This window comes from Setaria viridis, chromosome 5 (genome assembly GCF_005286985.2).
Source record: "Setaria viridis chromosome 5, Setaria_viridis_v4.0, whole genome shotgun sequence".
In the NCBI taxonomy this organism is placed as follows: domain Eukaryota; kingdom Viridiplantae; phylum Streptophyta; class Magnoliopsida; order Poales; family Poaceae; genus Setaria; species Setaria viridis.
Window position 1 is genome coordinate 41,145,568 of NC_048267.2, and position 109,323 is coordinate 41,254,890.

The window sequence follows — 109,323 nt, forward strand, 5'->3', positions numbered from 1 at the left end:
TCATAAAAAAATATGTGTTAATAGGCAATTGCTGATTCAAATAGTCATTCATATTTCAAACACAGATAGAGTATTTTTTTAAATCGACATCCCCATTTTCATTACAAGAACGGAAATACCAGTAGAGTATTAAAAATATATAATCAGCATTAAAGAAAAAAAATCACAGCAAGGATTAATACTTCTTATATCTAGGTCAAATGGAACGAGGAACAACGCCACGTGCATCCTGGAACGCGAGCAAATTAAAGTTTTTTCCTCATATTTATTGTTTTTTTTTGGTCAAGTGGCGTAGCCATTCGTTGCTCCCAAAAAACAAAAAACTATATGCATAATCCAGAAAACAAAAATACGTGTGCGTAGTCTGCTTTTGAAGTCACCCAAATCAGAAGCCACTCACGATGATAGGAGTCAGCTTCAAAAGCAGACTACGCACACGTATTTTTGCTGTCTTACGTACGTACGCAGATGAGATCCACCGAAATCGTGAAGCAACCGCACGTGTCGAGTACATTATGTTATCTGACCGTCCGATTAAAATTTGAGCAAGTGTGATCTCTCTGGCCACCTACTGCCATGCACCACCCTGAATCCACGGAAACCGGCCGCCCCAAATGCTCTAGTATATGCAAGTCTCGTAATCTCACCATAAACGCTCCCTTGCTGCACATACGAACTCCTCACCTAACCTGCGAGACATTTTTCAAATCGAGAGGCCGTTCCTGCTTGTTCAATGCCTCGGGCAAGTGGCCTTAGTTTATTCTTCAAGATAGCTGCGGAGCACTGTGCAATGCAGACACGAATTACTTGCATGCTTGAATGAAACTCATGAATCTCACATGAACAAATACGCTACAATCCATGTTCCAGCAAAACAGAAAAAGTTCCAGCAATGTTTTAGATTTTGTTTCTGCTTTCAACAGCGTATGCAGCGTGCTATAAGACGGGTTAATGAGTACCATGGCTATTACCTGTTAATCACGCGATTAGTTAAGGTTGGACTTTGGGAGCTATACTATGATACCACACACCACGAACGTTTTCCAAGTCGGAGCTAAGGCTTAGGGAGTCACGTAGGAAACAATTTTCCGGATGCGTGGTTCGAAATCGGATTCGCCGCACCACATTTTATCGGATCTCGCGTTGAGGTTCCCGGGGTCCCAAGGGAAATCGGTGGCCAGCCAGCCCCGGCTCGTCGTCGTCGCCGCCGCCGTCCGCCCAAGCATCCATCCATGCCAATTGCCATGAACATGTATCGGGCGTGGCACATGGACGCTATCGATCGCCTCCCTCGAGCCGATGGCCGACGCGCATGCACGCGTTGATTAAATGCCGCACAGTGGCCTGTACCGTGTGCAGGGAGCGAGAAAGTCTTCTGCTAGGGGCCGGCGCCGAATCTGCGAGGCTACCGCTGCGCTGCATGTCCATGACGAGACAGTTGTACGGCGGCTCAGAACAGTGTCGCCTCATAATTCATGCACCCTTCCGGCCATCCACTTCATGTAAACCAGCTGGAAACCCATGGATTTCTTGGATTTAAAGGCTTTATTGTCATTCTCATTTTTTGATGGGTTTCCCTTTTCGGTGCGAACTGTTGCGCGACGGATCCGGCCGACTGCCAAGCGGAAAAGGACAGCGCAGGCCACCCGTGTGCACATGACATGATGATTGGGGCCGGGAGCTTATTAGCAGTTGCTTAATCATGCAGGTTAAGGCGCCCCCTTTCGGGCTCGGCGGAGCCAAAAGTCCACCGCGTAATCATTCCACGCCGGATTAGCCTGCCGGAAGCTGGTGCCTCACCCTTGGGCGATCGCCATTGTCTAGTTTACTAGCCGCAGATCCCATCCACTAGCCAAAGCGATCAATACTTTTTTCCGTGGTTGGAGTTGGATCGATCAGCTCACTAGTGTATCTCGTCTCCACTACACTAAGCCTACGCAGCTATGCCTAGTGCTATTAGCCAATTGATAGGTAGGCAGGTTTATGATTTTTATCGTCAGGTATACATGTTCATTAGAGAGGGGTTAGTTGCTAAATTGCATGTGCTTAGGTAGGTAAACACATGTATTTCACTCGGTATTTAACGACTAAAAGGCGTTTAAGGTACAAATGGGTCGTGGTTCAACTCTTGATCATGCCTACCAGGTGGGAGTTCATCTGACAAAACAGTACTACAGCATCTTCAGGGCATATGCCGTGTGCACAATCATCACGCCTAACGATCCTTGGTCCGCTAGTGCTAGCACAGCAAGCATCTTAGAGTTTGTTAGCAGGATTGCAGGATCATTTGACCCAAAAATTCGAAAAGACTTCAGCATTTTGTGGTGCTGTCGTTTAAAAAATGGATTTGCAGAAAAATACAAGGAGGGGTACAGCTGGCCGGTGAGCGCCTACGCACGGGGCCCTAAAAGAAGACGCATCCAAGCGACAAATCCCGTATGGGCGGGGGGCAGATGCGTGGCGTCGCGCGAGCATGGCTTCACGTATCGGGGAGGAGGCGTCGGCTCGCCGGCCTCCCATGCCGCGACGGAGAAACCCCTCGAAAAGCAGCAACCCCCCGCCCAATTTTCCGACCCTTTTCCTTTCCTGAGGTGTTTTTTGGACGTGGTTTTGTCCTAGATTCCTACCAATCGTGCCACGGATTAGGCGTCAAGGCTTGTGCTTATCTGTCCCTCATGGCCTCCTAATCAAGCTACCAGTAGTGTTGCTAATCAACACCCCTGGAAGAATAAATGAATAACATATCTCGCGATGGTACCCTGGGAATATTGACGCCCATGTCACGCTCCATCTCGGCAGCTAGGAGCTAGGCAGTGTGCAGCCTGCAGGCATGGCCAATCGCGATATGGGATGCATGCACGTCGTTGTCCTAAGGGCGGTGACTGGTGAACTAGTCACTAGTGTGAGGCGAGGCGTACGATCTAAGAACCGGTTCCGTGGAAAGGCTGGGAAGGAAGGTGGTAGCATGGGAAGAACTAGGGAGGATCCGATCGAACCATATCTCGAATTAATCCATGATGAAGCAGAAAGGTCATCAGTCTGGTTTGTGGTTTGATGATCAGAGAGCTAGACCTGATTTGTGTCTTTCAGGGCATTTTTAAAGTCGGGGGTCTATGTTTAGTTTCCATGAGCATATGTAGGTGTGGAAAACAACAGGTGGAGTCAATAATAGTACTAAGCCACATGCGAATTCTCCAGAATAGGGAATGTTGGGAATATTACCTCCACTTTGATCAGTTGGTATCATTGGAAAATCTTTGATTTGATACAAAGGATGATAGGGTGTGAAAGGTCAATTTAGGGTCTACAGTCTCCACTGATAGGCCAGGTATTGCGTGTGTTGCGGGTTGCATGATGGAAGAATTTCGTGTGGCAATAGATTTGTAAGCTATTTCTAACAAATAGGCGCGACAAATTAAAGGGGATAGGAAAATCGCATGATTGCGACTTAGGTAAATATTGTTCTTTACATTATCACACACCAGTATATATAGGTGCAAAGGGGTTGTAGAAATAGATGATACTCCATGTTGGCACTCTTAGACAGCAATTAGTCAATTACAGAATATGGAAAATAAAATCAGCTGGAATAACTGTTTGGCCATAGAGAGCGGAAAACAAAAGGAATTTTAGGAGGGTGAAGACACGAAGAAAACCCTATAGATCGATGCATTCCACAAAAATATAATTTAAAGATGCCTAATCTTTTTTCTCAAAATTCCATGATGGAAAATTTCTCATAGGAACTGAAACCTACATAATGCCTTAAAACTTTAATATTTTGAAGCGGCCATTGCTATGATATATTTAAACTGTGTGCAATGTGTAGTTTGGTTATGGTAAGTACTTGATTTGTATACTTTCCCATAAAGGACAATTGCTATATGTCTCTGAAAAGACAAGTTGTACACCGTGTTCTGATGTGCAGTGAGGACTGTATTTTCTCAATCGGTAGAGGCTGCTTGGATATTCTGGGTTTGAATACAAAGGGAACTTATTCTCAAATGAGCGCCGGAGTTCTTGACATTGTTTTAAAAAATAACCGTCAAGAGCTATAATTACACACTATTGAACGCAAAATCATACTAATGGAAGGACCTGAGAGCGTGCCAACTGCGGCATGATTCCAGAAAAGAAATTCTCTTGAGAACAATATGAATTATCCTCCACATACTCAAACCTCACGGGTCCCCTCCAGCCGCTCAAGTACGCGAGTAAAATTGCTGCGCGATCATACCCAACCTACTTTCTCGCAAAAGAAGGATTAGCCGGCCTAAACGAACCAAGCATTTTCTTTATCAATCCCTTCCGCAAAGAAGGCCCCCGATCGGAAGAATATAACTTTGAGGACGCACTCGATGATCCCTTGAACCACCCCCTTCATGATTAGCGTGCTAATGCTAATGAATCCGCCCATCCGCGCCGAAGCTTTTTCCATCCTCCTCGCTCGCTCCCATTCTCCCGTCTCTCTGGCCGCGGCTGGCCGGCCGCACGGCGGCCATTAAACAAGGACGGAGCCTTCACTCCACCGATCAAATCATGATTACTACGCTGCCGCCGGGCATCCATCTCATCTGACCCGCCCGGCCGCAGGATCTTTTGGGAGTTCGAATGAATCGAACGCCCCGGCTCGAGACGACTCGATCGACTGATCGCCTTAACACGGAGCCACCAACCGCCTCGGCTCAGCTTTGCTCGGCGATAGCTGCTGTCCACGCTTGCATGATCGCAGCGAGCGGCTGAAACGCACGAAAAGAACGGGAAAGCTGATGGGGGGATTTAGTGCGGGAGGACACGCTTTCTGCTGCGGTTTATGGAGGAGGAATGGGCGGAGTAGCGCGGCCTAGCAGCTGGTTGATTGCAGCGAGCTGCGCCGTACTGTACTTGGGCGACCACTGTTCTCGTATGGGAAAAGCAGGTGAATTTTAAAATGCTTCTAGCATTAACATACTACTGTTGTGGCTAATGTGCTTAAGGGTAGATAAATCAAAATCATTTGTGTGGAGGAGCAAAACATAATGCGTTTCTTGGGTGGTATGATTAAATGCACGGAAAGAAAGCTACCATCTGTCCGCTTCATGAACAAGAAAGTCAAATGAAATACTTCTGTATGAGTCTGATTGATAATACTCCCGCTAGTATTTGTTTCTGGATGCTGTTTGAATCGATTTCCTGGTTTGACCAGCACCTGAACGTGTATGCTGCATTTTTGAAATTTTTCATCACAAAGGAACGGAGTTATAAGCGGATCCATGGTGCATTCACAACATCCATGGGTAATGGGTTTTAAGGAAGAGAAAAAGCTCTCCAACCACCCCCATGCAACCTCTGTGAGCAACCATATATGGGACCTAATACTATAGTAGAAGCATCACTAATCCGGCATAGTACTTTGCTTCTTTTATGCTCCTTTTCCTTTTCAATTGGCAACTGCTCACACTAGTATGTTTTGCTTCTCCTTTAAATATCCATGGTTATTTGCTGCCCTGATTTTCTGAATATATGCTGATGACACCATCTATTTGGAACCGGCTGGTTTGCTACTTTTTTAATTATTTTTTGTGTTCCTTCTCCTGAAAAACTATACATAGAATTTATGCAGGATCCTTGTTGGACAGGCTGTCCAAAATCAAAGCCTTGCAGGCAGAGAAGAATTTTTGTGGAGAAGCCTCTTTTTTTTTTTTGGCAGGCAGGAAGCTACTGCATTTATACTGGATGATGCGATGATATCACTCGATTGTTGAACAGTGCCAAACATGATTGATGTGCATCAGAATTAGGCCTCGCGAATAAATACGTCAATAACTCTTAGAAGCAGACCAGTACTGAGCGTATTTCTGCACAAAGATACACTGGAGATGATATCAATGATATCATTGGCATGACTATTTTCTTCGTGAAAACTGTGTCATGATTTTTGAAAGAAAGAAAAAAATGGAAGGACTGGTCCAAAGCGCTCCAGTGTAGAACTCCAGAACAGAAATCACAGAAAAAAAAGTAATACTTAGCACTCCCAGAAACGTTGCATTCCTATGTGGTATTTCGGTACGAGGAAACAACTCATTTTCTGGACACGCAGGAACGCAAAAGGAAAAGTAGTGCATAGTAAGGAATCGATGCCCGTAGCTTAAGAGGGGGAGGGGGTGAACGTGGTAAACTTAAAACCTTAACCTACAGCTTCCACTACTTTTACATAAAATATAAACTAGATCATACTATCAAGATTGTGCAACTAATGTTGATCTAGTGTGAAACCCCTTCCCAAAATAAGTTTTGCAACCTAAAGACAATCCTAACAAGATACTACACTAAAAAAGTAAAGTCACACAAGTTGCAAGTATGAAACGCGGAAATGTAAGAGGTGATTTTCCAAATTAGAAAATCGAAATGAAGCTTTTTTTCAGTCTATCTGTATATTTTTTATATAATATAATAGGAATTAAGTTATAATATAATAAATATTTCATTTCATCTATAATAGGAATTAATTAGAATATAATAAATATTTCATTTTGAATAAAATCTGGAGTTGTGTTGTATAAGTGAACATGAATTTATTATCATTCAATGAGCATCTTGTATTTCATAGAGTATGAGAGGAAGCAAACTCTTGACATGATGATTTATCCTGTGGTATTGGCAGGCACTAAGCCACCACTAGTCTACATTGTTGATGCACTCACACAAGAGTATTGCTTCCCGATCACTAAGTCTCTTCGGGACATCCCTTGACCTGCCACAAAGGCTCGATCAGTGTTGACGGCTGTTAGCACGCCAATTTGTGAACCGCAAGTGTACGGATCAGTTGTAGCTCTTTCCTCAGAGTATTCCCCCAAGGTTTATCAATCCGTGGTATTTATAGCACAAGATCTATTAACTTGGTGTTTATGAAAGATTCAGATCCAATCTACTAAGCAAAGCATGTACAAACAGATAACAGATAGAGCAAAGGTAACCAATCTAGAGCAACCTAGACTATGCATATGTCGTAATTCTGAGCATGGATAGTAAAGCAACAGCAGGGGCACCAGAGGTTGCCAGGCCAATCGGCCTAGCCCCTTCCTAGGCCCTTTGACCTTCGTCTTCGTCTGTTTCGATGCTCGTTGAGTGCTTTATCCAAAAATATACTTTTAAGTCCAATTTCCTGCAAAAACATAACATCCTCCAAAATATGTTGCATATGTGAAAATAACTGATTTATTAGGTGTAATCAATAGTTTAGGTATTAAATTCATGTCATTATTGAAGATAAACATGGATAAAAGTGTGTCAATAGTGAGTGTTAACAGCCGCTACGGCTCACGTCAAGTTCCCCGGTCACCTTGATGCCGTCTGCACTAAGGAGCTTTTCCGCGAAGGAAGGGGGTCTCCATGTCCCTGCACACGGTTGTTGACTCCACTTCACACCAAGCCAAAGGGTCGAAGACTTGCCAACGAGCCACCAAGGCTCCAAGGCGCCAACACACCTTGTACAGATATGGTTCACTCTTTGAACCGATCACAAGGTAGGCACACCTTGCACTCACTCTTCTTTAGGCCTATCCTATCACTAATCACTATTCTAAGCTTGTGCTAAGCCTGTGATAAATCACTTAGGAAATTTTGGTGGCTTGAATGTGTTCTTGATGAGCCTTAATCTTCAATGGATTTCTGCACACTCCAACAACTTCAAATGGGTGAGTGGAAGGGGTATAAATAACCCAAGGCATCAAAGAGCCGTTGCTCCAATGGCTAGTTAAAATGTACCATCGGATGTATTTTGGTAGGCATCATAACATTCGGTGCTACTAGCCGTTGGCCTCCCAGCGCCCATGTTCTTCTCTAACACGTCAAAATTCATCCGATGCTTCATCTGACGCTTAATCCGATGCACCGTCGGATCATCCAGTGTTAAAGAAATTTTGGCCGAAACCTCTCTAGAACTTCGCAAAGTAAATATGCTTTGTCCGACGCTCCCCTTGTCCTACCATCTGATCATCCGATGCTATAGGGTTTTCCTCGTCTTCCAAGTCTTCTCAAAATTCATCCGACGCTACTAGAAAATAGGGCATCGGAACATCCGGTGGTCTTGACTTAGACAGCCACCTGCAGTTGTACTAATTCGTCCGATGGTTGCTGCGACGCTTCTTAGGTGGACCATCGGAACATCTGATGGTTACCTTTTCTCTTCAACTCGTCCAATACAAGCACCGAAGATACTGTCATTTGGATCTCTGGATTTTCTTTGTCATTTGGATGCTTGAATAGCATAGAACAATCATAAATACCATGGCTTGGTCATTTGAATACCATATCTTGGACACTTGAATGCCATGATTTGGACCTTACTATGGTTTGCTTTGCATGCTTGGGACCTAGAAAACCTAAAAGACACATGCTTGACAAATCATTAGTCCCAATGACTATATTTTCACTCAATCACCAAAATTACAAACTATGGCTTAATGGGTCCATGTTCGCTACATACCTGACTAGTAGATGTCATCCATGAGGCTTGGCCGTTACATGGAATGGAAGACATTCAGATTTCTTCTCAGGAGAAAAAAAGAAGGAACATTATGTGTCATCATGTTGGCATTTTGGCAATGGGAGTGTAAAACGACAAATGCTAGGGTCGTAACGTTTGTAGCATGTGCGGCATTGTCACACGGATCAGAAAAACGCAAAGTGAGTATCTTAAAATTCACTCACAATGGACGACGGTTTTGTTGCTTGACAGAGGGACCAGGCAATTCGGAGGGTACGTACCATGACGGTGATTTCCAGAGCGTGACACGGATTAGTGGAGCGGAGGAACATGCTTTTACGGCTAATACAGAATTTGTTAAACAATAAATTAGTGGAAAAGGAGTAAAGGACCGAGGTCATGTGAGCCGTGTGATGTCGGAGAAAGTAGGGTCCATGGTAACAGTACTTAATGTTGGATAATACTTTTAAAAAACATATTTTCACATCTTATTGTTGTAACATCTTATGTGCACTGTGCTGTGTTACCAATAAAACGAAAAGTTACTTTTTTCACAATTACTATTTTTCATTTATTGCATATTGTAGTCCTATTTCATCCATGTTCCTGATGACATTTTTTGCCAATATCGAACCAAAAAAAATGGCATCCAGATGCTGGTTGAATAATGCGGTTTAGTTGTGATTTAAATTTCGATTCATATTTTTCTATCGTGTTTGTCAAATGGATTTCTAGTAACTTTATTTGTGATTCAACAATTTCATGCCAAATGTTAAGTTACATCTAGCCTAGTATGTAGGAAAAATGAATAGTGATTATTATTAAAATCTTATCAATAATTTAATTTTCATTCATTTGTTCAGGTTGGGCTAATTATTTCATAACACAACACCCTCAGTGCATGCTAGTTTAATTTTTTTAAAACAATTGAGTAATTATTTGCTGAGCTTGTCTCGCGTGCATCTTTGTGTAGCAACAACTGGTTGATGTCTTGGTACATGTCAAGCTCCAGCTCAGACTTTTGATTTGTGATGTCACTTTCATGCTACAGCCATCAAGTACTAGAGTAATCTTGCATAACATTTGTTTTATTGGATAAATCTTGTGTGTGTGATCTTTAGCATGTTCCTGGTAAGGCCATCTTGTTACAAATGTTCTGTTCCAGTAGCTTGCCCACCTTTCATTTTGTGATTGTTTCATCATGTACTGATATAGAAACAAGTCGCTGTTTAATTTACTACTTATAAATCTTGTTTTGTATGCTTGCATTTACTTTTTTTTCATTTGTTTCCGAATCCAAGCTAGTTTGTTTGATGCTTTCGAGCATTTCCATCTATTCTTGTCTCTTCTCTTTGAGCTTTGTATGCTTGTATACGAGATCTACATTAGCTGTAACCAAGTAGATGAAGCACATATCAATTTGAGATGAGATTGACATATTAAGAACCATAATTGTCCGATAGGCAAATTATTATCCACTCTGTTATGCACCTTGATCTTGATCTCTCGAGGTACCCATGAATATTCCTTGATTGCTTGTGCATTCCCACTCCCAAAAACTAAGCTTTTTTAATGCAATTGGTATACATCTTTAATTTATGACACTTTTCCGCAATTTTTTGAGGGATGTAAAATATGGGTTAGTGTTACATGTTATTTTGGATAAAATTTCAGTATGACTTTTTTAATTTGAGTAGTACAGATTCAAAAGTATAAAGTATAAAAATGATACTTAATACTAGTGGTACTTATAGTTTATACTGAAACATGTGTTGCATGGTACCACAAAACGTTGCTAGTCGACTTGCATGTTTGTGTGTAGTACACGTGTTTGACTATTTTTTGAGAAATTCTTCATCAGATCTTTGCGTAGTTTGTGCTTGTTGTAAATTTATGCTTTTGGTGTTGACCTGGTTAGCAGATTGTGTTGTTATAGGATCGATCTGCAAATTAATTTGCATTCAATCGCGTGTACATATGAGTAAAAACAATCAGAAAATGTTGAATTTTGGTCAATTATTAGTATTTTGATTTATAACTTTGACAATCATTTATGCACCCCTTTTATTTTGGTCAATTTTTGGATGGTCCATGTATGATGGCTGGTACATGTGTGATACATGCACTATACGTACCTGCTATTGATGAGTTGAGGAAAATTTTGAGCAATGTGTGGGGTGTTATGATACATGCAATATACGTGGTTAGTACATGTGTGATACATGCATTATATATAGGTGTCTGCTACTGATGAGTTGATGAAAATTTTGAGCAATGTGTTGGGCATCCGCAGCATGTTTTAATTTTCTACTTTATAGATATGTTCAATTTGGTTCTTGAAAAAGAACGACATTTTAGTATCTGGGATGGATCACAACACAACTAATTTTAGCAGCAAGGTATGTACCTTTGGCAATAGTGAGGTAGTGGCAAGGTACCTTTAGCAATAGCGGAGGTATTGTGGTAGCGGCAGTTCTCTCCTTTGTTGCACTGCTATTCAATATCCATATTTTTTTATTGTATTGTGCATTCAAACTTTGAGTGAATGGTGTGCCCGTGCTGCCAGTATCTAAATTTTTTTTATTATACTATGCATTAAAAATTTGAATGAGTGGTAGAGGTTGGCCGCATGAGCACATGTCATGATAAAAAAGTGGTTGTTCTTAACGTGAAATGTGTAAGGAGGAAATGTGTAAGGAGGTAGACAGACTGACTACTTCATACCTATTCCAATAGGGACGAGTAGTGTAGTGTATCTAACATCAAACAAAAATAAATTCACTTACGCTGTGAATACATAAATAAAAGACAAAATGGCACGTATCTCACTGTAGAACGAACGAACAGGCATGCCAACAAACGTCCTTTTCGGTTGCTCCTCTCCTCTCTCTTGGATGAAGAAAAAATAAAGCACCAACGGGTTCTGAGCCTCTGACCATGTGAGTTGAGTAACCGTGTTACATCAGGAACAAGTGGAGACTTGTGAGGATCCAGCAGGAAATATACTACTCCCTTTGACATCCTGGCGTTGCGTCCATCTGTCAATTTTCTAGTCCAATCAACCCTTGTCCATAAAGGCTCTCGCCGAGTTTACCACTCCCAGCAAGGGTAAATGGAGTAGTAGTACTGTAGTAGCATCACATAACTCACCATGAATAGGAAGTCCTAAATTTCTATCATCGTTTATTTAACTTGTTTACAATCAATCAAGAACAAGAGAGGCTCACAATATAAGATTTATCATCATGTGGAGAGCCAGTAACTGTTCTGTTGAAATATTATCGTTTCAAACTCGGCTATATTTGTAAACGTTGTATTCAAATTCATCTGCCTGATTCATCCGCCTCTTATTGTTCCCATTGCAGAAGAATAGGTGAAATGGTAAAATTATACTAATTTTTGGAAATTTGATTTTTCTACATGGACCATTTAATAATTTGTCTACCAAAACAAATTTCCCTTTAATTGGAACATTCAAACCTAATAGAAATTTTGCCAGAAAAAACCTGTTAACACATAAATAGCATTTCTCTCATACAAATTGTTAATTAAAATTCCACCTTGTAAACCATACTTATGAGTGTACAAGACCATTTATACCAAAGAAGTGCAACTGAGGAGAGAGAAACTAAAAAAAGAAACAAAACGAAAGACCGAAATGTGAAAAGTCCGGGGCAGAGAAGGCTTCGCCAGTCTGCAAGCCGCGCGTTATAAAGCCGCAAGTGGTATCGTTCCTCCCTCACCATCTCCCTCCTCTTCTCTCACCGAATCACACACGCAGAGGGGCACGGAGGCGCTCCCCTCCCTCCTCTCTCTCCCCCGTCCCCTCACCTACGAGTGATAGCCCACACCTGTTGCGCGCGCGCCCCCCCTCTCTAGCCCCTCGCCATTACTCCCTCATAAAGGTAGAACAGAGCAGGAGCTGCGAGGAAGAAGCCGTGCCGGGAAAGGAGAGAAGAGGCCCCGTAATCCCAGCTCTCTGCTCTGCAACTCCGGCACGACGACGCCTGCTAACCGCGCGGCGCGGCCACCACGCTAGCCCGCCCCCCTTGTAGGCGAACAGAGCCTCCCCGTCGATAGCACAGTAAATTCCGAGCATTCCATTCCCTTCCCTTCCGAAAGCCACCCTGCATTTACTGCACACCACTCGCCCTCCGCCGGCCTCGCCGCGATCTTCAAAATCTTTCCCTGCCAAAAGGTGGGTCTTGGCTTTGGTGTTCTTGCTGCCTTTTCGTTCGTTCGTTCGCGCCCCGGCAGCCCGGCTGGGTTTCTTCCTCTTGTGTTCAGTTTCTGTACGGGCTGTCTTTTTTTTTTGGTTTATAATATTGTTGTTTGGATCTTGATCTGGTCGGCGGCTAATTACGTGTGCTTCACTGAACGACGCAGCAGCGGCCGGAGACGGGAAGGCCGGGCGCTTCAGGATGGCGCGCGAGCAGCTGGAGGAGTCCATCGTGGCCGACGGCAACGGCAAGGAGGAGGAGGTCGGGGTCATGGGCATCGGCACCGCCGGCGACGGCGACGAGCACCACGGCGGCGGCGGGTTCAACATGAAGCGCTTCCTCTGGCACGGCGGCTCCGTCTGGGACGCATGGTTCAGCTGCGCCTCCAACCAGGTGAGCGCCATACACGACATTAGCGGCCTCTCCCCGCCATGGCGTGCGCCTTGCTCACTCAGCCGAGCACAGAGATAATAGAGAGCACCGACTGGCGACTGACACTGAATTTTATTTCTCCATGGCTCGTGGTCTTGCAGGTGGCGCAGGTGCTCCTGACTCTGCCGTACTCCTTCTCGCAGCTGGGGATGCTGTCCGGCGTGCTGCTGCAGATCTTCTACGGCTTCTTGGGCAGCTGGACGGCCTACCTCATCAGTGTCCTCTACGTCGAGTACCGCTCCCGCAAGGAGAAGGAGGGCGTCAGCTTCAAGAACCACGTCATCCAGGTATGGCTCCGACGCCTCCTTGCTTCGTCGTCGTCGTGTTCTTCTTCCCAACTCCACTTTCTCCTCCACGCCATAACATCTGCAACTGACTACAGTTTCGCTCCTTTTCCTCCGGGCTACGGCTTTTACCAAAAATTTGCTTTTTTTAGCCCCCGTTTGGTCGTTATCGATCCGCCGTGGCGGCAGAAATGCCTCCTTTTGTGAAAACGGGAGAGGGTATTGGATCCCCCGGCCCCTCATGCGCCGATGGTATGCATGCTCTGTTGTGCTGCTTGCTTGTCAAACCAAAAGCGAGCCATGGTTTTGGGGGAGCTCCATGATCCTTATCTCTCGCAAAAGCTGGAGAAGCTACACTTAGTTAGTTAGTTCGCGCAACTAACAAACAAAATGGGATTAAGGGTGATGATTTATGGAAAAACACAAAACTAAAATAAGATAGTGGAAACTTAGTAGAAGTAGTAGTGATGATAATCTTGTGATGTGGTGATGTTGACCAGTGGTTCGAGGTGCTGGACGGGCTGCTGGGCCCGTACTGGAAGGCGGCCGGTCTGGCCTTCAACTGCACGTTCCTGCTCTTCGGCTCCGTCATCCAGCTGATCGCCTGCGCGAGGTGGGTCGGCCGATCCTCTCCTCTTCCATCGCACTCTCATTCCGCTACTGCACATAGCTTGCGACGGGTGAGCTGAACCGTGCGAGATCTCTTGCTTTGTGTGCAGCAACATCTACTACATCAACGACCGGCTGGACAAGCGGACATGGACGTACATCTTCGGCGCCTGCTGCGCCACCACGGTGTTCATCCCCTCCTTCCACAACTACCGGATCTGGTCCTTCCTGGGCCTCGGCATGACCACCTACACCGCGTGGTACCTCGCCATCGCCGCGCTCCTGAACGGCCAGGTGAGCCCCAGCCCCCAGCCCAGCCACCGGGAGAGCTCCATCCCAACACACGCACAGGGACGCTGTCCTATCCGTCTTGGTTTGGGGCATGCCATCTACCAATGATTGACTGACCCTGTCCGGTGCCGACGCATGCAGGTCGAAGGCGTCGCGCACACCGGCCCAACCAAGCTCGTGCTCTACTTCACCGGCGCCACCAACATCCTCTACACCTTCGGCGGCCACGCCGTCACAGTGTAAGTCTTTCTGCTAGCAACCAAGTCTTCAGTTCCCCGAAATGAACTCAAATTAGTAGCACGTACTGTACTCCGATGCTGTACTTTAGCAGAATGCGATAGTTAATTGGTACTAAGTTCTTTGTTTAGTTATTAATTACTTGGAAGTGTGCTGCTGTTAAGTTACCATGGAGCAGAGCTCGCAGAGGTGAAGTGAGCTTTTCACCAGATGCAGCTTTTGCCTGGCGCCGGGGAGGACATGTCCGGATTGGAAACATGCCTGCCTCCGGCTTCCATTCTATTGGTCCCCCCTCCCCCCATCCATGGTGGGCGGTACCGGACCAGCTGTAGTACCACACTGCAACAGTTTAGTTAATCCTAACTACACATGCATGATTGTAGCTTTGCAGCTAGCTCAGCTTCGCAAAGCTACATCCTTGGCATGCTGCAGATCCCCATGAACAGCCGGGACCACTTATAGGAACCAAAAACTTGTAGGCAGCCGCTGGGCTTGTGCTTGATGGGAACCTGCTGCGTATATTAGCTTCAGGAGCCATCGGTGATGAACTCGACGGACCCATGGAAATGCAGTGATCCAGCCGCTAAAGCCTTGGTGTGGTCATGTGCATTTGGGTGTGGAGTGATGCATCCCAAAGGTCCCCTACCAGTACAAGATATAGCCTATGAGTGAGGGAGAGAAAAGAGATGCAGTGTTAGCCACTTTGCACTAGAATAGACGGCTTGAGGATGATCCCTTTATTCCCATTGCTTGCTCATTGCCTATGCTTGATCTATTTTATTGCCTGGATTATTGTTATTGATGGCTGTGGCATGATTAGAGGCCATGCGAGGAATAATTAGCAGCGGCGCTCTAGTGCGGTGTTCAAACGCCCTGGTCTCTAGTGGGCGCCGTTGGGTCGGAGATCTGGGGAATTTTCTATCTCCAGCCCCGGCATGTGGGTGCTTGACTGCTTCTTCTAGTGCGGGGAAATGGGAAAAGAAACCATGCTTCATTGAATTCAGCTAGTGCAGAGTTCACATCATGCCTTGCAGATGCAATTCATTCCTAGCTAGTTGCCCTCATGCAAGGGGCGATATGATGATGATAAGCTTGCAACCATCCATGGATTGGGACATTTAGAGTATTTAGGCTAGCAAGGGAAAGCCTTGCTTAGTGGAGCAATGGAGACACATGCCCACTTTGAGTAATGCATCCTAAAAGAAGAAGGTGGCGAGTGTCTCTGTCCACCTTGACTGACAGTGCCCCTCACCATTGCTGGATCCAAGCAGTTTCTTCAGAGCCCGGCCAGTTAGGCACTTACTGTTCTGGAGACTGTAAAAGAGTGTGATGTGACGATTAGTAGTAGCGTGCATCACGAGATCTTCTAAGCTGGAGCTGAGTGTTCAGCAGGCGATTAGTTTACTGGTAACGGCCTAATTTGGCCGCACTTGACGGGTCCTCCCATCATTTGACTGGAGGCGCAATGCATGTGTTGGCGAGAGCTTGCAAGATTCCTCCTGCCGCCGAGATCTTTGCAAGCTAGTATCCTGCCGTGCCGGTGCGTGACTGGGAGAAGCACTAGCCGGATTTTCTTTTGCCGTCGTCGCGTATCATTTGATCAACTAAAGTCTCGGCATCATTGACTCGCATGTGCGAGGCCGTTTAGTCCGTTAATGTCTTGTGTTTGTTTATCTTTCTCTTTAGGATGAACAATTTTGTTAGAAATTATTCATGGATGGAGCCAACAGCCATGAAGAAATTAAAGAAGAACTTTACTTCTGAACTTTAGTATGATGAAAAAAAATCTAATAATAATTGCTGGTTTGTTGTGCAGCGAGATCATGCACGCGATGTGGAAGCCTGCCAAGTTCAAGTACATCTACCTGCTGGCGACGCTGTACGTGTTCACGCTGACGCTGCCGTCTGCGGCGGCCATGTACTGGGCGTTCGGCGACGAGCTCCTGAACCACTCGAACGCCTTCTCGCTGCTGCCCAAGACGGCGTGGCGCGACGCGGCGGTGATCCTGATGCTGATCCACCAGTTCATCACGTTCGGGTTCGCGTGCACGCCGCTCTACTTCGTGTGGGAGAAGGTGATCGGGATGCACGACACCAAGAGCATCTTCAAGCGCGCGCTGGCGCGGCTCCCCATCGTGGTGCCCATCTGGTTCCTCGCCATCATCTTCCCCTTCTTCGGGCCCATCAACTCCGCCGTCGGCGCCCTGCTCGTCAGCTTCACCGTCTACATCATCCCGTCGCTCGCGCACATCCTCACCTACCGCACGGCCTCCGCGCGCATGGTAAGCGCCCCTTCCTCCTCCTCTCCGACGACCCCGATCATTCCTTCCTCCCTCGATTCTTCCGTTCATTCTTTGGTACGTGCACGCATCCATCCACCACCCATCGTTGTCGTAGCTTTAAGTGAGGATCCATGGTCGATCAGGGCATGTTTTGGTACCCATGCTTCACGTACCAGAAAATGGCTTTGATGTACCACCAGCAAAGGCCCGTGCATTGCCAACTGGTGCGAGTACAAGTAGTGATTCGTGATCCGATCCGTTCATCCCGTTGTCTAGAGCAGTGCCCCCCAGCAGCCGTGCCCCTGTCACGAACAGTGCCAGGATTGGAGCGCACGCGGCGCAGCCCAGTAGAATAGACAGTGGAGATCCGTGCACAGGTAGAGCACACCGCCCCCTCCCCGGGCCCCGCCGCCTACATGAGCAAATCCCCAATCATTGAATCCAGCCAACAGCCACATTAATTCGAAGCCGGGCCCGCCGCCCCGCGGCGCCCGACAACGATATGGACGCCGGATCGATCCGGTGATCGGGATCACCCCCCGCGTTCGGATCCGCGTGTCCGCCCGTCGCTTTGGCAAGGCGCCAGTGGCAATGGCAATTCCAGACCCATCGATCTGCCGGTTGCTTCCGCTTCGGCCACTTCTTCCCTGTGCCAGTTCCGGGCGCGGGTGAGCGAGGCTTTTCTCGCCTTGGACTGGAGTCTGGAGACCCGGAGGGGGAATGCACGGTCCACCCGCTGTGCCGCGACTTCTGCAGGTGTGGGACGGCGGTGATGGCGACACGGTCGCGTCCGGGGTGGCGTGGGTCAGTGGAAAGCAACCGCTGACGATTGACATGCGTGACGTAGCGCCGATGCGGTGGTGGTGATGTTTGGTGTCATGCTGTCATGGGAGACCCTGGGGAGGCGCGCCGGTGGTCGACGTCGCGGGGGCGCTGGCGCGTCTGGACGCGCCCGGCCGCGCGCTCTCCCGGTAGACTGGATAGAGATGCCGCGGCCGGGAGCGTTCCAGGCACCGTCGGGTGGCTGCTGGAGCGCGCGCGCGAGAGAGAGGCTTGGGATGGTGATGGAGATTTGGGGGTGCGGCTGGAGGGTTCCTTTCCTCGCCCTCCTTTTCGCCAGCTTTTGCTTCCGAAAGGAAATCGAACAGGACCCCTGAAAATGCCTCGAAAGAGATAGTACTAGGAACAAGGAGCGCAATCCGCGATGCTTATCTTATCTTGCAGAGCTGTGTGCACGTGTACTGTGTGTATATTCTGCTTTCAGTGCTTTCTGACGTTTTTTTTCTCTTATGAAAAATGCAACAGAATGCTGCGGAGAAGCCACCGTTCTTCCTGCCGAGCTGGACGGGGATGTTCGTGTTGAACATGTTCATCGTGGTGTGGGTGCTGGTGGTCGGCTTCGGGCTCGGCGGCTGGGCCAGCATGGTCAACTTCATCCGGCAGATCGACACGTTCGGGCTCTTCGCCAAGTGCTACCAGTGCCCCAAGCCGCCCGTCCCGGCCGCGGCGCAGTCACCGGCGCCGTTGCCGCACCACTAGAGCGCCCCCGTGCGCCGCGCGCGTACGTGGCGGCAGCGCCGGCCGGAGGCGTCGCAAGGAGCGCCCCCCCTCTCTCTCCCGGCCGGCACGTCGCTTCGCAGCCCGTGTTAATTGCTTAGGTTTTGGTCGCCTTGTAATATACAAGCCTCCTCTCCTCTCCTTCCCTAGGACGCCACATAGTATCACGAAACGGCGGCCCAGGTTCCGTCCCTGCCGTAACAAGATCTCCTCGAGCCGCCGCTGCCGCGTTGCCTTTTCCACCCCACCACCCGATCGGTCCGTCGCCATTGGTGTCCTTGTGTTTTTTGTTTGGCTTGCCACCCGTGTAAGTGTGAGTGATGGTCATGGCTTAAAGGCTCTCATTCTCGATCTCACGAGCCGAGAGCGAGAGTGACGATTCCACAATCCATATGATATGACATACTTATCCTATAGGATTTTTTTAGTTATTTTTTCTTCTTTCTATTCTACTCCTCCCTTGATTCATGGAGCTTGGTCCATGTTGTGTAGCGTGTGGGTAATTGTAATGGACTGGACGATTCCTCATGCTAGCTAAAGGCAAAACACAGTGGCCTTTGTTTATTGCCCTTCTTCGCTTTGGACCTCCTCCTCCTTCCTTCAGGGGTTTGTAAAATGTTGTGTGCGATCCTTTGCTCGCTGCGACGGAGGCGCCCTTTCCGCTTCGATCGTGCCGCTTTTGCCGAGCGACTAAAGTTTCTCAGCTGGTTTTTATGGGCTTCTTTGAAAGGACCACAAAGCGATCCACACGGGAAGAAAGTGAAGATGTGCTCCAGATAATGAAGGTCCATGGATGTTGCCGGCGGGGGCGTGGGTCGGCGCGGACCATAATTACGCGCACACTCGGCGGCGCCTTTGTGAGGCTGAACTGAGATCTACTACAAGTTGGGTCCAAAAGCTCCTGGCTTTGCGCATAGTGACACCGTGTCAATGGGGTCACTCAGATGACTCTGATTAGCAGCGGTAGCAGGTCTAATCATGCCATACTACTCGTACAGCCGATGGGTAAGCCAAGCCTCACTTTCGAGGATTGGACTCCATTGCCACCACCACCACTGGCGTACGGCGTACAATACATCGTACTGCATTATTGGCATCCGGGTCGCAGCATCTATACGGACCTTGGTTGCCAAGATTGCGCTTTAATTCGCCCATGTGAGCGATGCGCGAGCCGGCGCTCCCCGAGCTCTCTCTCGCAAATGGGGGAGGAGGTGGATTCCCTGATCCTCCCTCGGGCGTCAGCCTCACATGGAGCGGGCATGTGCCAGCTTGACCGGTTTCTCTCCAGATTTTCCTTTCGCTTTATGCATCTCTGTATCTGTGTTCCAAGTCCTGAAGATTACCATCGAGAGGTAAGCTGAGGGACAGTGGCGGTGGTGGCACAGAGGGGGGCCATGTGCCGTCGACCAGTTTGGAGATGGTTTAATCTAGCTGCAAGTAGCCGTTGATGACGGTTTTGTTTGATTTGATTCCGCGTTCGGAGGTTTTCGGCACATGGTTTGGTTTAATAACTCCTCCACTCGAGCCTCACAGTTCACATGCAGCTCACACTCGCCGTTGAAAGGAATCCCATGATGGATTAATGAGCTGTGCTTAGTGCTTGCCGTTTGCAACGCATTTGATGATGACGGATATTGCCCCAAACCAGCAGTGAGCGTGGCGCGCCAGAAACACACTGGCGCGTCTTTGGTTGTCTGACTGTTTCTACGAAGTCTCTCGTTCTAGTTGAAGAAAGCTGATACCTTTTTTCTATCAAGGAGCTTATCTTGGTTCTACAGAACAGATCAAAACAAGGCTAAGGAATAGCAAGGCAGGTAACCTTAACATGGAACAGAAAGGCAAATTGTGTCATCGCTTTTTGCACCGGGTGGGGGTGGGGTGTGTGTGTTGAGAATTTGAGATAGCAATATAGCATCTTTCCAGAAAGATGGTGTGCTTTTTTTTGGGCCGCATTGCGAGATGCAGCAGAACAGCTTGGAATTTTATAGGTCTATTCGAACCGAAACATAACTAGAAAGCCCATTTAGTCGATAGCTACATTTTATTGGGCCTCATGTAGAGAGTAACTGTAACCGTAACAGTTGACTGGTTCTACATGTAAAGAAGTAAAGAACAGTCCAGTAGTTCTACGACAGTATACAGGCTTACGCCCCATATTAAACGCATAAATTTCTCTAGCTAACTGCAGTAATCATAACCACCTCTAGTTGCTCCTCGCGAAATAGCACTTCTATAATTTTTAAACCTTCACATGTTAGACGTGATTCTAGCCTACGATGTTTGCGAACCTGATTCTAGAGACCAAAGAACTGAAGTTACTGTCAAGCAATTTTGTTTATATTGAAAACACATATAATTGGTGCAGAGCAGAGGGTTGATAACCAGCAATCTGAGTAACATTGAATAGTATCAATCAAAGAGTGAACCAGCTAGAGCTACATCCTACATGGCAGATGGCACCGCAGGGAGAAAATAGCGTGAAACCTTTGCTGTGGGGCAGTGGAGAAACCAAGCACAGCACGCTTACTAGCCTCGATCAGCTTAACCAAAACCTGGGAATCCCAGAGTCGCGTTCAGCTGAAGCACTGTTGTTAGGCAGCCTCTGTATTCTGCCTGAGAACTCATTAACCTAGGCAAAATGGGAAAAAAAAAGGTATCAATAATGGTTTCCGCGAAACAGATCAAACAGCTATAAGAAAGATAGCCGGTGTGAAATTGTCGATACATTAAGCATCTTGCAGTGAAAAAGGTGATGTAGATTAAGTTGCTCCAGTTTTGATCAAAAGCAAGCTTTAACAGAACTATGAAATGTTATACGGTGAAATGGCAGGATTCAACTGAACAGTACATTAAAGTACGGCATAAGCTTTGTTCAAGGCATATTTTACAGCATCGTACCAGTGTAGCACAGAACTGGACAACACCCTTCTGCATCATGCCAGCATTATTGCTAAGATATTTACACTTTAAAAAGCTTAATATGAATGCCAGAGGTAAAATGGATAACGAATAGGAGACACTAAATTAAACAGCCTTCTAGACTCATCAGGAAACTAGAACATTTTAGGCCCATAATGTAACAAGCATTTGCGAAACGATTTGTTTTTACATAACATAAATGTGAGGTAAGAACATGTCAAACAGAAGAAGAAAAAAAGTTAAATAAACCAAAAGAATGACCATAAGGAGTTAGATATCCTGACCTTCTCATCAATCCACATCAGGGACCGCAGTTGATTATCCAGTATACGGACAGCAACATCAAATGGTGTCATACTATCAGCGGCCTCAAGCTCAGCACCCTGAATTAGACAGCAGAATTAAGAGATTGCTTGGGACTGAATAGCAAGTCCTCTAGTAACTCTTGATTGTTGACTAACCTGAGTAGCGTTCATAGTCTGAATGATGGATTTTACTTGTTCTGTCATATGTTGCAATTCATGCTCCACAACTTCTGCTTGCTCATACCTTAGCATTGCAAAACAAATTTAATTAGGAGACACAAACAAACTATGCATGAATGACAGTAATATTGGAATTTTCTATCACAAACATGAATAAACAGTATAGAGTAATTTAATGGACCAGGATAAGTTCTGTGAACTTTTGTAGTCATAACTCACAACACCATGCAAACAGGCCATATTCTAAACAGGTGATCTTTTATTTATACGTATAATATTCAATTCAGTTCCCTCAAAAATAGCCTTCAATTCAGAGGTCAATTTGAGAAAACATGCTACTATTTTCTTTCCAAAATGATTTGAACAGTGTTTCTTTACACTAAATTTACCCTAGATTTGGAGTAAAACTAAAACCCAGACAGAAACAGTAAAACAAGGTTATTGAACTAACATTGTATCTCTTGCCGAAGCAGCCTCATCTTCACGAAGCAACACCCGTTCATCCTGGAATATGCGTTCAGCTTCCTCCTCCATACCCTGGAGAGCCTTGTCTACCTGCAATTATAAAACAAGTACTTTGCAAGTTAAAAGCAGTATGGTTAGTCTCTCGGTGATGATAGGACATCACTCGAGATTAAAAAAAAAGATAGGTTAAACTACATGTATAGTTGCAAGGGCACTGATTCAAATATTTTTGAATAAATTGTAACACTGCCAATGGTATTGCAGGCCTTGAACTCTATCTCAGCAGTCTCTAGTCTAAAGCAAACTCAGTGTCATGTACGAGTTTCGCAATAAACAAAAGAAGAAGAAGAAAAGAACTCCGAAAAAAAATAGCAATGGATCTTATAGTCAAACTGCCATATTTGAGTTCAACGACTATTAACCCATTGAAAGTCACCATTAGTTTCAGCAGGCATAAAACAATCACTATACCTGGCATCTATTGGTGTAGGCCTATCAAATTGCCAGAATTTTGTAATGCGGAATTTGTTTTTGATTTTAGGCACAAGAAACTTCAAATTTTCAACACTACACCCTCCGTTCCAAATTAACTTTTGCCCTAAGTCAAACCTGTCTAACTTTGATCAAGTTTATTGAAAGACATATTAACATCTATATTATCAAATAGATACACTAGCAAGTTATATTTCATGATGTATCTAATGAAACTAGTTTGATGATGTAGATATTTGTGCATTTTTCAACAAACTTGGTCAAAGTTAAAGAAAATTGACTTAGGACAAAAAGCTAAGACGACTTATAATTTGGAACAGAGGGAGCACTTCATTAACCATTAATCATCCTGACTTCTAATTTAAATTCAGCCTGTGTCAAGACAAGAACGAACATTATACATCTGCTGGTGCATATGCAAAGAACCTTGCACTTGGAAGTTCATTCTGTTCATAACTGTTAAATTAGTAGACATGCCAAGGAAACTAGCATTTGGAAACCCATTCTGTTCACAATGTTGAATAGCACTAGAGTAAAGCTTGAACTTATCAACGACAAAGGCCTGGTTGACTGACTAGGACAAAACAAAACCAAATCCATGGTAGGTAAGTAAAACAACTTATGTGCAGGTTACAAGGGGGGCACAATTCAAAGAGGCGATATCTTTGGCATCTGTATTGGCATGGAATAACGTAGTGCCACCAGATGATCAATTACAGGAATAAGCAAGCAAACAAGAGCGTAGAACAAAGGATGAAGTTATAGTCGATACAAGGAAAGGAAACAAATAGGAACTTAACAGAAACACAAACCTCTCGCTGATGAGTTTCTATCAACTCAAGTTGACGCTCTAAGCCTGTTTGTGTTTCAACAACTTTAGCCACCTCAGCCTGCAAAAAGAGGCAAATACTCAGTTTACAATATTATCACAATAAACATCTTAGAGAAACCATCGATTTTCCTACTCTTTTTTTAACAAAATTGATTTTCTACTCTTTCTTTCTATAATAACTATTAGTAATAAGTGTTACTTGATGACTTTTTCAGACCTTCAGTGTCAGGCTAATCACTAATTGAACACATATCTTTCATCTAATGGGGTTGTAAGGGTCGTTTAGACCAAGAACATTTACAGCTATTTCCAGTTTCAGAAGCAGTAAGCGGTAAGTATAAATCTTCTCAAATTTGCATATAATTCTCGCATCCAAAGCCCAAACAACACCTCAATAAGGCAATCTAAGAAAAAGTTCCGTAGTCAATGTAGAACAACGAATAGTCCTATCTGAAAAACAATTCCAAAGAGCTAAAAACAAATAATTTGGACCGGAGGTAGTATTAAGGGGGTGTTTGGCTCCAGGGGGCTAAAGTTTAGCCCTGTCACATCGGATGTTTAGATACTAATTAGAAGTATTAAACATAGTCTAATTACAAAACTAATTACACAGATGGAGTCTAATTCGTGAGACGGATCTATTAAGCCTGATTAGTCCATGATTTGACAATGTGGTGCTGCGGTAACCATTTGCTAATGATGGATTAATTAGGCTTAATAGATTCTTCTCGCGAATTAGCCTAGGGGTTCTACAATTAGTTTTATAATTAGTTCATGTTTAGTCCTCCTAATTAGCATCCGAACATCTGATGTGACAGGGCTAAACTTTAGCTCCTGATATCCAAACACCCCCTAAATTTAGTAGCTGTCACCATATCAGCTTACTTTGCAAATGCAGCACATTACTAGCACACGTTTTCAGTTTCTCATAAATCTGTCTAAACACAGGGAATACTTAGTTGCAATTATATGAAAGGATTGCGGTAGTAAGTTGCCGCTTTCTACTGCACTAGCATAAAATAGTCAACTTCGGGTGAATGGAAATAACAAATAACACATCTTCATCCACTTCCAGACTCCATAACCCTTTTTAATCAAAATTGATGACCAAAACTATGAATATATAAGCTAATAAATCTGCTATATCAAGGAAAAAATCAATTTGAAATAAGGAATGATGACTACTAAAAGGAATTTACTGTGCCAATTTCTGATAGCAATTCTGCATTACTATTCCAAGACTGGCACACCAGCAAAACTTTATCCAGTAGCAAACCTCTACCAGGAGGTCACTTACAGCTCTTCTGGTCATGTCTATCTTACAACAATACAGAATACACAAACAAATCCAGAACTTGGTAGACTACTTCAGGTCTTTGCATTACCAATATTTGCATAAATAGATTCGACTAAGCTTACTTAGCCTACTACCATCCACTCCTAACAAAGCATACACTATCAATGTCATTTATCTTAAACATTACTTTACAAAAATGACGCTCAATAACAATCTAGAATAAGCAGAATCATATGTATAGCATTAAGAAGATCACCTAGCTGCAAGAGCTTGAATAAGAATTTGCCAGATAGTTTGAGCACCTTAGTAAATGCAATATGACATGCTGCTCAAAAAAGCAATAGTAAGTGAAAGGCAAACCTCAAGCCTGATAAGAACATTTCTGTTTTGCAGAATTCTCCTGTCCCATTCAGCTATTGCAGTGGCATGTTTCCTGAATTTCGCAGTTCGGTCTTGAAGCTCATTGTTCCAGTCCCTAATAATCTACAGCATAGACGATTATGTGAGTTTATCTAGAAAGTGAACTAGTGTCGAGCTACTTAATTAGAGAAATCAGATGTTCAGGAAGCACAGATATTGCTCTAGCCTCCAATACATTGCCGATACAGAAAAGAAAGTGGCACAGTGAAAATCAACTAGCTGTAGTTTAAACAGATAAGTGCAGTACCTCCTCCACACTTTTGCCAACAATTTCTGATGGTAGCTTAGGTGCTTGGGAAGCTGCTGGAGTGATAGCTGTAGTAGTAGCAGCACTGCACAACTCAACAGAATGAAATGAAAAATGTCAATCCAGAATCTAGAACTAATGGTAGAAATACATCAAGAGAACTTTTACAACCCTGTGCTGCTAGCTTGAACAGCTGCGGAAGTTGCCTGACTTGTGCTGGTGCTGGTGGCTGATGTGCTAGCAGCTGTATTAGAAACACCTATAGTATAAGAAAACAAACAAACATAATGGTAAGTATAGTGCAGGTACAATGATAAATATCGGATCCTGAAACAACAACAGTGTAGATTCATTTGAGATTTTTGTTCTACGAATCGGATGCTATAACTTTGCGGGAGTGACACTTACATGTTTTAAACCAAATACAGAAGCATGATAATTGGTTCGAACCAGACACGTGGGCATGGTTAACAGTTTCACTGAACTATAGTTACATTTAAGACATAAAATTGAAGAACAATAGCAGATGATGAAGAACCATGGAAGCTCACCAAATGACGATGAGGTAGAAGCTGGCGTAGTTGTTTGAAGATTAAAACTAGGAAACCCTGTTGTTCCAGTCAAAGGAGACGTGGTGGTCATGCCTGCAGATGTAGATGCACTTGTGACAGTGGTGGTAGTGGCTGTAGCTGCCGCTGCTGATGACGATGATGGTGCTACTGAAAAACTGAAACCGCTGGTAGAAGCAGTTGGGAACAACGATCCCGATGTTGCAGCAGCTGCAGTAGCTGATGCCACAGTGGATGCACCAGTTACAGAGACAGAAGCTAAAGTTGGTGTAGAAGCTGCCGAAGATGAAACAAAGGAGAAGCCAGACGTAGTGGCAGACGTACTACCTGCTGCACTGGTATTAGAGAACAGTGATGGTGCAGGTGCAGCCTGCGAAGTGGCCAAGGAGACCGGCGTGGTAGGCGTGGCAGATGTGCTCTTAGCGAAAGCAAAGGCAGGGGCCGACGAAGCAGAAGAGAACAAGGAAGGAGCCGCGCTCCCTGTCGTTGCGCTCGCTGGTGATGGCGTAAAGCCAAAGGACGGGCCGGATGTTGTTGTTGCTGGCGAGGCAGAGAAGCCAAAGGATGGAGTGGTGGTGGCAGCAGGCGCTGGAGAAGAGGCGTTGGTGGTGCTGAAGAGTGGTGCAGAAGTGGTGGATGCGAACAGCGACGAGCCCGTGGCGCCCCCAAACCCTAATGCCGGTGCTGATGCCGTGGTGGAGGGAGTGCTTGACACGGCCGCCCCTGAGCTGAATGAAAAGCCAAATGCTGGTGCCGAGGCGGCGGCCGTGGTAGTGGTGGAGCCGGACGCCGACGAGCCAAAGCCGAAGCCCGTGGAGGCTCCAGAGAAGAGGCTTGGCGTGGACGCAGCGGAGGAGGCGGCGCCGAACAGACTAGGTGTCGTCGCCGCGGCGGAGGTGGCCCCGAATAGGTTCGGTGTGGTCGCCGCGGCGGAGGTGGCCCCGAATAGGCCCGGAGTGGTTGCCGCGGAGGTGGTAGCGCCGAACAGGCCCGGGGTAGTCGTCGCGGAGCCGGTGGCGGACGCGCCGAAGAGGCCCGGGCTGCTTGCGGGGGCAGAGGCAGCGCCGAAGAGGCCGGGGCTGCTTGTGGCGGAGGTGGCAGCGCCGAATAAGCTAGGGGTTGTTCCGGCGGAGGATGCGGCAGGCGTTGCCCGGAAGAGGGATGGCGCTGACGCGACCGATGAGGCGGCTGCGGTGGCTTGCCCGAACGAGAATCCGGTGGATCCGAAGCCGAAAGGGGAGGAGGCCGCAGCAGAGGCGGGCGCGGCGGCGGGCGAGGCCCCGAACAGGGAGGAGCCGAAAGTGGGGGCAGAGGAGGCGGCGGCGGAGGATGAGGAGAAGGGAGAGGAACCGAAGGCGGGGGCGGGGGAGGAGGCCGCCGCCGGCTGGGAGAAGGAGAAGGGGGATGGGGTGGAGGAGAAGGAGAAGGGGGAGGAGGCGGTGGAGCCCGCGGCCGCGGAGCCGCCGCCGAAACCGAAGGAGGTCGCCATGGCTGGGGCGGCGGTGATTTGGGCGAGATTTTAGCGTGGTTTTGCCGCTGGCTCCACGGCCGAGCGGCTTGCAGGGGTCTTGGCCCGTTTGGGGGCTTCTGGGGCTCCGCCGCTCGGCTTCTGCGTTTGGCTTGGTTGCCTTTTGTGGCACCTTTTGAAATAGGGTTACGACAGGGAGGAGGGGATTATCCCTGGGAAAAATGCTGTGGCTGCTGAATGGTCTTGACATCCTGCAGCCTTGCTAAAGATTAGAACTGACTTTGCGAAGATTTACCAGTTTTATAGGTTCAGGTTGAAGATAAAGAATTCAGTTATATAATTGTGATTTTACAGTAAAGTTTGGCAAGCGAAAATTAAAAGAGGTAGTAAAAAATTTGTTTACTAATTATATGAATAGCTATATTTTGTGCGCAGTCCTAAATGGCATCTATAGACAAAAATACATAGTGAGATCTAGCACCGTATACCTATGCATACTTTCGGTCTGCTTTTACTCGTATCGGTGTGTTTCTATTTAGAGTCTTTTAATTGTTCCTTATTTTTCTTCTCAATGTTTTATGGATAAAGCTAATGATATTATAATGGACGATCTTAGTGGTAAAGAAGAACTATCAGCATACATAGAAAAGGAAATGTAGAGTAGGAGAGGAAGGGTATGGTTCAAAAAAGCAATGGTTTCTTAGAGCAAGCGTAACATAGGCTGCCAATACTAGTGATCTCGAAGGCCACGTAGATTAAAAAAACTAAGGCTACCAACTCATGCTGTAGCTCCCTTCTCTCTTTGCCACGTCCAAAATTTCACATTTTCACTTTGCATGCGAATATGTTGTCACGTGAGGTTCCTAGGCTTAACCCAACCAAGTGCGTCCTGGGATGCATGGTTGCCCACAACACGCGCCTAGCCAGTACTTCTGCACTTTTGTTAGCGAGCTGCTGCCAGCAGGTCACTCTGCACGTCTATGAGACCACCGGTCCAAAGTGACATGGCGCATTCATGCACATTTGGAGGCTGGCACAGTAGCCCACCCTGGCATGTTGGGCCTACCCTTAGGATGGTGAAGGGGAAGGTAGTGTTGGCTATTAAGATGGTGATACTCATGTGTAGAGCCGCATCATTTCTCAGGTTATGTGAAAACCAGCCTGAAATCTTAATTTCAATGGTACAATAATAATAAAATAATTGTAATGAAATATGACTAAATTACACCCACCATACAACAACTTGTCGGGTGGGTGCAGATTGGTCCGACAACTTGTGAAATGCTTAACCTAATATAATAACTTGTCAGGTGGGTACAAATTGGTCTAACAATTTGTAAAGTGCTCAATTTAGTACAATAACTTGACAGGTGAGTGTAGATTAGTCCATCAACTTGTATAATGCTCAATTTAGTGCTATATATTGACAAATTGATATACCTATAGTCCAAACATTACAACAACAATATATTAAGCAAAGTAGATGAGTATGTGAATTTTCTTCTAATCAATAATTCTTATTTTTTTTATCAATAAAAGTTGTTGATCGTGCGTTGCTTATCAAGTGTGCACATAACTTAATTTTTCATTAGTTAAAATTGAATCAAAATTTAGAATTATGCTATTAGCATTACCGAAAGACTAAAGTCTAGAAGAGAAGATTTTTTTTCTGCTTCTACTTATGTATTTAACAACTGTAGGGTATGTTTATGCTATTTTAGATTATTTTTACTTTTAAACAAGTACATGTGGCTTTAAAAAATATTTATGTCAAATTTCTCAAAAGTATTTTAAGTATATATTAATATATTAGTATTTTATACTGAAAAATGCATATAATCAAAATGTAAAATCAGTGATGATGAATTTATCAAGATTGAGTATGAAATTAAATATTCGTAATTAGAATTAAATCTATATAAAAATAATTAATCGAAGATATAACATTAATTTTCTAAACACTGAAGGTTCTAGTTACCTTTGCGAGACGAATATCAATGCTAAAAAATAATGCTTAATAACTTGTTCCAACGCAAATATACTCTGGCCAGTATTAGCAAATATGTTGCTTGTTATAATATTTGGACTTTGGATGCACCAATTTAACAATTTATTGCACTAATATAAGCATTTTACAAGTTATTGGACCAATCTACACCTACATGTTAAGTTATTGTACTAGATTGATCATTTTACAAGTTGTTGAACTAATATGACCCGCCTGACAAGTTGGTGTACGATGGATGCAATTTAACTCATATTTTTCGATTTTGAGAAAAGAAAAGGAATATTTTCTTTTTGCAAGGAGAAAAAGAAAAGAGTTAATATTTAATTCTCCGTAAGGCCTGCTCCAACGAGGCCAGGTAAGCTATCTCATATATGTCCACGTCATCATGCATCCTACGTGGAGGAAAAAGAAATCCAAAAATCAATCCATCCATCTCCTATTTCCAAGCTTATCTCGCTCGGAGATCGATGTCAATATGAGCCAGTGCAAGAGTCGGCCTGACTCTTCATCATCCAGAAACGGATCCGCTACTCCCTCCCCCAAATCTCCTTCGCAGTGTCGATTTCTATGCTAGACTATGTATTTATCACCTTCACATATAATATGGTATATTTTTCTCAGGGGATGAGTACATTGGTTATTTTGTGAAACAGTTGTGCGTTGTTCAGGTATGCTTCTTTTTTACCTGCAGTTTGGTTTCTCTCTCATTGGATTCTACTACTGATTGGCAACTCATTTTTCTTTCATTAATAGGAGTTCAAGGTTGTGGGTTGCCTTCAAGCTTTTGACAGTCTATTTTGATAATGCAATTAGATTTCCTATCTTTTGTGTCCTGAATGTAATACGCATGGTTGTTGTTTGGTGATTTCCTTCAACATTGTAAACCAGATTAACATGATATAGCTATCATGTTTTGTATGGACATTAGCAGGTGAAAGAGCTGCACCTTATTTTATTCCTAAGCTGCTGCTATGCTGAGATAAGTTGAGATGCTTGTTTCTGTGTATACTTTGTGTACTAGCACACCAAGAGCCATATAGATACGTGTTATAGTTTATCATCATATCATTTGTACACATGTTGCCATTAAAAGCGTATACTTTATGCACTAGCATACCAAGGATCATATAGATACATGTTATAGTTTATTATCATATCATTTATACACATGTTGCCATTAAAAGCAATAAGAGTCTAAGAGGTTGTTTATTGTATCTCTTAGATGACATGATGGCTTAAGAGCTAGCAGCTGACTCAACCTTTGGAAGAGGCCTAAGTATCTGTTATTGTAATTCAAATTCTACAAGGACTCGATTCGCAAAACAAACCAGTTACAACCCAATCCTATCGTTCGGCTCGATTATAAAGGGTACAATAAAGGCCTGTTTGGCAACAAGGTGTTAAAGTTTAACACCCGTCACATTGGATGTTTGATGCTAATTAGGAGTATTAAACATAGGCTAATTACAAAACTAATTGCACAGATGGAGTGTAATTCGCGAGACGAATCTATTAAGCCTAATTAGTCCATGATTTGACAATGTGGTGCTACAGTAACCATTTGCTAATGATGGATTAATTAGGCTTAATAGATTCGTCTCGCGAAATGGCACAGGGTTCTGCAATTAGTTTTATAATTAGCTCATGTTTAGTCCTCCTAATTAACTATGCTATTTCGCGAGACGAATCTATTAAGCCTAATTAATCCATCATTAGCAAATGGTTACTGTAGCACGACATTGTCAAATCATGAACTAATTAGGTTTAATAGATTCGTCTCGCGAATTAGATCCATCTGTGTAATTAGTTTTGTAATTAGCTTATATTTAATATTCCTAATAGGATGATGTGACATGTGCATGGGTATCCAGACACCCCCTAATTCGACCAGCCATCCAAAATTCGCGGAAAAAAAAAACCCCGTCACTTGCGACTCGCCCAACCCGATCCGATCCCCATTTTCCCCACACCCATGGCGGCGAGCTTGTGGCGGGCGGTGATGGGCACCGGCGCGGCGTCCGCGGACGCCGACTCAGCGGGCGGGGGCGTGGAGTTCTGGCGCATCCCGGAGCGCGCGGGTTGGCTGAACAAGCAGGGCGAGTACATCAAGACGTGGCGGCGGCGGTGGTTCGTGCTCAAGCAGGGGAGGCTCTTCTGGTTCAAGGACTCGACCGTCACGCGCGCCTCCGTGCCCCGCGGTGTCATCCCCGTCGCCTCCTGCCTCACCGTCAAGGGCGCCGAGGACGTGCTCAATCGCCCCTACGCCTTCGAGCTCTCCACCCCGCGGGAGACCATGTACTTCATCGCCGACACCGAGAAAGAGAAGGAGGAATGGATCAACTCCATCGGCCGCTCCATCGTGCAGCACTCCCGCTCCGTCACCGATGCCGAGGTCGTCGACTACGACAGCCGCCCTGGCGACAAGTGATCGATTATTCGATTGATTGGTGAGCAAAAGGGCCGGGCACACCGCTCACCTTGTAATTCTGCCACATCTCTATGTTGTCGCTCCTTTCGTGGATATGATGATCTGTGCATTTGTATAATATATTGGTCATTGGGGAATAAGTTCGGGATCTTGATATATAGCTAGCTGTCCGATATGGTACTATGGATCGGTTCTCTCCGTCCAGATTTCCGCACTGGCGTTCGATTTCTTTAGTCAATTGATTTAGATTTGGCTGTTTCAGTTTTTGTATGGAGCTATACCATTGGATATGTGAAGTTGCAGCAAATTTTCTTACTGAATTTTGACTTGCGCCATCTTCTGAATATCATATCAGCTTTGATCCATGAAATTACTTATTACTCCCGTTGGCTTTGAATCATAATTGAACTGTCTCATTTAGCTGCTTGTTTGTCTGCTCTAGCAACTATGAACTTAATATTTAAGATGAGCCCATCTTTATGGATGGTATCATATTGTAACCATGTAATCAACGACCAGCGCTAAATGCACTTTGTTGTGTTTGGTTCACTTTTTTACTTATGGATCTAGTATGTTTGCAGTGAATCTTGCCAAGCACAACTCTTGTTCTTAGTTAGTGTATCGAGTATTATTATCTCTATATTATTTTGCGCTGAAATACGCTTGTTATATTCTTATATCTGACTCAAGGATACTTAATTGCACTGCATCTCAGTAAGATTAGGTTTTATCTTACCCTATGATTGTAACATTAGATTCAAGGTGTCAAATATTAAGATGAGCTCATCCTCACATATTTGCAACAGTTAGATTGGGATCTTAAAGCTGATAATAGATACTTTCTCCCGGTCCAAGTATCAAATAAATTCTGAAATTATGAAGCATCTTTTAAGACAACTACAGAGATGGCTTGTGTTTCCAAAGTAATATTTTAAAGGTTGTTGACTAAGTTTCACAGGTTTGACTGGATCTTGACGAAAATGCCAAGTATTTGTGACTAGAGGGAGCAAGTTTTTTCCCTCGTGGAAATTTGTGCTCTGTTTACCTAGGCTTTCTTTATTAATTTGAAATCCAGCTTGCTTCTTAATGCTTCTGCTGTGTAGTACCATTTTAGTACGAGTTTGCTGCCACATGTATCCAGCAACATTTGTCTCCTGAATCTGTTAATGCTTCTGCTGTGTACCATGTGAGTTTGCTCTACATGTATCTATCAACATTTGCCTCATGAATCACTATGTTTTGAGCTGCTACAGCTTCAGATAGCTGTAGTAGCCCTTTGTTTGGTGATGCTGCAAAGTTACTATTCTGTGGGTTGTCTGGCTTTGTAATCTGTCATGCCGAACCATAATATCCTTCTCGACAGTTAGGTCGTTGTGAAGTCCCTTGTGGGGGATTAGCTAACAAGAGATCAATTTATATATGTGGAACTATTTGGAAATCTTCTGTTGATGTTACCATAAATTCTCAGAGATGGTCATTTCTCGTTTCCGAACTTCTCCAAATTTCTGAGTGAACTTCTGCTGACGAACTGAGCGCTAGGCTAACCTTTCCTGGATTCAATCAAATATATTCTGCCTCCTTGTTCGTACTGAGTCATGCACCATTGACCATCCTATAATCCTACATAAATATTGGTTCGCGGTGAACGCTTGTTCGTCACACTTGGGAGCCACTCATACTCATGGATTCCTCATATGGCAGGGCTCACGTTCATTTTCTGCGGGTGTACATGCAATGCAAGCACACAAGTAATTCGATGTACACTAGAAATCCCTTGTATCTATTCCCGCGTGTAATTTGCTGTTTGGATAGAAACAAACTCTGCAGCTCAGCATCTGATATGCTTCTGAATTGAAATGGACAGCACAAGCAAAATAGATATGGGCACAAGGAAAAATCGACAACATTGCAAGGATCTTGTGATTCTCCACTGCTGCTGCCGCTAGAAATTCGCGTACCATTGTTTGCTGCTACTTGTTGAATATGATTGTGTTCCAGGGAAGAAAAATTGAACTGCAAAAGGGGAAAAGGAGAAAACAAAGGCAAAGAAGGCCGCCGCTCGCTGGAGGACGACGACGCACCGCAGCTTCCGACGCTGACTCGCTGCTGGATGCACTAGCCACTGGCATTGACATGAGATCGTCAACCTGATGTGCTCGTTGTACCCATGCGGCCTCGCCGGCAGTGGCTGCACAGGATGCTCGGCCTGACATGCTCGACGACCTCGTCGTTGTCGCCATTGCGGCATCGTCTGACGAGCCACACTGCTTACACGCTGCAATGGCTCTCACTCGTGACGCATACTACAAGCTCGGACACTGACGCCATAACCTTCTCCTTTTCATGGGCTCGATGTGGATCCATGCCAGCAGCGGTGTGGATCTGAGGCTACCGGCATGGATCGGGGCCGTAGCTGCATTGGTGGTGCAATTTGAGGCAGGGGAACGTAGATCCATGTAGAGGGAGCCAGGGAGGAGGGGGAAAGAGATGGAACCAGAGGAAAGGAGTGTACGCCATGGTTTCAAGGTGAAGCAGTCGAACGAGCGGAGGATGAGGAAGCCCGACTTCCGTCGTATTTTTAGCGTCGCTTGTCGAGATGATTATTTTTTCTTGGTGTAAGGACCCAATACCAATATAGACCTATTTATTTTACAGCTTATCCAAGCGGGTTTTTGAGATCCGGCTGGAAATTTTTTAGGCTGGTATTTTACACTTCTGGATGCAAAACCGGACTTCCAGCAATCCGTAACGCCGCTGTCGAGCTCTTCGTGCCGTATGCTATTCACACCAGAGACAGGAAGCCAGGACCATCCGTAGCAGCACCACCGTGCTGCGGAGCGAACGAATCTACGCGCGCGTAGTCGTGAGAACTGAGACGCAACGAGCGGCGGGAGCAGGCGGGCAGGAAACGAACCCCCCGCGCGCGGGGATCCCGACGCGAGACCAGGGGCAAGAGTGGAGGGGCCCCGCGAGCTATCTGACACAGTCACCACGACCACACAGCCACACAGGGTGACAGCCACCCCGCGATCGGCGTGACACACACGTAAAAACCACTCCAGAAGTGGCCAAACCGCAGCGGCCCCAGCGTCCCCCGCAGACGGCAGACAAGTCCACTTACGGAGCGCACTGCGCTGCGCCGCTGCCGTGTGTCACTCATACTACCGCTGGCTCTTCTCCTGGGGCTCTGCAGGCTGGCCGCCGTGCATCCGCCGATGGAAGCCGCCGCGGCCGTGGCGCGCCGCGCCGGGCTGCTCGCGCGGGCACGGCCGGGCAGCAGGGGGCGCGCGCGGGCGTGGGAACGCGGCGTCGGCTCGGCGCCGCCCGCCGCCCGGAGAAGGCTGCTCGCCGCGTCCGTCGGGGTCGGGGAGCCACTCCCGGCGCAATCCTTGGGTGAGGTGGCCGTGGCGCTGGAGGTAATCTGGTGTCGTCTTGCCGTAATTCGTTAGCCTGTTTCCCCATGCTTCGTCTGCCGGTTGTTGGTTGTGTTCGAGGCTTCGAGTTCGAACGCTGACGGGTGATCGGAGAGGACTAATGGCGCTTGATGCGATAAAAAAAACTATGAAGTCCGTTGATTTTCGCGTAGGTGCGTGAGGATGAGTACGAGGCGAATTCCATTGTTTCTTCAGAAAACCTGCCTCCCCCTGACGCTGACGGTACGAGCTCCATTCCTTGTCGTGCGTATAGTCGTTCAAAGAACAGATTCATAGCAGTGATGTCGTTACGCGTACAACCAAACACACTGAACTAACTTGGCACGTTTCTCTTGTGAAGAGATAGGGCCAGTTCCTGAAGCCAAGACAGTGCGCGTCAAGTTCGTGCTGAAGAAGCAGTGCGCGTTCGGGGAGCAGTTCCTCGTCGTCGGCGACGACCCGGCGCTCGGCCTGTGGGATCCGAGCAAGGCGACCGCGTTGGATTGGTCGGAACACCACGTCTGGACGGCGAAGACGGTGAGCTTCATGTCACGCGTGTTCCTCCTTCCATTGTGGCCGTGTGTGACCCGATTGTTTTTGGGCTGAACAGGATTTGCCGGCAAACAAGTTGATCGAGTTCAAGTTCTTGCTGCGAGAAGCCTCGGGGCACGTCCGTTGGCTGCACGGCGCTAACAGAACTCTGCGAATTACCGAGACCACAAATACCTTGGTTGTCCACGAAGACTGGGACCACGCCAAGAAACAGAGCGTCTACGAGGAAGAAGAGCTCTCGATCGGGGAAGAAGATGTGATTTCTTCAGAGGATCTTGCAGGAAGCAACGGCACAATGCTGGCAGATAATAACATCATAACGGATGAGTACCTGGGGAGTGAGTCGGAAGCAGTAGTAGCAGACGCTCCTCTGCAGGGGGAAATGATGGTAGCAAATGAAACGGACCAGCCACAGGTAAACACGGAATCACCTTGTGTTTGGCATAGTCATATACCTGACATTTCTCATCTGTTTATTGAAACCAGTTGGCGTTGCACAAAGACGAGGCGGTTCTAGAAGAGCTCCTTGAAGAAGTAAAAGCAGTAGCACAAAATGGGAGCAACAGCAACGACACCACCTTCTGCCAGGAAGGTGCCCTGCTGGCAAATAGGCCAAGTATATTAGAAAACGACTTGGCCTGGGCTGGGAAAGCCATGCAGCAGGTGCTCCGGATCCTCGGTTTCCATATCGGCACAACAAAAACATGAAATTAGCATCACGAATCTGTGTGCATGTTGCAACCTTGTTGTTTGGGAGAATCAGTTGTGCCTTCACCAACTCATTTCTATGCTGCAAGGAACGGCAGCACTGAGGATAGCAATTGCAGCAGGAAAACAGCAGCTGTTTCGCCCTGCACTATGTTGCATATAGCAAGTAGTAGTAGTGCAAGTATGTTCAGTTTAGGAACAGTAACTAATAAGGTGAGCACCGTAAAAACCTCATACTGCTTGTCATGAAGGCAGACTCCAGCTGCCCATTCTGGCAATCTCAGTTCCAATGAGAAGTTGTATCTGTAGAGGTGACTCCAAAAGAGAAACAGATGTGAGCATACAACTCAACAAACAAATCTGAGCACTTGAACGTCCTCATGACCAACACAAGATATGTTAAGGATTTAGCACCGTTTATAATATACATAAACAGGAACAACCGGTACAAGCATTCCATTTGATGATCCATAACTGTTAACGGGCCAGCACATCCTTCAAGGAAACAATTTAGATCCACGACATCTACATTCCTACTTGTTTACAGCCAACTATGCCACTATCCTAAACCAGATAGAACATCTATAGTTGTATGTGAATAACTTGTACATGGGAAGATTCTTTGATGAAGATGGTCAAAAGAATCTATAAAACAACCATGTCCGCCCTCTATGTTATACCTCCTTCAAAGCCGGCCTTTCCAGAACTCATGTGTGCTTGAAGTTTGGCACATATCATGAGTTTGGGGTGAGAACCATACTCACAGAAAGGGTAACACACTTCTGTTAAATCAACAGCTGGAATGGTGAAATGAGCAGCTGCCCTCACATTCCGACCTTTTTGAATATTGAGCTCATGTGGTTGCAGAGCTCAGAGGGGGGAGGGGGATCAGCCATTACATCTGAAATAGACAGGACAAAAGGTAAGACTGACAATGTGACAAGCATTTATTATTCCACCCAAAATGTCCAAAGATAACAATTTCTAGGAAGGATAAAACAGATTACAACTATGCTAAATAAATTCAAGGTACTCTATACTCTACGCAAATTATAAAATCAAGCTAAACAGCAAACATAGGATCCTAACAGCAAAAATGTGGTAACAGTCAAGTTATTACCTTACAGGTCTCAGGTACTTCTTAATTTGTGGGTCAGTAGTTGATTTCAATGTCCTCAATGCCTCTTCCGCAGCCTGAAACCAAAAAGGGGTGGATGATTTTTCTTCAATTAGCTCAGTATTCAAGATAAACAATGACCACTAACAACATTGGGACAAGAATAACAAGAGTACAATAGCTAAATATAGTGCTTGATACACATCAGTCTGTCCAATCAATGCACAAAAGCTCCACATCACCATGTAATTATGCTAATAATTATTTGTGTAATTGAGGGCATCTTACAGATTCTCAATGTCACGATCCTAGCTACATAGTAAACTAATGGATACTATATTTTTCAGACGAAATAAACACATATAGTATGCGCTGTGTGTTCACCATTATTTCAAGGATGCAGGTGTACCGGGAATAAACTGCAGAAATGAGGTTTCTTATTTTGGTCAAATTTCCAGTTGAAAAGATTAGCGTTCAAGCACATGATGTGCAATAGTTTGTTTCCATAGATACGAGTGCCGATGAAAGTGATATCTCCATTGCTGTTGGCAAAAATGTGCCATAGACAGGTATAGTTAGTTTAGCTGTAAATTATATGCATAATTTATTTCCATTTTCACATCTGAAGTTTTGGTTGAGCGCACAGGAAAATAACTAGGCTTGAAAGAACCATTTTCACATCTGAAGTTTTGGTTGAGCGCACAAGAAAATAACTAGGCTAGAAATTTTCTTTCAAGCCCATTGTTTTAACGTGTAAAAATGGTAATCAACTCTCAGGAGAAGCACACGTAAAAACACGAAAGCAGTTTTGAGAATTTGTCACTGCTTAAACCTAGGAGATTTTAATTCTCTTATCCATAAACAGAGGGCATGCAACATGTTCTAAAAAAACAAAAGAAAAACTCAGCCAGAGGGAGAGATGTCCCTCTGATTTTGTCTTAAAGAAGCTGGTACCAAGATTCGAACCCGGGCCGGCAACATGGGTTTCATTGACCTCCGGAGTTCAACGCTCTACCATTACGCCGCGAGAATCTTAGGTCATGCAACATGTTCTCAGTTCTATCTATTAAACGTTGTTTTCCCATTTTGATAACGGTTTACATGTAACAGAAGGCTATTTTCACATAAATCTGTGTACTAATCTCCTCTAAACAGGACATTTATTGGTCAGTTACCAAAGGAATTCTGAACTGTGATCCCATCTGCATGAAAATTAGCGCACTACCTGATGCACAAAATAACTTAATACACAAGTACAAAAAGGAAAGCGCAGTAGAAAACACAGTACCAGAAGCTTCGCGACATCTCTGTCCGAACCAATGCCCCTCCCAAGAACCTGTCCAGCTAGTTCAACCTTCAAAAGAATATAGCAAGAAGTGTGATGTTGACTGCATTAACAAGCTGGCACCAGCTGCTGGGGCAAATTCATCCAACTCAGATCGGTTTCTTAAATACTTGCTGGCAAGTTGAGTTTGAATGCAAATATTAACACCCTTAACCAGTCAAGAAAATAGGTGGTAACCAGCCAGTTCCCACTGCTGTGTTTCCGTTTTTGAAGAAACAAAGCAACTGCTTTTTGATTAGCAGTTGACAGGTTTTATATTGGTTCTTAGTTCTTACACTTAATAACCACTAGAGCCAAGGCACATAGCAGTCGCAAGTGTGACTTGGTCTGTGTTTTCAAAGTGTAGAACCCTGAAGCATCGCAATGTAAGGTGGCCACAAGGCCAAGAACTATACCAGTAAAATTAAGAAAAGTGTGAGCATGAACGTTAACTAACCTGAAAATGATATTCTTCATTTCTGGCTGGGCTAGAATTCCGGACTTGATCTCGAAATACTACATGTTGGTCCTCCAAGCACTACAACATTAGACATGAATTAGCACTCAATGAAGGAAACAAAAATCGGAAAACAAAACTCAGCACATCAAAACAATGTATGAACAAAGAAATGACAAGTGCAACATAATATCTTACATATTCTCTAATAAGACTCATGACAGATGACAACTTATCCAAATTTTTTGAATGATCCTGTTTCAATGTACTTCCAGAAGGTTCTTGCATAGAAATATCAATGTCTGAAGAAGTAACATCCTCCAGAAAGCCATTTCCACTCCCAGGGGACTTCCTTGAATCTTTGTTAGGAACTCCAGCAATAGGAGCAACGAATGACAAATAACTGCCTGCATGTCAATCCGTTAAAGAATTTAACACACATAAAATTCTGGCCTCAAACAAGAAAAATTCGCAAAGAAGTTCCCAAAGGTATCCTAGCTGTTATTAGAAATTTGTACACGGATAGTAATGCAAAGCTGCAAACCCCTAAACCTGTGCAGTAAAAGAATGACCGATTGCTCTTTTGACGTAAAAGAGTTCTGTTTCTGAGTGAACCTAATCACAGGTTTATTGACTTGCCAAAAAAAAACATCAAGGACATTAAATAAAGTGCTATTTCCAGACTACTAGAAATAACATCTACTACTGGAATGTCCACAATTATGCATAGTTATTAGGACCGGACCCGACCGGGGGTCCGACCGGTAAAAAATCGAACCAGAGCCTCGGCGGTCCAGTCCACCTAAAAGATCGGGCAAGCAATTGAACCGGGGAAAACCAGTTGAACCAGCAGTTTTTAGCAAGGAACCAGTATAAAGCCGGACAAGAAACCGGTACAGACCAAGAAAACCAAGCGCATGTGGAGCTAGCGAGGGAAAAACGAGCGCACAGGGAAGAAAATCAGCGGAAAAAAATGGGAGGTGGTGGGGTTGGGGTTCGAACCCCCCACCTTGCCTTCGGCAGCGTGGATATCAACCACCAGGCTGCAGTTGTGTTTGTGATTTTAGTTGATAAGTTTCCATATTTGAACCGTTTTGAACCGGCGGTTCAACCGGTGGAACCAATCAAACCGCGAACCGAGAGCTCAACTGGTTCATTGCCCGGTCTGGTCCTAATAACTATGCAATTATGCGCTATTAAGAATTCTTAGGTTGGCTGTTATTCTTGTTCATGAACTGCCACCAGCATATGTTCACATTACAATGGAGGTTCCTGCTGCAACATTTGCTTTGCATTTCCGTGGATAAGGTGATGTGTATGCCCATTAATCAGACATGGTACAACCAGTTCTTATTATATGCCTACAGCTAGTCTGACAAATATTATTAGTTCACACATTCCAAAAATCTGATGGATAAGCCAAGATCATAAAGCTGTTCCAACACATCATACTACATCATAAAAGGAAATGATAGTACAACATTTACAAATCACCTTGTAGACAGTATACCGGCACAAATAGTTTAACAACCCTTAAGGATGGTTTTCTTAAACTACATGAAAGTATTTTAGGCTTCCAGATGTTTGCTTGCTCAGGTGTAATCTAATTACATACTAAATTTAGAGCTTTTTTTTTAAAAAAAAAACATAGCAGAGCCTGCAGTACACAATATGTAAGGGATATATACTCACTCTCCAAATTTTGGAGGGCTTTTTCAGCTGCTTGAACTTGGGCTTCATCTCTTGTTTTTCCAGTGCCTATTCCGATTTTTTCATTACTAAACAGAACCTGGAACACAACATAGATACCTAAGGTGAAGATGAAATGATTAAGCAGAAATGTGGCACTATCTCTATATAAATCTAAAAATGCACAACTAGCAGATAAAGCTAACCTAGAGCAGCTTTTAAGGTGATAAAATCGACAGCACCATCATGCCAGTACTTGAAAAAATCAACTAGCAGATAAAGATAACCTGGAGCCACTAAAGCTACATGATTTCGTCAAGTATGAAAGATTTTATCAACCATCACAAAACAAAAGTACTGGCATGATGGTGCTGTTGATGTGCATTCAGGTGGTTAAGGTGTGCTGTTGATGTGCATTCAGGTGGTTAAGGTAATGCAGCTCTTTCAGTTCAAAAATGGATAGCATTGGTTGTTGACAAGAGAATATAGTATAAACACTGATAAGTCACAAATTCAAAATACCAACCTCTACAGAAAATTGCATACTTTTGACATTGCTTACAGTAGATCTGAATTCCACCTGTACAAGAAAAAGTTGGGGATTACTTCAAAATCGAATAGGAAACAAAAGATGCTGACACAATAAGGTGCTCATACCTTGGAGTCACATAGCCGCCCGATTTCTTGTAACACCGTGACAAATACCGAGGGAGCTATTGCTAGTGCACCCCCGTTCAGCTGGATATTCCTACCTCCTCCAGTGCCTCGATTTGACATTCCCTCATCATCTAGATCAAAGATCCTAGTTGGTTACTTAAAGCACCAAGTTTTGGTTCTTATACAACATATGCGATAAGTTCAGGCAAGGTTGTCAGGAACAACAGTATAGCATTATCAAGATCATATTGTGCTCGATCTCAAAAAGAAGAAAGAAAAGCATGAAGATCCTATGATATCCTTATCTCCCGAATTGCCTCACATTGCCATTTACTCATCATCTAAACCAGAGTTTGTAGCTAATAACTGAAGGAACCAAGTGCCAGTTCATATAGGGTATGAAATGACTACAGGCAAGGCTGTCTGATCAAGCACAACTAAAACAAATAATACCACCTGACTGTGGTCCAATAACCTCAGAATTCATATGCTTAAAACATGGCCAAATGAGAAGAGAGAAAGGATCAGTGTTACGTCATATGGACTAAGTGCAATGTTCCATCAAGCATCGGACAAGACAGTTTCTTCTCATGTCAAATGGTTCAAATAAATATAACCAAGAATAACTATGACATAAAAAATAGCCTCTAGAACAATAATTTTCGGATTGCTGCATCACATAGCACAGTATTCTTCTTTGACAAAGGAAATGGCAGAAAAAAGGACATATCCTCTTAGCAAGTTAACATGATAATCCAAACCAATGAAAATTAGCAAGCTAATATATAATAAATAAAAGGTAACAGTAAGCGCCAGAAGAGATAAACCTAGCTAACCAAATATATGAAATGAGAGGTACCTGGTGAACGGGTTAAGGATGATATTTGTTGTCCTTCCCTTTGCTCCCCCCGAAATGACTGAAAAAAAAAGGAATACTCATCCACAGATCCACTTGAAGCTTATTTCTAAGGGCAAGAGATTAATCACAACCACTAGTCAAGTGAATAGACTAGAGTACTTCAGATTTTGATAGAGGTGCAGATCCGGTCCCAAGCCAAACTAGGGGCAGTTCAGCACATTTTGAAAAGGAATGTATCAAAAAGGTAGATAGTCATAAATGGCTAAAAGCAATGCATGAGCCATGTGATGCCATTTAACAGTGCTTGCCCATAGCCTCAAAGAAAATAGGGCACCATTAGTCTGCATCCTCTAGTTAAAAAGGCTACACAACATTTTCCTAACAATCGATCCAAGTAACAAGGATATAAAAACTCACCTGACCATTCAATCTCTTCTCTACTTCAGCTCCCCTCATGCCCTCAGGTATAGGAGCTTGATCTTTATTGTTTGGTACAAAATTAGTATCCTGTAGAGAAATTGGAAGGTAGCATAAAGTTTCAGAAAAATAAACTGGAGAGAGAACATTAGATTATCCAGAATATTAATACCTCGCAGACTAAGTAGTCGCCAACATCTGGAGCATATGGAAGATCCAGTAACCCATTTTCATAATGTAGTTCAAACACTTTCTTCAGTAGATTCTCATCAAACTCTCTGAAAGAAACAAAGCAGGCCCAATATTTAAGTGGTAACAAATATATCATTAAGATGCAGAAATTCCATCACAACATCCAACAACCTACCTGAAAAATCCACCACGAATATTGCAAGCAACATTTCTTGCAACACAAAGAACTGGAACAGCATTTGCCATCTAAAATAGTCATAGAAAATACACATATCATTCCAGAATGGGCATATATTCAACAAGATGTATAGACTATAGAGTAAAAAATAATTAAGTACCTCAGCTTGCGGGGCATAGTATGGAGCGTATGCAGGGACTACATGAACCCTGTGCTGATCTTTATCATCCCAAACATTAAGTCGGTCATCAATTACCATGGCCATCTTTGGATGGCATCCTCGGTCTCGAAAAACATTCTGCAGAGACTTTTTGGAACCTGCCATACAATAGAGAGAAGGGATGCAATCGATGGTTAAGCCAGCAAAATTCTGGAGAAAGATCAAACCCAGAGACTGTTCCATCCAAATATACTGCTGGGAACAAGTTATATGCTATTTGATGTACTCCTCTATATTCCTAAAGATATTCTAGCAGTTTCACTGGGAACAAGTTATTTAGGAATACAGAGGATGTAGTATAGATAAATTAGAACTAAATGTATTTACTTATAAGGGTACGAATAATATGCAGCATTTACCAACTAAAGGAACGCACTCTTGTATTAGGAAAGAAAAGAAAATAGAACATTTGGAATATTAAATTTACAGCAGAAGGTGGTAGTTGGTGGGTTGTAAAAATAAATGAAACACAATTGAAGCAGGAATTAATTGCACAATAGTTGAAACAAGTTGACTTGCCTGACTTTACACAATTTACGCGTTCTGAAAGCTGCTGTGGACTTATCAAGTTGCCTTCTGGATCAAGAAGCCTCCACATCTCAAGAGCATAATCTCTCTCAGCCATTGTACATACATAAACCTCAAATCTTTTTCGTCCCTTTGCAGTTAGGTAACTTCTCAAATCCTCCCAAGCAGGCCTTAGCTTTACGAAAACACTGGTATCACGAATCTGGATAGAATATATCATGCGAATGGGTAAGATGATAAGGTAAACATATAAAGGTGAAGTAATCACAAAACAATTAAGTTGAGTGAACGAACTAATTCTCTAGATATCCCAAATTATGAAACATTCCAAATTTAAGAGTAGTTATATGCTGAGTGCCTGAGTCCATAACTTCACATTAAATTAAATCTAGAGAAACCTAGTAGGGTCACCAAAGTAGACAAGGCTAAATTGCAGCCCCAAGAAAACCAACAATGCTCGTGGAATTCATTCGACTAAGGTTGACTACAACATACCTCCGGATTGATGCGAGTCAGAATAGCATTCCTGTCGGGCAGTCTGATAACAGGACGAAAAACACGCTCCTGACCACCAGACACTGGTTGAACCTCCTCCTTTCGGGTTCCAACTATTTTGCCATTGTCCGTAACTGTATCTGTGTCAATAAATTCTTTAAGAAGCTCCTTGTCCTCAATGTACCGCTTGATTTCTGCAGACATCCCTGCTATTCTCACTGGATCATCTTCAACATCCATCCTGCGGGAAAGCATCTCGATCCGATCCTCAAAGGACTTCATTGTATTAGCAACAATAAGGGTCTCATCAAGATCAAACACAATGGCAAGGCAGCGCAGGTTGAGCATCCCGACTGAGGATGCATAGAGCCCAGAGCGTGCTGAGCAGCACCAGAAGCACGGCCCCTTATCCAACTTGGTCGGCATTGCAACTAGGTGAAGCTCCTCATCTCCAACCACCACCACCGCGCTCTACACAGCCAATTGAGAGAAAATGGTTATACAAACCTTCTAGTTTTGTGTAAAATTCTATCAACAGCAACTACCCATGAATCTAACTACATGAAACTCACAACCCATGACAGACCCAAAATGAAATGTGAAAAATGCTTAAATATCTGATACTTGTTCCCCACTTCCACGAAGTACAAGTACCACCACAGTAAGCTACGTTTTCCGCTTCAATTTCAAATGAGCATGGCAATTCTAATCACATCAAGCCAAAGACACCTACGACAGACCCGAAATGAAATGTGCAGAATGCTTCGAATCCTGATACATGTTCTACGAATTACAGATACAGCGAATATAAATTCCTAAGAGGTCAAGTAAGCTACATATTTTACTCCGATTTCAAATGAGCATAGCGACTGCACTCACACGAGGACAAAACCACCCATATCCGGTTGTTCGAAAAAATTGGGGACAAACCTTGTACTCGCTGAAACAAGTGAGGTACAGGCGGTGGAGGCTCGGGTTGGGCGGCATCAGCTTGGACTGCAGCTTGCATCGCACGGAGAAGGGCGCGATGGTCTGAAGGATGGCGAGGGGTGGGCACCTCTCGCTCACCGGCGAGAAGTGGCTGACGCGGATCTCGTTGCTCGGGAACGGGAAGCCCCCATCGCCCCCTTGCTTCATCGGGAACACCTCCATCTCGCCGAGGAACACCTCGCCGTGGAACATCCGCATGCTGACCCCGGCGGGCGCCCCGGCGGCGGGGGCGGCGCCACCGCTGCCACCGGTCCCGCCCCCAGGGACCCCCAGCGGCGGGGGGCGAGGCGCGGCCATCGCGAGTGGGGAATCGGAGGAGCGAGAAGAGAGAGGGGGGAGTGTAATTTCACGCCGGCGCAGTCGGGCGCTCCCGCTTGCCCACCTCCCGCTTCGGCGGAGAAGCGGAGCCGCGGGTTTTTGGTGTCTGAGGGGGGGAGGAGGGCGGAGAAGAGGGAGGCTGCGGGAGGGGGGCTCGGCTGCGTTTATATAGAACTTGGGGGGGGCCGAGGCGCCGGGGCGGATGGTTCCGTTTGTTCGGTCCAGTCACCGGTCTGGTCTGGTTGCGGACACGCGGACCAGCCGACCGAGTCGCGTCCCGAACCGGGCCGGGGTCGGCGCGTCAGTGACTGTGACTATATTTCAGATTTTCAGTGTCGCGCCTGGCTCGGTGCGCCGCGTGGGGCACCGGGATTATTTTCGTTTCCTGCTGGTTTGGTACCGGCCGCATGTGATTTGTGAGTGGATTTGGAAGGTGGGTTGAAAGATGGTCATTTTGGACAAAATTCGTGTTAAAAAAACAAAATATCTGCCCTGCACTTTACTACTACAGTACTACGGGCTACTGCGTGAACTACTCTGGTTTCGAGCTATTAAACCATGGGCATCGAGTCGAAAAGGACAGCAGAGATTTTAAGATTGTGAAGGGCCATAACGTCGATGACAGAATAATATGTTTTATCCACTTATCCCTAGCATAGCAGGGAAGCACTAAAGTCAACGATGAAACCATGCCCAAGGTTACGTGTCGTGGACTCGATCCCCACACCTCATGTTCTTCAGTCTACCGCCCCCTATTGCCAGGCTGCCAGTGGCCATGCCCATACTACGTTTACTGGTTTTCATATATGCAAATGCAACCCGTCAATTAGTTCATCGTTTTGTTTGTCTCTAAATCCTGTCCGCAACGCACCTATAGCTAATATACACGAAAACGCAAAAGGGGATATGCGAGGCAACAGAGCTGTGAGATGAGCAACATTAAGAGGGTGTTTGGTTCCAATGATTAAACTTTAACCCTCGTCAATCGAATGTTTAAATACTAATTAGAAGTATTAAATATAGACTATTTACAAAACCTATTACACGGATGGAGGCTAAACGGCGAGACGAATCTATTAAGCCTAATTAATCCCTAATTTGACAATGTGCTGCTACAGTAACCCTTTGCTAATGATGGATTAATTAGACTTAATAGATTTGTCTTGCTATTTAGCCTCCATATGTGCAATTAGTTTTATAACTAACTCATATTTAGTCCTTCTAATTAGCCTCCGAATATTTAATATGACACGGACTAAACTTTAGCTCGAGGAACCAAACGCCGCCTAAGCTAACTTGTAGAATTTGGACATTCTGAATCTTTTGTGACATGATATCTTGCTGATACACTGACAGTGTAGTAAATATTCCACTGTAGGAGGAAAAAACATATCGCGATCAGGGCTGACAGGCAATCTTATGCCTTGACTCTCCCTCTTACTAACTGGAATAAAGAATTAGGTGGCATGAATCAAATTCAGAATCTTAGAGGTGTTTGATACGAGTTGCTAAATTTTAGTAAGATCACATCGGATGTTCGGATACTAATTAGGAGGACTAAATATGAACTAATTACAAAACTAATTGCACAAATGGAGTCTAATTCGCGAGACGGATCTATTAAGCCTAATTAATCCATCATTAGCAAATGGTCATTGTAGCACCACATTGTCAAATCATGGACTAATTAGGTTTAATAGATCCGTCTCGCGAATTAGACTCCATCTGTGCAATTAGTTTTGTAATTAGACTATATTTAATACTCCTAATTAGTATTCAAACATCCGATGTGATAGATGCTAAAGATGCTACTCTTCCAGCGGCTGTCTGATTGCGTTATACCTGCTCAATCAAGATTCAAGATACAGTTTGATCTCTATTCTCTACTACTATTTCTATGATTTATATCGAGTGTTCACCTTCTGCAGACCACCTCTAAAATGGACATTTCCAATCCTTAGTTTCCCCCTCTACAATATAGTCGCCTACGCATCTTGATCGACATCCTGCAGAATACCCAAGCCTCATTTGTGAGTCGTAACAAACACAGCCGCACCATGCAAACACCATGAGCCCCAAACCCATCATGCTGCACTGACCAACGCTTACCTGCTAATGACCGTTCAAGCACGCCTTCTTCATGTCTTGCTCTGCGCTACAATCTCCTGACACCGAACCGCCTCTCCCTGCTCTGGAAGGAGACCAGGGCCTCGAGGTAGTCGGCCTCCCCGAAGTCGGGCCACAGCGTGTCCGTGAAGAAGAGCTCCGAGTAGGCCGACTGCCACAGCAGGAAGTTGCTCAGCCGCAGCTCGCCGCTAGTCCGGATGAGCAGGTCCGGGTAAGGGAGGAGCTCGTGCTCGTCGGCGGGGCTCGTCTCGAGCTCGGCGGCGAACAGCGACTCGTCGATGTCCTCCGGCCTGAGCTGCCTGTCGTGCACCTTCTGCGCGAGGCTCCGGCATGCTTGCACTATGTCCCTCCGCCCGCTGTAGCTGATTGCCAGTGTCAGGTCGAGCTGTGAGTTGTTCCTTGTCGCCGCCTCTGCTTCTCTCGCGGTCTTCTGTAGAGAAACCGGTAGTCTTGAGGAGTCGCCGATTACACGTAGCCGAATTCCTTCCCTGTAAAGTGTAAAATAAAAAAAAATGCCATATCATCAACTGGTAATTCAGAATACATATATCTAGGATAAGTTGACAGCTAGACTTATGCTATCTAGTTCCATGTAGCCGAGTTCTCTAATGCATCTGCATCTTATCGGGAATGCCTGCCAGTAGAGACCGAAGTGTGAGGCTATTAACTGGCGAAGCGAGTACCTCAAGAACTCGGAGACCCTTTCGCGGATCACCCGCTCAAACAGCCCCATCAAGAATTCCACTTCCACCTGCGAATCCCAACAAGGCAAGAACCGTCAGGCTCGTCGGAGGCAAGGCAAAGGAGACCGCGGTGCGTCGTGGCCGCGCGGGCGGGCAAGAGGCACGTGCCTTGGGCCGGCTCCAGTTCTCGTGGGAGAAGGCGAAGGCGGTGAGCGCGCGGACGCCCCAGGCGCGGGAGAGCCGCACCGTCTCCTCCAGCGCGCGCCGCCCGGCCTCGTGCCCGGCCGCGGACGGCAGCCCGCGCGCGCGCGCCCACCGCGCGTTCCCGTCCATCACCACCGCCACGTGCCGCGGCAGCGACTCCGCGCGCAGGACGCCGGCCGGGAGGAGCGCGGCCTCGGCCGCCGGCGTTGCTCCGGCGCGCGGGCATGGCGTGAGAAGGCGCGTGCGGCGGGAGGGAGCGAGCAGCTGACAGGTAGCAGCTGGGGAGTGGGATAACGGCATGGGAGCTCCGGCTTTGGGCCTCATGGTTTGTGCTGGGTCTGGTTGGCTTCAACTTCGCCAGCAGCGCAGCTCAAAAATCAACCGCTACCACGCCCACTGAAGAAACGACTTCACATTGCACAAATGCACAGTATTGCACGTGTATTTTGTGCGCGAACGTAGTAATAATAGGCTTTAACTTTTAGCGAATGCATTTTGTGCACTGCGACACAGTCAGACCGGTGGGGAAGACAGAAAAAGAAATAGAAAACGACGCAATGCTGATCTATGATGACTTGACGAGCCCTGTATAAAATGGTTTATACTCAAAGCATTTTCCTGACTGTTTAGATGCATGTTTTTACTCAAAGCATTTTCCTGACTGATGCTAATTCGTTGCGTCGTTTTCTTTTTTTCTTTTTTCTTCCTGAGACTGTACTTGACAAGATTAGAAAAGGACATCAATCACGCATGGCACGCCTTTAAATCAATCATATGCAGTTAAAAGTTGACATCTAACACTAAAACTAGCATCGTCCTTGAAATCCCCGCAACCTTGAAAGTGGAAGTTTTACAAAGGAACAAGGACTGCAAGTGCAAAACATATCTGCTGGCTGGCGCTAAAGAATTGCAAAATATATCACCCACGCCACAAGGAAACAAAAGGATGGCAGGAAGCCCAGAGGAATTTGTCGAAATATATTTTAATTTCTGAGAGGAGCAAGTCGAGTAGACGACAAGGAGATACTGTTCTTTTATAGTTTCATGTGAGTGCAGTGTGCAGGGGCCTTTAATTTGAGATTCGTGTCCTTTGTCACCACTCACCAGGTCACTGGCATGTGGCATGTCGCATTCAACGCTGCAGTTCTTCCTCTGCATTTCCGCTCCTCAAAGAGTCCCTGCAAGACTGCAATAAATCAGCAGCAGGTAATATGGTGAATGCCAAATTGCCAATTATCACACTATCAGGGAAACTCCGTTCCATGACTCCATGAGCGTACCGCGTAGAATTACAAGAGGGCCCCGCTGAATCAACTGTTCCACTTATCTGTTTCCAAGTCAATGGCGAACCTACAGACTAAATCCCATACACGGTTCACAACTCCATGTGACATAATGGAAAATGCATCTTTTGCAGCTCTTTGACATGCTCCCAGAGTTTTGGCATCGCCAAACAGTTCTTTTAGTGTGTGAAGAAGTTCGAATTCTCCCCCCACCTGAATGGAAAAGAAAAAAAAAGGCACTCTGTGAAAGAATTTCAGGGACCAATTCCCTCTGTTAAACATGAATTCTATCATGCCCAACTAATTTCAGTTAGTAGGAAAAGAAGCAAGTCCAGAACCAAAAAACTATCACTCATTATACGACATCTTGCCCGATTATTTCTACGGAGGAGCAAGTCATCAAATTAGAATGCAAATGGTGTGCAATAGTTAGAGTCTCTCGAAATGATGCTTTGTTTAGCTAAGGAATAAAGGGCAGCAGAACTCGTCACCTGCTTGACAGCTAAAGGATTTATTTGCCACATTTCAAGCAGCATGTGGTAGAAATGTCCAACATGGGGTCCTGCAAGCCAGAGTTCACTTCAGGAACATACAGATATAGTGATTTTTTTTAAAAAAAAGGGGCAAAAATGAAGTACCGATGCCTTGGACTCACCAGTCATAACAGCACAACCAGCAGCAGCAGCCTCAGAAATATTATGGCCAGCTAGGCCAGGTAGAAATGAACCGCCAACGACAGCAACTGGTGTGACCCTGTAAAGCATTCTTAATTCCCCTGCTTTCAATGGTATTTTATGCCATTAACAGATAGTTCAAAAATGGCACACACAATTTGTGCAGCAAGAGCACATTAACTTTCAGAAGGAGATGTTCACAAACCTAATGTATCAACCATGTATACCCTAGTGCTTGAACACACCACTTCCTTTGTCGACCTCAGCACAAAATTGACCTTTTGTTTCTTCAGTACCTGCAACAACATATATATATATTAGGTATGGTTCAGATTATATATTACACCGAAATGAATGGTATCTGATACCAGAACAGAGTTGGAACTCTAAATTAAAATGCATTATAATCTTCATGCTGAAGAAATTCCAATTTCAAACAGTGAAGTCGGTTACTCCTGTAACTACCGTTGCGTATTTCATTGTTTTGACTTTTTTGGTATCCAACAAGAAATGATATAAAATACGGGTAACAAACAACTAGTCAAATGGTTAATATCTCATAAATTGCAGAGCTGATCAAAAGGGTTAAGAAAGGCACCATTAACATACTAAGGAAAAATCCTTGCAGTCCTGAGGATGTCTGGGCACAAGAATTAGTAGTAGAGTGGGATACATCTTGATTAACTCATCATGAACCCGGAGAATGACTGAAAAAATAAAGCAAAAAAAATGTTGGCCTGTGACAAACTGAAAACCTATTTCCTTCATGTTTAGAATGCAATAATAATATTGTAGGAATGCAATGCCTCAAAGCTACTCCACATTGAGAAATGCAAAAGGATGAATAAATAACTGAGTTTTCACAAATGGTACTCCATTTTTCCTGATAAGCGCACTGACAGAAACACAGAAGAGTAGGCAGACTAAAGATATGACAGAAGATCAATCATAAGAAACTACATGAATGAAGTTATGGCAGAGGCGACTCTCCTAAAACAAAGAAAAAATGTTAAGCTATTCCAAGGTGGAGGATGTAGAAGAATCCAATGACTCAGTACTCAGTACTCCTAGATTTTTTTTTTAAAGGTTACTCCTAGATATTTGACTCCATAATCCTTAACTAAATGCAAGTCAAACTTTCAACTCTGACCATTATTTAGTAACATCACAGATCTGTCGTTGAAGGCATCAGATTCTAACAGCAGAGAGTAACCATCATCAGTGGTGGAGCTAGGATTGAAGTCAAGAGGGGGCCAATTTCATCATGATCTCTACAGTAGCATGAGAAAGCAATAAAAAATGTTGAGGGTCAAGGAGAATTGATAAATGAATTGCCGGTAGCAATACTAACTTGCATACTAGCAGTTAAAAGCTAGCTGAGAGCAAGCTCTAGAAGGTGTAGACATGCAAGCATGCAAATTTACAGCACCACCGGCAAAGTGGCAAGCATGCAGTAGTAGCTAGTGCGCTGGCTTTCACTTCTTCAGAACTTTCTCCAAAGCAAGGGGTGCCATGGCCCAGGTTGGCCTCCGCGTAGCTACACCGGTGACCGTCATTGTGAAATGTGAAATGCTAACAGTTCTTTTATACAGCTCACTAGAACGGAAATGATACAATACATTATTTTATATTTTATAAGAAGGAATAAGCTTGATACAATACACCCATCAATCAGTAAAAGGTGCAGTCCTGGGTTCTTACCTTCCTCTTCACCTCTGTGAATAGAAGCAGCCATCCAGAGGGGTCTATTGCTAAACTGCTGCTGAAGATCTTTTATTTTGATGACCTCATTCTCCCCAGCATTAACATCACCAACAGCTATGTGAATCACATAAATGCAATATAAATCATTTGACTTGTAAGCCTAGTTATCTTCCAAGCTACCAAGACAATCTTTAAAACTAAATCACTCATAATTTCACTTCAAATGTAGTGTCAGAAAAGACTAGACAAAAGTTGAGCATACCATATTTTAAATCTCCAGCAAAATGGATAATCCCTGGAGGTGTGTGTAGCAGCTGAAAACGAACAGCCTGAATAGTACTCTGCAACGATAAGATATGAATGATGGCAGCAGTAATAGATGTACATTCAAAATAAGGTCAGCACTACAATGTGTACTTACCAATGGGGCCACAAGTGATAGTTTAGAGAGCATCAGAGTGACTAATGGCAACCCTAGAGGCACGGACCAGCGGTTGAATGACTTCAATGACATGCGGGCATTTAAAAGAGCGACTGCAATCTGCAGACAAGTAGGCAATTCATAGCAAATCAGTAGCTACAGTCTACAGCATGACACAGACACTACGAACAGCCCAGACAAAAAGCCTGCTCCTGCAGTACAGAAAATTAAAGAAAAGTCTGTCCAAATACTAGAAATTAGAAAATGGTCAAGATCATGAACAGAGATCTGATCGTGCTCCAGATTTACAAGAAAGCCACTTACCCCATTTGCTGCTGCAGACATAATGAGGTTTGGCCAGAGTTCACTTTCCATAAGAAGGACCAAACTTGGCTTCCAGTATCCAATAAAACTGTCTATTGCATCAGGACAGTCCAGAGGAGCAAACTACACACATTAAAAAATGAAGTCGGAATGGAGGAAAAAATAGCACGCAGAATTGCACAGGAAGCATTTCAGATATAGGATCCCAGAATCCTTGTCCCAGCATCTAAACAAACTACACTTTTCCTCTCTCAGTTTTCACTTATAGTTTACAATCAAATATTCCAGCCTAACAGCTGGAGTTAGGCAAATGATCCTGCGAATTTTTCGTTAGGTACTTCAGTGGTACTTACTTTAATCTAATTTTGAGACAGAAAAAACAAAAACTGTACAACTTATTAAGCACTATTAATCAGGCATGGACAGGCGAAAACAGACGAATAAAGCCAACCCAGTTTAGAAATTATCATGTACTTGAAAGGAAAAACACAATGTAAATGCTCACTAAGCTAACTCCAGCACAGCCGCGTGGCTCTGAAGCTACGCCTACGCGGGCAGTCTGCAACACACCTGATATATAACACCCTCGGGAAGCAAATCCTTGATAACTTCACTGCATCCAAGCCCAGACAAAGCTATTAAAGGGACGATTGCATAATACCAATTTTCAGAAATGGAACTCGCAATTGCAATGGTGAACGGGAGCCTACAATGAGGAGAGAGTGGTGGTGGTGAGGAGCACGGGGAGGCCGGGATGGAGGCGGGCGCAGTGGCGGACGACGGGGAGCGCGGCCATTCCCTCCCCCAGGGACACGGCGTGGAACCACACCAGCGGGGATCCCGGGCGAGGCCGCGCCGCCGACGGCCGGCCCAGCCGCTCCGGCCACCGCGTCGGGTGCTCCAGACCTTGCAGCCGCCGCCACAGGAGAACCGCCGGCGCTGCCGCGCGGCTCGCCGCCCTGTACAGCTCGTACAGCCCGCGCGCCGCAGCCGGTGCCGGCGCGCGGGCCGGCCGCATCGGCATCGCGGCTGGTCGATCGAATGAAGCGTAAGGGCCGGAGCAGAGCCGACTAGGAGATATTGCGGCAAACCAGGGTCCAATTTGTAAATAATCGGATCGCGATCAATAATCGCGATCCAAATAGGGGAGTATTGGTAAATAATCGGATCGCGATCCAAATTAGGGGGTTATTTGTAAATACCCAGGGGCTTACCTGTAAAACTTCGGGCCGGCGACATGGCAGCCGGCGAGGTTGCGCTGCCGCCGATGACCTCCGCTAGAACCGCCGCCATGGCCCCGTGTGAGCCTCCTAGGAGTTCCCTCGTGCATCCTCTGGCTCCCGCTACCCCTTTCGCGCTGCTGACGGCCCTCGTTCCTCCAGGGATGCCGCGGTGGCCTGAGACTGACGGACCTACAACTCGGCGCCGCCGCGCCCACGCGCGGACGGCGGTGGCGCTGCCGCTGGCGCAGGCCGCGGGGTGGTGTTTGCTCGCTGGCACTGCAGAGTGGGTAAGGCTGGCAGCTTCCTCTTCTTCACAAGCTGATAAAAATGTCAGGGCAGGGCTGCTCACTCGAGTGACGCGTTGTAATTTGTAAATGCTGATTTCCATTTTCTTCTTCAGGTACTCTCAAGTCTCAACTGCATTTTTCATATAACAGGCGATCATAAAGTTTATTGATTCAGTAATCTCTTGTACAACATGGCAGTGAAGGAGCACAAAGAATTCCACAGCTGACAAAGGCCAATACGTTTTGCAACTCTCCTCGCGTGTATAGACTATGGAGGATGAGCATAACAATGTTGGAACTGATTCGGTGATCCCTTTTTGCCCGTTGCATGACAGCCTGAGTAACTTACGAACAGTCCCCAAACTAGATTCGTGATTTACTTGCACACTCCCGTAAGCACTCAGAAAAACACATTTTTCGCGTGCTTAAGCCACCGTACACACCTCTACACAAGCGCCCGCGAACTACTACATCAGTTGCGCACGCAAACTTTTTCTGCGTTGATCGGCGCTCCTCACACGTTAGCGAAGAGCTTGTAAGTCTTGGCGTCCAGCGCGATCTGCCGCACCGCCGCGACGGACGCGATCACGGCGAGCGCCGAGAACACGACGGCGATGACCGTGTTGAGCCAGAACACGAGTCCCCTCTTGGACGGCTTGAACGTGACGTTGTAGAACACCGCCGGCACGGCGAAGTCGAGCGGCAGGAACCCGAAGGCCCCGATGAGCGAGTTCATGTCCCCGAAGAAGGGAACCATGGCGGCGACGGTGGTGGCCACCGCGACGGCCGCCGTGCGGGAGACGAGCCGCGGCACCACGTTCCGCGGCGCGTACTGGCCCTGCTTGGCGTCCGAGAAGAGGCCCTCCAGGACCTCGTTGGTCGGCTGCAGGTACACCACGCCCACCGCCGAGAGCTGCAGCAGCGTGAAGAGCTGGGTGATGAGGAGGAGCCACTCCGGGATCACGGCCGCGCCGTCCACCATGAAGTTGCTCAGCAGGGTTCCCTGCGCCTGGTTGCCGACGGCCCAGTACCCCGAGATGGCCACGCTGAAGAAGGTCGTTATCACCACCGCGTAGCACAGGCACAGACCCCTGAACATCTTCCCCGTCACCGGCGCCGCCACCGTTGCCTGAGGCACATCTCACATTCACACATTGCAAAGTTGTTACAAGGAGTTGTTGGCACTGCAACCATCATTGTCCATGGATAGGGACTAGAGATTTGATTCAGAGCTTCTGATGATCAGGCTACCTGTATTTCAGGGATGATGCCGTTGCCATATGTGGTGGCGATGACGGCGATGGCGTTGAACACGCCGAACACACGGTTCTGGGCGTCACCAGTGATGGAGTAGTCCTTCGGGGGAGCCTTATCGGAGTTTCCTGTCATGTTGCATTGTCGTAACAATTACTACTTGTCACCGGAATTTTCCTTTGGCTTGAAATGATGAACGGGAAATGCTGGGTTTTGAGGGTACCTAGGTATATGGCGCCGGCGACGGCGCAGAAGCTGTAAGCGAGGCACAGCACCAGCGAGATGAGGTTGACGTGCCGGAGCGAGTGGAACGACGGCAGCTGCGCCAGGATCATCATGAAGACGCCGAAGACGGCCACGAACACGTACAGCTTGATCGTGCCGCCAGGGTTGGCTAGCAGGTAGATCGCCTGCAGGTGAAGTGGGAACACACACGTGAATCACGCGCGACCCTTCTTGTGTTCATGCAATCTATCTCCAGGACGATGCCCCGACTCCCGTGTGAAGGGTGCATTACCTTCATGCTCTGGCCGGCCAGGAGAGTGCACGCGATGACTGCTCCGAAGCACACCAGGAACTGGATCGGGCCGATGTAGTATTTTCCCCATCCAGGCCCTTCAGCAGTCAGCACAGTCAAAATTTATCCGGTACCAGTGAACAGGTTAGCTGAAAACATCCTAAATGTGTGATCACAGGATTCTTTGTCAATTGATGATATTTTTTCCCAACACGTACGTATTTCTTTGTATCCGACTGACTAGTCGTCTCTTATCTGTCTGGTATGTGATGTCAGTATGTCACGTACGCTTTCAGGTTTGAGAAATTTGCAGATAATAATCAATGCTGTTTTTTTCCCCCTTGCAGGTCGCGTTCTCGAGCGAGTAGGACACACGCTTGCATTTATAGTACGCGGACTCTGGAGTGCTAACCAATGTACGAAGTAGCCGGCTACAGTCTCTAACCAATGTACGAAATAGCGCGCTATAATGAGATTATAGTGACGCTATAGCGGTTGATGCTACCTACTGACACAGCAGTGTTGAACTAATTAGCGAGCTATAGCGACGTTATTTTGTACATTGATGGTAACTGGTAAGTTTCGTAGACAAAATTGTCAGCGTGGGGCCTTGGCCGACTATACCACAGTTCGAGGGGAACTGCGCACATAACGTGCCCTGTCCTCTTGGCATGCTGACCTTTCTCTGAAAGCCACGGTACTCGTAGTAATCTACATGAGCACCATAGCTAGCAGACATATGAACTATTTGGCCGCAATGAGTACCAGCAAGTTTTTTTTTTTTTGAAAGGTTAGTACCAACAAGTATTGGAAGGTGATGTGCCGATCTGCTGCACTAGTCGTTGACCACGTGCCTTGAAGTCTGAAAACACAGCGGCTAGCATCTAGCAGTAGTCCAAGCAATCTGTCTGCTTTGGATGATGGGTGTCCGAAGATTAAAAATGCCCATCAGTTTCGTAGCTGCCACTCGCATACTACTAGTATACACTTGTCGCATGCGAAATGGGAAATGATAGATGCTCTGTGTGATTGGCCAAAGAGCAATGACCTACTGATGTAGGAGTGCTAATGCTACCTACAAGATACATAATCTTGCCTGCGTGATTTGTTATGCTTTCATGGCAGTGGCGGCGTGGCGCCTAGTACAGGATGCAGGGGCAGTGGCCAGTGGATTCGGTCGCAGCTCTTTGAGTCAATGTACGCGCCAACTGGATCATTCAAATTGCCCAGTTTGTCCTATTTTAACTTCTAAGTCCTTGGTAAGCGCGTCTCTTTCCCGGGACGCCGCTGAATCCACCGCGGGGGTCCTATCCGGGTGCGCGCCCTCCCTCGGCCACACCGCGGCCTTGGGGTCGTCTGGGTGATCTGGAAGGCAAGGAACCGGAAGGTGTTCGACGACGTTTCGGTCCCCGACGCCGCCATCTTGACACTCCTCCGAGAACATGTTGCTCTCTCTGGGTTCACCGTGCTCCCGCGAGTCTTGATGTAGACCCGCTCCTGTCCTGATGTCGATCTTTGCTTCATGTAGATCCACCGTGACTCCCCATTTGTTTGTTTTTGGTCCTTAAGGACTTCCTGTACTTGATTTCCTAATTTGGCTAATGAAAAATGGTTCAGGTGGGCCGCTGGCCCGTTGTTGCCTCAGAAAATATGCGCGTCTCTTTGCAGATGCAGCTTTGTTAACACAGATACCTACGCTAAGAGCATCCGCCGTGCCCGTAGATTCAGGGCTACCAATTGAAGCGCCAGCAATGACAGTTTCTCGTCTCATCACTGGTATCCATGTTATGGCCAATGGATGGATAATACTAGTCCAAGCCAATCGTCATCATGCATTGAACCGCAGCTACCTACCGCTACCGGTCAATGAAACCACGCAGGAGTTCAATGATAACTGCAAGGGGCGCTTTGTTACCAGCCTAATCTCTGTTTACGAACAGTACACTGATGCCCTATTTTTGATACGGGGTGCTAAAGTTTAGCACATCCTTTTTCATTAGCACACCCAAGGGGTACTAAAGAGTGCTAATAGTGCTAAAAGTGGTCCCCTCTCCACTTTTTCCTACCATTGTCCCCTCCCTCTCTCGCATTCGTTGCAATTTAAGAGGAGTAAATGAGGGGTAATGTTGGCATTTTCCACCAAAGATGCTAAACTTTAGTATAGTATCCAAACAATCCAAAGTGCTAAACTTTAGCACTCCATTTGAGAGTGCTAAACTAAGTTTACATGCCCTGAGTAATGCGGTTGCAATGGAGAAGTGACGTTGTATATATACGAATACGAGTAGTGATTGTGAACTGACCTAGGATGTCCGTGGCCATGTCCCTGAAGCGGAGCTGGCGGCGTCCCTGCTGCGCGTGGTGCTCCAGGACGCGGGAGATGAGGTTGTACGAGTAGAAGGTGACGGCCGCGCCGATGACGAGGCAGATGATCCCCGCCGTCCACCCCAGCGCCGCGAACGCGAACGGCAGGCTCAGCAGCGGCGGCGCCACGATCGACGTCGTCAGGTGGTACCCGCAGTGCAGCCATGACCCTGCACCATGTATACCATAGGTCCATCATTTACATCACAAAAAGTTCGATATTCTACCAATTCGTTTCACAAAGCAACCCCAAAACTTCATATTTGATTTAATAATCAAAGCTCAAAACCCAGAAGTCTTTAATCATGAAGCAGCACGCAGAGAGTTTGAATGTTTCCATGGAAGCTAGCTTGAGTACGTGTGCTATCGCACATTAACACGTGTACATATATAGAACATATATAATATATATATCATCTCTGTACCGATACATGCGCCTGCTTTTCAAATGTGCACGTCACCACTTATCACGTCTCCCCAGAATTCAGAAAAGCGATAGATGCAGAAGCGGCGATGTCTTCTGATTCAGGAGTCAAAAGATGCGACTTCGGGGGAGAGGGAGATTTTGCTTCGTCAAGGGTCCTCATCATCGGCAGGCGACTCAATCTGTACTGTATGACTGTACCTCCACTTGATTGTTACACTAAGATCTTCTGTTAATTGCCTCGAGTATGATTAACTAACGCATTATTGCTAAATACTTGGCCAACCTCCCGGTCTGCTACTTCTGCCACAATTATTGCCCCGATCAACAAGTGGGTATGCAACATGGGTGCATGCTACCAGTATGTCAACGAGGTGATGGCCTGCGCTAGTACAACCATCAGGTTTGAAAAAAAAAAATAATCCGATGCGTTGAATAGAATCCACACACACGTTTGACTAAATTGATTGAATTTGATTTAACTAGTTTTCTTTTAAATGAACGAGCGCTGTTAGTTGATCCAACTCCAACAGCATGACTGAACACAAATAGACGCCATTCCGTGCAGCATCAATTTTTGTTGGTTGAGGTTCAGTTAATCAGGTGTGTGACGTGGGGCCTGACCTAGTTCGGGAGACAGATAGTATAGCATGCACATGTAGGGGTGTCAAGTCTGTGTTGTTCATCGGCAGGATCTCAGAGGCGCTGCAAGTACACCTCTGTTTTGTTTCTTCTTTCCCGGTTGCAAAAGGACAGACGAAACGTGTAGCCATGCCCAAGAAGAAGAAAGCGAGGATCCCACAACTCCCGTAAAGTAAAACAGTGAAGAATTTTGTTTTTCTTGAGGGAGAGGTAGATTGTAGATTGGCAAGAGCATTCAAGCATGCATTCACTCGGGGTCGGGCTGCGGTCAGAGTGGGAACAGTAACATAACACCAGGTGGCCAACTCGTTTGCCAAGATGACGCAATCAATGGACCTTTTCTTTGTAACAAAAACAACAATAATAATCAGATGGCCAAATCATCGTCTTCTCGATCTCTCCTCTGCTTGCCGCATGTTATTTATAGCTCGCATGTGCAACCGTATTTCCATGATTTTACTACTGGCTAGTTCTGGCTGAGCCAAGCCCAGGATGCGCATGGAAAAAAAGAACAATAATCAGCGGCCTCACCGTGATCCTATGCTCCTAGCTGTTTCTGGTGCTCAAGAAACACAAAGATGGTTGCGTAGGTTGGCAAGCAGAGCACACGCTTGGCATGCAGGTGCAAGTGCAGGTGCAGCAGAGAAGAGAGATGATGGAGGGAGAAGAAACACCGTCGAGAGAGGTAAGTTACCCTTGGACTGGAGCACGAAGAGCGCGCCGGCGTCGAGCTTCTGGCCGACGGTGTCGCCGCCGGCCTCCATCTTCTTAGCTTCCTCATCCTCCCGGCTCGCCGCCACAGCTCCCATCCCCATGCCGCTGGAACTGGAAGTGGAAGGAAGGGGTGGAGCCAAGCCAGCAGAGGAAGGGTGGCTATAGCTAGTTTTTGCCGAACAGCAGCACGTTGCTCTGGCCGAGACGACCCCCGCCGGCTGCGTGCGCTGTATCTGCAAGCTCACAGGACACAGGGCGTGAGCCAGCCGAGGCGGCTAGCTTATATGGACAGAGCGGGGTGCGTGCTGGTGCGAACTGCATCTCTAGTCTTAGCGGACGAAAGGGACGGGCAGCTGCGCCCGCGCGCACCGCGGAGTAGAATCACCGTGCCGCAGTCCTTGGCGTGCGACTGAGTAAACGGCAACCATCACAAACAAATGACGACATCAACTAACAAGGAAAAATACGGGGATTAGAATTTATGGCGTCGACTACAACTTCGACAAACATGTGTGTGTGTGTGTGTTTAAAAAAATAAATATATACGGGCATCATGTCCTAAGTCATCTTTGCAAAAATGGAGCTTGTGCACAATGGACAAAATTCAAATCTCATCAGGGATAGATTGGATTGGACCAACTAAAATAGTTAAGGGAATAAATTAAGTCTAAATTTTGATAAGGGGTAAAGCAGATGGAATGGATAGGTGAGGATAATAAAATAGTTTTTTTAAAAAAACATAGACGATGTCTATTTGGGCACAATACCAAACTGAGAGCGTGTTTGAGAGTGGCTTCTTTCAAAATGATTCACTAGTAAAGTCAAAAATTGTTGAAGCTAAAAGAAAATTGGTTTTATCCGACTTCTATTTCATTTTTATGTTAATTAATATGGATTATTTTCACTCTACAGTACCTCGTCTGTGCAAAACATGTAAAAAGTCTAAACCCTTCTAAACATGCCCGAAGTCTTTGCTCCTTTTGGTTCCGTCCAATGGAGTCTCTTGTTAGCTCGCGCATACAGCGACTCATAATCAATACGTTGGCATGGCGTGATTAGCACTTCACTTTAATTCCTTCCACTCGCGTCAACGTTGATGGATATTGGATGGAGCAACCGATCGAGACGTATAGCGCATCCAGTGGCCGAGAGTAGTGCAGGCTCCCTGCTGGTGTGCACAGTGTACTGCACCAGTCCATGGTTGTGCGAGTGTATACGTGTGCATGCCCACTGCTTGGCCAAAGTTCACTACTGAATAACTTCTGACAGCAACGCTCATTGTGATATAATTTTCTTCAAAGAACAAAAAAGTAGAAGTACATAGCGACCTAATTTTCTGCAGAAAACGGTCACTTGGCACGTGTTTTAATTTCATCGGGGGTGATTTTTCTTGGAAAGATGCTGACGGAGACGCGGGACAGCTTGATATCGATCGTAATGGTAAGTAGCCAGGCCCGTACCAAAGATTTTGAGGCCTGGTGCGAAACAAAAAAAATGAAATTCTATTTTAGAAAATACAAATAAATTAAAATATATTTGGATTTCATTATATAACTACGTAGGTAACTGTGTCGGCTGCTGACAGCAGATAGGAGTGATGGGCTAATTAAGTATTGTTTTCCTAGGTTTATTTATGATTAAATGTGTTACTAATTGCTGATTAGGAAGCACCTAATTTTTGGTGGACCTGCGCGGTCGCACCTATTGCGCCATGCAATCGACGGCCCTGTATGTAAGTAGCTTCCCTAATCCCTATCAAGCTATCGACAGTGTAGATCCTTGTCAGTGCTATGTCTCTGGTGGATGTAGTGGCCCGTGCTTAACATATACTATGCATTCGTAAATTCAAAACCGTAGATAATGACAGTATCGTTCATTATGGCTCTGGCTGGATATTGTTGCGATCTGTCCTGTGTGATGACTTGCGTATATGTATTTGCAAGTTGAGTTGAAAGAAAATCAATCTGGTGACGTATTTCAACGCCTGGCAACCGAGGCCAGCTGCGAAAACAATTTTCTAACTGGTTCAGCCGGCTGGATCCTCGTGCTTCTTGTAAACAAAAATATTATGCTGCTTCGATGCTGGAGGACCGTCAGTACTGAGTAGATTATTGTAATTTGCATATAGAATACTGCTAGCCACAGATCGAGAGCATAGTATAATGGGGGACACGTTCTTCGGTGCCTGCAGGTACACGCTGCTCGCCACTAAAAAATAAACATGCCATTCGACCAGTGCACATCACCCAAAGTCTCAACTGAAGTGACGCCGCAACCGAAAATAAAATGTGCTTGTGATGAAAATAAAGGGTACACTCAGCTTGGACTTGCCAAGATTGTAGGAATTTTGGGTAGGCGAAAGCATGCCGTGTTCTTCTTCCAGATGAGTGGCAGAGCGCGCATTTTCCACGTAGAAGGGGGAGAGCAGATAACGCAGTTGTCTAAAGCTAGTAATCCAAATACAAGAAAGTGCGGCGAAAGCTTAGAATTTCAGTGAAAAAGTGCACCCACTAACCGCCGTTAGTGGGTTCTGGTAAAACAGTGAAAAAGCGTGGAGCATCCAGGTTTCTGATCCAACCATTGATCTGGTGAGAGAAGAACGCCCTGTCCCGTCAAAATACAGTCAGGATTTCAGGATTCGACACCGGCGATACCAATGTCGCAGGGTGTTTGACAGTAGTGTCACATTGTATGTTCGGATGCTAATTAAAAGGATTAAATATAAGCTAATTATAAAACTAATTGTAGAATCCCTATACTAATTCACGAGATGAATCTATTAAGCCTAATTAATCCATCATTAGCAAATGGTTACTGTAGCACCATATTATCAAATCATGGACTAATTAGGTTTAATAGATCCGTCTCGCGAATTAAACTCTATCTGTACAATTAGTTTTGTAATTAGCCTATATTTAATACTCCTAATTAGTATCAGACATCTGATGTGACGGGTGCTAAACTTTAGGACAGTTGGAGCCAAACAAGCCAGTCAGTTTGTCTTCCTCCATTTTTGAAAAAGGGCGGCAAATTTTTATTAGACGGAGAAAAATAGAAACAAGAGCCCTTCGCTCAGGCTTCTGTGTATTGGTGGAGAGAGAGTTATCTCGAACCCCTAAAATCCAACCTTTTCCTCAACCCCGCGGTCTGCTCTTCTCTGTCACCATAGATGTACATGCAGCCCGTAGCCCGATAGCCCGGCACGAAGCCTTTTTTTTGACCCGCACCTAGCCCGGCCCGGCCCATCACCCTTCGGGCTTGTGCTGGCCCGGCCCGCTAACTCATGCCGGACATGGGCTGCTGCCTCGGCCCGACGGGCAGCACGGCCCGGCACGAAATCGAGCATTCGGCCCGTTGCCGCCCCGTCAAGCCGGCCAACCCTATCTCCCAATCTCCCGACTCCCGATCTCTATCGCCTCCCAGTAGTCCACCACACCGCCGCCATCTCCTTAGTCCTTATCGCCTCCCCGGCTCCCCTCCGACCTCCCCTCCGCCTGCTCCGACCGCCGCCTCCCTCTCTATTGCCATCTCCGGCGGGCGACGCTCCCTCCCTCCCTCCCTCACGGCCTCCTCCAGCGCCGCCTCCCTCCCTTATGACCTCCACCGCCGTTGGCGCCGCCTCCTCCCTCGCGGCCTCCTCCACCGCCGCGGTGGCGCGGGGAGTGGGAGCGGCGGTGTGGAGGTCCGACGGTGTCGCGGGGGCGGCTGCGGGGTGCGGTGGCGACGACAACAACGAGGGGGCCGACTGCGGGGTGCGGCGGCGACGACAACGACGAGAGGGCCGGCCGCGTCGCGGGCAGCGGAAGAAGCAGCGACGCAGGGGGCCGGCGTCGGGGAGGTCCGGCGGTGGTGCAGGGGGCCGGCTGCAAGGAGCGGCGACGGCGGCGGCGAGGGGTCCGACTGCAGCCTGCGGCTGCGGGGAGCGGCAGCAGCGTGGGGCCCGTGTACCTTATTGGGCCCGATTTCGGCCGTGCTCTACGGGTCGGCTCGGCACGAAAAAGGCCTTTCGGGCCCGTGCTTGGGCTGCCGGTGAGGCCCGTGGGCGGGCACGGCCCGGCACGACGAATTCATCATGACGGGCCAGGCCCGGCACGAAATTTAACGGGTCTTGTCGGGCCCGGGTCGGACCGGGCCGGGCAGCCCGAATGGACATCTATATCCGTCACTGAGACACCGACGATTCGAGCGGAGGAAGAAGATGAGCTGCCTCGCGTGTGAATCAAATGGTGCCATGTACACAAAATAGATAATGGCGCTCTGTAGTGCAGAAAATAGGCCCGGTCCTTTCAGAGACTTTTTTTTTAAAAAAAAACACCTGAGCTAAACAAGGCCAACAGCGCGAGCCCATGCCCGACAGGACAATTCTCTAGCATCAAAGTAGTAGCGGGCCATTATAAAAAAAAAACTTAGTAGCGTGCCTCAGCCCAAACAAAGCCTGATGAACTCAGCCCCATAATTCCACCAAACTTTAGAAGACTATGCTTATATGTGAAGAATGGAAGATTCCTCATTTCAGTTTTCCGTTCACAGTACAAAAAGATTTCAGTTTTCAGGGTTTTTTTGTTCCCAGTAATCTTTCAGTTATTTCCGTTCCCAGTACACCCAAACTTTGGGAGTTTGGGTGTTGGATCCTGAGATGTGTAAACTGTAACAGCGTATCATGTATGTGAGCTGTACGCGCTGTATAAACACTAACACCTCTCTCTGTGTTTTTTTGGTTTTGCGAAGCAAACAATCAAAACTTTTGCCCTGCTGTACTAATGTATATGGACTAGGGTTTTATCCCTTGACTTCTTTTTCTTAAGAAAAGTGCGAACAACACATCGATAAGAGCACACTTAGAGAGGTGTTTAGATCTAAAGCTAAACTTTAGTCCGTGTCACATTAAATATTCGGAGGCTAATTAGGAGGACTAAATATAAGTTAATTATAAAACTAATTACACAGTTGGAGGCTAAATGACAAGATGAACCTATTAAATCTAATTAATCCATCATTAGCAATGGTTACTGTAGCAACATATTATCAAATTATGGATTAATTAGGCTTAATAGATTCGTCTCACCGTTTAACCTCCATTTGTGCAATGGGTTTTGTAAATAGTATATGTTTAATACTCCTAATTAGTATCAAAACATTCGATGTGACAGGAGCTATTCCCTTAAAATGCACTGCTCTAATAGTAACAACGCTAAAGCTTGTGAAGTTCAAGATCGACATGTATACATGGGGTTAACAAGCAGCTCACAAGATGATGATATCTAGGATATGTATGCAAGGTAGCTAGGTTCCGCACAGAGTAGTGGCCTAGTAGACGACAGTGTTAGGAAAACTTAATCCATGTTTAGGCATGGGTACCCATAGCGTGTAGAGGGACGATGAAACTATTATCTCCTTTTCTACCTTTACTACAAGACATGTGGAGGAACTAATGGGCCTATTCGCTTCAGCTTATAAGCCGGCTGAAAAGTTGAAACGGCTGATTTATTGTGAGAGAAAAATACTGTTTGGTAGCTGATAAGTCGGCTGAATAAGCTGAAGCGAACAGACTTAATAATTCATGCAGTACTTTTTTTACCGTGATGACTGATGATACAAATCAACGATGATTAGCCAAATATTTCGCTTTATATATAAAGAGAGAGGAAAACTCATCATGCACACTGGAAGTTCACTAGGAAGTGGGTGTTTTTGATAACCACGTAAAGTGGAGGTGATGCGTAATCCAACCTTGAACCTTATCGTGCCAGACTCTGCTAGTGCCAAGCCAACAACGAGAGCCGCCAAACAGCGACCGAGTACGACCTCGCAGTCACGTACGCACCACTCGTCACTTGACCCGCGTCTGACCCGGAAAACCACACCCGTCACACACTGACCCCCTATCCCCGATTTCAAACGCACGCCGCAAGAACCCACCCCGCAACGTCCCCTGACCCGCGGGCCCCGCCCGCCCGCGTCCGCAGAATCTCCGCCTCCGCCTCCGCCTCCGCACGCACGGATTTGTACGCGTCCGAGGCGTCCAGCTCACTGCCTGCCTCCGCCCTCCGCCACCCCACCGCCCCGCACCGCACTCCCCCTAAAACCCTCGCCACCGCCACTCCCCGCTCAGCTCATACCATTCCCCAAGCGCTGCCGCTCGCCGGCGGCGGTACCCCGCCCCACCGCGATGTCGTCCGCGTCCGGCGCGCTGCCGCAGCCTCGCCGCGGGCGCCCCGGGCCCTGGCCCCCGGCGCCGCCCCCGCAGCCGCAGGCGCAGCCCCTCTCCTGGGCCAAGCGCACGGGCTTCCACTCGCGCGTTTCCGGCGAGTCCCTGCCTTCGGCGTCCGCTCCCAACTCCGGGCAGGTCCCCCTCCCTCGCCCCGCTGAGGCCCCTGCCGATCTGGAGTCGGGCCCGCCGGCCCGGCCCACCTCCGCCCTCCCGCCCCCTCCTGCCGCCACGGGAAATGGCGAGCGGCGGCAGCCCCCGCCGGCCCCTCCTCAGACGAGGACGCGGAGGAGGGACTCCGATGGCGTAAGGCCGAATGGGCAGGCGGCCGCGCCGTCGCTTCCGCAGCTACAGGAGGAGGAGGAGACGCCGGAGCGGCCGGCTCATGTGAAGTACGAGCTTCGTGACACTCCTGGAATATGTAAGTACTCAATCAAGGAAGAGAAACATGCACGTGCGAAGTATTGTGCTAATTTGAGCGTTTTTTTTAAACTGTATTGCAGTTCCTCTTGTGATATACGGATTTCAGCATTACATCTCCATGGTTGGCTCCATCATCCTGATCCCTCTCGTTATGATTCCTGCAATGGGCGGCTCGGCAGTGAGTGTGGCATTGATCCTGTAGTATTTCTTGCTGTGACTGATTTAGTGGGTATGTTACTTAAGGGCTGCTGTTTGGATATGTATCGTTTAGGATGACACGGCAGCAGTGGTGTCCACGGTGTTGCTCGTCACAGGGATGACTACATTGCTGCACATGTTTGTTGGAACGAGACTGCCACTTGTGCAGGGCCCATCCTTTGTATACCTTGCTCCTGCACTCGCGATCATAAACTCCCCGGAGTTCTTTGGCCTCAATGACAATGTATGCATATATTTTGAATCGTGTTATGGTGTTGTAGTACCTATAGCATGGCAAATGTTGCAGTCATGCAAAGTTTGCTTGGTCTTTGTCCTCTAGCAGTCCTGACTGAGCTTAACAATTTGCATTTCATTGCAGAATTTTAAACACATAATGAAACACCTGCAAGGAGCTATAATAATTGGAGGTGCATTCCAAGTGGTCTTGGGATATACAGGCCTCATGTCACTATTTCTAAGGTGTGCCTCGCTTTTTGTTAATAAAACACAAAGCCATTTTCTTGTCCATCCAATTTGATGCAAACAAATGATTGACCTTAACAGTGAATGAATTGAAAATTAGTTTAGATGGCATGCACACTTAGGGAAAATAAAAATTGATCTGAAATTTCATTCTTGCTTGCCAGATATTTCAAGTATAGAACACCTTTTGCATGGGCTTGGAATCATCTTTCACATGGCCATACAGTATAAACAATGCACATGGCATATTCTTGAATGTAGATGACTTAAAAGCTACAAGGGTCATTGTAATTATGAGCTGGCCACTAGGTGTCAGTGTAAACTGTTTGTTTCCAGCCAAAACATACTTTCACGTTCGCTGTTACTGACTAATACATTTACTCAATGCACCTCGTCTTTTTGTGGCACAATTCACCATGTGTTATTGTGACAAGTAGTAATGCTCAGGTGATGTCTACCTTATTTGTGTTTTCTTATCTTTATCTGTTGATTTCAGGGTGATAAATCCAGTTGTCGTCTCACCAACTGTTGCAGCTGTTGGACTTTCATTTTTCAGTTATGGTTTCACTAAATTAGGCACATGTATAGAGATGGGCATTTTGCAATTGTTGATGGTGGTTATTTTTGCACTTGTGAGTATGCAGGGAATCACTTTTTAGACCGGTGTGATATAATGTGAATTACGAAACGCTGTCCCTTTCTAATCATTTAACTATTTCACTTGTGGCAGTACCTCCGGAAAATAAAATTATTTGGCTACAGAGTGTTTCTTATTTATGCGGTAAGATTTTGTCTTATAATATTGATTGAATGTGTGAATTTGTGCTGCATGGTGGTTAGTATGAGAAGCTAATTTCTGATCTACTGATGCTGTCTCCTTAGGTTCCTCTTGGATTAGGAATCACATGGGCCATCGCTTTCGTTCTCACAGCAACTGGAGTTTATAGCTACAAAGGTTGTGATGCAAATATTCCGGCCTCAAACAATGTGTCAGCCTTTTGTCGGAAGCATGTATTGAGGATGAAATCTTGCCGTGTTGACACTTCGCATGCCTTAAGATCTTCACCTTGGTTCAGATTTCCATATCCATTGCAATGGGGCACTCCAGTTTTTAGTTGGAAAATGGGCCTTGTGATGTGTGTCGTATCAATTATTGCTTCTGTTGATTCTGTAAGTTGATTCCTTTGGTATTCTTAACTTTCATAATAAACTATCAATAGATTATTTGGATAACATCTAACCATTGGCATATTATCCTACCTACATTTGTATACTCTATGATCAACTTGACATTGGTTTTCTTCTCTGTCACTTGTTTTGCTCAACTGATGGTGCGTAGAAATTAGTAGACTTAGTAAAGAGCAACTTATTATTATTATTTCAAATTCAGAAGCAACCATTGACTTCAATTCAATGTATTCTTGATTCAGGTCCATCTATCTACTAACATGTTTGTGCCTTTTCAAATTAAGGTTGGTTCCTACCATGCATCATCTTTGTTTGTGGCCACAAGGCCACCGACTTCTGGAGTCGTTAGCAGGGGTATTGGTGTTGAAGGTGTCTCTACAATATTGGCTGGCCTTTGGGGTACAGGAGTTGGGTCGGCAACGATAACAGAGAACGTACACACAATTGCTGTGACTAAAATGGGTAGTCGAAGAGCAGTTGGATTTGGTGCTATTTTACTGCTATTGCTTTCTATTGTTGGTAAGAAACTTATTTCACAATTTCTTTGGTGAAAAATTTCTCATGCTGTGAGCAAAGATCACCAAAGTAAAACATAAAAGACATGCTTCTTGCTTATCACTGTAACTATGATTCCTTTGTAGGAAAAGTTGGAGCCTTCATTGCTTCTATTCCTGATGTTATGGTTGCTGCTCTCCTTTGCTTCATGTGGGCAATGCTATGTGCACTTGGCTTGTCCAATCTTCGCTACAGTGCAACCGGAAGCTCCAGGAACAGTATTATAGTTGGGCTGTCTTTGTTCTTGTCCCTATCAGTTCCTTCATACTTCCAACAATATGGTGTACATCCTAGCACAAATTCATCAGTGCCAACTTACTTTCAGCCATACATTGTTGCATCTCACGGACCTGTTCACACCGGATCTGGTGGGGTATGTACTCAAACTTTCAATCTTTTTCACTAGAATACTTCATTATCCTATTGTGCTTTTTATATGTGCATTATAGTAAAAAAAAGATGGGCATTATGGCCTGAAAGCCAGGCAAAGGAAGAAACTGTAACCTTAAGTGGAGCCTAGGAGCTGCTAATCCCGCACACTTCCCACCCTGCTGTCAGCACCCCTCTCCTTTGTGCTACTTGCCTTGACCACCAACCCAGTGTATCTCCCTCTCCCCATTCCCCTTCCTGCTGCCAATTTCCCCTGCCACCAGCCAGCCTCTGCGGCTGGCTTGCCTTTGACTGCAGAATCGCCACTGGCATGTAGCATGGCAAACCACCTAGCTTTTTCCTATGCCAAAATTACCGACCATTTATATGCTTCACAAATGAAGTAGTTTAGGGGTTTATGGTTCAACTTTTAAAAAAAATGGATAAAGAAAAAAAAATATAGCATAGGAAGGTACTAATTGAAGGGACTATATGCTTCAGAGTCTGGTTGTTCAAGCTATATGCTTCAACTGAATATTAGTCAAGTATGAATAATTCTAGTGGGTAAAAGTGTAAAATATCAGATGTTGGATGTACTCCAGTACATATTTGGTTATTCAAGTTTGAAGTATGGGGAATTATATTACTGTCCTCCTGAGCATGAATCTCATCTTGCTCCCAGGTCAACTGGTTTCCACCACATTCTTCCATTTACTGTTTTCCCCTTTGTTACTACCAGCTGCTGACAATTTTGCACTAGAAAAGGACAAAGAAATATAAGATTAAATTGATCTTTATGATGCTTCAGATTTAAACGCCTAAATTATCGACCTGTACTTATAATCCAGCCTTATATATGGTTAGGACATTAGTACAGCCTATTATTTCATAAGAAAAGAGACACAGTACTACAACAGCAAGCATGTGCTATCCTACCAACTCATTGTACAACTCATAGTGCGATGTTGACAGTCTCAGTTATACCCAAATATTTGACTGCAATTTAACTTATCTGCTTGCATTTCAGGTGAACTATGTCCTTAACACGTTACTGTCACTCAATATGGTCATTGCATTTCTGGTTGCTCTCATACTTGACAACACAGTCCCTGGTGGCCGCCAAGAGCGGGGTTTGTATGTATGGTCAGAAGCAGAGGCTGCGAAGAGAGAATCCGCTTTCATGAAAGACTATGAACTTCCTTTCAAGATTGGACGAGCGTTCAGGTGGGTGAAGTGTGTTGGCCTATAGCACAATTTTGGGTAGTTTGTAGCTTCGGCCAAGTTCATCAGCATCTCAAGTGAAGGGAGTGGTTAGTCATTAATCATGACTGACTATTTCGTGACCAAGCTAGTGTATATCCTATATTACTCCTTAGGTTAGTTAAGTCCTGGTGCATCTAGATTTTCAGATACTTTGAGACTGCTGTATATCATCGCTGACGGATTTTGTTATTCTGTTATTTAGCTGGTCCTAGAGAGATCAATTTGTATAGGCGATAGCTGGGTAAAAGGAAATCTGAGCTACACCTGAACTCTATCTGGTTTTGTGTTAACTTAGGTTCACAGGAATCAGAAATCTGTTCTGTCCAGTTGGTTTGTAGTCATCACTGACCACAGAACCGCCGCCTTAGGCCTTCCGTACACCTACCTGGAATTCAGATCGTGCTGAATCTGCATCCCAGGTGTGCTGTTTAAGGCCGGGTTCTGTATCAAGTGTCACCTTCACTTGTCAGGCTTGTAAATGCAATTTAGTTTCGTCACATCGACCAGATTATTTACAGCAAAAAGGCCTTGGAAGCTGAGGATGGAAGTGACCCAACAACTGTAGGTAGGAGCTCTCGTCGCTTCAGTTAGCCTTCTCAATTGTTTATCCACGAAGCATTGAAGCTATATGTTCTTGCTAGCTGACATCTTGGTTACTGTCTGTCACGGGCACTCGCTATACAAGTCAGCCATGGGGAAACTTGCATACGTTTACATGAGCCTCTTCATCATTACCGACGTATTATTGGTGGATTAGCGGTACGCTTTTGCTGAGTTACGTGTAGTCGAATGGCAATGATGGCGCCACATAGTATGCAAGCACCCAAGAATCTGAGAGGTCAAAGTGTCAAACCGGTGGCCTGGCCGCTTCCCCGGGCACGCCATCGGCAGAAAGCCAGAAACAGGCTACACGCCTACGGAGTACACCGTCCGCTCGCGAATGCCTGGAAGCTGGCGAGCGGCGCCCGCACGCGCCACGCATGGATCGGACTGTGCGTGACAGGTGGGGTGATGACTTTGAGGCGCGACGGTGGCCGCGATGATGGCGGCTGGCGTCGGTGGCGGCACACATGCCGTTCCGAGCATCATGATGTGTGGGCAGGACAAAAAGGTCAGTGAGGCTGCTCGAGGAGGCAAGCAACGTACTCATCATGAACGGCGCTTTCTGCCTGCAGGCTGCAGCGTAGCAAAACCTGAGACCAATTCGGCGAAAGGTGACGCACTAGCCAGGTGGGGGGCAAATTTATCGTCGCTGACCTCAAGTACCTTTCCACAACCTTTGCAGAGATGTCCACTACTACAATCCTCAGTGCTTCTCTGCTCGTAAAAAGAAGCGTTGTGGTATGCTATACTACACTACACTACATTACTGCAGAACACACTTCTATACCACTTAACCAAACTACAGCCACACAAATGCTAACATGTGAAGACGTCAACAAGAGGACATATGCATGTATGGTTACAACTTACAACATCCACTTATTAGATATGGTGTAAGCGATACCACGTTGCATGAACAAATCTGCGTTCCCAAGAGGCCCTGCTCTCCTCAGATCTTGTTCGAGCCCTGGAATCCCAGGAAGGAAAGGAGCACTCCCAACTGTAAAATCTGGGGTTGGAACGTTGCACCTACCAGGAGTAGGCACCGAGAGAAGCGCAGGAGCCTGAAGATCATAGCGCTGCTTTGCTGGAATCCCTGACCCATCTCCGGGAACCGACGGAGCTGATCTCGCAGCGCCATGAGCAGCAACAGGTGTTCCAAAACTAATGCTTGCCGAGAACATTTTCTCGTCCACCGGAAATGAGTCTGTTGGCAGCCGGAACAAACCAGGGGCGCCGACAGGGATATTCCTGTAATCCTCGATCTCTCTGCGGCAATCGTCTCCGGGCGCGGGGAGCGCCAAAATCTCCTCTCGCCGAGGGCTTGAGCTGCTCAGTCTTTCTGCGACAGAAATGCCGGTGTCATGGACAAGCAAACCCACCCTTTCATGGTAATCCTCTGGTGCCGGGAGAGCCAGTATCTCCTGACGAGCTGGACTTGAGGTACCGAGCTCTTCCCTGAACGAATTGCTGCTGTCGTCGATGGTCTGCGTGTCGTCGTATTCTTTGTGCTCATCGCCTGGTGCAGGGAGCGCCAAGGTCACCTGGTTGGGAGGAACTGGCTTGCTCAGCTTGGCGCTTAGAGAGATCCTGGCACGTTGAAGCGCTTGCAGGACACTCTCAATATCCTCAATGTTTGTTGACGCCGGTCGATACGGGTGTGTGTCAGCTTGGCTGTCTGTGTTGTCGTGGAACTGTGACGAGCTCCAGTCGGAGACCTTGCTGTTGAGGGTGTCACTCGAGGGGCTCCCCTCTGATGGTGCTTTGATGGCGTAGTGCTTAGTGTTCGCATTGTAGCCTGAATCGCCGTCTGAGATCAGGTCTCCGCGGTCTTGATCTTGCTTAGTGACTGTGCTTGTGGTGGAGCTTTCTTGTGCTGAAACGGAAGGTGTTTGCGCACGACCGTTGTCAGGCTCGTCCCTTGCTTCACGCCGCTGGGCACCGTTCTCTTGTGATGCGTTTTGGGGAGATTCTGAAAGGGAACCGTTTGGCAGACATTCAGCTGAGGGGTTGATGGTGATGGGGAGGTCGTTTTTACTTGAATTAGCCTCTGCATCTGTTTGATATGCCTTATTCTTGACCTCGACATCAACCTGAAATTTGTAAAACAGAAGTACATTGTTTTCAGATAAACATAACAAAAGTACATGGGTAAGCTGAACAAAACTGTAAGCTTCGCCTAATCAAATTCCCATTTCTGAACCATTGCAGCAAAGGCTTCATTTCATGGTGCTAAGCTGTGCAGCATTTTTTACATAACTAAGCACCAAGCTTGTACAGATGAGAAATGGAATAATCAGTGCCTCCAAAATCTGTACGTTTCACAACAACGCACAACATATACAGTGCAGTGTACTCTAGTAGCAACCAAGAGCAACAAGATACCATAGGTCAGTAGTACAAAAAATTAAAATTTCAATTTCTTACCTTGTTTGCATTCCTGTTCTCGTTGTACTGTTTCTCCCACTCCCATTGAGCTTTCTCCTCTTCCTCGTACTGCCCGATCAGCTCGGCCTGCCTCTCCAGCACCCTCTCCATCTCCCCATCCTTCTCGTACCTGATCACGTACTGGCCGCCTCCTCCGTCCCCTGAACTCCGCTCATCTCCACCCACCTCGCCGCCCATGTCCGCCTGGCCATCCTCCGTGCAATCCGACCCATCCTGCCTCCGCTTCTGACTCCCCGCTCTACCGCCGTTATCTTCCGGTGCCGCCGACCTGCTGCCATTGCTGATCAGAAGCGCACGTTGTCAGGTATGGAGAAGAACGGCATGTGGAATTTGACGCTGGCTAGCTCCGGTGCAAGGCAGCAGCACCTCATCAGCTCAATCCGCCTCTTGTTCTTGCGGCACGACTGCCCCATGCGGTACTTGGGCGAGGAATCGGAGGAGGAGAGCAGGTAGAAGTAGCGCCGCCCGTGCTTGTGCTTGAGCTGCGTGGCCTTGCGCGGGCTCACGCTGCGGCCTTTCCACGACAGCCCGCCAGGCTGGGCCGTCCCGGAAAGAGCGTCCTCCGCCTCGCCCTTCACCGCCACCGGCTCCTCCTCCCCCGGGGCGCTCGGCGTGTCGCCCCGGCCCTTGGCGTCGTCCTCCTGGCGCTCGCCGTCCTGGTCAGAGTCCGAGTCGTCGGCCACGTCGTCCGAGAGGTGGCCGCCGAAGCCCTGGGACTCCAGGATGGCGACGACCTCGGCGGCCGCCCGCTCCGCCTGCCGCCTCTGCGCCGTCACCGCCCGGACCTGCTCCTCCAGCTCCGCGACCTGAAACCAATGCCAAGTTGCCAATGCCATTAGCATCAAAGGCAGTGTGCGCGCGCGCACGCGCGACGGCGTGGCGACACGGCGCGCTGGGGGCACCACGTACCCTCTTGGCGAGCTCGTCCGCGCGCTCCTTCGCGGCGCGCGATACCGACCGCTCGGAGAGAAGCCGCGCGCGGAGGAAGTCGACAGTCATGGCCGTGGAGTCCGCCATCTGCCCGCCCGCGCGCGCGCGCGCCGAGCCGAGCTGCACCGGTGAAGCTTCCGGAACCCTCTCCGTGGGGGCGCGGGGCTCAGGGGTTAGCACCGCCACTGCCCACTCAGGCACTCGCTCACATGCCGGCGCGGGCGCCCTGACCGGCTTTGAGCGGCGCCCGGCCGCGCCCCGTCTGCCTACGCATTAAAAAAGGGAACCGCTCGCGCTCGGTTTCCTGGGAGGAGCGCGCAGCGCCAACGGGCCACCGACGCGCGGTAGTTACACTGGCTGGGCTCGACACATGCACGCCGGCCGCACGCACGAGGACCATGGGCTGGGCACAGCCAAGCCGACTGGGACGCGCCCCCCGCAACGAGTACGTCGCGCTGGGGCGCCGTCGGTCTCCAAGCGCGATGCCTCACCTACCCGGAGGCCGGCGCGGGTCCGGGCGGCAGTGTGGCGTTTTGGCATCTTACGGGCTGTACCCCAGGTCCCCAGCGGTTGTTGTTTACGCACGGGATGAATCAGGATCTCCAGGCCCTCACCCAGGGCTGGACGGGCAGGCGAACGGGCGGGGGCAAGCGTGGCACAGGTCGTCGTGTTCGCGCAACGCGCCGCGAGGCCAGCCGGAGCCAACGGTTGCTACCAACGCCCCAGGCTAGTTGGGATGGAATGGCAGGGCCGCAGGGGAATTATCTGCGAGTCGGACGGCACATGACATGAGGGGCTGGTTGGCCGGCCGCCCTCGCTTGGAATCTTTTGCTGGACTGCCTGTCAGTCAGTGCCACGCTTGCTTCTAGTTCTTGAGATTACCGCGTCTGTACTTGGGTAAACATCGCGGTTTCCAAAAGACTTCGATTGGCGCCCTCCTTCAATTGACGGTCAACTCGGCGAATATAGAAAAGTGTGTCTACACTCTTCAGTGGCGACAGCACGCGATCCCGGTTGGAGAAACATCGACTTCTTGCAAGTGGCAACTGTTGACAAAAGATAACCCAATTGACAAATTCATGTATGTAGAAAAGAAAAATGTAAAAACGCGAGCAAATTAGTACCAACATGGGCTTGCATGAGGTGAAACCGTCATATAGCACATGCAAAGTCAACAGGTCAACAGCATAACAGTTGGAAACATCCGAACGTCAGGAAATTATGTCATCCTAGGCTTACAAATTACTGCAACACATTCATGCGAACCACCTCTATAGGCCACAGTTGCTCTTTGTCGGCCCATGCTCACGAAACAGCTCAAAGTGTTAGGTTGAGATGATGAGTCATGGGCACAACAGCATGATGACGAGATTAGTCACCGCTGGCACAGCCCTTGCAGCCGCAGTGGACACATTCTATCACTTGCTCCTCCCTGAGGTGCTTGGGGACCCGGCAGACACAAGTAGTTGCAAAGTTGTGGTCACGTGTCTGTATGCACCGAAGGCAGCAAAGGCACTCATAACCCGGCTGCAAAAGGGCAAAGGCAAAATGCATCAGTAAGCAATCAGTATATGAGATTAAACAGATATCAAAATAAGTTGTACAGCAGACACTACATTGTACAGACACAAACAGAGGAACAAAATGTATACCGAGGGAAAGAAGGAAGAACGTTGAAACAGAACAAATAAGCTCTCAGGGACTATTCCCAATCTAAAAAGAAAATGAATACTTAGAATCTTCAAGTGACCAAAATGGATCTTTTGAAAATTCTTTTAGCTTCCAAAATTAATAATCGCAATACTTGATTCAATCATATATATTTCTTCGCAAAATCACTTTATTTTCTATTCCAAATTTACTGTAATTTAATCTTGAACACACTAGAACAGCTGGATCACTTCCAAGTCCCAAACAAGGTTAAGATGCAACATACAACCTTTGAGGTTTTGATATATATACTACCTCCAGTAAAAAATGTCTGACGCTTTCCACATTTTACGGTCTTCGAGGTACAAATGTGACACTACATTTCTATGCAAATACAATTTCAATATCTAATAAACGCATGAGATCACAAAAGTTCTTGTCAGTACTAATCTGCACATGAATTTCTGTTTTCCAAACTAGAATTTGAAAGCTATTAACGGTCAAAGTTTCAAAAGTTTGGCTGGATGTTGTCAAAGCATCAAGTATATCTGACTGGGGAGTATTTATCTTCAGTCGGACGTTTCCAGACACCTTTAGTTTACAAACCCAAAAAAAACCACACCCCACTATTCAAGTAAAGGGGGAATCAAAATAAGATATTGGATGCCTGATAAACTCATTTTCAGTCAACTAAATAGACCAGACCTATTTAAACTGGTTATGTTCAAGATCTCCAATTTCCAACATAAACAAAAAACAATGGACTGGACTGCAGGACAGTAATAGTTGTAATATCCAATGTCCAACCTAAATGAAAATCAATGGGCTAAGGTACTACGGATAGTGGTTCATTCTGGTGTACAGAAAAGCCAAGCCATGCACCAGTAACTACTGCAGTCTATCATGTAAGCTATATACATCCCACATTTAGAAATGTGTAATAATTTGATATTTATAATGTAATTTGCAAATAAATGTCTATGCAACATTTCCACTAAACAAATTTACCAACTGACTGCAGCAGAACATGAGGAGATAAACATCCCTCCCTCCCAATCTCCCCCAAAAAAGTAGATAGTCTACTGTAGAGAAACAACCAACTGAGCAGTAGTAGATAATATAGAGCAAATATGGAACCAAGGATACCTACCTTTTTCCACTTTGCAATCAGATTACGGTCTGCATAACCCTGGTCCAGGCAGAACTCATAAAGCTTCTGTGATATCTCCTTCCTTCTGTAGTAAAGATCATATATGTAGCGGCTTCTTTGATGAGAAATACGGAAAATTGGCCAGAGAGCTTCACACTTTCTCTTCCCATCATGTGGATCATTTTCAGCTGCATAAGCACATAATATTAGTAAAACCTATGCTCTAAATTGACATCAGTAGTGAGTGCCTCAAATGAAAAAAACGTCTGTGCATACCTTCTCTCATTTTGGCATCCAACTCACGGATTGTTGGTTCAATAAGCTCCCACCCTTCCGGATATGAAACACGGCTTGTCTTTATCTTCGGCATGCTGCCTTATGGAATGTCCAGGAACACGAATCTGAGAAACATTGAGTAAGAATAGGGCTCAAACATAATAATTAATTAGGTAAGCATATACTCTTCAATGAATCTAATGCAGTGCTTTATAAAAGCAGCAATGAGCATGTATTCAGAGTGTAATTAGAATGTAGAAGTTTCTGCGACGATCAAAGCCAAACACCATTGCATTAATGACAGTATGCTATCAAATCTACCACCGCAAGTATAATATCAAGGGGCTTCACCATTAGGAAACAGTACTGAATGCTACATAGCACAAGAGACATCCACAATAAACTGTGCTAGGGATCAAGGCACCGCCATGACGCCATGCCAACCGCGCTCGCTCAGCCCTAATTCACAAACCCAGGAGGCATGTCTTTGTAACCTAAAATCCCTGGCATCAAAAATCAAGCAGGCGTTTCTAAACCCTAGGGCCGCACTAGACATGGGGGCATGGGACGTTTGGTTGAACCTCAAAATTTCTGAAAAATAAACGAATCGTTAACAAACTGGATGGATGGGTTCAAGGATCGATGCAACGGATGGACGTATTGCATCCGTCCCAGCGAAGGATAGATTTCGAAGAACAGAAACGCAATCTCAGAGGGATCCATAGAAGCGGGCTAGGGTTTCCTTACCAACGAAAGGGGAAATCAATCCAGGTCCAGATGGATCTCCACTCCACGCCGGGCCACTCGAAGCGGAGGATGTGGATGAGGAGGCACGCCGCGAGCTTCGCTTTGGCGGAAGGAGGCGGTCGGGTCGTCAGGGGAAAGGGGAAATGAAGGGCAAAAGGCGGTGGCAGCGTGTGGGTCTGTCTGGCCTAATTCCAACCCGTCTCGATAATCAAGTTCGGGCCGCCCGTTGGGCAAAGAAAGAAACCGACCTTCTTCTGACGACCTTCTTCAGATACTGGACCTGCTTTCTGGGCCTTTGTGGTGGGCCCAACGTTGCGGATTCGTCACCAGTTTGTTAACGTAAAGGCATCGGACTCCGCTTTAGCTGAGCGACTAGAAAATCTAGCCCGGCTTTGCCGCGCCCTACTTGAGTTGAGCTAGCGTTTAATCAGGTGTTTGTATCTGAAGTTAAAGTTTAGTCCATATCACATCAAATATTTGAAGGCTAATTAGGATTAAATATAAATTAATTATAAAACTAATTACACAGATGGAGACTAAACGGCGAGGCGAATCTATTAAGCCTAATTAATCCATCATTAGTAAATGGTTACTGTAGCAGCATATTATCAAATCATGGACTAATTATGCTTAATAGATTCGTCTCGTCGTTTAGCCTCCATCTGTGTAATGGATTTTATAAATAGTCTATGTTTAATACTCCTAATTAGTATCTAAACATTCGATGTGACAGGGACTAAAGTTTAGCCTGGGAATCAAACACCCCTAAGCGTATTATGCGTATTATGGTTGTTTAGCTCCAATCTTCCGGTGGATTTGTAGTTGCCAATGTAAAGGTTGGAGCATATAAGAGTTTCAGATATAGATATATAATAACTTAACATGTCTACCGTCCCTGCTCACACAAAAAAAAAACTGTACATTCAAAAAGGTTGTTTCATATAAACTCATGAGAATCCTTCGATGAAACCAATGCAGGAGGCCAGCTATTAGGGTCTTGGCTACCCCCTTGGATCTTGGGCGCTAGAGAGGGAGGGGGAGGTGGCCATGGAGGGGAGCTACGCAGGAGTCGCAAGGGGAGAGGGCGGCGCAGGGAGAGAGAGCTTTAGGGTTTTACTCCTTAATTCTTTGCTCGATTAATATGGTACATAAAGCCTCTATTATACAGAGGACACAATTTGGCTTTCAAGAAACCTAACTAACTTACTTGGCTTGCAAGCCATCCTAATATCTAGAGTCTCCCTAATTCTGCCAAACCATCCTAATATCTAGAGTCTTCCTAATTCTTAGCATAAGTAGACGGGCGGCAGGCGGCGTGATACAGTACCAGTGGGTACTGTTCACACGAGTCCGTTTAGGCTAGTTCTAGGGCCCCTTTGGCCCAGCCAGCCTTGGGTCAGCCTTTGGCCCAACCGGACTTGCTAGGTCCTCCATCGATTCCGAGGTGACACCCCTCCTTCGATTCCTAGGTGAGGGCCATGGATGCTGCCCAAGGCAGCCAACACATCTTTAGGGTTCATGTCGTCGGGGTTACCTTTTATTTTTAGAGCCATGCCACGGCTCTCTTGTTGAAGCTGAGGTGGGGGCCATGACTGCTGTCCAAGGTAACCCCATGGTGATACTGAGCCGGGGTGGTGCCTTGGTGTCATCACCTACATGTTGGTGAAGATCTGCATGTGAGTAGAGGCATGGAGCTGTCCATGTTGCTGGCGATGCAACATGTTGTTGCTGGGGCGTTGTTGATGTCGAGGTAGATGTTGGTGCCTGCGCGCTGATGGAGCTAGTGCTGCTTTGGTAGTTGCCAAGGTGTTGAATGTCAACCGAGCAGGATGGCGAAGATGTCGACGATGTTGTGGGTCATTCTGTTGGTGTTGTCGACGGCGTGAAGACCGTGGCCTACGTCGAGGGCAGCCTGTAGTTGGTGAGGTATTAGTGTTGATGCTGCTGCTCCTGATGGCAATAGCGTGGTTCCTGCTGATGGTGGCATGCTGATTTGCAACCACTGTTGGTGTCACTGTGTCGCTAGTTGATATGTTAAGTGCAACTGGCCGAGCAGTGCGCCCATCTATGACAAGGGTAGAGGGTTGGGCGCTCATTGTTGCTTTGCTTGACTGCGGGGGAAGAGGGCAGTCGATCATCCCAACTTGGATGGCACATGACGCTGCTGTTGATGTAGCCTTGCCTGCGTGCGTCTCATGTCGTTGTTGGGGTAGTTTCCTTGAGACATCGCCATTGTTGATGAAGGCGTGGGTGTGTCCTGATACCCGATATTGCTGGCACCTTTGTCCGCTATTGTTGTTGTGGTCGCCGGGGAGTTACTTTGTAAACCGCTTTAGTTTCATTAAATTTACAGTACAAGCAGTTGTGAACCTGAGGATGTCTGATTGCTGAAGAATATTGTCACCTTGTGGACATCCGCAGTTGCTGTCTGTATACACTCCGCGGTTCGTCCCTAACACCAGCCTTTGAGGATTTGTGTTGTACACCATATATGGACCTGAAAAAAATGAAGTCATGATCAATCATTCTTCGTGCATTGATTGATAGACCACTATCACTACAATTAGGTTAGCTTATTGATCTTACCTGCTTAACAACACTTTGTAAATATTGTATAAATATCAAGGAGCAACTTAGATCATTGGTAAATTTTGTATTGCAATGTTAGATTGTATTAAATATTAGTACACCAGACAAAAATATTAAAATAGGCATATGTTGTGTGTACCTTTGTTGCTCTTGATCCTTTTCTTTTTCCTTTTCTTTTTGCTTTCTTGGTTTTACACAGAGGGGTCTACTTGCTCCTCTTGTACTTTTTTCAGATTGGTTTCCTAGCATCCACAACAGTAATTAAACTCTTGAAAAGTTGGCATCAACTAATTGTAAGCTTCAGTATTATTCTCACTGCAAAGTACGAAACACAAATTGCAAAGTGAATCTGAGCGGTCAATGTTTAGAGGAGAAAATGTATAGTGGGTGTTTGTCTTGTCAAATTCAGTAAGATGAGCATCTAGTTTTTTCTACCCCTTTATTTTTTGAAGACAGGCAGGGGATGGGACTTTTATTAATTAGAGCAGAAATTTGCTTTTGTAAGCTCCATTACATGGCAAGAAGCCAAGAACTGTCAGCACATACAACTTCACCTAACGTTTAAAATGCTTGAGAAGCAAAGGAAGTGCAAGATTCTCTTTCGGACCATCACATTTAGGATAGAAGCATGGAAAAAAAATAGCGGCTAGCTTGTTTGTTCGCACTGCTAACTGCTTACACATTGCAATAGATGAGTGGCCAGTGTGATTAGATGAAATATGCTATCACAATATGAATGGCCACAGAGAAGCAGATCATGCTCATATCTTGGTCTAGTGGTTATACCCAAAGAAATCCTAAAATTAGTTTAATGTATACCCACCAACAATCCAGAGAACTCCATCTCTAACACCAGCTTGCAAAAATGAAATTTTGTTGACGTCATTTGCAGAATTGGAATAGAAGATAGGTACGTTCATAAATTAAAGTTGCTAGATGCCAGGTAGCTTGGCATTTTGTCGAACACCTTGCCGGCACTTCAGCCTTGGAGGGATGGCGCAGGCATACGAGCCTGTGGCTGGATGAGCTGCTGCTCCGGCACCGTGTCGACTTGTAGCCGTGCGAGCTGCTCGTCCAGTTCATCTTCCGTCACCGTATTGTAGGAGCTCTTGCTTGGTGCCGCCGTCGCATCGATCTGCAGCTCGCGTGGCTCTCCATGGGTCGTGGCCACAATGATGGAGAGGCAGGGGTGACCTGGGAGGCAGAGCGGCACACTGACATCCCATCCGTGAGACGAGATCCAGAGAGAGGACGGCTCGAGCCTCCGCGACCACCATCACCCCGTCATGGCTAAGGGGCTAAGGGATGTTTGTTTCTTTAGCACCTTCTAAAATTCCTGTCACATCGAATGTTTAGATAATAATTAAGAGTATTAAATATGGGCTAACTACAAAACTAATTACATGGACGGAGACTAATTTGCGAGACGAATCTATTAAGTCTAATTAGTCTATGATTTGACAATGTGATGCTACAGTAAATGTATGCTAATGATGGATTAATTAGGCTTAATAGATTTGTCTCGTGAATTACCCTCCATCTGTGTAATTAATTTTATAATTAGCTCACATTTAATCCTTCTAATTAGCCTCCAAATATTTTTAGTCAGTACTGAAGATCAAAGCTCCTAAGCTTCTTGGAGTTGCAGCGCATGAGCACCTCTTGGCGAGCGGGGGGAGCTTCTCTTGAGCCTCGACGGCCCCGGAGGCGATGGCTTATGGGGGCAGGCGGCGAGTCTAGCGCTAGATAAAGACGCGCTCGACGGGAAGGGTCTAGAAACTTAGATGGCATGCCAGCCTGATCAAAATCCGACGGCTGCAAAAACGAAACGACGTGGCCCAATCACAGCTCGAAAAGTTCACCAGATTTAGGTCCATGGAGATTACAACTTCGAAGGCTTCTTTCTACTCGAGGCTTTCGAGTTCGAGCACGAGATCGCGTGACTTGCCGCTCGCGTCAATACTTGCCAGTAAAATCCATCGGAATCTGGATCGGGATATAACCGCCGAATTCAATGGAAGCTTCCCAGAGTAACAGCTGATCCCTTCCACTTCGGTCAGCGCAGCAAGCAACCCACCCGGCCGCGCCTCCTCGTCCCGCCCCGGGGGCGCACACCGTCGCTGAACGCGCGCCGCCGGGGTTCGCCGCCGCGAGGGCGACGCCGCAGAGGCAGCAGGCTCGCCGGGGAGGAGCGGGGCGATTGGATGTGGTTGGAGGAGGTGAGGGGGAGGGAGCGCGGGGAGCTGCGCGCACGGAGGTTCGAGGCCGCCGCACGGGCGCGCCGCGCGGCCTCACTCGCGCTCTCCAACCGCAAGGAGTTCGCCACCCCGCACCACGGCGCCGTCAACTCGCTCCAGGTCCCCGCTTCTTCTTCCTCGCCTCCCCGCTCAGTTCAATTAGCCGCAATTAGTTCGTTAACCACTGTCCCAATTCGAAATTGATTTCTTGCTGACGTTATCGAGGAACACATCGAGTCAACACTGGATCGTGGGTCGTTGTTTTGCGATGTGTAGTCGCGTTCGTTGGTGTCTGTTATCTGACAATATGGTCAGGTTGATTTGACAGAGGGGAGGTACCTGCTCTCCGGGGCATCGGATGGGTCGGCCGCTGTATTCGATGTGTTGAACGCGACCGACTGCGAAGCCGGCTTCATAGCGAAGCACAAGCACATACTGCTTGTGGACAAGCAGCACCAGAATGGCCACAAGTTCGCCATCTCTGCGGCCGTTTGGTATCCTGTGGATACCGGGCTGTTCGTCACAGCATCCTTTGATCAATACGTCAAAGTTTGGGATACCAATTCGACTCAAGTGTGTGCCTGGATTTCTCATCACCAGTCTTTCTGTTGCCCCTCCCTGTTTCGGGATACTGATGTTCGTATTTTTGTGTGCATTGTTTTGTTTTCTCAGGTTGTCATGGATTTTAAGATGCCAGGAAAAGTCTTTACTGCAGCCATGTCTCCAATTGCAACAACACAAATGCTCATCGCTACTGGGAGTGCAGATGTTCAGGTCCGTCTGTGTGACATTGCTTCTGGAGCCTTTACCCACACATTGTCCGGTCACCGTGGTTAGTTTCTTTGTGCTAATGTGGTGATAAAAATATGCTTGTTTTGCTTGTATGGTACCTTCTTATCTCCGCCCATCATCTTAGATGGTATCATGTCTTTGGAATGGTCTGCTTCAAGCGAGTGGATTTTGATGAGTGGTGGCTGCGATGGCGCGATACGTTTTTGGGACATTAGACGAGCTGGGTGCTTTCGTGTTCTTGATCAGTCACAGTCTCAGCTTGGAAGGAGGCCTCCTCTTCTTAAAAGCACACCAGAGAATGTAAGTTCACTCTTCCCCGTTGTTATTGTTTGCTGTTCTGTTTGTACTTCGTTCTCAAGAGTATCTGGCCATAGTGCTGAAAAGGAGCTGCTTGCCATCTTCTAGCCATAATTCTAGAGCTATCAACCTTCATCAGATTTTAGTTTACAAATGGGTTCTTTACAGATCTGTTCGTTACACTGGAATTCGATAGCATACAAGTTATTCAGCATATATAGATGGGCCTTAATAATGCTCTAATACCACCATGTGTTCTTTACCAGACTTGAGATAATTCAAATGATTAAAAGCAAGGTCAAGTCGTTGATGTATTTATTTTTTATCTTATATAAGCAGGATCACATTGATTCCTTAGGACATTCAACTTCCACAAGGAGCTCAGCTCAGAAAAGAACTAGAAATTCTAAGAACTCACCAAAATTGCGCAAAAGCCAAAACCTGACACAGGGACATATGCAACAGAGATTGCACCCTGGTTTGTCATCCAGTCAAAACCGTGCCACATCTCATTATGGTGCTGTCACTGGATTACGAACAACTAAAGATGGGATGTACCTTCTTAGCTCAGGTAAGTGAACTTGAGTTATATTTTTTAAAAGTTCGCTTGTTATTTGTCAGTCATTGGTATATTATACCTAAAAGGATTAAATATGCACTAGTATTGTCAGTATATTGCTGCTACTAAGACAGGATTATCCTTCTCTTTAGGTTCTGATTCTCGTTTAAGGCTATGGGACATCGATTCTGGATGCAATACTTTGGTCAATTTTGAAGCTATGCGATTGCAGACTGGCAAGCCGTTACAATTAGCAGTCACTGAGGATCCGTCACTTGTATTTGTTCCATGCATGGCAAGCATCAAGGTGCGCCTGCTGTCTGTTAGTTTTTCAGTTTTAACTGTGCAATACTCTTGGGGGTTCACGTTTCACTATAATATATGGCTAGGCATACAATTTATGGTCTGGTATGACATTTCGGGCATTCCGGGGTCACTACGAACTTGTGAATTGCTGCTACTACAGCGAACAGGACCAAGTAAGTTTGCTTTGTTTATTATCTGTTTTAGGCGTGAATGTTTCAATATCTACTCTGTTTCTAAGTGTTCGGCAATGCAGGAACTTTATACTGGCAGCAATGATAGACAGATTCTTGTATGGTCTCCATCAACTCCAGCTTTTACTGAAATGGTATATCATCTATCCCTTGGTGCCCTGCAAGCCCTTATTTTGGGTTTGCCTGGCAAGCTCTACTCTCACGGTTTTGAGAATATAGCTTATCTTAGATAAATTCCTTTGTTGACACTACTAAAACTCGTACAGGAAGATGATGAGAAGCGGCAAGGGCTTTCTGCAGCTGATGAGGATAACTGGAGCGACTAAGAAGGCCTGTACCCTTTTTTTCCCTAAAACGGAAGGAGACTATTCGTGTATATTGAATTATTGATTGATGTGACGGATGTTAACAAGTCGAGGTTGTTAGCTCTTGTTAGCAGCCCCGAAAAGGTTGTACATTGACTTGTGAAATTTTGACAGTTCATTGCATAGTTGGTAAATTTTAGATTTATCTCAAAAGGAAAAGGATAGAGGGATGTCTCGGACATGTTATTCGGCACTGGAGCCTTTTGAATTCACTTTGAAATGATTATGCGTGTTGATGCTTTACCCAAAATTCAGATAAATTTTCTTTGAGCAAATTGGCAGTAGCCTTTTGACTTGAAGAGTTCTTTGAGATGCTCCAGTCAGAAGGCCAGGGCCTGCATAACAAAACTGTTACTACTGAGAGAGAACACTAGGCTCAGAATCCTGGAAGATAGAGCCACGAGGAAGCCGAAACTGAGAATTCCTAGGAAACCAGACACCAACCAACCACGTATCACTCACGAGTCACGAGCACTAAAAAACGCATTCCATCAGACCGCTAAATAAACAGCACAACTATGATGTTCTTTTCCTCCCCGAATGCATCAGCTCGCTTATTTCAAAGATCAGGTTCGCATGGTGGTCAGAACCGGGACTTTATTTTCCATCCCAGTGTATTCAGAACAGGTGGCTTCTATTCCTACATAGCTCCCCCACGAGTTCCTAGGATAGGAAGATCTGTTGTATTGGTTCTCTTGCATAGTTGCATGATTACATTGAACAGTTTGGAGCAACCAAGAAAACCAACCTAGACGACCAGGTTAAAAGTAGCGGAAAGAATGCAACAGAGCCTACTTCCATCAGTTACTAAGGATGTGAGCATATTATCCTGTTTCGCGGGGAGCATTAGCCAACTGGGCCTTTGTCTTTAGATCCTCTGACACCGCACGATGCCTGCAGCACCTCCGTAGCACAGCCATCTCTCACTACCTTTGTTCATGTTCCATCGCACTCGATGCAATGCGACGGATTTGGGAGGGAAGACCTCAAAGTCTTTAGGGGATTCACTGCCCTTGCTGTTCAATGTGCCATCATCCTCTTGCTCTGTAGGGCCAACTAAAACTATAGCACCTGCTTCTTGTTCTTCGCTGTGTCCATCTTGATCGCCAAGTTCAGGATTGACAACACCTGCTCCTCCTTCATTCTGTCCATCATCAAAATTATCGCCAGGTTCTGGATTTTCAGCACCTGCTCCTTGTTCTTCGTTGTGTCCATCATTTTGATCATCGCCAAGTGCTGGATTACCAATGACATTGCCTGCAGGCAGGGCCTGAACTATATTTTGGCACGGTTTTGGACCCTTTTTGTTCGCCACAGGAACATTTGGTAATGGAGATGTTTGCGGTCTGCTGCCAATCTTAATATTTTCTCCATCCTCTGATAATGATCCACAGAGGAAATAAGGAACACGGTTCCGCCCAGGTTCCTTCTCCCAGAACCTCGGAGTAAGCTACAGCAAGTCAAATGTTTGTTTAGAACACTGCAACTCAGAATGACAAGACATGATGCCAATAATGCCAACTAGAAAGTTCACCTGGAAGCACACAGCAGTACCATCTGCCCCACAGTAAGCAGCACAACCTGCACATCGGCAAATAAATATTATGAATATAAGGATCAGTACAAACAGTTGGCACTTTGAGATGCTGTAGGCTGTAGTTTCTTAGGTTACCAAGAATCAGGCAACAAGCTACACTCCTGATTCTAAAAGAGAAGCTGATGCTGTTTTGGAAAGCTACTGGAACCAGTTCGTCAACCTTTTATGTCTGGTAGTGATTTCAGGTAAGATAGATTATTTTTTGTGTTGTGATGTCTGTTCTGACCAAAGCTGGTGATCCCAGCAGCTCTTTTTTTTTTCTGCTTCATACTGTTCTTTTCAGACCTTGTTTCTGCCTATCGTCTAAAAAACACTACAAGTATTTGAATCCACTATCATCCGTTGAACTATGTATCAACGATCAAATAGCAAACTAATAATTTCATGAGAGGTAAACCAATATGGTAGAGTTCTGCATGGAGACCTGCTTGAATTTCTATTAGCACCAAGTCCATCTTTGATATTTAGATTCAAGAAACACAGGTGATATCGACATTAAATTTATTACTTATTTTATACGATAATTCCTCCAATATGATTTTAAACTACAAATAAACTGACTGCTACTTTTAGGAACTTTATCATTCAGTACCGCTTAAGAAGGATACAGACAATGGTTATAACAGATACAATTACTGAAAAGTACCTGTAGTGTCTGAGGCGTGGACACTCCAAATCAAATATTCTGATAACTGATAAGTTGCAACGCCCTGATTTTTTGTTCCAACAAATGGCCTTCCAGTGGCTGGGACATCATTTGCAATCCGGGGCAAGCTCAGAAACTTCAATGTACCATCTTCCATTGAGATGACAATCCCCCTGAAAACATATGACAATAAATATAACATTAGGATAATGATGATTCTAGTAAACGAAACAGAAAAAATCCAGTAGCCTGTGCATATAAACAGAAATATGGTACATAGAATTTTACTGGACTGCCTAAGCATCACAAGTGTTTCTCCAGCTGGAAAGTGCTAGCCAATCAATGTAAAGCCGCAATGAATAAGATGAAACAAAAGTAGCCTAAGTACCTTGCGCTGTTCATTTTTCTCATGAAAACTATAATGTCTTTATCAAGTACTCCCAACATCCCTTAATATTTCACGTTACATCAAACAATAAAGAATGGAAGTAGTAAGAGATACCAGATAAAAAATTCCATTCACATTGTCTGTGTCCTACAACACCGATAGGCTAATGCTTGCAGTTGCAGGTGATAGAAGATCCACATAAGAATAAACGTAAGGCGATGATCCTATCATATTCCAGAATCCCCTTGAGAAAGAAAATGCAAACAATGGACCTTATTTAATAACATTACGTTTAATATACATGAACAGCATTTAGTGATGCTTTGAATTGTGAGTTAGATCAACGACCTTGTAAGGAATTAAGTTCTGATCCATCAAAGGGAGCAAGTATTGGATAATATAAAAGGTACATAGGCATGCTAAAGCATTAGTGTTTAAAAACATGTAAATATTGCAAGCTGAAAAACTTATAATTCATAAGTGTTGAGAAAACCATCTATGTGGACTGAGATGCCTGCTTTAGCATGCTAACAGAAACAACAGGACCCATGTGTTGCATAGTGTTATGGCAAGTGGGCCGGCCGCAGGCTTAGGCCCACGAGCACTGTAGCTCGTGAACAGTGCCGCGAATAGGAGTAGTTGGTTTGTTAGGAAGGAGATAAGTTAGATGGATTTGGTTAGAGATAAGGTTGTTAGAGAGATAAGGTTGTTTAGATTAGATTGAGTCTGTTAGATGGCTGGCTATATAAGCACAGCCGCACCATCCATTGTAACGAAGGAAGAAGTAGAGGATTAATCTCAGAGCCTCCAGCGTGAGGGTGAGATCCCATCTCCTACCTTCCCTATCTCAGTAAAGTAACCATATCACATAATGATGCAAATAAACCCATTTCTAAAATCTATTTCAACTAAGTGTTTAATAACAAGAAAAATAAGCTAAATAATTAAAGAAAAAACAAGCTAAATTCAACCAATGTCTAGATACTGAAGGTTAATAAAATTGTGCCTAGCCAAGAAGCAAGGCAAATTTGTGCCAATAAGATTATTTACTGATAAACTCTATAATGGAAATAAGTACTACCTTCCATCCTTTAACCACTGAAGACTTAATACAGCCCTTGGAGCAGTAGTTAGCTCCCAAAGAGGACGGTATGGATCTCTGCAAGAGTTTCATGGCATCAAAATCATCAGTAATCAAATATCACGGTTAAGTGAAAGAAGAAAACACAAGACAAGCACACGTGTGCGCACAAGTGTCAGAGGAAGAGCACTCCAAAAGTTGAAACGGAGGTAGTGAACCCAACAGCTATATCATGTATTTGTTAAGGTTAATGTAAAGAAGCCTGTTCATAGTGTGGTCAAACTCGTGAGGTTGCCCATCAAACTTAATTCAAGACAAAACAAATAATTTCAGCACACAGTACTTAGACACTATCCTGAAAAAATGGTAGTAGATTGTTGAAAGAAGGATTGTGAATCAAGGGTATCCAGTATGTTTTTCTTCCTGTAAAGTTTCTCCCGCTATACATCCAAGACAAAAACAAACAGTAACAAGAGTGCACGTTATCACCTAATAAGTACAATGCTTTTGAAGAAGCTTTAGTTGACACACAACTAGACAAGAAAACTTTATCAGTATCAATTACGCTGGATTTTTATAAACAGCATTAGTCCTTTTGAGAACAACAGTCTATGGATTTGGTGTATTATTTATTATTTTGCCTCAAACATCTCAAAAGAAAGTATGAAGATGGACATGATTCTTCAATACGAGTGAAATGTTTTCAGTTCATAGAGTTAGACAATGAGGAAAGAATAGGACAGGCTCAATTCATTAGATAGCTCCTCAGTAAAAGTTAACAAAAAGGATTAAACAAATGAGTCAGATAAGCCTAGAAGGACATGTCCATATACCGAAGATACGTATGTACATACCTTAAATCCCAGAACTTTAGACCATCTGCTCCAGCAGTAACAAAGGTATTTATGTTTTCGTCGCTGTTGAAAGACTCAAGTTAGGACTGGCTTAACTTTTTAAATGGAACATGAGAAAAATACTGCAGTACCTTATATAAGGTGCCCAAGAAAGAGCTCTAATGGGAACAGATTCAGCAATGACGCACATAAAAGGTTTTGAATCTGTGCATTCAGTAGAAAAATGGTTAAGTTTAATCAAAATCAAAATAAAATGATAAATATGTAGTTCAGGTCTTCAGGAATAAGATTATTATCAAAGTGGTAAATAGACCAATTCCAGAGCAACACATATTTGTTGAAGATAAGTTATAGAAAGCCTTGGAAAATGGAACTATCTAATTACCTTGTGATGACAGGTTCATTGAGAAGTTCCATAAAGCAACCTAGAACATCGAAATACAACATACTTTCAGAAATAACAACTCAAAATAAAAGTTAAAAGTCACAGGGTTTGAGTGAAGGAAACAATTCTCTACTAGAGGAAAATATACCGTTCCATCATGACAACCCGCCAATATCATATCATGAGGAGGAGAAGGTGACCAATCAACTGTCAAGGGAATGCTGTTTACCATTATAAAGAGGTAATGGCTTCAAAAGGAATATTCATGCTGAGGAATATAACAGAAAGTAAAAAACATGCAATCTAGCTTTATCAGCAAAAGTATCAATCACATAGTTAAAACTTAAAAAGTAATGTACCTTTGTCTGTTCCCGCACTTCACTTTGACACACCTAAATACAGGTTGTAGCTTTAGAAAACGAGGGTCGGAACCCTCTACCTTAGAGGGGGAATATATTTTCTGGATCATGCATGGTGATGGAACTTCCCACCTGTGCACAACAATGAAGTTAAGTACGTGTGCATTCATGTAGCAAATAAAAATGTTGTTCTAGCATAGCAACAGGTTGCCTAACTCACACTTCAAGAGAGCCATTCCCCAACAATACTGCAAGGAAACCCAGGCGTGATTTCTGTTCAGGCTGACTTACTACAGGAGGCTTCCATTTGATATCCCAAGCAACTTTGCCATTGTGAGCTAAACACAAGACAAGCCTTGGTAGAGCAATGTCTTTTGGGATTGGAGAAGAGTTTGAGTTTTCTACACTACAAAACATATTGACATCTTCCCTTGGTTCCTTGAGTGGTACGAGTTCTGTAGCTTCCACTTCATCAATAAGCCTATCACTGTTCTTGAAATTGGGTGCAACTTGATTTGTTTGTGCATTTTCGTTACAATGAGAAGTAACATTGGCTGCAATCCTTTCATTTAGTTTCATGCCTTCACAATTAACAATTCCATTGTTAGCCTGAATCAAACCAGCCTCATCAGCCATGTCTTCACTTCTAGGTGGTCCGGTTGTCATAGGTGTGAGAAATCTCTCCATTGTGTGTGTTTCATCACCAACAGATGTGCTAGTACTCTCATTTGAAGCAGGTATCCTTTGAGGTTGCCCCCCACCTTTCCTGGGGCATGGTCCATTCATACAATTTTCAACCAAGATCACAGGATCGCTCGACTTTTGAGTTGTCTTTGTTTTTTGTTCTTTGCCACTAAAATCTGTAAAATGACTGTGCACAGTTGAAACAAGCTTCTTCCTAGAACCACTTCCTCTTTTGGTACTTGATTCTTCCTTAAAATTTGCATTATATAAGCCATGCCCTGGTGATGCAGCATCAGATGGTACAACACCCGCATGAACACCAGATTTCTCAACACCAAGCCCACTTGAACCAATCGAACCAAGATTACTTGCTATAAATTCACCATCACTCTTGACCAAAGATGTGAGATTGTTGTCACTGGGAAGTACAGATGTTGTCACTGGGAAGTTGGCATCAGAAGCCACTAAACAACTAGTTCCAACAGAAAGCAGACTCTTCTTAGGCCTTCCTCTTCCCTTCCTACCACTTGACTCCCTTGATTTAGGTGAAATCTTGATAGGCTGTAAAGAATCACCTGAAAGAGCGCCTCGGTGTACATTGTCCTCAAAGTTTAACATGCTAGCAGAACAAAGGCCACTTGTCACTGATACCATCTTCAGTAAAGCACTTTCAACAGAGGCTGTTGCACCATTTAGTTGTCTGGAACACATGCTCCGTGATTCAACACCAGAAACAACTGGGGAACATAGTGCATCAGAAATTGTTTTCTTATTTTGTGCTCTACTCCTCTGACCTTTCGACTTCTGACAAGTTGCAGTAGTTGAAGATGTAAATAGTGATGCTGAATCAACTGCAACAATGCTTAAATTAGACTCTGTGCAAGCAGTGTGGTCCAAACTGCATTCTGATGAAACAGGCTGACCAGTTGTATGTTTCCCTAATTCAATATCAGTATCTGAATACTTTTGAGGCCTCACCCGTGTCCTCTTTGGTTGCTTACGAGTGGCAGTATTTGGAGATGGTTCTATGCATGCACTTTCTTTTACTACAGTGGCAGGCGAACTGGTCACTTTTTGAACAATTGGCAAAGCTGCATCAACTGCAACAATACTTAAATTAGCATTAAACTCTGTGCAAACTGTCTCTTGCCCTAAATCAACATCAGCGCCTGAAACAGATTTATAGTTGATTGGAACTGGATACTTTCGAGGCCTCCCACATTGTCTCTTTGGTTTTGCACAGATTGCAGTTGTTGGAGATGGCTCTCTGCACACATCTTCTTTTGATACAGCACCAGATGGACCTGTTAGAGGCTGACAAGTTGTCTCTTCCCCTAAATCAACATCAGCGCCTGAAGCAGATTTGTCGTTGATCGGAACCGGATACTTTCGAGGCCTCCCACGTGGTCTCTTTGGTTTGGCACAGGTTGCAGTTGTTGGAGAAGGCTCTGTACACTCATCTTTGGATACAGCACCAGATGAACCTGTCAGTTTGTCACTTGGGATTTTCCTAGGTCGCCCTCTACCTCTTTTTGGAGTTGATTCCACAGGATTCATGGTTGGCAAGGCATAAGCCAATGGAAGGTCGTCGGGAATACCTGTTGAAGTGGCAAGAGGATCAAACAGAACAATATCCTGACATCCACTATTTTGGGATGAATCTTCCAATTTACCAATTGGCAGTGGATATTTTCTCGGTCTGCCTCTTGGTCTTTTTGGAACAGGTTCCATCTGATCATTACAAGGTCTCTTTCTTGGCCTCCCCCTTGGCTTTGGTGGGTTGGATGAACAACCAACAGAATTAGTCCCATCTGGTATTTTTCTAGGTCTTCCTCTCCGACTAATACTATTGCATGCATCCAGTGGCCGACGAGAATGTGCGTCTTCAAATGGTGCTAAGAGACACCAAACTTGAATAATACCTCTCCCGGTTAAGGGCATACCAATTTTATGGTAAGAAGAACCAGGAGGGTGAGCAGCAACAGCAAGATACTGCAAAGGATAGAATACATGAAATAGGATCATGAGCTCCAGTTAACATTTTGATAAGTTCACATTACTCTTTCAGTTTGGACTGATATGAAACGTAACTATTAGCATAACTGCTATACACAAAAAAAAAACTATATACCTGCAACCATGTAATCATCCTGCGCGTAAAGACAAACTCAAGAAAACAATTGCACTGGGTTTAAAGGTGCATATACCACCCTAATGTTTGAACTTCAGTAAGGCTACTACCAATTGGTAGTATCATGCACATTTGTTGTGCGCCACATAGGATTTTTTTTTGTTTGACATGACAAGCAACAATTCATTGACTCTGGGAACCTAGGAAACAACAATACGATACTGAGCATTGGAAGGGTTGTTTCAAAAAAAAACAAAGGTAATGCTCTCATTTGAGAAAAAAAAATGCTCTCCTTGTGATGTGGCAGTCTTGGATATAGCAACATAATAATATGCATTGGACGTAGACTCAATGCATCATTGAGTGGTGAGCTCAGGACCTACTTGCCATGTTATGGGAGCTATAGTTTTTCTGAATGACAAACTTCGGTGGTATCCAATTACATTATCCCTGGATACTGGATAACAAAATTCTTTCAGACAAATTTAAACTTTCCACAGTCCATAATGTTAACTACTAGGTTCATGGTCATCAAGGCCACAACCTCACAGTTTATAGAAGAGCCAGACTTGTCGCACAAGCTTGGGCACCAGTCCAAGGCCCAGACATTTCCCCCAGCGAATAACATAAAATCAAAACTGCAAAAATTAAAGACATTTTGTCAGGGTTCAATCAAGATAGTTCTATAACATTACATGGATAATCAAGTATAGAGACAAGTGGAAGAGGGCAGCTGACTGATTTAAACAGCGTATTTAACTATTTATCCCCACAAATTTATGGCACTCTCAAACTTAAATTTAATGAAGTAAAAAGAGAAAAGGTGCAAAATGAAAAGAGATTAGAAGTATTATCATCAGAATACTATAGAATTTGCTACTATTGAAGATGAAGAGTTTCATGATTTCTGGAATGACTTCATGGTTCAGCTGCTCACAAGTCAGAATAGATCATAAGGTACTCTGCAGGATTGAACAAGATAATGTCCTGGACCAAGAGAGTATTTATCTAGAAATACTTCAACACAAAAAGGTTACTATTTAGTTGTGTTGTTAAACGCATGTGCCACAACAATGTGACCTATTCTAAACTACTGTTTGCAGGAGGGTGGGGAGGGCGGGTTTGCACCTGACTGTATTATCCTTCCGATCTTCCTGCTGTGTGATCTGTATTGATTTTGTTATATACCCAAGGGGAGAGAAAGTATCAGCTAAAATAATGCTTAACTCTTCCAACGTAAAACATAAATTGGGCTCAGAAGATAAATGCTACTACAGTTTACTTTCACTGACCTGGGGAACAGACACAGATGAAAACTGTGTTAAGGTTATACTGTGCATGTCATCTCTTGATGAAGTGGACTCGATGCCATTATTGAAACTTACATCTTTTGGCTCATAAGAGAAGTGCCTCCATTCTCTGAAGACAAAGAGATCAAATGAGTGGCAACTTAAATTTGCAAATATAATGTTACCAAACCAGAGATCTACCAAATAGGTCGTTTAAAAAAGAAAGGAGAAAACAGATGCAACCCCTGCATCCTTTTACATTTCAAAGAACTTGTGGCTGCAGAGGAAATCTAATTGGAGTAAGTAACATACAGACCTCTGACTAAACATATAATCATGTTTTTATTATGATAATTGAACGACGAAGAAACAATCAGCAGAACTAAGATGTTTTCATCATCTCCTAATTAACGGAGGGCCAAATATCACTACACCACTTTGGCTTGACCCAAAATGAAGTACTGACTAGCTGCACTTGGCGATAATAGAGTGACACCAAAACATGTCTTATCGCAGTTTCACAACTAGGTGCTCTCAGGGATGTATGCAATATCGTCATACGCTCAACAAAATTTTCTCGCATATGTATCAATTAACCAAAATAAAGCGGATGTATGCTTTATCATACACTCCAGTGCCCAAACTCCAATAATGAGTGCGCATCTTTTTTTGCGAATTTTACAAGAAGACCACAGTGGATTAGAACAGTTACAAATAGACATCTTCATACAGCATCAGCACTACAATACTATAAAATTCTGTCCAAGCCTATCTATGCAGAGCATCAGGACTACGATACTATAAAATTCTGTCCAGGCAACTCCGCTGCCGTCACGCCAATAACTGAAACTTTTCAATTCCATCGCACTGATTGAGTGTCGGAGGCTGGGAACAGAGGAAGCCAGGAGAGAGGTTTTCACCTGAGGAACGTTATTGAGGAGGCAAGCCGCTCGACTTCCGCTTCAGTGAAGTCTGGTTCGGGCTCCAAGTCGGCGAGCTCCGAGATGGCGCGCACCGCTCTTGAGAACCCATCTGCTGATTCGTCAAACAGGCACACCTCAACGCCATCCTTAGTAGTCCCCTCTCTATATTCCGGCGGGGGCGGCGCCTCCGTCGTCTCCGGAGGCACGGCCATCGCCGGCGAGGGGGGGAGCTGGGACTGGGAGGCTCGGGGTGGTAGCCGCAGAGGCGGTGGCAGGCGCGGCCGAAGAGGCTCCGGATGCTAGCTGCGGAGGCGGCGGCGGCGCCGAATAAGCTAGGGGTAGTTCCGGTGGAGGAAGAGGGCGTTGCGCCGGCGAGAGGTGGGCCGTAACGCCGCCGACGAGGCGGCTGGCGGCTGCTGGGGGTTATTGAGCAAACGAGGGAAAACAGGGTTCGACCCAAGGCCGAAAGGGAAGGAGGAGGGAGGCGCCGTGGGTGGTGGTGGACGAACAGGGCAGAATAATCGGGAGATGGGCCGAATAAACTTGTGGCCTACGAGAAATCCGGGTTTGCAATTGCAACTCATGGGCCCTAAGTTTGTAGGGCAATAAATGGGCCTGATATCGCATCGGGCTTAGGCAGGAGACCACGCACGCAGATATTTGATTATTTTCAGTGTTTCATCATCAATAATAAACAAGGTAATTTGACGTGGTCACAAGGATTTGAACCGTGGTGCAGTGGAGTTGTGCACATACAACTACACCACCACACCAAAGGTGATATTGTTTTCTTAAAAAGTAAGTAGATTTACAGGACAACACGTTGGAGAGTGGAAACACATATGACATGAAGGATGGAGGCACACATCATCTCAGAACAAGCGAAGAGCAGTCAACGGAAATCTACTGTCACGATCTCACCTACACGGCTACACCCAGCCAGGGAAAAGTAAAGCACGCACCATGATCCCGAGGGAATCTTGCCATTCCACCGTAGTGTCTTTCCGTCACCATCCATTGTCAGTTGTCTCACCATGAGCAAATGCTATCACAGCGAAAAAAAATAAAACTGCAAATCTATCGGGCTGTAGCTGGGTAGATTCGGTTCGCACGGCCGGCGGCAGCGGCGGGGCCGGGCGCAGTCAAATCGCCTTCCCGAATTAGGTTCCGCGTCGACGCGATCGATCGCCCACCGGGGAACCAGGCCGGTACCATCGCTCGTGCGATCGTGCAATCAGATTGCACGCCCGGTACAACACCACCAACGCCCACCAGTCACGGTTTGGTGAAATGTGGCGCGCGCGGGTACACACCGCCACTGCCGCGCGGACGTTTCGCGCGCGCGTACGCCGCCGTGTGACTCGGCGCTAGTGCGCTGGCGCTGTCGCCGCTCGTGCCCGTGAAAAGCTGGTGCGGTGGTGCCCTGCGGGGCTGCGGCTGGCTGGTCACGTCTCGCCGGCCGGTCGGGTACGCGGGCGCAGCCAACGTGGGGGAGAGCAGAGGTCGCCCTGTGCCATCGGCTTGCATGAGTTACCCCCGGTCCGTTTACGCGAAGTGATAGTGCCCGTGTCCGGCACGAGACGTGGCGACGGATGATCTCCAGGATCATATGATTCGCACTATTCTTCGGAGCTCGCATCCATGCCTAGACAAGCACGTACGTGTCGTCTCACTGTGTTAGCTACTTAGCTTATCGGCTGCTCGGTCTAGACCGATTCAGAAGACGGCAAGGCTTTGCTAGCTAGTATCATGTAAACTAGCGAGTGTGCGCGGTGATCACTGATTGATGATTCTTCCTGCAACCTCTCGAGAAAAGTTCACACTACTATCCTCTCGAAAAGAACCAGCTGATGATGTAAAACCATTTCCGTCGTCACTAAGATTCTTCCGTTGGGCCTGCTGGAAAGTGCAGATCAGGTCGACATAGAAGTCGCCGTGGCTAGCTAGTCATGATCGACACTGCAGCTCCAAAATTTGCTTCTTGCAACTTGAGAGCACCTGACGCTTTGACACTTGCCGGAGCAGAGGAGCGTTTTTCAACCGTTCTTATCCTGATAATGATTCAAATGTCATGAGCACACGTGGAAAAAGTACGTGCACTTGGGTTTTACCTTCAGAGCTGTCACGGCCTACAGAGGACGACAGAGAGGACACAGGACAGCATATTAGATCGGGACTTTAGTTTGGTCCGCAGCAATAGGGGTGGGGATACATGTACACTGATGTATGGACCGTTTTGGTTTAATATATTGTCGTGGAATAATGAGTTTGCCGAATTCAGGCAGGTGAGTTATTCCAGGAACATTTTGTTCGAAGTATGCCACATATTTTACTTTCTACGTACAAAGATATCAATTTCTGTTTTATACCACCATGCGTGTGCGTGCTTGTATTATGTATACAAAGATATCAATTTCTGTTTTTTACCACCATGCATGTGCATGCTTGTAGTATGTACACGAGCATCTGCCTATTGTTCACCAAAGTTTATACAGTAAAATCAAAAGTATCAGTTATTTACAACGGAGGCAACACCATCTACCTCATGGTCATAGGGAACGTGAGATGAAGGCACGTTCCTCATTCCGGGAACGTTATTCCCGTTTCGGAAAAAGGGGACATTTTCGTTCCCACCCTGTAAAAATATTTCCTAAGTATCTTACCATGTTTCCCGATCCTGACTCCTGGATCCCATGGACCCGTGAATTTGGTGACTAGATCTACCCCGACGGCTGCCTCGTTGCCTCGTTGGTCGTTGCAGTGTCTTCCTTCGGAGACAGAACAAAACGTGCGCCCTTCCTCAGTCTGTGGTACTCCACCAGTCTGGTCTGATGCGGGCGCGCGGCTTGGTTGGCGAGAGGTCCATGATGCATCGAGGGAACAACGCGTTGGGAGGACGGCAGGACCGTGGTGTCCTGCGGAGGATCTAACGCTTGCGGTGGCCGCCGCCCCCACGACGCCCCCAGGGCACATGTGCCCTGGTTCCTTCCGCGGCTCCCACCACCCCGGCCACCAAGAAGAATCGGCATCTGTTTACGCCGTCGTACGTGCATGCGTGCAACACCCTGCCCCAGGCCCTGCCCATCGCGTACCACGCCGCCCCGGACCCTGCACCAAACACGTGGAGCATTTCCGCCTCTCTTTCCACTGAAAGGCGAGCGATCTCCAAAGACCAAAGCTTCCTTTCCACCTTTTTGTTTGTGGTTTTGGGCCACGAGGACGACCGCACTCCAACACCGAAGAATCTCTCCGTCTCCATCCGTCGCGGCATTTCTTTCTTTAATTCCTCCCACCTTTTTTTCAGAAGAGGCATCTGTTCCATGTTTCCATTTATGCCTGTAAAAAAATATCTTCTGAATGAACGGTGATCGCCGGTGAAGTGTGCAAAACAAAAGCTTCAGCCGGCGAAGACGTCTCCTCCTTATCTCACCCAAAATTCCAAATCCAACATGACACGACCAATTCCGATCAATTCTAGGAATCTATTACCATTCTAGATCTCTAGCTCAAGTGGAGGCGATGGACGGCTGACTAATCGTCCACAGCATCGGCTGCTCCCTGGTGCCAAGTGCCAGCGCACTCATCCCCCCGGCCGGGGCGGGTGGCCACGGAGTCATCGCTCACAATCGACATGCACTAGATTACAGGCGCGTGATATAATCTTAGCCCGCAATGCAATATTCCGTTTGAATACGGGAAAGATGACAGGCAAAGCTCAAGGACGAATCGTGATGGCACCAACAGTTTTTTATTCCCTTTCATCAGATTGGCGGGCTGTGCCCGCTCACACGTGCTCGCCGGCGCACGCGCACCGGTACCCCGCTCGCGAACGTGGCGGTCAGTCCCGGCGCGAACTTGGGCCGCCGGGAGCTCCGGTCGATCGCCTCGATGTCGAAGCTCCGGACCACGGCGAAGATAACGGCCTTCATCTCCACGAGGGCCAGCTCCTTGCCGATGCACACGCGCGCGCCGGCCTGGAAGACGGGGTACCGGTACGGGCTCTCCGGGACGAACCGGCCGTTCCGGAGCCAGCGCTCGGGCCGGAACTCGCCGCAGTCGGGGCCCCACACGGACTCCATGCGGCCCATGGCGTAGGCGTGGTAGGTGACCCGGGTGCCCTTGGCGACGGCCGTCCCGTCCGGGAGCTTGTCGTCGCCGGCGGCGAACTTGGAGTCGAACTGCACCGGCGGGAACAGCCGCATGCTCTCATACAGCGCGGCGTGCACGTAGTGCATGTCCTTGAGCTTGCTGAAGGTGGAGGCGGTGAGCCGGTCATCGTCGCCGCCGACGCGGGCGACCTCGTCCCGGATGGCGGCGGCGACCTCCGGGTGATCGGAGAGGAGCAGGAAGAAGGCGGTCAGCGCCGAGGCAACGGTGTCACGGCCGGCGAGCATGAAGCTGACGACGATGTCGCGGAGGTACTTGTCGTCGTTGATGGATCCCATGAAGCGCGAAAGGAGGTCGCTGCCCGAGGCCGCGCCGCCGAGCTTGCGACGCTGCCGGATGACCTCCTCGGCGAGCCTGTCGACAAGGCGCACCGCGTCCCGGAGCTTCCTTTCGTCCCCGTAGTTGAAGAAGCGCTTGAGCCTCCAGATGATCTGCATGGGCACGGTGGCGCGCCTGGCGGAGAGCGTGGAGGCAACGTCGAAAGCGTTCTCGAACGACGACACCGGCATCGAAAGCTCGAGGCAGCCGGGGTCGAGTCCGAAAGAGATCTTGCATATGCAGTCAAAGGCGAAGCGGCGGAACACGTCCTGCAGGTCGAGCACCTTGCCTTTGCCTCTGCCTTTTCCTTGCCGGGAGGCAGAGTGAAGCAGGGGGATGAGCCGACTCCGCAACTCGGAGGCCACGACACGCACGGCGAAAGCGCGCAGCGCCGGGGAGGCGAGCTCGGCCGCGGCGAGCTTCCGCTGGAAGAGCCACGCGTCCCCGTCGACGTTGAATATCCCGCGGCCGAGGAAGTCGGCGAGGATGGCCGAGAAGGGCGCGCCCTTGGGGTAGTTGTCGAAGCGGCCGCGCAGCATGTGGTCGACGGTGACCGGGTTGGCGGTGAGCACGTTCCGGAGGACGTGGACGTGCACGGTCTGCGCCGGCGACGAGCGCAGCAGGTGCGCGTACCAGTCGCAGAGGTTGTCGAACTCGCCGGCCCACGACGCCGTCAGGTAGGCCTCGCAGACGTGGCACGCGCACCACCACGGCGGGCGCAGCCGCAGCACGGCCAGGAGGGCGGCGAGCGCCACCGTGCACGCCGCGGACACGAAGAGCACGGCGGCCACCTGCGGCTGCACCGAGGCCGCCAGGGCCCTCGCGGCTTCATGCAACGCTACCGCCCCGGGCTCGGCGGCCATGACGGCTCTTGGCGCGGTGCCTGCGTGCGTGGTGCGGTGGGCGCGCGCGCGCTTTCATACGCGGAGGGTGCGCGGTGTGAGCGCCGTGGCGTCCCCGGGGGAGGCCGTTTTATAGTACGGGGATGTCTCGTGTTAAGGATGGGTTTAGGGTGGTGCGCGTGCCCGATTGCGAGGGCTTTTGTTCTTGTACTTGGTGTTGCTGGTTTGACCTCTCACTCTCCCCGTTGCTTGCTTTTACGGGCCTTTAGTTCTCGGGCACGTTCGTTTTCCCCGCTCCTCTGTTTGCTCCATGTGTCGTGTTGGATGGAGGCTTGGTAGTAGTCGGCGAGTGGCTTGATCAGCTGAAAATTGGATCCCTGTGTTGGGGTTTGACCTCTCACTCTCCCCGTTGCTTGCTTTTACGGGCCTTTCGTTCTCGGGCACGTTCGTTTTCCCCGCTCCTCTGTTTGCTCCATGTGTCGTGTTGGATGGAGGCTTGGTAGTAGTCGGCGAGTGGCTTGATCAGCTGAAAATTGGATCCCAAGGATCGTCAAAACATAAACACCCTTCCGTCCACAGCGTAATAAATCATTTAAACTCACAAGTTTTACATCAAGTATAAGAGGCGCGGAGCCTTTCTAGCTTCGCGAGTTTCAAACTGAGAAGTAAAACTTAGTTACCCTCTAACGTCGTTAGCAGGTCTTAAGATTAACCTCGCAAGTTGCGCGTCGGCAGCAAGGAAAGCGGATCCCCTTTAACCTTGCACGTTGTATGAAAGCACCTCTAATAGTAAATCTCGTATCCTTGCATCACCTCTGCTCCTGAAAGGACTCGAGGGTAGTGATTGACAACAATAATGGCTAACTCCCACTGGGTTAACTCTCGAGTGTTCGGAGTCGGTTCCAGACACCGAGCTTTTATCATTTTACTCTTTTACTCAGGAATGATGCTTGGAGAAAAACTATGTGAGGTTAAGATCTATGGACAAGACTCAACGAAGCAAGCGCCTCGATGCTGAGCGTTCATCTCGGATCGTGGATGAAGCCTCGAGGCTGGACGATCGACTTAAAATGAAGATGAAGTCTCGAGGTTAGAGGATGGAAGGCGTGAGAAACATGACCATGTGAAAATTTTCAATTTGTACACGTGATCCTTAACTACCTTTATGCACGGCATATCCTAAGAATGTAGTGGTTGAGTATGATATTTTTGGAATGTAAAATAGGTCATAGATCATTATAAAAGGGAGTCCTACCCTCTTGTAAAGGGGATCAGTTTTTCAATTATGAATACTAGTCCATCAACCCGTGCTCTCGCACGGGCTAATATTTTTAGAAGCTATTGTATAGAAAAATTATTTAAAAATTAAAATCTTAGCTAATTAAAATTATTTACCTACTACTTTCTTATTTTTCCAATACTTCAACATAATAATTATAGAGATATGTACCTATCTTTGTCCAGTTGTGATTGCTTTTTAATCAATAATTACTCTGTACTTATTCATCCATATTCATACTTTTTCCATTTTGTATCACACCTCCAATCCTTCATACATTATGTTTAGCATACAAATCAATATTTTTCATCGATTCCTCACATACATGTATAAATGGTCTAAATGGTGGCACTCATCATGTGTATATACTTTAACTTAGTATTTTTATATTAACAATGACATAAATAGGTAATTTAGAATCATATATTAATTTGCTTTTTGATATTTCTGTATGATGCACGTGAAGATAATTAGATTAAGATTTAGGTCTTTACTTTAGGTTATTTTTAATATCGACATACGCGGGTAACATAGATAAAATTTTAGAATGACATTTTAAGTTATGCCTTATAATGATGTGTATTAGTAAATTGGATGAAGATTATGAGGTTACTTTATATTATTTTTTATAATAGCTGAGCTCGGTAATTTAGATATAGGTTTAGAGCTCATTTTTAATATTTTCACAATGATAGTGGCAGGTAACCTTTTAAAAAATATAATAGATCAATGGCTATGATTATTAGAGTTTACATGATTGGTGTTTGATATTTTTAATTTTTATGAGAATTTCTCTCTTTTTTCTAGCTTGTGTCGTGGGAACTAATGTGGAGTCTCCAATGGAAAAAAAATGTAGGGTTACCTCATGTTACTTTTAATAATAACATGTGTGGGTAATATAGATGCAAATTTAAGGATTACTTAAAACTTTTAAGTAATAGTGGTAGGCAATTCAGTTGCAAATTAAGGAGTTATTTTAAATATTGTTTATAATGGCATAAGTGGGTAATTTTGATGAAGATTATGGGGTTACTTTAATTAATTTTATATAATGGTAGAGGTGGGTAATTTATACATAGATTTAGGGCTTTAGGCTATTTTCATAATAGCATAGGTGGGTAATTTTTTAAAAGACATAATAGATCCAATGGCTATAATGATTTGAATCTATCGATCGATGGTAGGATGTTTTGCTTTTTTGTGAGAATTTCTAGAATTTCTCTCTTTTTCTAGAGTGTCCACCTAGAAATCCTAGGTGGCTTCACCTGGAAGCTTTAAAAGAAGTCTCCAATTAGTAATAGTAAGGCTAATCCCAGTGGGAGTTTCATAGAGGTTTCATGCACATTAAATACAGTGACACATCAGCATATGTGATGACATGGCATGGTAGTTATGAAGTGAGAGAGGGAAGGAGTTTCATCAGGATGAAACTGTGTATACACTGTTTCCAAGACTATGAAACCCATTGAAACTTGCATTGGGGACTATAGAGTTTCATTTCATCTAACCATATCCAATCACATGCCTCACAATTAAATGTCATGAGCATCCTATGAAATCGTGAAATGAAACTGTGCACTGGGACTCTCTGTTTCATTCATGAGAATACATCTCATGGGATGATGTGGCATCCTTGGAAATAGTGCAATGAAATCTTGCACTGGGACTAGCCTAAGATTGTTCTGTTCGGTGTCAAATTGTTTTGAAACCAACACCCTGGCAGTGCGTAAATGTGCTTGGGCCATGGACCGGGAACACACCAACCGCTGATCGCTTTTACCCCCGACCAAGTCTGTAAATCTCTCGTGGGCTCGTGGCCAGTACCACCACGGTCTACAGGCACAGTCCACAGCGACAGCGTAGGCGAAGAGCATATGAAACAGGAAACCTACACACCTTCCAAGTTTGGGGCTGTGATTCCGTGGACCGTGGCCATAGTCAGGCATTAATCAGTTACGGACATAGGCGATGTGCGTCCTGGCGGCCGGCGCGCAGGAGGGCATCACCAGCGAGCTTCAGTGTCACCGCGCCCGAGGCGAGCGAGTCTCTCCGGGCACTTTACTGCTGCGCGGTGAGCACGTGTCGATTTCAATGCACCCACGAGGTTGGAACAGCAGCACAATGGGCCAGATCAGTCAATGCCCCGGGACGCCAGCACCGTACGTGGCAAGCGAAGCAATTCATCGCGTTGGTCCAGCCCGATGCAACCGAGGACGACGACGACCCCAAGTGCAGTTCAGCAGCTACGCCACGGGGCACAGGCGTTCCCCAGAGTCGGCGGTGTGCAGGATCGCATGCATCGCGCGCGGGCATCACGCGCAGCAGTTTTCAGGAGCCGTGATGATGATGATGCACAGGATGCAGTGCTGAGCGCTGTGTCGCTGCTTCGACGACGTCGACGACGACACAGCCGCTGGAAATGGACATCGGACACGGCGTGGCAGCACGTACGTAGCTTCAACACCGACGACGCTGCGATGCGGGTGAAATGGCAGGTGAGTTGTCGACCTGGCCTGATAAGAACTGCCGTGGCCACTTGACACTGTGACACGGACCGCACTCTTAAACCTTGTACGGAAAAGGGATATAGGTCACTTTAATTTTTGCTGCAACGTGTGAGCAATTACTCTTTCTGAATCACCTTCATAAAGAGCTTCCCACATAATGCCATGTATCCGAAAGCATCATCTGCGTACTTCCAAGAGGAATCAAAAACTGATGTAGCTAGCTAGGCGGCAACTTAGCTTAGTTTTAAAATCACATGCCTTCCTGCATCATGATATTAATTTCTAACCCTCCAGGATTCCAGCAGATGCTCAATTACAAAAGAGACCAGCTGCAGTGATATAGTACTGCATATAGAGTGGCCTGCGAGTTCAGAACGTGAACACCGAACATGTCCTCTAGACCGACCATCAGACTGTCAGGCCATCGGCGGGCCTCATGTACAGCGTTACCGACAGAGAATATGAAAGCGAGCAACTCCAGCCAATCCTCTAAATAACTCCTTACTTAAAGTTTAGAGATAAGTAAAAAACACACTCCAACAGATCCTCTACTCCACTTCCTATTTCCAACAGATCCTCTACTCCACTTTCTATTTTAAGGAGATCTCCAAATTTCCCCCTCCACCTTCCATTCCTGGAGGGTCTTTAGAGAGACCTCTATCCTTGAGGACTATTGCTGGAGTTGGAGATACTTCTATAACTCTTAAAAAATAGAGAGAACCCTATTTGATTTTTAAGGGATTTGATTTGAGGACTATGGCTGTAATTACTCTAAGCATCAACACTTCAATAGCTGCACAGAATCTAATGAGCAGGCGAGGTAGCTCATCTTGATGCCTTACTTAAATAAGTAGTTTGTACGTGATCGCAATGTATTATACATATTCAGTGGGCTAGATTCCCATGGGTGCGTAATGCCCTCATTCCAAATTACTATTACTTTTCTGGATACAAAATTTTTGATATTAACCTGTATACATTAGCAAAAGCTATGTACATAAAAAGTCAAAATAAATAGTAATTTGGGACAGAGGAAGTAGTAGACACGTTAGTCGAGCTGAAGCAAGCCATGTGAGCGTGCACTACTGTTCATCAATCAACTAATAATCGCTACAGAACAGAGAAGACATTTTATTCATTTCCCTTTGCGATGTCTTCGTGTCAACGTAACAGCCAATTAGATCTGGAGAGCTTTGTTTATGGAGAAGGAAACTTACCTGATGCAAATATCATATGTGCAGATGCTACCCATTCTGAACTCAGAACGGACAAACTTTGCTCGACCATACATTTTGCGTTTCTATTTTAAAATGGTCCAATAATAGGCATGCAAAGACATTATTCAAGTCCTTGGATCGAAGTACGTCTTTGACCTCTCCAGAAGAGGTTGCGTACTCTTGCATTCTTCGCAGGGGCGGAGCCAGGATATGCTCAAAGGGGGTGCTGATACTCTTAAATTTAAGCTAACTTCATGTTTTATATGCAAATTTAAAGACTAAAAGACTAATAGTACATGCATGTGCATGGCCTGCAGGGCGGAGCCAGGATATATATGCTGCAGCACCCCAGCACCCCCTGCAGATCCCCCCCTGATTCTTCCTACTCTATTTCTTTGGAGCAAATGTTCTTTGCTCCAACAGTGGATAACTGGAGACATATAATCCTGCAAAAAAGGTTTTCGGCTGCATGCACCTTTGCAACTTAGTCTATGGTTACAAAAAATACGCCTCCATTTTTACCCAGGAGTGAAAGCTGAATCGAGCTTCACTCACGAGCCTGATCCAATGCGGTACAATGGCCACATGTATACCGTATATTCGTCGAAAGTTGCCGACTAAACACCTTCATAATAGACAGGATGCCCCTGTATAGCCTCAAGTTCAACATTACCAACTACTCCCTTTGTTCCACAATATAAGCTACTTTTGAAAATTTTCAGATGAAAATTAAAAGTTTATATTATTTTTCATTAATTACCGTGCGCTACATTCCTTTCCTTTTTTTTCCGGAAAAAGAGTGCTTATATTAATCAAGAATGGGATTATAATCAGATGCGAGATGCCATTCATTAAATGACTATTTCTAGATTCCAGTAGCGTCTTTGAAAGATCACATGCTTATAGATAGGTCGCTGTCAGCCGCGACCATGTGTGAGACAAAGATTCGTGCCCATCATCTTTGAAATAATTGTCGCAATGAATAAAATGGCGGCAATAACATCAGCGTTAGACTCTGCGTGGTTGTGACCATCGTCTCCAAGTCTATGAAAGAGTAAAAAGACTAAAGAGAGAACACCTGCACCGTACATCCACGGTTACACCTGTTGGTTCACCGGCATGCCCCCAGTCAAAATCCATTTATTTTGCCGTCGTGTATACGTCTCGTATCCCGTCCCGACATTTTTCGTGTGATATTTTTCACCGGTCACGCTCTCTCATGTGATATTTTTCGTGCACCTGTCCCGACATTTCGCGAGCGGCAAGCACGTTCAGCTGTTGGAAGTTGGAACCGGTTGAGACATGGCTATCGACTCTCGGGACCAAAATGGCCAGATGTTGGAACCGGATGCAACTATAACGTTGGCGGAGAAATCAAAACGTGCTTCATGACTGGTTCTACGTCTGCACGACAGTCACCAGCCCTCCGCCGCGACAGGGTGCCCGCCGGCAGTCCAAACTCTCACGTAAGCGTCCACTATCCTGTGGTATCTACTCCTACTAGCTTGATGCTATCTGAATTCCTGATAAGCATATGACATAGGAGGCTCGAGTCAGTGACAGAATCGATTCGTTCTCCATCGATCACCAGGCTGATGATTCGCAGCCGCCGCCGCCGATCTGGGCCGACAACCGAAGGCGGTCCGGAGCCACTGAGCCGCCTCCCTTTCCGAGCACTGCCACTCGCCGGCTCTGGCAATCCTCTCGCAAGGTCCTCCGTCCGCCCGAGCCCCGAGCCCCCGCCACCAATGGGTAAAAACCCCAACCCAACGCTCCCGCCGCAACGCGCCGAGCTGACCGAGACCGACCGGGCGGGCACGGGGCGCGCGAGGGATCGGAGACCAGGTCGAGTCAATGCGCT

The 109,323-nt window shown here is 46.0% G+C and overlaps 14 protein-coding genes and 1 long non-coding RNA gene across 23 annotated transcripts; 6 read left to right on the forward strand and 9 right to left on the reverse strand.

The window, feature by feature from the left end:
• The first annotated feature begins 12,202 nt into the window (after window positions 1-12,202).
• LOC117855244 (auxin transporter-like protein 1) lies at window positions 12,203-18,943 on the forward strand. Of its 2 annotated transcripts, none has more exons than XM_034737553.2 (8): window positions 12,203-12,665; window positions 12,854-13,080; window positions 13,221-13,406; window positions 13,904-14,016; window positions 14,123-14,306; window positions 14,445-14,542; window positions 16,357-16,822; window positions 18,128-18,943. In XM_034737553.2, exons 2-8 carry the CDS (start codon window positions 12,889-12,891, stop codon window positions 18,359-18,361), a joined length of 1,473 nt encoding a protein of 490 aa, XP_034593444.1. In that variant the 5' UTR covers window positions 12,203-12,665; window positions 12,854-12,888; the 3' UTR covers window positions 18,362-18,943. The 2 variants fall into 2 exon arrangements, with proteins under 2 accessions (XP_034593444.1, XP_034593443.1); XM_034737552.2 differs by having other exon boundaries at window positions 12,857-13,080.
• Window positions 18,944-20,694: 1,751 nt separating this feature from the next.
• LOC117855243 (uncharacterized) lies at window positions 20,695-27,719 on the reverse strand. Of its 3 annotated transcripts, none has more exons than XM_034737551.2 (10): window positions 26,433-27,719; window positions 26,088-26,324; window positions 25,708-25,795; window positions 25,537-25,621; window positions 25,230-25,352; window positions 23,553-23,630; window positions 22,235-22,338; window positions 21,760-21,847; window positions 21,583-21,681; window positions 20,695-21,008 (listed from the first exon to the last, which is right to left on the reverse strand). In XM_034737551.2, exons 1-10 carry the CDS (start codon window positions 27,592-27,594, stop codon window positions 20,916-20,918), a joined length of 2,157 nt encoding a protein of 718 aa, XP_034593442.1. In that variant the 5' UTR covers window positions 27,595-27,719; the 3' UTR covers window positions 20,695-20,915. The 3 variants fall into 3 exon arrangements, with proteins under 3 accessions (XP_034593442.1, XP_034593441.1, XP_034593440.1); XM_034737550.2 differs by having other exon boundaries at window positions 26,088-26,363; XM_034737549.2 differs by having other exon boundaries at window positions 26,088-27,719.
• A 2,304-nt stretch (window positions 27,720-30,023) lies between these two features.
• LOC117854894 (uncharacterized) lies at window positions 30,024-30,536 on the forward strand. Its single transcript, XR_004640390.2, has 2 exons — window positions 30,024-30,249; window positions 30,335-30,536. It is a non-coding gene; the product is annotated as an uncharacterized lncRNA (long non-coding RNA).
• A 938-nt stretch (window positions 30,537-31,474) lies between these two features.
• LOC117854486 (pleckstrin homology domain-containing protein 1) lies at window positions 31,475-32,329 on the forward strand. The gene has a single exon (XM_034736694.2). The coding sequence runs from the start codon at window positions 31,554-31,556 to the stop codon at window positions 32,007-32,009; it is 456 nt and encodes a 151-aa protein (XP_034592585.1). The 5' UTR covers window positions 31,475-31,553; the 3' UTR covers window positions 32,010-32,329.
• A 2,818-nt stretch (window positions 32,330-35,147) lies between these two features.
• On the forward strand, window positions 35,148-36,990 carry LOC117854485 (uncharacterized). Its single transcript, XM_034736693.2, has 5 exons — window positions 35,148-35,425; window positions 35,596-35,665; window positions 35,784-35,959; window positions 36,033-36,389; window positions 36,461-36,990. Exons 1-5 carry the CDS (start codon window positions 35,225-35,227, stop codon window positions 36,680-36,682), a joined length of 1,026 nt encoding a protein of 341 aa, XP_034592584.1. The 5' UTR covers window positions 35,148-35,224; the 3' UTR covers window positions 36,683-36,990.
• Window positions 36,991-37,063: 73 nt separating this feature from the next.
• Window positions 37,064-46,261, reverse strand: LOC117854484 (RNA polymerase II C-terminal domain phosphatase-like 2). 2 transcript variants are annotated; one of them, XM_034736692.2, is made up of 16 exons: window positions 45,746-46,261; window positions 44,816-45,286; window positions 44,312-44,522; window positions 43,733-43,890; window positions 43,570-43,640; window positions 43,375-43,480; window positions 43,203-43,292; window positions 42,786-42,843; window positions 41,927-42,057; window positions 41,796-41,849; window positions 41,273-41,369; window positions 39,779-39,987; window positions 39,581-39,661; window positions 39,088-39,153; window positions 37,808-37,876; window positions 37,064-37,583 (listed from the first exon to the last, which is right to left on the reverse strand). In XM_034736692.2, the coding sequence occupies exons 1-16, from the start codon at window positions 46,100-46,102 to the stop codon at window positions 37,578-37,580; spliced, it is 2,235 nt and encodes a 744-aa protein (XP_034592583.1). In that variant the 5' UTR covers window positions 46,103-46,261; the 3' UTR covers window positions 37,064-37,577. The 2 variants fall into 2 exon arrangements, with proteins under 2 accessions (XP_034592583.1, XP_034592582.1); XM_034736691.2 differs by having other exon boundaries at window positions 37,803-37,876.
• Window positions 46,262-47,932: 1,671 nt separating this feature from the next.
• Window positions 47,933-49,461, reverse strand: LOC117856652 (uncharacterized). Its single transcript, XM_034739003.2, has 4 exons — window positions 49,102-49,461; window positions 48,934-49,001; window positions 48,233-48,738; window positions 47,933-48,129 (listed from the first exon to the last, which is right to left on the reverse strand). Exons 1-3 carry the CDS (start codon window positions 49,459-49,461, stop codon window positions 48,279-48,281), a joined length of 888 nt encoding a protein of 295 aa, XP_034594894.1. The 3' UTR covers window positions 47,933-48,129; window positions 48,233-48,278.
• Window positions 49,393-54,599, reverse strand: LOC117856649 (probable 3-deoxy-D-manno-octulosonic acid transferase, mitochondrial). Of its 4 annotated transcripts, none has more exons than XR_004640636.2 (13): window positions 54,254-54,599; window positions 54,114-54,156; window positions 53,544-53,666; window positions 53,220-53,339; window positions 53,061-53,139; window positions 52,796-52,912; window positions 51,704-51,801; window positions 51,300-51,390; window positions 51,076-51,195; window positions 50,912-50,982; window positions 50,418-50,633; window positions 50,242-50,323; window positions 49,393-49,533 (listed from the first exon to the last, which is right to left on the reverse strand). XR_004640636.2 is itself a non-coding variant. In XM_034738999.2 (12 exons), the coding sequence occupies exons 1-11, from the start codon at window positions 54,565-54,567 to the stop codon at window positions 50,448-50,450; spliced, it is 1,362 nt and encodes a 453-aa protein (XP_034594890.2). In that variant the 5' UTR covers window positions 54,568-54,599; the 3' UTR covers window positions 49,878-50,315; window positions 50,418-50,447. The 4 variants fall into 4 exon arrangements, 2 of the variants coding, with proteins under 2 accessions (XP_034594890.2, XP_034594891.2); XR_004640635.2 differs by having other exon boundaries at window positions 50,242-50,315; window positions 54,254-54,598; XM_034738999.2 differs by lacking the exon at window positions 49,393-49,533 and having other exon boundaries at window positions 49,878-50,315.
• A 568-nt stretch (window positions 54,600-55,167) lies between these two features.
• LOC117856650 (GABA transporter 1) lies at window positions 55,168-61,238 on the reverse strand. The gene is made up of 6 exons (XM_034739002.2): window positions 60,949-61,238; window positions 59,128-59,358; window positions 56,825-56,922; window positions 56,531-56,717; window positions 56,305-56,435; window positions 55,168-56,182 (listed from the first exon to the last, which is right to left on the reverse strand). Exons 1-6 carry the CDS (start codon window positions 61,067-61,069, stop codon window positions 55,568-55,570), a joined length of 1,383 nt encoding a protein of 460 aa, XP_034594893.1. The 5' UTR covers window positions 61,070-61,238; the 3' UTR covers window positions 55,168-55,567.
• Window positions 61,239-67,012: 5,774 nt separating this feature from the next.
• On the forward strand, window positions 67,013-71,981 carry LOC117855976 (nucleobase-ascorbate transporter 12). Its single transcript, XM_034738381.2, has 10 exons — window positions 67,013-67,597; window positions 67,680-67,777; window positions 67,871-68,041; window positions 68,177-68,277; window positions 68,777-68,912; window positions 69,011-69,061; window positions 69,163-69,450; window positions 69,753-69,987; window positions 70,110-70,396; window positions 71,420-71,981. Exons 1-10 carry the CDS (start codon window positions 67,138-67,140, stop codon window positions 71,639-71,641), a joined length of 2,049 nt encoding a protein of 682 aa, XP_034594272.1. The 5' UTR covers window positions 67,013-67,137; the 3' UTR covers window positions 71,642-71,981.
• Window positions 71,982-72,886: 905 nt separating this feature from the next.
• On the reverse strand, window positions 72,887-75,969 carry LOC117855975 (uncharacterized). Its single transcript, XM_034738380.2, has 4 exons — window positions 75,616-75,969; window positions 75,073-75,512; window positions 74,686-74,986; window positions 72,887-74,351 (listed from the first exon to the last, which is right to left on the reverse strand). Exons 1-4 carry the CDS (start codon window positions 75,721-75,723, stop codon window positions 73,125-73,127), a joined length of 2,076 nt encoding a protein of 691 aa, XP_034594271.1. The 5' UTR covers window positions 75,724-75,969; the 3' UTR covers window positions 72,887-73,124.
• Window positions 75,970-76,753: 784 nt separating this feature from the next.
• Window positions 76,754-79,657, reverse strand: LOC117855978 (protein BUD31 homolog 1). The gene is made up of 4 exons (XM_034738385.2): window positions 79,460-79,657; window positions 78,713-78,837; window positions 78,437-78,624; window positions 76,754-77,163 (listed from the first exon to the last, which is right to left on the reverse strand). The coding sequence occupies exons 2-4, from the start codon at window positions 78,804-78,806 to the stop codon at window positions 77,008-77,010; spliced, it is 438 nt and encodes a 145-aa protein (XP_034594276.1). The 5' UTR covers window positions 78,807-78,837; window positions 79,460-79,657; the 3' UTR covers window positions 76,754-77,007.
• A 4,286-nt stretch (window positions 79,658-83,943) lies between these two features.
• LOC117855977 (WD repeat-containing protein ATCSA-1) lies at window positions 83,944-86,988 on the forward strand. Of its 2 annotated transcripts, none has more exons than XM_034738382.2 (9): window positions 83,944-84,405; window positions 84,601-84,858; window positions 84,958-85,117; window positions 85,202-85,377; window positions 85,711-85,945; window positions 86,086-86,240; window positions 86,323-86,412; window positions 86,493-86,564; window positions 86,697-86,988. In XM_034738382.2, exons 1-9 carry the CDS (start codon window positions 84,253-84,255, stop codon window positions 86,754-86,756), a joined length of 1,359 nt encoding a protein of 452 aa, XP_034594273.1. In that variant the 5' UTR covers window positions 83,944-84,252; the 3' UTR covers window positions 86,757-86,988. The 2 variants fall into 2 exon arrangements, with proteins under 2 accessions (XP_034594273.1, XP_034594275.1); XM_034738384.2 differs by having other exon boundaries at window positions 83,946-84,405; window positions 85,714-85,945.
• Window positions 86,989-87,375: 387 nt separating this feature from the next.
• Window positions 87,376-97,594, reverse strand: LOC117855973 (uncharacterized). The gene is made up of 14 exons (XM_034738377.2): window positions 97,130-97,594; window positions 96,213-96,339; window positions 96,049-96,086; window positions 95,465-95,558; window positions 92,326-94,781; window positions 92,106-92,237; window positions 91,895-91,967; window positions 91,747-91,786; window positions 91,493-91,565; window positions 91,362-91,424; window positions 90,508-90,585; window positions 89,039-89,211; window positions 88,330-88,376; window positions 87,376-88,245 (listed from the first exon to the last, which is right to left on the reverse strand). The coding sequence occupies exons 1-14, from the start codon at window positions 97,342-97,344 to the stop codon at window positions 87,664-87,666; spliced, it is 4,191 nt and encodes a 1,396-aa protein (XP_034594268.1). The 5' UTR covers window positions 97,345-97,594; the 3' UTR covers window positions 87,376-87,663.
• A 2,877-nt stretch (window positions 97,595-100,471) lies between these two features.
• Window positions 100,472-102,577, reverse strand: LOC117854516 (cytochrome P450 94C1). Its single transcript, XM_034736737.2, has one exon. It carries the CDS (start codon window positions 102,478-102,480, stop codon window positions 100,894-100,896), a length of 1,587 nt encoding a protein of 528 aa, XP_034592628.1. The 5' UTR covers window positions 102,481-102,577; the 3' UTR covers window positions 100,472-100,893.
• Window positions 102,578-109,323: the final 6,746 nt, after the last annotated feature.

Coding starts and splice junctions, on each gene's coding strand:
- LOC117855244 (XM_034737553.2), top strand. CDS start 12,889: ATGGCGCGCGAGCAGCTGGAGGAGTCCATCGTGGCCGACGGCAACGGC. Junction 13,081..13,220: donor TCAGCTGCGCCTCCAACCAG/GTGAGCGCCATA, acceptor GTGGTCTTGCAG/GTGGCGCAGGTGCTCCTGAC. Junction 14,017..14,122: donor CAGCTGATCGCCTGCGCGAG/GTGGGTCGGCCG, acceptor CTTTGTGTGCAG/CAACATCTACTACATCAACG.
- LOC117855243 (XM_034737549.2), bottom strand. CDS start 27,594: ATGGCGACCTCCTTCGGTTTCGGCGGCGGCTCCGCGGCCGCGGGCTCC. Junction 25,353..25,536: donor TTGGCAAAAGTGTGGAGGAG/GTACTGCACTTA, acceptor TCTATGCTGTAG/ATTATTAGGGACTGGAACAA. Junction 21,009..21,582: donor TGATGTGGATTGATGAGAAG/GTCAGGATATCT, acceptor CATTTTGCCTAG/GTTAATGAGTTCTCAGGCAG.
- LOC117854486 (XM_034736694.2), top strand. CDS start 31,554: ATGGCGGCGAGCTTGTGGCGGGCGGTGATGGGCACCGGCGCGGCGTCC.
- LOC117854485 (XM_034736693.2), top strand. CDS start 35,225: ATGGAAGCCGCCGCGGCCGTGGCGCGCCGCGCCGGGCTGCTCGCGCGG. Junction 35,426..35,595: donor AGGTGGCCGTGGCGCTGGAG/GTAATCTGGTGT, acceptor ATTTTCGCGTAG/GTGCGTGAGGATGAGTACGA. Junction 36,390..36,460: donor ATGAAACGGACCAGCCACAG/GTAAACACGGAA, acceptor TATTGAAACCAG/TTGGCGTTGCACAAAGACGA.
- LOC117854484 (XM_034736691.2), bottom strand. CDS start 46,102: ATGGCCGCGCCTCGCCCCCCGCCGCTGGGGGTCCCTGGGGGCGGGACC. Junction 43,891..44,311: donor CGTAAATTGTGTAAAGTCAG/GCAAGTCAACTT, acceptor ATTGTATGGCAG/GTTCCAAAAAGTCTCTGCAG. Junction 37,877..39,087: donor GAGATGTCGCGAAGCTTCTG/GTACTGTGTTTT, acceptor TTTTGGTTTCAG/GCTGCGGAAGAGGCATTGAG.
- LOC117856652 (XM_034739003.2), bottom strand. CDS start 49,461: ATGAGGCCCAAAGCCGGAGCTCCCATGCCGTTATCCCACTCCCCAGCT. Junction 49,002..49,101: donor AGAACTGGAGCCGGCCCAAG/GCACGTGCCTCT, acceptor TGGGATTCGCAG/GTGGAAGTGGAATTCTTGAT. Junction 48,739..48,933: donor AGGGTCTCCGAGTTCTTGAG/GTACTCGCTTCG, acceptor TACACTTTACAG/GGAAGGAATTCGGCTACGTG.
- LOC117856649 (XM_034738999.2), bottom strand. CDS start 54,567: ATGCCGATGCGGCCGGCCCGCGCGCCGGCACCGGCTGCGGCGCGCGGG. Junction 51,802..52,795: donor TCACAGAGGTGAAGAGGAAG/GTAAGAACCCAG, acceptor TTATTTTTTCAG/TCATTCTCCGGGTTCATGAT. Junction 51,196..51,299: donor ATACATGGTTGATACATTAG/GTTTGTGAACAT, acceptor CATTGAAAGCAG/GGGAATTAAGAATGCTTTAC.
- LOC117856650 (XM_034739002.2), bottom strand. CDS start 61,069: ATGGGGATGGGAGCTGTGGCGGCGAGCCGGGAGGATGAGGAAGCTAAG. Junction 56,923..59,127: donor CATGGCCACGGACATCCTAG/GTCAGTTCACAA, acceptor TGACTGCTGAAG/GGCCTGGATGGGGAAAATAC. Junction 56,718..56,824: donor TGGCCGGCCAGAGCATGAAG/GTAATGCACCCT, acceptor CTTCACCTGCAG/GCGATCTACCTGCTAGCCAA.
- LOC117855976 (XM_034738381.2), top strand. CDS start 67,138: ATGTCGTCCGCGTCCGGCGCGCTGCCGCAGCCTCGCCGCGGGCGCCCC. Junction 68,042..68,176: donor TCTTTGGCCTCAATGACAAT/GTATGCATATAT, acceptor ATTTCATTGCAG/AATTTTAAACACATAATGAA. Junction 69,451..69,752: donor TTATTGCTTCTGTTGATTCT/GTAAGTTGATTC, acceptor TTTCAAATTAAG/GTTGGTTCCTACCATGCATC.
- LOC117855975 (XM_034738380.2), bottom strand. CDS start 75,723: ATGGCGGACTCCACGGCCATGACTGTCGACTTCCTCCGCGCGCGGCTT. Junction 75,513..75,615: donor CGGACGAGCTCGCCAAGAGG/GTACGTGGTGCC, acceptor CATTGGTTTCAG/GTCGCGGAGCTGGAGGAGCA. Junction 74,987..75,072: donor AGGCGGATTGAGCTGATGAG/GTGCTGCTGCCT, acceptor GCTTCTGATCAG/CAATGGCAGCAGGTCGGCGG.
- LOC117855978 (XM_034738385.2), bottom strand. CDS start 78,806: ATGCCGAAGATAAAGACAAGCCGTGTTTCATATCCGGAAGGGTGGGAG. Junction 78,625..78,712: donor GGATGCCAAAATGAGAGAAG/GTATGCACAGAC, acceptor GTGCTTATGCAG/CTGAAAATGATCCACATGAT. Junction 77,164..78,436: donor TGATTGCAAAGTGGAAAAAG/GTAGGTATCCTT, acceptor GCCCTTTTGCAG/CCGGGTTATGAGTGCCTTTG.
- LOC117855977 (XM_034738382.2), top strand. CDS start 84,253: ATGTGGTTGGAGGAGGTGAGGGGGAGGGAGCGCGGGGAGCTGCGCGCA. Junction 85,378..85,710: donor TTAAAAGCACACCAGAGAAT/GTAAGTTCACTC, acceptor ATCTTATATAAG/CAGGATCACATTGATTCCTT. Junction 86,241..86,322: donor CATGCATGGCAAGCATCAAG/GTGCGCCTGCTG, acceptor ATATATGGCTAG/GCATACAATTTATGGTCTGG.
- LOC117855973 (XM_034738377.2), bottom strand. CDS start 97,344: ATGGCCGTGCCTCCGGAGACGACGGAGGCGCCGCCCCCGCCGGAATAT. Junction 91,425..91,492: donor TCTTGGGCACCTTATATAAG/GTACTGCAGTAT, acceptor GTCTTTCAACAG/CGACGAAAACATAAATACCT. Junction 90,586..91,361: donor CTAAAGTTCTGGGATTTAAG/GTATGTACATAC, acceptor AAACTCTTGCAG/AGATCCATACCGTCCTCTTT.
- LOC117854516 (XM_034736737.2), bottom strand. CDS start 102,480: ATGGCCGCCGAGCCCGGGGCGGTAGCGTTGCATGAAGCCGCGAGGGCC.